Below are 144179 nucleotides of genomic sequence, written 5' to 3' on the forward strand. Positions count from 1 at the left end.
CATATTGTTGACCTATTCTTCTGTACTACCAGTCCTAACATTTTCTTTCCGCTGCTTATATCAGCTGTTCTGAGGAGCAGGAACAAGTTTATTTCAATGTTTGTGAAGCAGAAGCAGAGGGGGCATATTTAGAGGCAGAAGTATTTAAGAACAAAGAGAAAGAAGCTTAAAAATACTCAATTTAACCTGCCAGTAACTTTTGAGCAAACAACTTTTCAGCATTCTGTTACCAAGTTTACATTTAGCCCAGGATACAGCTATTGCCTTGAAACAGACTATTCATTTATGTTTGAAATGATGTTTATTATATCACTTACAGGATTTTGCAATAAGGAGACTGTCAGAGAAAGCAGAAGGACTCTACCTAGCAAAACCAGGACAGCATGTTCTCCTGCTCTTAAAGATCAAACATAGATTATTCTCCTGCATTTGCTTCACCCCTCTATGTAAATATGTAAAACCACAGAGTGGATTATTAAGTTTACCTTGTTCAGTCACTCTGGTGACACTGATGCATGTGTCAGCCTCCTAGAGCTCCGTAAAAGATAAGATTAGTAAGGAAATAAAGTTCAAGGGTCACAGCTTTGGTAAACAACCAAACTGAAGGAAGTTCATTTGAGGTGAAATTGCTTAAAACAGGCGTGTCAAGTAGCCATTTAAATTTCAGACCTTGGATTTATAGTGCAAATAGGCAGAGAGGAAAAAACAAACTGGGCAATGTGTCCCTAATTCTGATATCCCAGTGAATGAGAAGAACGTTTATGAGACTTCCCAGCTGCTTTGCTCTTGAGACATTGGTCTGTCCTTCAGCCAGCATTCTGCCTCTGGGCTTTTTATCACTCGGACAATACTTTCACCTTGCATAGGACTGGCTTGCACAGGGTGCTTGCTCCTATCCTTATTGATAGTCATCTCTAGAAGACTATACTAGTGCTGTTGCATTAAGGAGAAGTGAGATTGTGTTCTTCCTGAGCAAGAAACAGATGGCCTTGCAGCCTGTTGCTCAATCATAACCTTTTGCAGAAGTAGGAGGAGTTGCAGGGGTGGTGCCCATGCCTGCAACATCTGTGGGAACAATATGAGCTGTAGCTGCATCTCTGGAATTGAGGGGAGTGATGGGGCTTTAGAAAGACAAAAATAATCTGGCACCCTGACTGGAATTATATTTAGCAGCTGCCGTACTCCAGCTTTTACTTCGCTCCTGGTTACTTACCAGTGTGAGTTGCTTTTCTATTGAGTAGCAAAATGCTTTGTCCATTAAAGTAGGCTTGACTTTAAGAACATTGTGAATATACAGATTCCTGAGGACTGTGTAAATTTTGAACTTTGAGAGCAGCTTCTTTTTGAAGCTCAGGAGCACAGACAGAACCAGCTCTTGTTGCTGACAAGAGTCTTCTGGAATTCCTACCGGTTTAAAAGGAATTGGGGATCACAGGAGGCAAAGAGGAAAGAAATCTGATCTTCCTGTCAGAGCTATACATCTCTAATTCCCTTTGATCTTTTGCTTAGCATTTGATTAAATGTTTGGATGTAGACTGGACTACTTGATCAGAGATGGTTTGCAATACCTCTGTGCTGGTGCTATGTGCTCCAGCCTGCCTCTGTAATCTTGCAGACCAGGATACAAGGACTTGGTGGTGTTATCACTCATAAGCAAGAAGCTATTTAAGGTCAGTTTCATGCTCCTTTTAAGATTTTCAGAGGCAGTTCTTCAGGTACAATAAATTCTGTATCAGTTCATTGTACCGAAGCAACGCTGTAAAAATAGTCTCTCAGCATTAATATTTGCAGTTGTGGTTACAGGGGGAAAGTACCTTATACTCATTACTGAAGACTGATGTCAGCAGGGCGTTTCAGTTAGAGATGTACTCTAACCATAATCTCAGACCCAGATAACCTAAATCTGAACATCTCTCAAATGTCAGGATGTTTAATCCTACTGTGACTTTCACAGTGAGTCTCCCTTTCATGAGTCAGACACTTAGTTTAAGATACTTCCATACATAAAAGTCTCAGATCTAACTGCCTGCTTTTCTGTTACTTCTACAGATTTAAATCTAGCTCTAATAATTGAGGCTTAGGCTGCACCTATGCTGCTGAATTAAACATCACAATGTTCCCAGGCACTTTCTGGAATAATTCCTGGCATTCTTTTTACCCAGAATAACTAGCATTTTCTCAGTTTCCAGGCACTGTGTGGGGCTTAACACATGCCAGAGACCGTATTTGCTGTGGCAGTTTGGATGATCCTGTTTTGGAGGCTAAGAGAACTTAGTAGAAGACAGAGGGCTGCATTGTGCCAGCTGATCTCAGAGCCAGAAAATAGGCCCTGGCATGTTTCCTTTACTAGTATAGATATAGATATAGCCTCAGGGTTTTCATCTTTGGCTCTGTGATTTGTTAGGAAATGTTTTCTTTTGGATAAGACAGCAAGATGAGTCAATTTATCTGTTTGTTTATGACTTGCAACTGGGTAGAAGCTAAAGATTGCACTATATTTTTCAATAGAAAAGCAGGAAGAACCCAAACATCCCAGGTTATTTTCTGTCTCAATTGCTAGTATTTGAAAACTGAACTACTTTTCTTTAATCAAAGTGCTGTTCCTGTTTGGTTCTCTACAGTTCAGGGTGATATGCCATATTAGAAGTATGGCAGGCCAATGAAAAATTCTGTTTGATTCTCTTTTCTTCAATTCTGTGCCCACTGTTTGTGGATTTCAAAGGATATTTAATTCCAAAATGAATATAGTAATTTTTCAGAATGATCTAGTGAAAGATGTGTTCTTAATGCCCAATACCCACTGATGTTAAACAAGAGATGAAGATAGTTTCTCTCTCATAAAGACATACTGTTGAAACATTGGAAGAGATCTATCTATACTTCTGAGGGACCATAGGGAGGGCCAAGCAGAAAGTTTTACTGTTTACGGCAATGAAGTGGGGTAGGCAAATTAAAATTCACCTTGGGTATTCCACTGCAAATTTAGATTGTTTTATGTAATAATGTGAATATTTGGAAAGCCATGTCAATCCCAGCAACCTTGGGGGAGCTCCGGACCATCTACCTGGAAGCACTGGAAGGGTTTGTCCCTTCCAGTTGTTGCTGGAAGCTGATGAGGGATGTGCCAGCATGGTGACACTTTGCTCTAGTTCATTCCACAGTGGAGGGAGAGCTGTGGAAAAGTGATGTGAGCTCAGGGTATGATTCCTGTCTAGGAGAATCTCAGCTGATCATATTACAGGGCCCCTTCTCAGTTACAACAGTGTCAATTTGAAATTTCAGGACACTTATACTAGGCAGCATAGGAAAAAAACTAGCCCATAGCAAACAGAAAATATTTGGGTCGTGTGGCCCATTGCTCAGTCTCAAGCAGGTTGACTGGCTCAAATAAAAGGGCTTCTACCCCTCCACTTTTGGGGATTTTCCACTGTTAGAAGTAACTTTCATTTGATCTTTTTAAAAATATTAGCTTGATTTTCTTATTTGCCCTTGTATTATCCTCCTTAGCTCCTTTTGCACCATGCCCTCCCAAAGGGCAACAATGGATCCCAAACCAGTCACATCTCAAATCTTGACTGGGTGCAAGACTGGGGTTTCACAGGTTAATTTGAAGTGCTGGGTTACAGCTGTGTCCTAACTGTGTCATCTCTTGGCTCAGCAACACCTAGTTAACTCTTCCTCATCTTCCTAATATTTTACAGTTCCTTATGTACAATGAGAAGATAGAAAACACAGGATGTTAGACCTGTTCAAGCAAGTTTAGTGGTTTTTTAATTTGACTCTTTTTATAGTGGAGGAAAACACATCGGTTTAAATCATTAGATTAATGGGAATATTTGCAGAAGTTTTCGAATTCGGATTCCACACATGCTCCCTTTTGTTCTGACAGTAGTCTTTCCTCTTTTAAGTGCGTATTTCTGAATGGCAAGATAATAACAGACAAATATCAGTTGGCAAGGTAAGCAGGATGTTATCAGAGAAATGATCATCTTAAACTAATGTGCAAAGATAGTGGAAAGGCAGAAGTTTGCAGTGTGGATTAGCAAGTCATCCACCTTGAACATCAAGGAAGCCTTGCAATGAGCACCGCCAATCCCATTGCAGAGCTCAGAGCTTCAGTTTTCACCCACAGCCTGATGACAGAAGGTGGGGCTTGAACAATCAAAGCACACAACACTTCTTTTTTTGAGAAGTAGTCTGTCTCTCTAAGTGTTGTGCTTAATTTGCTTAGTCTATTTTACAGTGTTTGCAGACTCCCAGTGGCAAGCCAGGGGAGTTCCATGTTTAGCCATGTATTGATAAAAGCATGGTAAGGAGCTGTGGCTATCTGGTTGGCTCTTTTTTATAACCAACAGGTCTTGAAAAGTGATCTTGTATTAATAGTTAAATGTCCTGTAAAAAAAAAAAAAAATTGTCAGTGGGCATGAAGTCTCTGGGTGCTGACATACATGATGTTTTCACCTCCTGTCATCATATGCTTGGGCACCTGGAGATGACTGATTTACTACCATGCTCATCTCTGTGGAAGGAGCTGTTAGAGATGTTTATGGTTTCAGTGTTGTATCCCTGTTGCCTTTATGTAGGCTTGTCTGCACAGCTGAAAAGGTGCTTATTGTTTCTAACTTGCACTCAAGTTATGTTAAGGTAAAACGTCCAATCCAAACCAGGACCTTTGCTTTCATCTCCAGGACAAGCACATAAGGTTACAGCTGTACCTCAGTGAGTTCCTCACATTCTGTATTTCCAGCTAGGTCTCAGGCACCTGCAATTCCTCGCTTCTGAAGTACTGTGATATTTGACCACCGTCCTTCTTCATGCAGAGCCATTGTCATTTAGCAATAGAGGAAAGCAATAGAGAAATGTTTTTGAAACAGCCATGTGAATATTTTCTCTAACCTAATCTCACGCTTCACTGCAAGCAAAGCTAGATAAGCTTCCCTCAAAGCGGCAGAGCAGAACCCGTTGCCAGCCACAGAGAAAGTGTGTCTGTATGGGTGCAAGAGCCTGACTGACTCCCAGGCCTCTTCGAAAGACTCTGTCCCCTTCCATCCTTTGCCCTCCAGATATGTTTCTAAATATTGTCTTGCTCAATTTACCTATGTGCTGGCTCCCCTTGTTGAATTCACTTTGGTGCCGCTAGGGCCATAATTAACTGTATGAAAGAGGCTCCTGCTTTTTACACTAGGCTCTGCTGAGTAAGACCCATGCACAGCCCATATGTAGCTCTGAAAGCCATATGGCTGATGATTAATGGACATCTTCCTCCAACATTAGATCTTCATCTCTGATTGAGTTGTCTCCCACTGCTGAAGCTTTCAGGTTGTTACAGAGGGAGGTCAGACATTCAGGAAAGTGTCCAAGGTGAGGCACGAAACACTGGTTTCAGTGTTGCACAAGATACACATACAGTTTTCAGGAATGCCTTCCAAAGCATTTGATGAGCCATACATTGCTGGTACAAGTGGCTCTGGATTCCACTAACCTTATTCTGTGAAGTCAGATACTGAGGGTGTTTGTTAGATCATGCCACTGAGAGAAAAGAGAGCAATCTTTTCATCCATTTTATTTTGTTTGTTTGCTTTTCCTCCCCTTCAGTGACATAAATTGATGGTCTCTGGCAGAAAGTTAGTAGCAGTATCATCTGATGCTCCCAAATCCTTTGATTATCTGGCAGTACTTTAAAGTGCAGCTCTATGCTGAAAAATTATTCTAAAAGTGGCACTGCGGGGTTCTATGTCTATTATCTCTAAATGATTTTCATATCAAATGTCTTCTGTGAGTGATGAAAAAGACAATTTAGTTCCTGCCTGTCAGCCCCCTGGACTTGAAGTTCTCACTGGATTCTTTCCCTCTACCATGTCATTGCCAGTAACAGAGCATTCGATGGGCCAAATTAAGTCTTCAGTTGTATCACAGCAAGCCTACTGTCTTTAAACCGGACCTCACTGCCACCTGTAAAGCCCCATGTTTTCTGCAGTTTTGCTCAAGTAACTGGAATCTATTAAACAGCTCTGTTGATGCATGAAAACAGGAAACACAAATGGGGTCCCTGTGTCTTTGCTGCTTTTTGTATGTGAACAGCGGCAGAAAGAAGAAATTTTTATTTTTTCCTCTCTAAAGCAGAATGCACAAGGTGCAAGTCTGTGGGGGAAAATGTCATAATTTTTTGTGTAGTATCTTTCAGATCAAAATTGTAGTCTGCAGAAGAAGAATACTTCCCATATGATGCAGTCTTAACTAATTTGCTTTTCTATTTTTCAGATTTTTCATGTCATTCTTGCTTAGTATGAACCATTCAGTTTTGTTTTTCCTGTTATTCTTGTTCTTTTGTACTCTTTCTCTACTTTTTTTGTAGTCTCCTCTAATTTTGTAACCAAAACATACAGCCCATTTGATGAATACATGCTCCCATATCTCTATAGGTTGAAGAACATTTGCTGTTCAACTGTTCTGCACTTTATTTCCTTACTTGAAGTACTAAACAATGTTCTATACATGTATGCATGCAGCAATGCATATAATATAGATGTAACAAAAGTGTGCATGCTGCAGCATCTTTTTCTAAGAGTTGTTTTCACAAACCAAATCCCTAATATCCAGAAATGGTAAAACTGGTAGCAGATCCCAGTAGTAGTACTTCAGCAGTCAAAGAGAGCGACATGACAGGAAGTGCATATAACACAAAATAGTTGTTACTGGCAGATAGTTTGACCAGATTGTGGAGTAGAAAGAATACAAAGTCTTAAAAATCAGGTAAACCGCAGTTTTGAAAAAAGGCTCTGGTAAATCTTGCTTGGCTGCTGACTTTCCCCATTCAGGATGGACAGCTAGACTAATAAGCGCTGCCTAGTTCTTTGCTAAATTCCCTGTACCTAAGGATGCATGGGAGAAACATCAAAATGTATCCCGAATTCTAGTCCCCAGAGAAGGCTACCGCTATTTCATACAAGAGAAAAATACAACATAAAAGTGTAAAAGAATAAATTAATTTCAGAAAATCATGCTTGCTTTGAATTCTGGAGGCTTGGCTTTGTTGCTTCAAATAATCAGCCTCCATGGTGGCCTCCAGACTGGCTAACTTCCCAAGCACTTCTTTGAAGGTGGCTCCAGGCTCCCTTTTAACACGTGAGATGAATTCTTGGGTATATTTAGCAGCATTTCCTTTCAAGTATGTCTCTGAGGAAGTGGCTGTTGGATAACATTGCCCAGTGTAAGGTGGGGAAGGGGACAGAGATTGCCTTCTGTTAAGGTCACTGTAGCTATGGGGCCCAAGTTTGTACAGGGGCAATTTTATCATAGGGATTGTGCTGTGTATTGGCTGGATAACTTGATATACAGAAAACCCACAAAGCATAGAGCTTGTCAATAGCAATGCAGATGAATAGTTTAGGCTTCATTCTGTAATGTATTCACACAGGTGCAGAGGCTATGGGAGAACATATGTTAAGTCTGCCAGGACACCGGTCACTGCTGTCTTCCTTACTCCTCCCGAGCACATGCCCATCACATCTGTGGTGATGGCAATGGCATCAGTAAGTCACATTTCAACTGTTACAAACTGAATTGACAGAACTTCATTATATAAATGGCTGCTGAAGGGTATTTCCATTGGTGATGGAAATGAGTTCCACCATACCTCATGTAACATTTTTTCTAATTACTGCTCTCCAGAGACGAAAAAAAAAGAAAAAGAAAAAAAGGGGTCAAACTGAAAGGATCCACCCCCAAATTAGTACATAAGATGTTGTAGAGTACTATAAAAATGTTTATGTTTTATGACACTCCTCCAGCAAAGACTTGCATAACTCACTGGTGGCTCCATCACTCATGAGCAAAGCACTCATCCCAAATGTATGGCCATAAAATCTTTATAGTGCCTTGCAAAGTGTGATGTGCCATAAAGTTTTTATAACCATGCATTTGGGCTGACCACATTACATCATCACATATTTTCCCCATAAAGATTTTGGCTTACTGCTGCTTTAAGCCAACTAACCTTTACAGATGGTTCCCAGAATAGCTAAAAGATCCCTGCTTTGTTTTTTTGTTGTCAGCATGAATTTAATGTACTCCTTTTGTTTCATTAAGTCCCAGAGCTAAGCTGCAGGGGAAGTGGAATAGTGCAGTCAATACACGACTGGATTTGCTTCCTAGTTATATCAATCACATTGTCTCACTCCATTATTAAACATTTATGCTGTGGTAATGTTTGCATAGTACAGCTGACATACAAGACCAGGCAGAGCAGCAGCATACATGGGTATGTATCATGGGATCTGGTTTGTATGTTGTCACCCCTTGGGGAACCTTTATCTCTTAAGAGTATAAAGCACTAATATATACTAAAAAGATACTTCCTATCTCAATTTGATACTTCCTATCTCAATTTTTGCTTACTCTCAGTTCTTTTCTTGACTGCTTTTCAGCCAGACGAGTTAGCGATTTTGCCCTTCTGTGACCCTCTGAGCCCAGGAATACACAACCTGGAGTGAAAAAACAAAGGACCCCTTCACTCATGGGTGGCTCAAATTTACTTTGGCTTACCCAGTTATGAAACTGCACCCTTGGACCATGTTTCACTGTAAGATACAAAACCTTGAAATATTATCACTTCTAAAACTATCCCTGTGTTTAAAATCAAAATTACATTAAAAGAAAATTAGGATTACTATTTTTTTTTAACAATTAGCACAATTCCAGAGTAAGAATAACTACAATGATGAAACTAAGAGAGGAAGGCACTACAAATGTAGAACAAAACTCATGAAAAAACAGTTTTCAGATTCAAGGCAGGTTATATCAGGGGAAAAAACAATCTCTGTATGAAAAATACTTGAACCAGCCCCCAAGTCCAAATAATGAGCATTGCTCAACTTTTACCCACAGTTTAATGCATTATAATACTTTAAATATTAGTGTTGACTGAGGAGATGGGGCCCTAAATCAGTGCCAAAGTGCATTAACTAAACAGGGTAGAACACAGTTCCAATCCAGAGTTCTATTATTTTCCTAGATTTTTTGAAAATTATTATTTAAAACTTTTTTTCTTGTTTATTTATGCTTAATTTTGGTCTCCTGTTATTAGGTCACTGGGTCCACAAAATTTGTTACTCCTTGTCTCTTTAGCACTTACTTGAAACAGGTTTTGGCAGACTTTCAGAAGTCTCAGATTAACTAAAACTTGTGATTTTATGCTTAATGATCATCAGTATGCAAGAAAACGAAAATAATGCCATCCATTGTCACCCATTCATTCATTGTCATCTGTTTCTGACAGCAGGCAGAATCTGATTGAGTTACTGCTATACGTTTTCAGCTGCTGAACAAATGGGAAAACTTTGACATTCCACAGTGCTAACTTACATATGCAAATGTTGTTGGTGTAGTCCGCTGGGCGGAATGCAGAGCAATATGTTTGTGCATGATATATTAAATGATCATCAGTTTCTCATGAGGAATAGGTCCGGTCATTAAGTAGGTAACATTTGGTTGTAATTGAATGGGTTATAGAAGGGAGAATTTGAGACTTAACTGATTTTAGGCAATTGGCTTGCAAACTTTCACAGAATTAATAAAATGGAAGAGAAACTCATCCTCTGCTGTATGTTTAGTGCTGTCTGGTGCTGAGGACTGTCTGTAATTGACGCTTGAGTCTTAATGAGTAGCCCCTCTGTATATTTATTTATGCTTTCAAGCTACTGTTTATGTGTCTGGTAATAGTGAAAAATGTCTTCCAGGTGCAGCATAATGTAAATGTGGAAGACAAAGCTCTGAGGGACAGAACTGAGTTTTGCAGCTGACAGCTGCACATGTGGTGTCCTGCTGGAGTAGTTTAATACAGTCCATAATCAATTAATTATGTTTATAGTTTGCAGAGAGCACTGCGAAAACTGTCAGGTGCAGTCAAAAAAGTAGTTGTGGAAAGACATAGGTGGAAATGCATATATTCCACTCTTAAAATAGCTGTTAACTATATCATTAGTATCTTAAATTATAAGAATGAAAGAAAATTGTATGACCTCATGTACTCTTTTGCATCTTCCTTCTTTTGACATTTATGTTGGCCCAAAAAGTGAAAATAATTTGAGTGCAGTTCTCTGAACAATGTCTGTATGAAAAGAGCATTTTAGAGTTCACTGCTTGTGTCGCTGAATTCCAGATCAAATCTGATCCAATTTACACAGAAAATTTAAAGAGCACTTAATCTGATGTAGGTTTATATTATTTATTTCTAGATGGGCATGACATTACACATCACTGTAAAATGAAGGACCTGGATTCTGAGCCTGGAAAAAAAATTCATATATAGAGTTCTTTCTTTTCCCACCATATTGTTTTTTACTTACCCATCAACATCCTTTAATAAGGAACTTTGCAGACAAAATGCCCTGATCATTTTACTTTGACTTATCTAGCTGTGCTTGCTGCATTGTCATTCTCCCTCAGAGTGCTAGTTCTAATGTGACAAAAGAAATTTAAATCAGTGCAAACAGCACCCAATTTGCAGACTTTGCAAGCAATCAGCTGAGCAACTAAATCCCTGAACATGTGTAGATTTATGTCTTCTTTTTAAACAGTTTCCAGCTATGCAGCTTGATCTAACAAAAGATATTATCTCTCAAATCATTCGAATGTCCACCTATATATATACAGAATCATGGGTTTGAGGTTCACTTCAGGACTTCACAATACACGGAAAACAACACCCAGTGTGCTACATTTCCAGAACTGGCTCGTTTGTGTGCCTGGAGTGCCAGGATGCGGCACGGGGAACCACTGCACCACATAGGGACCTGGGATTTCTCTATTTGAGCCCCAGCGAGGCAGAGAGCAGGGTGTGCCAGAGGCTGGCTCAAGCAGTTGATTTGGGTATTGGCTGCTTTGTCAACAGTTGTTTTGGCCAAACTGTCTCCAGTAGAGATCTGTCCTTGAACAGCTATTATGGAACCACTTCTTTCAATTAGCTCTCCAAAGAGATGTTTCACCCTGCACTGGGAGCCCATTTGTGTGGTTTTAGAGCAGTCGAAACTGTCACACCCACAATGCTCAGTGTAGGAAAAGCCCAGAAATAGCCTAGAGAAGATGTGCCTATAATTCAAACTGAAACTTTTTTCACTCTAACCTCCAGTCTTTACAGTCTTCCAGCTTAATCAGATGGAAGATGAGACAAAGAAAATCCGCTGTTAAAGTGTTTATGCTGTTCTTATGGATTTAGAAGGCTCTATATGAAATACAGTTTGAATCAATATCAGAACAATGAATAAATAAATCTCCAAACTTGCAAACCCATTTGAATCTCTGTTTTGCACTAACTTGTCATCTGTATCCAGGTTTGCTGTGGGCTACAGTGTTTAAGCCCTCTTGGTTTAAGCAAATTGAGCATTTTCCTGATTTTTATTTTATGCTTTCTCTGTTCATGCTCCTTCCTGTGCCGTGTCTTTTGCTTTCATTTCTTTAAGGTATTAGCCTTAGCCTTGGTACTCAGTTATAGTCAGGGATATACCAACACTTTTCATCCACTCAGATCTGTGATGAACTGGACTGAAAAAATGCCCAATACCAGCTAGCTGCAGACTCCCATTTACCATGCGGTGCAATACCGCATTCCTGCCACTTCGTAGCATTCTGAGAGACTCCAAACTAATTAATGTGATTTAGGGTGATGTGTGTTTATCAAGCAGCAGTCACAGTTTGTTCTCTCAGCTGTCTCAAAGAGTCTTCCTTCCAGATAAGAGCATTTCTGTTGCACGGAAGGCTCTTCTCTGTGCTTTTTGTAGCTGGGTTTGGTGAGAGGAAGGCAGTTTATTGTTCTTAGAGTGTCTGATGTAAACCTGCCTTAAGAATCTGGTAGGCCCTGGGTGTAAAAGCAGTGTGTAAACAAAGACCCTCTCTTAGTGGTTGCTGGTTGCTAGGGCTCCACAAAAGCTAGTTTCTTGGGGTTAATAGCCTAATAAATTAGATAGGCCAGTTCAGTTGCTTGAGAGCTATTGAACTGAGATGCCTCCAGGCACACATTCTATTTGCACCTGTTTAGCTGTGGGGTTTTTTCAGGTATTTTTGGAAGAACCAGGAGCTAAAAGTTCCCTTTCAGTTTTCTCTCATCTCCCCAGATGAAAGCTGTGTTTCCATTAGCAATTATGTTTCCTTGAGCCAACCCTGTTGATATCAATTCCTCCTTCTAATTCTTCCCTGGAGCTCTTTGTTAACTTTCCTGGGGTGCCTTGGATATTCTTAACCTTTTAACACTCTCCGCATTTTGGTTATCTGTTCCTCCATGGGAGTTCACTCTATTTATTTCTGCAGTTTGGGATATACAACAAATGTGTCCTAGGAAGTCACAAGGCATTTCCAAGCACAAGGTTATTCTGCTTCATGTGGATTGTCTTATTTGTCTGCATTTTGTTTTGAAGGAATTAGCCCATCTGCAAAGTACTGTGCTCACCAATGCTCCCCCATAAACAGTAGTAACCAGATTAATCCATTTGGTTTCTTGAGGTTCTTGCATCAGATAGAAGTTTGCTATATTTGGGATTTTGAGCAGCTTGCAAATAAATATTTCCATTGGAAACCACTCTGATGTTACTACACAGGTGACAAACCAAGAAACTGCTTCCTGTAACCCTTTAAAAATGAAAATGGATGCAAGAACTGCCTTACTTTGAGCAGCAAGGTGCAGGGAAGTGTGTCAGAGAAGAGCAAGCACAAAGTGATAGCTTCCGAGATTATGCTCTAACATATTCCAGCTCACAGTCTTCCTGAACTTCTTTGGCATTTTCTTCTTTGTCCAATCTCTCTCTAAACTCATGTGAACTTAACAACTTTGTGCATTCTGCTGCAAGGAATTCCCCAGCTCTCCTCCTCTTTCACAGGGAGTGTTTCTGCCACACTTTTAACCTGCCACCGGTTCACCAGTTTGAGCTGGTGAACTCTGAACATTTGTTCCTTGTTCAGTTCTTCACCGTTTCACAGATGTCTGTTGCAATGCACCCTCAGCTGGACTCTGGATGTAAGACTAGTAATTTCTGCCATTCCTATAATGGGAACCATTCTGAAATTGGCTTCAGGCAACTTCTGTAACTGGTTTCACCGTTTGCTTCTCTCCTTTTCTCAGCTCCTTTTTAATATGGGGAAGGGGAGAAGAATAGCACACAGAATTCATGAAGAGATATATGTGGTGAAGTACCAGGGTTAGCCCTGGTGGGCAGCTCAGCCCCACACAGGCACTCACTCCCCCCCAGTGGGATGGAGAAGAGAATCAGAAGGGTAAAAGTGAGAAAACTCATGGGCTGAGATAAAGACAGTTTAATAGGTAAAGCAAAAGCCACGCACACAAGCAAAGCAAAACAAGGAACTCATTCACTCCTCATCGGCAGGCAGGTGTTCAGCCATCTCCAGGAAAGCAGGGCTCCAGTATGTGCAATGGTTACTTAGGAAGACAAACACCATCACACCGAATGTCCCTCCCTTCCTTCTCCTTCCCCCAGCTTTATATGCTGAGCACAATGTCATACAGTATGGAATATCCCTTTGGCAGTTGGGATCAGCTGTCCCGCTTGTGTCTCCTCACAGCCTCTTGTGCACCCCCAGCCTCCTCGCTGGTGGCGTGGGGTGAGGAGCACAAAAGGCCTTGGCTCAGTGCAAGCACCGCTCAGCAATAGCTAAAACATCCCGGTGTTACCAGCACTGTTTCTAGCACTAATCCAAAACACAACCCCATACCAGCTACTATAAAGAAAAAAAACTCTACTCCAGCCAAAACCAGTACAGTTCTCTATGACTTTCCTTATAATTCTGAACATGTGATTTGTTTATTTGGCTTCTGTTCAGTATCATGCTGGTGTTTTCTTTAAATGATTTATTATAAGCTGAAGATCTCAGTCTGGTTGGGAGTCAGCTCTGAGCCCTCTCCTGCAGATGTAAATCTCAGATTTCTCCCCCCTCCCCCCCCCCCCCCCTTGCATCCTTCTACATTTATCTACATTGAATTTTGTTGTCAGTGTTTACTAGAAGTTGTATTAAAACAATGTGAACAGCTGTTAACTATTAAACCTCCATGTGTGCGTGCCTCTCCATATCAGAACTTACCTTTTGTGGTGAAGCCTGCTTAATATCAGATTGAATAAAGAGACGTGAAAACTGGAGAGTGCTTAGATTAATTGTTCCGAGTTGCATAATAATAATAGTGGCCTCCCTGAGGGATTAAGGTGGGAGAAACTGTGGAAAAGAATATAGGTCCAAGAGCCATTATAGGCTCTTGTTATGATGCTGGGAATATGGGTTTGCTGTAGGAGTATGGTGTACATGGCCATGCAGTTTTCTGGAGATTTGGATGCTTGCTACCTTGTTAGAAGAAAATGCAGCACTGTTCTTGTGTTGTGGGTTTTTTTTTCCTCTTATTAAATCCTGTCTGTTCATACTCCTTTCTGTGACTCAATGCAGATGTGAGGGTGTCTCATCACCAGTAGACGAAGGGTATTACCATGAGGTGTTGAGGTTCTGTGACTAGCACACTTGCATGCATTAAGGCATGTTTTCAGACTGCTAGTTAAGCCAAGTAAATTCTCCAGAAACATTCACACTGGGGGGATTAGGGGCCTCCCACTTCACTGGGATATAGCTCCTATAAACATTAAGATGTTAAAAACTGCATCTATGTGGCTCAGCTTTCCCATATGCCTGAAAATACCTCTGATCATAGCAGAGTCACATTTGGCCTTGGAAACATGCACAATCAAACGGAGTCTATATTACTGACATGGTAACAGCTTGACACTGTACAGATTGATATGATTAGCTGGCAAGTTCTCAGAAGGAGATGCTGCAGATATTGTGCTCAGACCTACTTATTAACCTGTGTCTCTTATTGATGTGATACACAGTAAGCAGTTACAGCATCTCATCTTGGTGCCTCCAATGCCGTGCAGTCTTTCCACCTCAGTTGACAGTCCTGTGATTTCAGGGTGCATGCGAATGAAATGAAATCCTCAGTGTTGAAGTGGACCTTCACACACAAGAACATGCAGTAGACTAGTGAGTCTGAACACGAGGGAAATACGGTGTTGGAGCACAGGTCTGTCTTGTGCATAGTGCTGCTGATGTGCCTGCTTTCACATGACTATTGGGATAAAAATGATAAATAATTTTATTTTAAAATATTAGCTTGTCTTAAACTGACGAAAGGGAAACAATCACAGCTGACCAGACAGTGTCTAATACTCTCATGTCTAGTCACTACTGCACAAGAAAAATCATAAAAGTACGTAATGAAGAGAATAAAAACTGGCCACCTGTGGGTGCCATCTGGTGGTGAATACTCTGATCCTGATCCAGCAGTGCTTTTGAATCTGTGCTTGTTCCTAAAGCATGAACGACCCCTCTCCTAACCCTGTGGGTGTGTTACTAAGTCCCACACAATAGGGTAGGCACGTTGGAAGAGTGAGTCCTACTGTAGGTCCTCCAATGGAGATTCTCTGAATGTTTGCCCTTCAAATAAACTAGGGCTTGTAACAGCCCTGAGGAGGATGGAGCACTTCTTGCTTACAGGAAGACTAAAGAACAAGGCAAGGAGCCCTGTTGTAAAGTCCCAGCACATACCATGTGCCAGGAAGGCATGGGAGTGCTGGCAATGTCAGCACTCAGCTATTTTGATTCTGGTACCTTTTCCACAAATACCAATTTATGTTCTTGTGAAAATGTAGAACATAATTTGAAAGCATTTGGGTTGTAATTACACAGATGTGTGCACACAGGGCCATGCTCAGAGCTCCATTAGCACAGCATGGGACCTGGGCTCCTATATCCTTCTGTAGCCCATGAGCTTAGGCACGTATTACACAAGGAGAGTGTAGATTTGTTTTAGGGCAGGAAGGCTCTGCAGAGGGATCTGGGCAGGCTGGACTGATGGGCCGAGGCCAGTTGTATGAGGTTCAACAGGGCTGAGTGCTGGGCCCTGCACCTGGGTCACAACAACCCCACACAGCGCTACAGGCTTGGGGAAGGGTGGCTGGAAAGCTGCCCAGAAGGAAAGGACCTGGGGCTGCTGGTTGATTCAGCCGGCTGAATGTGAGCCCATAGTGTGCCCAGGTGGCCATGAAGACCAACAGCATCCTGGCTTGTATCGAAAACAGTGTGGCCAGCAGGACTAGGGAGGTGATTGTCCCCCTGTACTGGGCACTGGTGAGGTCTCACCTCAAATACTCTGCTCAGTTTTGTGCCACTCACTTCAACAAAGACACTGAGGTGCTGGAGCATGCCTAGAGAAGGGCAATGAAGTTGATGAAGGGTCTAGAGAACAAGTCTTATGAGGAGCGTCTGAGGGAACTGGGACTGTTTAGTCTGTAGAAGAGGAGACTCAGGGAAGACCTTGTCGCTCTCTACAAGTACCTGAAAGCAGACTGTAGAGAGGTGGGTGTCAGTCTCTTCTCCCAAGTAACAAGTGATGGGACAGGAGGAGATGGCCTCAGGTTGCACCAGGAGAGGTTTAGATTGGATATTTAGATTGGATATTAGGAAAAACTTCTTCACCAAAAAGGGCTGTCAAGCACTGGAACAGGCTGCCCAAGGATGTGGTGGAATCATCATCCCTGGAGGTATTTAAAAGATGTGTAGATGTGGTGCTTAGGGACACGGTTTAGTCATGGACTTGGCAGTTAATGGTTGGACTGGGTGGTCTTAAAGGTGTTTTCCAACCTAAATGTCGTTCTGTGATTGTACTAGCTGGAACTCCTGGTTTCAATCACAGGTAGCAGAGCTCGGGGCTGTCCCCACCTGTCTGTGGAGACCTGGAAGTCTAACAAAATAACTAAATGCCTACAGCTAGCCCTCTCCCATCTGTGCTCAGCCCGTAAGGAATGGAGCTGATGGGAGATGCTGCTGCCTCTTGTTTCTCATCAGCATCCAGTCAAGGCAGGTCTCTGCTTTCCTAAGGCTGCTCACAGAAGAGGTGAGACACTATCTGCAGCTGTGTAAGATAACTCACTGACTTTATCGGAAGCTACTGTACCATCTGTTCTGCTGGAAAACATTAGGGTCAATAACCTCCAGTGGAGGGACAGCAGCCCACAGGTCAGGGAGGAGGGAAGGGCAGGGTGAGGGGCTGTGCCCACAGCTGGCACAGCAATCAGGGAAGGGACCATCTATCCGGAGTGGTCTGCAGGCTGCTTCCTACTTCCCCCATCCACTGGCTGCAAGCTCAAAGGGTGCTGTGAAGTGCTACCATAGGGGCTCTGATGGGGGTTTTGCAGCAAGGCATGAGTTTTCTTGCCTCATATAAACCAAGCAGAAAATGGTGCAATAAGTTTAAAGATGAGGAAAAGACTCAGAATTTCCTTTCTTTTTCTACCAATAAACCAAAGTTTTATCTTAATTTCAGTCCTACATGCATGAGTTTACTATTCAGCCAAACATTCCTTCTGAACTATATTATCTTGGTGCTGTTCAAAATCCCATAAACCAGAAAGTACTAGACAACTTTCCCCCCACAGAAAGCACAGTGGGGAATAAGCAAATAAAGTTGAAACAGATAAAGATCCTAGTATTGATCTCTGCTTGTGTTGCCTAATAGAGTGTAACTCCAAAGGAATATTGTAGTCACTGGTGGACGAGAAATCGAAATAATCTGGCTATCACTTTACATGTCTCTGTATTACAAGGGTCACGTAGGCTAAAGAGCGCTAGGGATTTACCCAAAGTAACCACAGATTTTCATGAGGTGTATAGATTTACAGCAGCCTCCCGGAACGTGCTACAAGAAGCACTAGAGTTCCCTCAGCAGTGGCGCTCGCACAGCTGTGATTTTGTTGTGAACCCACAGCAGCTCCCCCATGCTTCTCTGCCTACCTGAAATGTGTGTTATCTCACAGCTGCCAGGTATGGGTGTCCCCCCAAATGATCACACTGAAGTTAATACCGGGATTTTTCTGCTTATTTTTAGTGTGAAACTAGTACCAGAGGTCACATGTGAAAGGCATTATTTTTCTAACATGACCATTTCCCTGTTTTTTCAATAGCTTATTTGAAATTGTTTGGGAAGACAGCCTTCATTATGCAATTAACTCATGTTACTTCCTGCAGTTGCAACTGTATCTGAGAAATAAGAACAGAAATTACATTTTCTGACTCAGCAGTGATGGTTATCACTCTCATGGATAAAGGAGTTTTATTACAGCTTTACTTCTGCTCAAATCACAGAACCTGTAGTTATAGGAAGGCAAAATGGATTCCATCTGGCTCATACATTATCAACAATTGTTAATAGAGCTTCAGTTACAAGGACAAATTGCCAAGGCAGAAATGAAGACCTTGAGGACAAATGCAGTTTCATACCTGTAATTTAAAGTGCAGTTTGGCTCACAAAATCTTTGCAATGTGCAATAAATGGGAGCCTTGCCTGACTTTCAGATCAACTTTCAGCTGAAGTTTTCAGAGCCAGCAGCTAGGAAAAAAATAATTCTGTGCTTGTAAACTGAAAAAATTCTTATCTGAAAGCCCTCTGGACACTTTGAATACATGGTAGCATGATGCAGCTACTTTTCACTGTGCACAAACATCACCCTCATGGTTTACATTATTCATGCAAACAAGATGCTGTAAATGCTGTCTCCTCCAGAGCCTCTTAGAGAGGAGGCTTCAGCTGTGTCTTGGAAACCCTGCAGGCTCTCCTCTTGTGTTTGATTTGCAAGGAGATACTAAGAGACTGCCTTGGTGTTTCATTGGGTGAAGACACATTCCTACAGCCTCTTGCAGGAGCCCTGTTGAAAGCATAGACAATCTGTGTGGGCACAGGATACTACCTACATGTATTGGAGTAGCCTTTCAGGGCCTAAAACTATGTTCAACCTTACAGGCACAGAGGCTGTCTGCAGAACAGTGATGAATGCCTTCTCAGCTCAAGAAGCTTATGAGAAAAACTCCTGTTTTATGAACTGAAACATGTAACAAGTGCAGCATGTTGAAGGCATATATGGTCAGTGTGCTACAAGCCCATCAGACTGAAGTCCTATACATTTATTAAACTGCAATTCACTTAGAACACTGGAGTGACATCTCTATTCTGAAATTTGCACTTTCTAAGTTGATTGTGTGGTGGGAGGGCGGGTAGGGAAGGAAATGGAGCAAACTAGCAAATATTAAGGATAGTTAAGTTGGAAGGCAGGAATAAATTCCAATATCAGATCTCAGACAAAGTCCTTTATCAGGAAAGTCCTTCTTCCTGTCCTCACTTCTTATTCATTCATTTTTTGGTGCCAATAGCAACTCTACAATTCCTATCATGTGCTGTAGACCTTAGCAGCCCTCAGTCACTGGAACAGCTTCACATCATGGACTGTGGTTGTGGTACCTCCCTCTAAGAATATTCCTGAGTGGGACAAAGCAATAGGCCTTAAAGATGAAGAGATTGCTGGAAAAACATTAGCACTACTGACTGACCAGGGACCTGAGGAAACACTTTACCAAAAACCTAACTGTAAATTTCTGCTTGAACCCCATGGCTTTAATATACTTTAAACAAGCAGTGTGCTGAGTGTTTACTTCTGGCCCTGTGAAACAGCTGTTGCTCCAGTTGACATGCACTGTGAGAAAGTGAAGTCTATTTTTTTCCTAAACTGATATTGAAACATAGGTTATGGAATAACCAACTTTTAAATTGTATTTCATACACCATTGACTAGAAATTCTCATGGCTTCATTGCAATCCAGATCTCTTTTATTAAAAGGCATTCTTTCAGTCCCAGTGTGAGATCCTTCCGTATTGTGAGTTATTATACACTAAATATGTGTGCTAATCCAAATGAAACTAACTTCCCTTGAGTATTTTTATAGCCTACAGTCAGCTGAATCTGGGCAGAAGATACAGAACCTGGGTTAATGTACCGATCTGTTTTGACTGACATAAATAGTTTACTTATTCTGCTTCAAATCCAGAATATTTATCCTTAAAGACCAGCTAGAAAGGATTGCTTTCAATGAAGCTGCTAGTTTTTTTCTAGTTGCCATTTAAAAAAATAATGATGGAATTTTTGTGAACATTCACTTGTATTCTGTGAAGTAATGGTACACTTTTTTTCCTTACACAGTGCAGTGAGATTTCTTACCTAATCGAAGCTGCTAAAATGTGATGGGCATTGAATTTGTGTTAATGAGGTGTTCATGAATGCATGTTAGAACAATAGCCTGTCATTTCTTCATGAACTGATCTGACATTTTTGCTGTGCTTGGGGTATGAAACAAAAAAGCTGTAGAGATGTTGTCATTAGTAAGATTTACAGCAGCAAAGGCTACGGTGACATAGGCCTGTTAGGATTACAATTAGATGTAAAAGATCATCTAGAAAAGTACAATTGCAGGCAATCTATCCAATCAAACATGTGCAAGTGACACCACCGGAAGAAATCCTGTTCTCCTGTGATGTTTTTACGTATGGTGCTGGTAGCCTTGGTGCTACTTCCATAGATCTGAAACAAACATACTTTGTTTCTCCGTAACATACTATTTCTGCCCTGTGGCTTTTTTTTCACTTTTAGCCTATAAATAAAATGACAGCATATATGTTAAGTGTGTGAGAACTAGTTTATGCTGTCACTTACATTTCAAGATGTTTTAGTGTCATGCTTGCCTAGAGCCCTTGACGAAATAAGAGAGCTCTTATTCAACAAAATATTTTGTAAGAGTAGTTCTGCAGAGTGTTTCTTATTTTGCTTTTGTTCATAAGGGAACATAATGACCAAAATTATGGATTCTAGCATGCTGAGTGACAGTCTACTTCCCTGAGAGCTTTGCAGAAAGGAAATACATTTTACACCCTAGATGTGGCCCAATCTATGCATCTAAATATCCCTGAATATTGAATATTGAAACAGTTATTGTAGTCCAAGATTAATTGCTTCTGTGAGTAAACAACTAAAATAACCAAGCTTGTGTTAGAAAATATCATGGAGACTATCTTCTTTGTGCTCTAGGGCACAGACTAATCAGTTGGGGGAAAAATATCATTCAGTGACATATTGATTCATAATTGGTCCCACTTTAGGTAATTTATTTTTTCCCTTGGAAAGGCTCGGTAGTGACCAATACTGGAAACAATAGCCTATTTAAACTACAGATTTATTCTGATGCATTTATATATTTTTTACAGGAGCTGTATTTAAGATGATGACTTTTCACCATGATGATGTTGCACAAAGACTGGTTTTGTGTCATCTTGTGGAAGAAATGCAGATTCTTCACTGCATGTATATCTGAAAGCTATGTATTTATAGATATTGTTTTTGAAATAGCTTTCCTAATAAATAGTTCTATGGATTTATGTTCTTTTTAGACGAAAATAGAAGAAAAAAAAAAAATGTAAGCATCTTCTACCAAAATCCAAAGACTGTGTAGTAAGTGACTGGAAGGCATACCAGTGGATCATGATGTAACTCAGCTTTAATTGTAGTGAGTAGAAGTTTTTCTCTGTCTCATTTCCATTACCTTCTGTGGTAAAGGAAGAGTAAGCAGGTACTGAAGATATGTCTTAAGTACTGCATCCTGTGTTAAATGGGACACCAGACTCCTTTTTACATTTTTAAGCTATAAAAGTGTGAAAAATTAATTCTCATTCCACTCAAAACAGGGAAAATGAAGATGTGCAGGTCTGTTTTCTCACCCAGCAATAAAATTCTGGGAACACCATCTATATCCTTTAGTCAAAGTGCTGTATAAGACTGTGCGTAAAATTGCATCCCTCGAGGGTATAGATTACCCATAATGAAGAAGCCTCTTGGGGCACCTATTAGGAATTTTAGTCTTTGAAAGCTTAAAGTTATCTTAGAAAATGAGTGCAAATGTGATAAACTGCCATTCACCTCCTTTGAGTTGCTCTATAATTCCTCCCACCCTTTCTTCAGACCTATTTTTTTCCAGAGTTATGCCAATATCTTTTGATTCCTTGTGTGGATGCTTATGGTTTTCTATAAGAGTGTAGTCTTTTTAGGTTTTATTTAAACCTTTTTCCAAGTTGCATAAGCTGTGAACAAAATCAGTTGGTTTTATTTTTTAAAAACTGCCTATAAAGTGTCATATTGTTATATATGTTTGGCCTACATTCACCTCTTGGTTTACGAGAAAACTTGCCAAAATAAGAAAAATATTGGAAACTTTGGCTGCTAGAAAATCTTATAATAACAGAGCATCATAGTTCAGAATTAAAGTCATACCTGTAACTCTGTTGACCCCAGAGACAATGAGGGTATTTTTTTTCTCATCTGCCATTAGTCATTTAAATGTTTGGAGGCAAATGATTCCTTTTTAAGATTAACCGTGCAGAGCTTGTCTTGAGGGGTATTTTTGCAGGCAGTGGAAGAAGACTGGGCACTTCTAAAAGGATGCTTATCCCACTTATTTTCTGATGAAATGAATCACCCTTGGGAACAAAGCTTTTCTAAATTTCTAATTCTTAAACATTTCCCTTTCTAAATTATAAAGGGACATTAGTGTCAAACATATGCCTACGTTTCAGATTACAAAAACAAGATGAGAGGAATCTCACACAGAGTTTATGTACTTCCTAAGGCACTCAGTGGGCATACTGACTAGATCTTACATATCTTGGAGTTAATGCTGCTTCAAGTCTAATTTTAAACCAGAGTTTTGGATTGCCTAAAAGTAAAGTCAATGCAGTTAGAATTGTTCTCTTAAGGTATGACCTACCCTCAGTGGAAATGTATGGGAATCATAGGCAGTATACTAATACAGATCCTAGTACTTAATCTCAAAATCTTACTTGGACATCTTGCTTTTATGCCCTGTGTAGTAACATCCTTTTGAAAAATTATTTTCTATTATGTGCAAGTACCTCTTCTGACAGTGATGATAAAGAGTGATCAGCAATATCTTTCTTCTGTCTACATTATTTTATGCTTCATGTTGTTACATGTACTGTTTAACAGTGCTACAGAGAAGTGATGAGAGAAGGGTTCTTCCCTATTTTCTGACACCCCTTCCTTTTCTTTTGTTCTTTAGTTCATGCTTCCATTACCTGTCTCATGCCTGTTATCATGGTCAGTTATACCCTAAATCTCTACTGAGCACCCTGCAGTCCTAGGGGTTTCTCTGTGTAAAGGTCTAATTGCAGAATAGGAAGTCTGGTGCTCAGACTGCTGGGTTCTGTTTGATTTAGAAGGCAATGTCTGAACCCACTGTTATTAAATGTGACAGGATCTGACAGAGCCTTAATCAGTTTCCCCTCTTGTCTTTTTCCACAGTGTTCAGTGAAAGAGAAAAAAATTAATTGAAAACTGTGGCCATAAAACTCATAGAAAGTGGCAAGATGAAACACAGACTATGAGCACTACATTAAATTTGTTTTAATTCCTGGTTTTATGTGTAGGAATGATCAAACTTCAGGTCAACAATGACACTTTAGCATTATTTCCACTGCATGAGTAAAAAATAGCATCAAAGTGATGGCTTTTAAATGTTCTGTATTATGAAATATAACCCTTTTGATATAAAGATAATTCACTAAGTAATATATCCACACTAAAATGTTGTGCTTTGTAATACAGCTCTTCATCTGTCCAAGTTATTTGCCTTATAAAGTGTTTGAATTTCATAATAAATACTTTCTGAAAGAAAGTTATCGATAACTTCCAGCCTGACTACACTGATTAAGCAGATGTAAGAATTATGACTAGTGGGTAGGTTTTAACAACACAAACATATATGTAAGGGACATAGACTGTATATTTGCAAAGTGCGCAGCAATGAGACCAAGTGATGAAACATCATCCCATGTATAAGTTGTATGAGAGTCAGCAGAGACTGATTTTTCTCATATTTGGCCACTGTGCAGGTCAGAATTCCTTCCTGATGGACTAACTCATGAACTTGTATGCTTTTCTTCTAGGTGGACACCTGGTAATCCCTGGCTGTGTGTTGGAGGAGGAAGCTTACACCTTTCAGAAAAGGTTTCTGGCTTTCTCCGATAGCCTTTTCTGCACAAATCTGTTCCAGACATGGGCACAGGTTGTTCTTTTTCTGTCTGAAGTACTCTAACTTATGATCTGGCATTTGTTGTTACAATTCCTGCTTGGAGTACCTGAGTTGTAAACACTGAATGGTCCGAGGAGATGATCTGACTGTCTCAATGGCATTCAGTTGTGTGTACAGTGTATGAATGAGGTAGTGATATTTATGTGCTCAATCTCAATTCTCATTCTGCATTTGACTTGTGACTCTCTGCCCACAAATGCTTCCCTGCTAGACTTATTGGCATGCTTCCTGAGAAGCTTCCAGCACCTGTGGTAAAAGAAGACCATTAAGAATGCTGTGGTTGGGATGCTTGGCCATGAGCTGGAAATCCTGAAACTCTGAATGAACTGAACTGCAAGAAAACTGCTTAAAATAGACAGTAACACTTATCACAGGAAGGGGGAATTTAAAGCATGATATAAACTCACTTTTGTCTAGCGCTTCAAACTTATCTGGGCCAGAAGATCATTAGGTAGGTAGAGATTCCCAGCCGGAGTTACTTTCAGAACTGAATGGTGCTTGGTGTGAGTTAGTTTCTGTTTTAGGAGTTAAAAGTTTCTTCTGAGTCTCTGTTAGACCTGTGGCATTAAGGAGATGCAGAAATACAGGTGGAGAGATGCAAAAGGTAGCATGACAGTCTAATTGACACCTAGGGTGACCTGTAAAATTCTCTTGATGTTTTGTCACTGATGAGTAACGTAAGCTACTTTGAAACCAAGCCTCCCAATTCTTTATATGCATCGTGGATCTTTATTTTTTATGCTTAGCTTTTGCCATTTCACTGAGCATTTAACCTCTTCTTCTCCTGAAGGGGTTTTGGTGCTGCTTGTTCAACAGTTGTGTGTAAGATAACTGAAAATAAGCATTTGTAATACAAACTTTTAAAGATCTTGGTCTTTGTTGTCTTTACTCATTCTAAGTTAACAAGTTTTTATCAAAAACACAATATCAAATTCATTTTTTTCTGAAGTGAAGCGTGTCAGCAAGTATAGTCCATTTCCATTGTTGGCATATTTTAGTATCTCCTCAAGGTGTAACTCAGGTATTTAGTAACCTTTGAGTGTTTCTGTCAGATTGTCTTAGCAGCAGCATCACATCTCATCTCAAATTGGAAAGGATCCTCCATGGAAATGTGAAAAGGCTGGAAGGCTGATGTTTAAAATGAAGAAGACAGAACAATCTTTTTGTAATGATTGCAGTACCCATCAGTTTTGAGTGGCATTGCTGACAGCAGCACTGAAGATTTGCTGTAAGGACAGAGTTCACGGCAGGCAGCTGAGCATCTCCGCAGATGGATAATACAAAGTTAGGTACACCTGTTGGCTGCCTGACCCCCACCTCTGTTTTTCATCATACAGATAATCTTTTCCATAGCTTTTCCGAGAATTATTCAGCTAAACTTGTGCTTTGCCTGAGGCAGAAAGAAACTCCAGTAAAACTTGTGTAATGCAATAGTGAAACCACGTAACTTCTCTTTTATCCCATAATAAAAGTCAGGCAACTGGGCAGGAAACAGGCAAAGAAAATTTACTAGCATTTATGGCTATATTTCTCAGCCTCGGTTTTGGGGAGGGGGTCAGCTGATGTTTATGGCTCAGTAGTGAAAACATTCCTGTCTGTACTGATAATAGCTGCTAACTGTAACAAAAGCATCAGGAAGATGCCCCTCTGGCTGCAGCACTTCAGCAAACTTGCTTATCCGTAGGTGGGCTATATTATAAATTATTAGTATTATTAGTATCATCTCTCAAAGAAGAGGTGTCTCTCATTTCCTTTGAGATGTCTTTTTTTTTTTTTTTTTTCTCATTATTTGGTGAATTTGATCACAAAGTTGTATATCGGTGACCTGGCTTTTGTGTAAAGCCTAGCTGTGCAAAACAAAGCTTAAGTCAGGTGCAGCCTCAGTGACGGAAGATGATAATGATTCCCTAATTAAGCTTTATAAATACTGATCTTAAAAGACTTACTACTACTACTACTACTACTAATGTCCCTAGCTAATGCTGAAGAAAAAAACCCATGTCTATGAACTTTCAAATGAAATAGCGTAAAACTACTAAGCCGTATCAGCAGTTACTTAAAGAAAAGTGAAGTTGAAATATTCAGCCAGTTTTTAAGTAGTAACATACTTTCTCATTATTTTTTTTTTTTGCATTATCTATCCTCTGTAAGGACACAGTAATCAGTGGCAGAAGGAGAGTGAGTGTCAGCTAGAAACTGGAAAGTGGTGAAGGACATGCACATGATTAAAACAGTCTCTGCTGTAACAAACTCATGTCTAAGCATTTCAGGATTCATGAGCAGAGTGAATGTGTGGTGTGTACTGTTCAGATGGCCTCAGCAGGGTTGCTTGAATATTGTTCTTATCTAACCAGGGTGCCCATGGACTAGTCACTGACAGGAGCGAGTTAAGGATGAAGTGCTGGAGCTGTGGATATTTCATTTAAAAATGCAGCAGCTAAGAAGAAAGAGTAGTGGTGCTCTTCTACATAAACCCTTTTATCCCTGTAAGTGCGAGATGTGGATCAATTTCTTCAGCAGACTGGAAGTGTTCAAAGACATCTGCCAGGAGCATGCCAAGAGCAGTGGGGGTGGGTTGGTCATGGGAGAATTCCTTAAAAGTTGAGTTGCTCTTAGAGGTTTCTATCTTTTCTGTTTGGGTGCAAAATGAAGCCCGACATGGTTGGCATTTGTGTCTGGATTTGTTCAACCATGTTTGCAAGATCCACGATACAAGAGAGAGCATGTCTCAGCTCAGTGCCAAGGGTGCTGAGGGAGGTGAGAGCATTAAGTACAGATCCTGCTTCCACCGTTGCTTCACACTTTACCAGTGACTACTGCATGGGCTGACCCTAGGATATACATATGACCCTAGGATATGACATACAGGTGCACAGAACAGCCTCCTTACCACTGTTACTGCTTTTTCTCCTTCCAACAATGTGAACAGTGAGGCAGCGATCACATGTGACAGGAGCAGCCCAGAGAAGGAATCTGGCCCTGAGCAGAGGTGCCCTGAGCTCCTGGGTGCCTGTCCCTCCAGCGCCAGGACGTGACCAGCATGGCAGGGATGCAAGCATGGCAAATGGCCACTGCAGCTCGTGGGGTGCTAGTGGTGAGACGCATCCTGAGCCTCAGCCCTCCAGATGATTTCTGGTACTGCAAGAGCTTTGAACCTCCCTGTAGCAGCAGCTATATTTTATAAGAAAACTGTCGGACTATGTGTCCTCTTTCCAGTTGTGTAGCTTATGCCTCTCTCTTTGGATTAACATAGCTTTTTTTGTGGTGGTTATAACAATTGCTTACAAGGAAAGCAAACACTAGGAATACAAGAGTGATAATATGAGTGATCTCTGCTCAGATTTGTACTACAGATATGGTCCAGTATTTGGGATTTTAGTTCTTTGATTTAATGAGCATAGCTGTTAAGAACACAGACAATACTATGATGTATGCAAGCAAGGGAGCACAATTTCAGCTGATCAGATTTGTCATGTTACACAATGAATTTTCCTGTTCTAAAGACCTTATTATCTGCATCAGCAGATTGTGTAACACTGTTACATCATGTGTAACGTTATTACTTAATGCTTGTAATGTTTGTTGCCCAGGGGCCCCAGTCAAGACTGCGACCCCCACGGCGTTAAGTACTGTGTAAACATGCACAATTCAAGGAAATATGTGACCTGAAAAGAGAGACAAAGCAGACAATAAATTAAATTTGTTTTGAGATGATACACATTTGTACTGTTTAACTGTTGTCATAAGTTGGTAGGTGGCCTTATTTGTGCCTCAGGCCATCACTAATTTTCTGACTCTTTGTTTTGTAGGCAAAACAGCAAAGAGAGATTTTGAGCAGTGATTTGGATTAAAAAAATATATATGTGTTTATCTTGATTAGGGAATTGAAATAGTTTCTGGGCAGGAAGCTCAGAGACTTCTGGAGCATCTGGGAGCATGATCTGCTAGTGGAACAAGAGAGCAAAGGAAAAGCATGGTAAAAAAACAAAGTCAGGCATCCAGTAGAAATACTGATTTGATTTAACTGGGACAGTGGGACTCAGTGGAAGATGTAAGCGATAGATTCCAGTGTGTTGTAATGAAAATCCTGGAATCATATGATGCTTTGGTTTGGAAGGGACATTAAAAAGTCATCTAGTCCAGCACCCCTGCAATAGGGAGGGACATTATCAACTAGGTCAGGTTGCTCAGAGCCCCATCCAACCTGTCCTTGAATGTTTCCACAGATGGGGCATCTTTAACCTGAATTTGGAAGATGGGTTAGAAAAATTACTTTGAAAGATTATGTTTTCCCTTGGTTGGAGAGATATTGCACCACACATACAGATCTCTCCCAGAGGAGTAGATGAGATAGAAGGGCTCACAATGCTGTCACTGTGTTATTCAGTGCATGTCTGGTAGGAGCGAAGACCCAGCGATGCAGCCTGCAGCAGCAGCAGCAAGATTGACAGGAAGTGTTGTGTTGAATTTTTAGCAGTGTCAGATAATGCAGGGAGCACTGAGATTTCTGCTTTCCTGCTTGTAGTTAATGCCATCAAATATCCAAAGGAAGGTGGGCAGCAGGTAGGTAGGTGCAAAACAGCAAGGAATGGTGATGGTCAGAAACACAGCCATTGCAATGCTTCAGAGTTGGTACTGTATTGAAAGATAAAATTAAAATTACTGGCAGCTCAACTTCAGAAAAAAATCACCAAATTATCGATAACGTTTAAGATTAATTTTTTCTTCTAATACTCCAAGTGAAAGCAAGCTAATTAAGTTTGGGAGGTTATTTTGTTACTTGGTTTCAAAATCTTTAAATGCTTTATTTAGTTAGATTCTGGGTATGAAAGTACTTGCAGACCCATATTGATTGAAAGCAAGGATTAAAAACTTGAGTGCAGAATTCAGAAAGTTTTTGCAAGAGTGCTTGTCATTACAATAACTGTATTATCACAAAAAGATGGTGGTTGTTTTGTCACTGTGACTTGATTTTCAGTGTTAACACACCCTGCAATTTAATTTCACTGTTTTCTGCCAGCAACAGAGACTAGTTAATTTTTTATTTTGTTCCATCTTTCCTTCTGGCTACAAATGCATCTCAGAGGGGCTGCCAAAGTTTAAATGATCATGGTGCTGATCAGTGATTTCTTATTTACGGATATATTTTTTTAAATTACTTTCCATTGGTATATTCATTTCATTTCATGAATTTGTTTTTGTGACTCATTTGTTCATTTGTCTCAGAGACAGGACCATAAACAAGGGGGAAAAAAAGCTCAGCTCTTTGAAACAGAAATCTGTGGTGTCTTGGAAATGTCAGAGAGAAGCTGAGATACAAGGACACCAAATCTCATCAGGTTTTGTTAGTTATTCCAACTAAAGAAATAAGGCTGACATACAGAACTTTTTACAGAAGGCACTCTTACTCATTTTAGCTTTAATGACGGTGCATCATCTGAGATAGGAAAAAGATTTTTGCTGAAAAATCTACAATATTGCTGAAAACCAAGACAAGAAGTAGACATGCAGAAAGCCACTGGTAATGCAAGAGTTCTGTTATGAGTAAACTACTAATCCTTCCTCTGTCTGATCTGTGCTACCTGGCACAGAGTAGATTATTGGTGTTCTGTATAGAAATAATAACTTTTTCTGGAAAAAAATTAGGAATGTTGTCCTCTGTTATTTTAGATGAAAGAGCAAAGAACATTTCTCTGACAATGATGATGTGTGAGGAGTCAACAGTATGTCAGAAATATTAATAATGAAAAATAGAGTACTGTATCAGTATCAGTTCATACTGATACCACCCAGTTACCTTTAGGACTATAATGGATGGCAATGAAGTTGAAAAGACAATGATTTTTTGGTATATTAAAATTTTTATTTGAAGTGTTATCTGAAATTTTCTTATGAAAATTAATTTCATATTTAACTGCATTAATTTTTTAAATGCCGATGAGATTTAACTCCTCTTGAGCCCTGGAGGTTAATATAAATTATTTATTTGGATTTTCAAAGGCCTTTGACATAGTGTCTCATAAAGTTGTTAAAAAGCTACTCACCTGAAATGCCATCATGGATTACAAATTAAAGACAAATGAAGATTAAAAGGTTGCTTTTCAACATGACAAAATATTATCACTTGTTTGTCCTGGATGTCTCTGGGGACAAATCAGAAGGGGCCAAAATAAAATATAAAACATAGTTTTGTGAAAAGAGTAGTACAGAAAATGCAAGTGATAACAATTCATTATCTTTCATTGCTGGTTGTACTGTGTTTGGCTTTGGCAGCCTCATTTTTATAAAGAAATAGGAATGTGAGAAGGTAAGGAGGTGATAAAAGGTAGGTGATAAGATTTGTGAGAGAAGACTATTCTTGTAGTTTAGACACTAAACACGTAAGAGATGTTCTTTTAGTTTAGAAAGGAAACAAACAGCGCGGTAGAAATAGTATGGTAGAAGCATACCCAGTATTTGATACTACAGAGAAGATAAATTTGTAGCTCAAAATGAAAATCCAGGAGGGATTCACTGCTGTAAGTCATCATTGACCGAAATTAACAAAACTCTCATCTTCCCTCATATGCCTGTGAATAGCAGTGTTGTGAAGCTTTCTCTTGTATTCCCTCCACAAAGAGGAAGCTCTTAAAGCTGATATTGCTGAAATATATTTCAAGGCAAGGTGAACTTTTGGACCTTGTTTTCAGAAGAGTCATTTAGTCTGCTTTTACCTGTATGTTTTGTCCATCTGATCACAGCAAATTCTGGTGTATTTATCCGTACAAGCTGTTTTGTTTCTCTGAAGCATCTGGTATTTGCCACAGCTGGAGGTGAGATCAATGTTTCTCAGACTCAGCTGTGATGCTTTTGAGCTCAAACGGTTGGTGGATTGGGGAGCTTGTGGTGCCTTATGAGTCAATAGTCAGCAAGACATCAGTTGCCCCTGGCTTGGAAGTGTCTTGGTTCCTCCAGGATAAAGGACCAACTGTGGTGACTGGCTGCCTGCGTGCAGAGTAACCAGCAATTGCAAATTGTACACCAGGCACTGGCGGACATGGACAGTGGGGCTGACCTCGTTTTACAGTAGGATCAAAATATGGGGTGTTGGATGAGGAACTGAAGAAGAGAATTCATGGTGAGGAGGGAAGGTCAGAGAAAAAGGAGTAGACAGAGTAAAATCCAGAGGGATAAGTTTTAGAGAAAAGGAGAGAGCCACAGAACGGAGGGAATAAGCAGTCCTAAGGAAAGCAGCACAGGAAGGCCAGAGGACAGATAAGCAAAGCATCAGGCATTTCATAGTAAGCAATTCACTTTCAGTGAATCCCTTGTTTCCTCAAACACTCTTCAATTTCCTAGGTCTTGCTGGCTGAGTGCTTTGAACACATGCTTGTGTAAAGTGAGGAGATGAAACATGACCTAAGCTTCTGTTCAGATATACTTTAAAATGTTTAAAGCACTCAGTCAGTTGGGTCTTAATTGATTTGTCAATAACTTGTGGCTCATGTTTAGTTCAGTAACAATCAGTAGTTCAAGGTCTAAATGTCAGGCGGACTGTTGCTGAGATTAGTTCATGAACTGTTGTGCTGTATTTTGTCTGTTACTCAAGATGCCTCAAGCTCCTCCAAGGATAGAGTCCTCAATGTCCTAAACCTGTTTTTGAAATGACGTAGAAATGTCTTAGCTGCCTACCTGTATGATGGGGCTTCAGAAACTTGTTCAGCTTGTAGGTGTGGGTGAACCAAGTGAATCACTGAACTGGTTGTTATATGCCGTCTCTGAGGAGTTTGTCTCACACTATTATTCATTTTGCAGTGATGGCAACTTCTGATGCTCTAAAGCTGCAGATTGCTGCATTGTACACACTTTTTCAGTTAGCAATGAAAATAACAGCTGCAGTATTTGATACATATGGATGTCATGGAGGACAATTAGACTGTAATACTCATTCGGTTTCTCATATTGGTAACTCAGTCGTAACTTTGAAGGAGTGCTCCCTACCTAACTTGGTGCCTACAAGCCCTTAAGATGTAGTTGTTGCCGTATTTTTGGTGTTGTTTCGCAGATATATCTGCATAGGAAGATCTCTAGCAAAGAGGGAGGAAGAGGGACAGGCTTTCTGAATTGATATAAGGACAGGTGAATAGCTGCTCAATACTTTCTTTCCATTTCTTCAGCATGATGCTGAATCTTTCTGTAAAAGACTGTAGAAAAGAACCTGCTAGGCCATGACTGCAAATTAAAAGTTTACCCTTGCAAGAATACAGAACACCATTAAAATTGATAGAGACTGCGGCAATCTTTTCCCATTTGCATTAAACTCTGTATAATCCCCAATTTCATGATCTTCTTCTCTTTATTTTGGCTTTGTTACAGGAAAAAAAGATAGAGGGAAAGAAATTCCACTGGTATAAAACCTGTAAAAATGCAGGCAGATGCATGGACTCCTGCAGTTAGAATGGAGTGATAGCACAAACTGGTATCCCCATGAGTGGAGGAACAAGGAGGGAAATAACCTGGCTGCCTCATTAGGTACAGCATGTCCCTTGCAGTGCCCACAGCTCATGAGCAGTTCACCGCCATATCAGTGCTAACTCATTTTTAAAGCCAGCATGGATTATACATGCTGCATAATCATAGCGCTGATTGTAGGGTAAATCCTCTAGTTTATAACAACTTCTAAGTCATGTAATTGCTCTTGGAAATTATTCTTTTTTGCATTGATGATGTCCTTCCAAATGATCAACCTCGTTTCAGAGTATTTTTTGTGATTTAATAGACTGCATCCATTTCATTCAAATTTTTTCCTCATAAACTCTATGCTGTATGTTGCTACTTATCTTTTGATGTATTAAAATGTGCTCTTTTCATTGTTCTCCTTGCAGCTATAAAGAATAGCTTTGTATTGTTTTCTATTTTTATAATGGGTGTCGGAAGCTTAGAGTCTTCTGTGTTTTTGCAGCATTAGTAAAAAGAAGGTCTTGAGAACATTTCATCAGCAGACTCTGATAAAGTGCAGTCTGCTGCTAGCTGTGTGTCCCCATTAGCACTGGGTGTTTGGGTCACCAGTGGTTTATTCGTGAGAAGTTTCATGTGTTTTCATTTGAGTGAGTTTTCATTTACAAGTTTGTACCTGAGGAATGTTTTCTGTTCTTTGCTAGCATTCCCTGTGTTGTTGTTTCTCCTGGAGCATAAAAGGTGCATAATAAGACCACAAATTAAAACTTTTAATGAATAATAGGCAATAGCGAACAGTTTTCTGACTGACCGGTGGGTTGAAATCTGTATCTGAATTCGTCAAAGAACACACCGATATATCTACAGTACTCATGACCAAATTGCAAATGGTTTGTGAACAAAAACTGGGCTTCCTTCATCAGGTATCTTATTCATGATGAATAAGTCGATCAGCTCTAGTATTGTGAGGCAAATTATACTGATTATTATAGTGTGTAAGAAGTTCTTGCTGGTTTGAATGACTTTTTGCCTGCTCAAATCTGTGTGAAAGAATACTGTCTACATAGCTGTAGTTATATTCATGCTTTACAAGAACAACTTAAAAGAGTAAAGGGAGAAACTTAAATAGGAATAATAGGCTAAAACTGCAGAAGAAAACAAAGGATAAATATCTGCAAGTCATTTCCAAGAGTAATTTCTGAAGGTTACAGATAAGAGAGGTAATTTGCATAGCTTGAAGTAGATTGGACAAGTAATTAATAAGCAAAACATTATTAGCAGAAGAATAGGCAAGATTGTCCCAAGTAAAGATAAGAACGATCTATCTTAAGCATATATTGCTGGTCTAAACATTATATGCATTTTCTGGTTTGGAATTACCTTTACTGTCTAGGCTTTGGTTTCTTCTCTAGGTCACTTAACTAAAGGTAAAGGTTAGAAATATTATGTATTGCAAGAAAGCAAAGCCAAGCACCTAGATGCTAGAACTGTTCAAAGGAGCTATCTGTTATCATGTTATCATATAGGAATAGTTTGTGAAGTTTTGATTTGTTAAAAGTAGATGGTAACTTGCACATTTTATTACTAATTGTTTGCTGTCATAGCATTTAGGTGAAATGGTATTCTTTGAAATAATGAGTTACTATAGAAGGGGTAAGATCATTTTAGAGGACATAATATGCTGCAATAAGAACAACCTCTGGAATATTTTTATGGGTCACTACAAGAATTATCCTTGCAAAAGGCAATGTGACTTCTTTTCAAAAGACAGTGTTTCTTCAAAGGTTAAAATTGTATTGCCAGCTTCTATGATTCAGTAAGATACTTTTTTTCAAGATAAGGCCTACATAATTTCAGATACTGCAAGATTTCCTCTGGATAAATGAATGCCAGAAAATGGAAAAAGCTCATTTTCTAAGCCTGAGTGGCAATTTTCTTATTATGCTGTCATATGGATAAAGTACTTGCCATTCTGAATTGTGCTGGCTCTTAGGAAGCAAAATTTAGGCCAAGATTAATGAAATCAAATAAAATAATGTTTGTTTCCTTGGACGCTCTATTGACGTTCCTAAATGGCCTGTCAGATCTCTTTTCTAAGATCATTAGCTTGCTGATAGAGTTTGATCTGTCATTTGAAAAGTCCAGTCTTCAAAGCTTCCCTCCTGTTTGCTGTATCTTGCAGCATCTTCTGAAGGACTAGAGCCTCATCATCAGGGCCCACTCTCTCAGTAGCTCTCCTTTCAGACAATGAACAGCCCTGGACACATTAAAATTTTTTTCAGAAGTCAGCAAACTGTATTCATAACTTCAGAAGTTGTAGTAGATGTGGTTGCTCCGGCTGGGGCTCCAACCAGGGATAAGCTGAAGATGTGTGAGAGGCTAGTCTGTCTTGGCAGCTGGATACTGAGTGTAGACATGACCCCACTGTGCTGTCCAGATGTACAGAAAAATAGGAACTGTACTCAGAAATGATCAGTGCCTACCAGGTGACTTACAGTAAAGCCAAGAGGAATTAATGGTTTAATTTTAAAAGTGAATTGCCCTAATGTCTGTTGGCTCTACAGGGACCCAAGACAGGCCAGGGCCTGCCTTGCGCCAGCAGAGAGGAGTAGCCGAGATTAAATCAGCCTAGAGTGTTTGCCTGGATTTCATTGTATTTCTTCACTCTGAAATAACATGGATGCAAACCACATGCATCTCTGCCCTGAGTCTAGCTTGAGTGCATGAGGACTATGTCTGGGAACATAATATCCATCAGGGATGGAGGACAAGGGTCTTTGGGATGTAGGGCAGGAGGAGGGAGTATGACAGCAGTGTCAAAGTGGTTGTTGCTGGTGCTGGTAAAAACATCAGGGTGGTCATAAGGATAAAAATATCAGGGCATCAACTTGTTACTGGTAGAAGCGTATTAGAATATTGATGTCAAAGAAGACGACATACAGTTGTGTGTGTGCACCTATGCACATACAAATGCTGTGGTCGAGGCTACACATACATGCGTATTATTTTTTTCAGGAATATCTAGTGTTCATGTGCATATATGAGGCAAAAATATTTATCTACAGAGGCTTGCATGATGCAAACAGGACAAGCCCGTGAGGCACAGGGACAGAAAAGCCAGTTTGCCTGTGGATTTTTGCTCATATTGTCAAGAAAGCTTTTGGGGTCAAGACAGGGCTGGACATGGAAGAAAACTGTACACTGAAACCAGAAAGCATGCATGACAGTATAATTTGAAATAAGAGTTCTGAAGTTGAAATTTGCCCTTCGACTATTTTTATTTAACACACTTATAGCAGATATTTTCAAAGTTATCTCATACTTGTCTTAGTGCATGCAAGTATGTAAGTAGCTCCCCTGTAGAGCTCTGGCATTACATGATAAGAGCCTGTACTGAGGCAGACCATGATCCATTATAGTTGGATATCTTCAGGTGGAAAACCTGATGTTCTGGTGTAACAGTATGGTTGACAGACACTGAGGCATGGCATAAAATAATGAATCCAGTAATTTGTAGGTTTTGATTCAACCCTAACATAATGCTGAAGCTGGTGCTCAGCTGCACAGAAAGAACCCTGTGTTTTGACAGTTTTTTTCCTCATATTCCTTATGAGAGACATAGGAAATCATGCATCTCTCTGAGTCTACGCTGGCCTAAAGGCTTCAGTGACAGTCTAATAAAGGCTAAGGACACATTTCTTATTAGAAAAGCTCTCCCTTTACTTTTTTTAAAAATTATTTTTGCACTGAGGAAGTATTTTTTTCTAATCTTCCGTGGAAGTTTACAAGCATCTTTCCCCTGTACTTTAATAATTTTTTGCATTTTTTTGGATCCTCTGAACTTTTTGATATCTACTGCAATTTCTCCAAAACATGGCTAGCCTTCCAGCAGCAGATGTGAGTCCAGAAGCTGCTTTATTAACAAAACTGAACATGTAATTCTGCAAAAAAGTGCGTAATAGAGGTGATCTGTTTTCTTTTACAGTAACTCAGAGGGACACAAAAGACGAAACACCTTTCAGGTGCTACTGAAAAGGAGTCTACTGGAAGGAGAGGGAAGGGAGGGGACTCCTGCTTGCTTTATTTGTTTTCTCCTCCTAAGTTGTATTTGTAGGTGAAGCCTGGGTACTTGCATTCAAAGGCTGTTATTTTTAGAAGGAGGAAAAAGCTCATTCTTTTCCATCTTTCTGTCACATTACTAAGTTTCTGCCAGCCAGAAGTATGTAGTCATACATACATGTAGGACACATGCTTGACACAGTTTTATATGGGGAGTAAGAGTGTTCATGGCAGATATAAATGCCTGGTTTATGACAGACAAGTGAGCTGAAAGTTCAGGATGGCCAGGTCACATAGCATTTATTTACAGAAGGCAGCGGAATGGCAGGCAAACCCAACTTTCAGCTTGTTTGAAATGGCAAGGCGGTGCGTACACAAGGCGGTGCGTACACAAGGCTCCCTGCTAGAGCGGTAACCATCTGTAATGTCATGCGGGGCCTGGCTTCTTCTATTTGAACTTAGTAAACAGAGGGCTGCAGCCTCAGTACTATGCCAGGCTCCCTGGAGCGTGCAAAGGCACCACATGACTGGTCTTACTGCTGCTGTGATTGGCACCCTCTTGCACTTTACAATGCTTTTTATAAAGGTTTTTTGTTCTACCAGTAGCTGGAACATACATCAACAACCTGGCTGTAGTGCAAATAATACAGCAATCAAAACCAGACTTGGTCATTAAGACCCAAGGCTTAGTTAATCGCTAACTACAGCCCATGTGAATCTGGGTGCTGCCAGTCCTTATCAGGTGTTTGCTGTGGTTTAGGAAGATAAAAGCAGTTGTACTAGGTCAGAGCAGAGATCCACCTAGTGTGGTGTCCCAACTCCAGCACTGGCCAGAAGATCTGTGGGGAAGTGCGTAGGAACGGAGAAAAATTATTTTCCCTCATACTTTCCCCAGTTTCTTGTGCTCTGTAGTTTATGATTTTCCTGACCCAGGCATTACAGCTTTGAGTATATCGGCCTTCAGTACATCTTCTATGACTTTTTCATTATGGTTTATTAATAAAATGTATAATTATCCAATTTTTTCCTGAATTTTTGAAGCTCATTTCATTTCCTTCAGAGCAAATTTTAAACTTTAGAGCACTGAAGAAAAGAAAAAGAAAACTCCAGAATCTGTAAGTTTTGGCTGAAACCTAACTCTGTTTAACCTAAATAAGATAGGCAAATAATTTGGCTAGACTGCTCTGATTTTTTTTATTGAGACCAGAAATATCTTCTAGAAAGCTATTTCCTATGTGCTCTGAGAATAAGACAAAGCACCAGATTTATCCGGGTTCCCGAGCTGCCCCTGCAGCATTCTGCAGCATTACCCAGCACTGTTGCTTCACTGTGACTAGAGGCAGTAGCTGTCTTTGGAAAGGGAACACAATGCAGAAAGAATCGTGTGGTTTGAAAAAGGTGAAAGAAAGAAACCAGGCAATGATCTGAATGGAAAACCTCTTCTTCTCGTGAAGTGCATAGGATTGGTCTTTTTCCTGATCTAATTTCCCTGAAGAGCAAGAGTCTGCCAATACAGTCTAAAAAAAAGTGGTTTGGTGGAGCAAATGTGTTCAAAAACAAGCTGTTGGCCAAGAAAAACAGTGAGGAAATGTGAAAAAATGGAAATGATGGAAAATCTGCTGAGTAGCTCCTTTCTTTGTTGCCATATAATATTTTCCTTGTAAGAAATGTCCATCTTCTCCCTTTCCCCATTCTTTTGTGGGAGGAATGGGGAGGATTGAGGACAGACTCGGGCATGGCTGCTGCTGTTCCTAGGGGAAGTTCTTGCACTGCCACCTGCACGGCCTTCACCCTTTCCTCCTGCTTTCCCTTTCTCCCTAGATGGGTGACCCTTTCCCCTTCGGGCAGCAATCCCCTGCCCTCCCCACAGGCTTGAGCATCTCACCTGAATTTGTGCCCCAGACCTGAGCCAGGGTTGTAAAGATGGCTTGGAGGGTGGCAAGAGGTGCTGCTTCCCAAAGCACCAGGCAAGGTGACAGGAGGGGAGCTTCTGGCTCCATCCTAATCTCTTTGCAAGTTCCATGCTCTCCTCCTTCCTGCCCCATCCCTCCCTAGGCATCACTTCTATCACTGTGTACTGTCATCAGTAACTGAAACTGCTGTTTTATTTGATGCAATCTTTGACTAATGAAGAGTTATGGAAGAAAACTGAAATGCATTACATTTTTTTGAAGTGTTCAGGTGTTAATATGGTGAATGTCAAAGAAAAGCTTCAGCTGAGGATTTGCTGTTCAATTAAAAAAAAAAACCCGGACAGTCTGTATTACTCAACATTGGCACATTTCTGAGGTTCCTTGTCTGGCTGCAAGCCCCAGGCATGTCTTAACTTCATATTAAGATGTGTTTGTCTGCAAGTTTCCTCTCTATATTCCTCTTTCCTTATCTTCTTTCCTTTCTTGCCTCCTCTCACTTGTTTGTTGTTGATTTTTTTTTTCCCGCCAGAAAGAAAATTCAGTGCATGCCCTGGATGGGAGCTCTTGCTCTGTCTAGGTAGTTGTCAGTTGGAATGACCAGGGAAATGGAGCTTCTAGATGCACTGGACATCAAAGAAGTGTCTGGATGCATTAAAAAGCAACTTCCTAAAAAGCCTGCCAAGGTTAATGTGTTCTCCTCTGGCAACTGCAAATTCATTTTGCTCTCCTCATCCCCTTCCTCCCAACTTGTGTCATTTTAATCAAATTTCTTTAAAATACTGTTCTGAATTGTTATATGCTGTGAGACTGATTATTGGTTACATGTAGAACGCGAGAAAGGAGAAGGGAAGCTGATTTTTTCAATTGCCACAGGAGAATATATCCACTTTGTCTTAATCCTTGATAAATAAGTTCACTAAACAGAGTGTTATCATTTGATAAGCAAAGTATGTACGATATTACATTTGAAATGGCTAAATTTTTGGAAGCTAAAGCACAGCCATCTCATAACCAGACTGGCCTCAGAGATGCTGCGTTGAAGGGGAGGGGGCAAGCCCTGTTTTGTACTGGTCTGGGCATAAATTTTTTATTACTTGAAATGCATAATTTTTGAATGGCAAATTGCATTACTGGATACATTTATTAAAGCTGTGTTGCTACCTCAGTCAGCCTCTAAATATCCTCAAACATCCTAGCAATCATTCTTATAAAATGCCTCTGTTTGCTGATGTGCTTATAGAAGACTTCAGCTGTCATTTTGGTATTTTAATGGTAGTCACTATACAGCTCACAAATATTTAGAGAAAATCCTTAATGTCAAACCTTCCTCTCACATAACATAAATATTTTTTCTCATTATATATTTGTTGTTCACTGCTTTAGCTCTCTATAAATCCTTATCCTGATTTTAAAATCATCTTATCATGCATTTATAACAAATTTCTATTGATCTCACTTTGGAGTAATTTCTTTCACAACGACAAGGGTAATAATCCTATTTATTTTGGCACATACATTCAGTATTTACCCTCCCTGCTGTGTAAACACACAGAGAGCTGGTATTAGGAAGATCGTGTTTTTCCTGTGTATGTGCCTGAAGAATATCAGGTCATAACCAGTTGATACACCATTAAGAGTGTATACTGAAGGAATTGACAGGGACAGAAATTCTCCCTTCTGGGTGTAAGTGTATGGGTCTGATACAAAATACACACACCCTCAAATGGCAGAACGCCTCAGCCATTTGCCTCCTAAGTTTTCTTGCCTCAGTCCAGAGGAAGGTCATGAAAAGCCATGACCCATGGTCTGGCAGTACACACAGACCCTCCAGACTCCCTAATGAGCAGGTTGCCTGACCAAAGGTTCCTCTGCCCAGGGACCCCGAGCAGCAGCCGCTTTGGTCCTCTTGAATCTTAATTACGAGGGTTCAGGCCACAAGTGAAAGGTTGAGGAGATTAACTTGCTGATGCAGTAAAACCTGGGAGTTTTCAGTTTGTGCAGTTTTGCAGGGAAAAGTATGTGTTGATGGCCAGACAGCCCAGGTTTTTAAGGACCGGGCAAGGAGCCAAAGAAGTCCTGCCTTTAAATTCAGTCTCTGGCATTTTCACTGTAGATATGGGCAGCCTGTTCAGCCTTTTCTATGTTACTTACCCTACATGCAGCACAGGGATTGTATCTGGTTGGTATCATTACAGGGTGTGTTGGTTAGCATGAGTGGAGATGAGAAAAGCCAAGCAATAGTAGCTTAATTTTACTAAGCTGTCCTGCTTCCTTCTCTATCCACCTGAGATTTGGTTCATGGGCACCTACCTAGATGCTTTTTTAATGCATAAAAATAATTTAGACAACACAATTTTACAGTGTATTAAAGAACAAAGAGAAACACCTTGGTGTAAATTTTCCATGCTGTTGTAGCAGCATATTTGTTTCACAGATATAAATCAGACAAAAAAGCTTTGGTTTTTGTATAGTGTTTTACAGTGTTCTAAGAAACAACTGAAGCCAAACACCTATAATTTAATTAAAATATTATGTTGCCAATTCATAATATAATTTTTATTTTTCTATCAGAGTGGAATAATTTATTCATAATTTTTTATCTTGTATTATTACTATTTATCAGTGTGCATGCCTGACTCACCTTGGTTCCTAGTCACTACCATCTGACGTCTCTGTAGCATCACTGCTGCCCTGGTGAATGGCATACCGGTGCTTCCCCCACATCCCCAGTACTGTCACCTCCCTTATGGCTTTTAATAAACAGCTTTTCCTGCTAAGCCTTCCAACACCCTTCCAAACTGCTGCTTTGCTGGTTTTGTTTCTACAACACGTCTAGTTCTGAACCACCTTATTTTCTGCCCCGCTGCAATCAGGACAAATCCTGCCGAAAAGGCCCGTGCAGCAATAAGAATGGAGATGCTCATTATAAGCACTAAGGCAATAAAGCTGCCTTAAAACAGTAGCTAATAATGAATTTCAGCCCTCTGTGAAATGCCAACTAGATTAAATTTTCTTTTGTTAAGACTTTAGTTTACTTTGATTAATTCTTTCTAAAAGTTTGAGCCATAGCTCATTGGAATAAATCTTTCCAGCATACTTTGGAAACTGGCCCTAAGTAAGGTACAGAGTTTGACTTAGCCAGGGAAAGTGATTGTATTTTTGAGTTTTAGTGGAAAGAGGGGAAACTCCATAGTGGATTTTCTGATGTAGTATTAGCAACAGGTGGCTAAAGAAAAAAGTTTTCAGATTTGCTGGGCGTCAACTCATCCTTTTGCGAGGCTAATACACAGGTCAGCAAGACTTAAGTCCTAGTTTCACCGGGTAGTTGTGGGTTGAAAATAGGTTTCAAAGCAGAGGCTGCAAAACCAAGTACCTGGCATTTTCTGGAAGAAGAATTATTTTTGGGCTTCCACAATTCCAATTCCTTGCATGTAATTCCTTGACTTTCAATGGCTGATTTCTGTACAGATGAGGGCACGTTATTACTGGTAAATCCATTCAAGCTATTTTAAATCTATTTTTTTTTGTAATAATCTCAGATAAGTTTCACTATGTGTTTTCTTGTTTGTATATGTTAGATTGCAAATTATAGATGAAAGCTGACATAGCTTATTGGAAAATGTTTTTATCCCAGCCAGAAATTCTCTGTGACTGCCCATAGTCATCGGAAGACTTCGCCTTATAAGAAAAATCCAAGATTGGTGAATGACTGAGGACAGATAAAAGCACACCTATTTGTTTTTGTTTTTAACGTAAGACCATATGAGTGACATGTTATGTTAGGCACAAATAGTTCTAAAAAATATTGTTTAGAGTTCTTTATCATTTAGTAGTGTAATAACATAATATGTAGAGGTGATATTGCTGCAATAAAAAGGTGAAGGAACAAATTCTGCAAGCTAGTCTGATGAAAAAGGAGCTACATATTTCATCCTAGTATTCATCCTGGTATCCAGTCAAATGGGGGTAAAATATATAATTTGAGTCTTTGATTAGAAGTGAAGATAAAATAAACCAAAATATTTAGGAGTGAGTGAAATACATAAAGGAGAAGTCTGAATATATGGATTTGAAAGACCGGACCTCAAGAAAAACCTCACTCTTTTCCTTAGGATTTATATGTTGGATGAAGCTAGAAAAGCCAATGTTTTCTGATATTTCAAGAGCAAAAGTATAACGTTCCAGTATAAGATCTGCATACATATCAACCTCTTAACTGAATTTTTACAGGTTTTCCTTGTAAACAGTTGGATTTCTTCAGAGGATATATGAAGAAGGGCAAAAAGGTACCAGCATGCTTAACAGCCCGAATGGCAGAGAGCAAAATGCAGGGATTTTTGGTATTCAACATGAGATACTCTGAAACAGTGGTGAATCCATGTTATGTGTCCAGTCAGTTGTGTAGTGCTTGTCCTTCTTGTTAACTTCTGCAGGCAACCACTTTGTATCTTGAAACCCAAGATTCAGTTAACTGTCTTGTTTGTTACTGCTAAAGTTAAAATGTTAGGATGTGCTCATAAGGTTATTGAGCCACAGTACCAGACTCTTTGTCCTCTGATTAATACTATATTGAAAAACTAAATACTGTTGTGTATACAGCACACATGACCATGTTTTTTGAAGGTGTATAATGCAAGAGGCACAAAGGATTAGAGATGAAAGCTGCTTTGACAATTACTGATAACCATGTTCTAGTGTTTCTACGCTTCTTAGTAGCTGACCTCCGTGAGATGAGAACTGATGCTTCATTTCTTGTTTTCCTTGTTATGGGGTGTGTATGTATGTACAGTGGTGATGTGGGTATGCCACTTCTAACTGAACTTGGAGCCTGCTTTTCCAATGGGCCGAATTCCTTGGAAGAGGCACTCAGCATCCCCACTACCGCCTGTAGCTCAAGATCTTCAGCTCTTCAAAGGAAATGGTGTTGAATTTTCTCTTTTGTTGAAGCAGTCTCTCGGATAATGTAGAAGTGTGGTCCTCAGAGGAGAATCAGAAGGTTAATAGCCCATTTGCCCAAAATGAGGCAGAATCAGCTACCTGTATGCCAAGAATTTTTGCAAATTTTTTTCTGATGTTTAATTTGAAATCTTCTTGCTGCAATTTGCATATCCTTATTCCTTGCTCTATCTACCATAAACACAGAGAACCGATTTTTCTCTTCCTCTTGACAGAAACTTTTTTACATATTTGATGCTCCTCAGTAATTTTTTCTTTAGCTTAGGTAACCCTAGTTCTTTCACACTTTTCAGCCTTCTGGTTGTGGCTATTCTTTAGATCCAGTTACCCAACATCTTTCCCCTGGGTGTGACCCTTGAAACTGGATATGGTGTTCCAATGGGAGCTGTTGCAGCATTAAACAGAGGAACCCAAATACTTCACATATCTTCCTGGCTACATTTTTATGACCTCATCCCATGATGGTATTGGTTTCTTTCACAGCAGCATGATGCTGTTGGCACATTTCAATGTGCAATCCAAAGGCACCAAGGCTAGAAGAACTTAGAGAAGACAGCGGTGGTGCCATTAATAGAGAGGGCAGAAACTATCTGGAGAACTACACTTGAAGCATAACTTTCTGAACAAAGCTAGCTGTGTGGGCAAGCTGAGTCCAGGTAGACAAGGAAAAGCATATGCATTCCTGAATGGAGATTCACGAGTGCCATTCCTGAAAGGAAATGGCTCCTTTCTGCAGCTGAAATAGACACCCATGTGACAATGATACTTGATGATGTATCAGAAGACCAAATCCAAATGTTAATAAAATTTTACCGAGACTGAGCTGCTGAGTAAAAAATCTTTCTACTGTTTTCCCACAGCTGCAAACTTAGCCATGAAATGGGATGCTGCGGTGACACCTGTATGTTGTTCAAAGGAAGAGTGTGGCCTATGCTTAGGGTGCAATGAACCCAGGTCAAATAATCAATCAGGGCACTGCTCTTCAGGTCTAGGTCTCCCAAATCCTAACCCTATTCATTAGCATAGCTCAGAGCTCCAAGAAATGAAGAATTACACATTTGATTATACCAGTAACATTCCTTACTGTGTGTGACTGTTTTGGAGCTGTTTTGCTTTGCATTACTTCATGCTCAGTGGGTTTAAGGAGCTTCTGTTTCATAAGCCTCTCTTAGCTCCCTCTTTAACTCACCAGTTTCAGCACTTCTGAGATAGACCAGTCCAGCTGCAAGACAGGCACTGATTCGGTGTTTCCCTCTGAAAAAGCACAAGGAAGCTCAGAGCACTGCCTAACCACATTGATACTGATGAAGTTGTGAAGCCAAAGTTAAGATTTTGACAGCTGCTATTTCAGATTATTCCTTCAGGTGAAATTGGGACAGTTGTCCTTCAGACAAGACTTGAGTTAACATTAACAATATCATTATGGCGATATAAAACAGTGGGGGCTGCTAAATCTGTTCAAGTGTATGCTAAGTTTCCCAGACAGGTTTTATAACCTGCATTGAGAAACAAAGTGCTGTATCTCTGCTGCTGACAGTTATGTGAGCAACTGATATAGGATATTCTGATTATACTGGATGGTAGCCGCAGTATAGATATATCCTCAGGTCCCATAGGAAAATGATGTTTCCTACTTTAGATCCCTCAATAGGGGGAGAATTATTTCTTTTCTCTTTGCATGTCTTGGGTAGGAATCTCTGTTTGAAAATACTCAATAGGTTTTCCTGTTTCTCTGTGGAGGAGTGACTGGAAAGGAACTGGGTTTTAAGCTCTGTTCAATTCATTGCTGCTGGTGCCTGGAGAAGATAAAGTCTCAGTTCATTTCTCAGCAGAGTGAGCTCACCCAGGCAGGCCTAATATCTGCCAGCTTGCTTGAGCTTGTCGGTGCTGTTCCATAGCCTCCCTTACCTTTTATGAGAACACTGACCAATGGTGTAAGAGAGACTTTGGTTGTCCTCAAGGAACTTCTTCATAATCGATATCATCGTTGCTGATTGCATTAGAGCAGAGAGCTGCAGACCATGGCACGCTCAATGGTGAGATCCCACCTCTCAGGGACAGTGATTTGCAGTTAGTGTCTGAGCATGCCAGGTTTAGGTGGCTGGCCCTTGAGGGCTGTTTCTCCTCGACAGCAAAAAGTTATTCAGCAAATCAGTGCAATACATTGAATTTTTTTTTTCCCCAGTGAGGTGTTACACATAAAATAAATGTTTTTCATTTCACCTATGTAGGATAGTCATTACAGCTCTAGATAAAAACAATACTAACAAGATGAGACAGTTATTACCAGCCCAGCTGCCAAAAGCAAGAAAGGGTCAATATGGTCCTTTTTATATCACCACAGGCTGCTTTCTCAAGGGTGTCAGTACAAATAAAAATGTAAATCTAAATAAAATTTCAAATTGCTTTTCCTTTTGTCCTCATATATGATGTCATGCGTTATCAATGAAAGGCTGCTGCATATCTGTGGACATCTAACTGTATAGTCTTTTAACCATGATTCTCTAGGGTATTGTCTCCTACATTGTGTAGGTAAAACCTGGCGGTGTGTTAGTTTTCTCTCTTGTCTTTATTGGTGGGTCTGTATCAGCTGCTCAAGTAATATACATATTTTATTTCTTGCATTTGTGCTGTTAAGGGTGTTAAATAACACTGTGTGGGGATTCTTATAGCAGCATGAGGAGTTGGACAAACAAGTATCAATGTGATCTGAAGACAAAAGTAATATTATTAAAATTGTCACTGTCAACTTTCATGACAAAACAACCAAAGAAAAGTGAAGTACAGCTTCTAAACTGCTGAGGTGGCCACTCCTCATGTGTAAAAAACCCAAGGGGCACAGCTATAATATGTGCCGATAGTGGCTTCTTCCTGTTTATATCCAGCTTTTCCAGTTTTGTCAAGCATTTAGCATTATAAGTAATTCTGTTAAGAGGAATGAATGTGCTAGAAAGTGAGTAATGAAAAACAGAGAATTTAACTTTAGGTTATTGGACTGTTTCATCTGGATAGTCATGATACGTTATCATCTGATGAGTATTTGTCTGCCTCTTTGAAAACAGATGGGAGATATAGCTCTGTTCCTCGGAGAGAAGTGTTCCCACTTCAGAAACTTCATTTGGCACTTTGTATGGAAATACAGGAATTACTCTAGATGTCATCAGAAAAATATGCTACAGCACTGGCCTGGTGAGACTGGAGGGTCTAAGCCAGAGGAAAATTATGAGGAAAACCTTGCAGGATAAAAGTCAGAGAGATTTGTTTCCATTTGTTACCATTAGCCAAAATCTATGCCCAATGCATCGTGCTTGTGAAAGGAGTGGAAATATCCCCAGGTGTTGGCACCTCATCCCATCCACCCTTCACCAGGATTGTTTTTATGAGAAAATTTGTCTTCTATTCTGGGTTCACAGCTGCAGTGCACATTTTCATGTGGATTGCCCTTTGCCAATAGGACAGCTGAGAGCCTTGGGTGTTTAACCAGTAAAACTTAAAGTTTTCACAGTAACTTTGAGACCACATTTTATTCCAATTATTCTTATTTTGCTGCAGATCTCCCAGAATCCTTGAGGAGACTAGAGACTTTTAGCCATTACCTGACAGTTCTTGCTCTCTCAGAAAGCCCTATCATGTCAGAGCTCAAGCCATTTACCATATAATCAATAAGCCATGCTTCTAAATGCTTTTATACAATAGCACTACTACTTTGATATCCTTTCCTTCCGGACATTACACTGCAAGGATTATTTGTTTACTGAGAGTGACTGTGCTCAGTCCAACATAGCAAATAACTTTGTCTTCAGTTGTTGTCTGCGTGTGCTTAGAGAGATGTAGTTATAAGCTGTATATACAACACTTTATGAGTTTTTACTCCATAGCTTCTGAAATTATTCTTGTGAATGGTGACTCTCATGGGAAACTTAGAAAGAGTGGTGATTCCTGTGTTATACAGACCAGTCTATTGCACTGTGAAATGCCAGCTCTTCTAATCTCTTTCATATGCGTGGCAAAATCCGTGTTAAAGTTGGTAGGTTTTCTCCCTCTGTGTTCCTATGGGAAAACTGTTCTTGAACATCAGCTCTTTAAGGAATGAGAAACCTCCACCTAACTTCCAGTCTAACCCAACTCCTGGCTAACTCACTTTTCTTAGCAGTTGACCTTCATCTTAGGTGGTTCTTTTGCACTTATCCCCTTATGATAGATATATTTTTGTAGAAGAAAGAAATGACCTGTGGTACCCAGGAGTAAAGACAGACATTGCTACCAAAAATCATAACCAGGAAAACTCTCCAAACCAAATGATAGTTTAGAAAGCCAACACTGGTTTATTGCAGTGGTGGGTGCATGGGGGATCTTTCCTCCTAACATGCGCAGCAAGCTACTCAAGGGTACACATTATATACAGTAGAGTACTTGCATATTCATAGTACATTACATATTCATTTTCATTCACACACAGGACTAGTTACAAGTTTCTCACTTCAATGCAAATTAGTGTGCACTACTGAAGTTTCTTACTGCCTACACATGCTCCCGAAGCAGGGGGTTGCCCTCTTTTGGTATGTGTGTGTGTGTGTGTGTGTGTGCGCTCTATCTGAGTTGGAGGTCCAGATCTCCCATTACCACAATTACCTTTGTCCTACTTTCAGCTGATTTTCTGAGGAATGCAACACCTTGTCAGCTTGTCTCCTCTTGCAGTCAGAACTTTCCCACTTGGAGGCTTCTTTCTGCATAATTTAGATAATGGTGCTCTTATCATTATCTGTTCTTTGTTTCCCAAGATTGACTCCCTTGATTAGAAATCCTTTCATTCATCAGTTTTCATGACCTGAGACAGTAAGTCATTTAAAGATCTGAGAGGGTTAGGTCAACTGGACCTAACTTTGTGCACATTCTTGTTTAACCAAATCAGAATTTAGCAATTCAGGAGTTTAAGCAACAATTCAGCCCTTTGTGACTTATTTGTATATATTCATATATCAAATAAGTCTCATTCCCTCTGAACTCTTAATTGAAGCAATACAACCCTTCACGATACAGTGTAATATAACATACAAGCATACAAATATAACAATCATGAGTACAATAATTACAATTAACTTTTTAATCCATAGGTGTGAAACAGGAAACCAGGACATTAGCCAGTTCCAAACTGCTTGAAATCCCTAAGAATATAATTTTTCTGGATCTCATGCAAGATTTTAGTATGTTTCCAAATCTCTTGTAAGTGGGTAGAAATTCTTCCAATTTGATGCACATACACACAACAACCAGTACATTAACAGTAGTACAAACTCTGCCTTGAGATGCCAGCATCATGTCTAATACCATTCAGTTATGCACAGCTATATGAGCTATTTCTGAAACTTCTTCCTGCAAAGCCTTTATGGCATCTTCACTGTTGCTGGCTGTCCCTTCCATTACTGCATATATATGTATCATTGCCTTTTCCAGTTCAGCAACCGCCAAGTAAGGAATAAACCACCTAGCAAAAGAATGAAATCCAGTGGGTCTTTAAATAATGGGATTTTGACCCTCCCTATATCTCTCCTGATAAGTTCTTAACCACAGATTATCATCCAGTTTCTCAGCTATAATCATATTGGGAAAAATCACTCCCAACGTACAAGTGCCTGACCATCTTGGTGGTAAAGATTTTCGTGCTACACTGCCACGTACCTAATGGAACATTCCAGTACTTACTCGTAGTTAATTCTGAGGAATTAATCGGCTGCTTTGACCAATCACAATGTGGATAGTGCCCCAGAGATACCTCATCTCTATTTGTGTGTGTCTTGGTTTTATTTGTAGTAGCACACTTCACAATGGACAAGTGTGGATTCAATATTGTCCAGGTTTGGAGGTCAGTCACATTCCAATTAGTGTATTTTGGTCTCACCCACAAGTTATTCCAATTAGTCCTGAACAGAATAGTGATATCAACTAGAGGAATTCCTTTATGAGTTTATTCAGGGAAATGGGTACATACCCAACACTCAGTCTTATTAACAACCTTTGTTGATATTTCCACAATTTTCAAATGAGTATTCTGTGTCTAAGAGTCCTCTTGATCCCACCAAATTTGAGAATTTATCATACCACATAACAGGCAAAATTCTATATATCAGTAAAGCATGATTAAACAAGTATCTAGGAAGAAATCATGTTAACAAACTCAAACCCCCCTGTGTACAATCCAATTCTATATAGGGTCTTATTTTAGTCATTAACTTTCATGCTGCTTGGCAGTATTGCAAGAGACCGAACCTAGAACTTTATGAATCTTGAGTTAGTTTCAAGCATAAAGGTCCTTCCTGCTTAACCGTCCATTCTGGTGAATTGGCTGGCTTAACTCTGCTGTGATGTATCCATGGAATGATTCCTTCAAGCTTGACAGCAGTGTAGGTGGTGAGTAAAATCTGGAAAGGTCCTTTTCACTTCTCTTTCAACTGTTTGTCTGACCACATTCTCTGATACACTTGATCTCTGGGTTGGAAAGAATGTACCAGCACATCCAATGGTACAGGTGCTCTCTGTTGAATATACCTGTACAATGAGGAAAGAGTCTTTCCCAAAGACAATATATATTCAGTGAACACCCAATCGCCAGAAATACAAGTTTGGTCTTCCGTTCCTATTAAATTTACAGCATAAGGTCTTCCATATAATACCTCAAACAGGCTTACCTTTTCCTAACTTTTGGGGTGATTCTAATTCTCATTAAAGTGGTAGGTAAAACATCTATCCATTTTAAATTAGTTTCTTGACACAATTTAGCTAACTTTTTTTAAAGATCTATTAATCCTTTCTACTTTCCCACTAGACTGGGATTTCCAAGGTGTATGTAAATCCCATTTTATTCCTTAAAGGGCAGAAATTGTCTGTATTACTTCTGCTATAAAGTGTGGGCTTCTGTTCGGTTAGATCCCACTTGGAATTACAAATCTTTGCATAATCTCATTAAATAATTTATTTGTAACCTAGAGCTCAATTGGTTTAACATGGGAAAGCTTCAGGCCATTACGAAAAGATATCTACCAGTACCAAAATAAATTTATAATTATTGCATTTTGGTAATTCAGAAAAATCAATCTGTCAGTATTCTCCTGGAATATTCCCTTTTTGTACCTCTCCAAGTGGGGAGATCTTAATTCCACTTTAGAATAATTTACAACATATTACATGTCGGTTTACTATTTGATCAGCATAGCTTTGCATCTTTGGCCCTATATCTCCTAACGCTTGTGATTATAGCATCTGCTCCCATGTAAACTACTTCGTGTGTCTGCTGTAGCAACTTCTACATTATGAGAGCTGTTAATAAACATTGTCCAGTAGATATTACCCATCATCTGTCTGAAGTCCTTATACATTTTAACATCTTGGTGAATTCATTCTCCTTTTTATTATATTTGGGCTCTTCAGTTCTCATTACATTTTGAGGAATCACGGCTCCCATTGTTTTATTGGCTGTTCTCTTCGCTATTTCATCTGCCTTACAATCCCCTTGAATGATTTCAGTATGCCCAGGCCGGTGAGCCTTACAATGAATTACAGCCAACTCCTTAGGTTTCTGAACCACTTCTAATAATTTCAATATTTCTGATCCGTGCTTAACAGGTGACCCTTGTGAGTTCTCTTTCTTTCCACATTGCCCCATGTGCATGTGTCACTCTAAAAGCATATTTAGAGCCAGTATACATATTGACTTGTTTATCCTGTGACAATGTCAAAGCTCTAGTAAGGGCAATTAATTCAGTTTTTTGTGCTGAATTATTTGATGGCTAGGTTCTGATTCAATACTCCAAAGTCACCAATGCATATCCAGACTGTCGTTCTCCAGCATGAAGAGCCCACTCTAGATTTTCCAAAGGAATATCCTTCAGATGTGGCCTACTGGAAAAGACCTATTCAATAGTTAGTACACACTCATGCTCTGCATTTATATCATCAGATACCAGTAATAAAGTACCAGGATTCAAAGAGGTTGTTACTTTTAAACTTACATTGTCCAGTTTCAATAATGCTGCTTGACACTGGATCATTCTACTAGGTGATAACCAGTGATGTCCTTGTTGTTCCAGCACTGAGATCACAGCATGTGGTACAAATCCAGGTCTCTAAACCAATTTTTGCTCCCATTTTCACAGGTTACAGTTTTGCTTCTTTCTTTCTTTCTTTCCTTCTTTCTTTCCTTCTTTCTTTCTTTCTTTCTTTCTTTCTTTCTTTCTTCCTTTCTTCCTTTCTTCCTTTCTTTCTTTCTTTCCTTCTTTCCTTCTTTCCTTCTTTCCTTCTTTCCTTCTTTCTTTCTTTCTGTTTTCTTTTTTTGTTTTGTTTTTTTGTTTACTAATTTGGAGTTTTGTTTTAATTCTACCTTTATCAGTGTGGTGTTAGCTTCTCCCAATACTTCAGTAGCCCATATCAACAGAAATACAGCATCCGGGATTTCTTAGATTTCTGGTTCACTTCATTGTTCCCCTTGCAGCACATATATTTGTGCCTTCCGAGTGTTTTCTGGTGGGATATGCAACTGAATGGAATTTTACCCCCCCCCCACATTATTCACATTATTTGGGCCTGTAGTTTACAAAGTAAATCCCAGCCTAAGAGAGGTATAGGGCATTCTGGCATATACAAGGACTCATCTCCAATCTGATATTCCATTAGTTTCAAAAATAGCTTGAATTGTCTCTTTCCATTAATCCCAACAACTGGCATATTAAATTTACTGAGAAGCCCCTTACAACTAGTTACTATAGAATAGTTGCTCCTGTATCTATCAAGAAACCTATAGTTTAATTCTCCAGCTTTACTGGCACCAGGGGATCTGCTGGAGATGCCTCTAAGCTCACCCCCACTCCCCGTCAGCCTGAATCTTCTGTACCAATCTTAAGCAGGTCTGCCTCTGGAATGAATGCAGACACGGGTATCCTTATTAATTGACTGTTTCTTTGGACATTCATTTTTCCAGTGTCATTTTTCCTTGCAAATCATGCACTGATACTTCCCCAGAGGAATTTTATTCTTTCTATTTCCTCCTGTTCTTTGTCCTCTTCCCCACTCTCATCCTCTTGGGAAACCTCTTCCCCAAGATGAGGTTTGGCCTTGGATAAATGCAGCTGCCAAAATTGCAGCATTTTGTTTCTTTTTCTTTCTGTTTATCTTCCTCCCCCCCCCCCCCCCCAATTCCTCTCTGTTATGATAAACCTTATAAGCAATTTCTATCAACTCAGATATCGACGTTTCAGACATACCATCTACTTTTTACAACTTTCTTCTTATATCTGGTGTTGACTGCCCCCCAAACAAAGCAGTAAAAGTCATTTATCCTCTCATTCTCTTCCCTAGCTTTCTCCAACACCATTCTTTTTCCTTAGGCAAAAATCTCTCCCTATCATCAACAACACTATCCTGAAACCATCAATTGCACATCCTCTTCTTCGTTCTTCATTTTCAAACACCTTTTCCCAATACTACAAGCAGAACAAAACTGAGGCAATTTCTTATCATACTCCATCATCATCGATACATCAGAGTCAAATATAATCAATTTATATTTCTTTCTCATTTCATGATAATTTCTCAAGGCAAAAAAAAAACCCAGATCCAAATATGGGTATTCATTTTCCTTTGCATATACAAAACAACATTATTTACAATATTGTATTATAATTCTTACTTCTGTTCTTAGGCCATCTCTCCTGATCATCTAAGGTATACAAGAGCTATGAGTGATTACAATATTCTACCAATTTTTTTCTGAGTGAAAGGGTCACCCCCAAACCTGCTCCAATATCTTAATATACAGCCCAATGGAGAACTCTTAAGAACTGCCTACACCCCATACCACTCACATCCCCTGCCCCGCTCCCCAGTAGAATATCCAGTTCCCATGTTAGAAAGTTTTTAAAATCACAAATACCCAATACTTTAAAAAGTCCAACAGAAAAAAATCCAGCAAACAAAATCCAATAGAGACAAAATCTGGTAAACAATAACCAACAAAGTTTCAATTTACCAATACCCAAAATCCGGACCCTAGGAGACCCTGTAATAGCAAACAGACTTACACAGCTGTGTACTTCAAATGTCCCAGTGGGACTGCAGCCCACTGGTAGGACTCCTACCCACAACACTGATAGCTTAACAATGCATATATAACTCAGACATACCAGGGGAACTATAACCCACTCTCCAATACAACCTGTTTGTAAGCAACCTAAGTATTTATGACCAATGTTGTTAATATCCCAGAGAACTGTCCCAGAAACTTACTTGGCCAGGAAATCAGAGGGCCTCCCCACAAATACTCCGGTGCATGCTTGGAGTCCTCACAATTCTTCTGGTCCATTGAGATTCCAGAGAGCATGTCCCATCTGGGTCACCAAATTCTGTTACCGAAAATCATAACCAGGAAAACTTTCCAAACCAAATGATGGTTTAGAAAGCTGACATTGGTTTATTGCAGTGCCGGGCAGGCTTTCTGAACTATCGTTTCGTTTGGGGAGTTTTCCTTGTTATGATTTTTGGTAACAACACACAGTTTTTCAGAGACAGAATCAAAACCATGGAAAGTATTCTGTGTCATGTCTTGTTTGATACCCCTCCCTCCCTGAAAAGTTTAATTTGGAGCAGAATTAAATGCTGGTTTTGTTGTTGTTTTAATCAAAACTATTTTAGCAAAATTTTCAGGTTTTTAAAGGAAGAAGTAAAAACTTTGGTGTTTTTGAAAATATCAAATGAAAGTATTCCAATATTTCAGAAACATTTGATTATAAAAGTGGCATAATATTTCATTTTTTACAGAGAGTTCAAATCTATTTTTAGTTAACTTAGTACAAGTTACAACATGCCCACCTGTGTTTAGAAATCTACCATAGCCAGAAGCTCCCTCTTCAGTGTGTGGTGCCAGTGAGCCTGAAAGTTAACTGACTGGTGTTTCACAAGATGTTTGTAGATACTCCACCATTACTTGCAAGTGCTGCATCAGCAGCTGAGACATTCCATCTGCACCAGCCAGCTCCATAGGTTATTTGAGCTACATTTTGGTAGATTTTACTGGGCAGAGAACTACAGGAAGTGTAGTCTTGAAAATTTTTTTGAGTAAGCAGCTCTTGGTATTTTTCTGATACATATGTGGATTTTCAGACTGAAGGGGTGATAGGAGGTAAAGAAGTTAAATGTACCTGTAGCCTGCTCCAGGTTCTGAGGAAGAGCAGGAGTGCCGTGTGCTAGGGGAGATAGCACTGTGCAAGCCTCTGCCAAAGTACTGTACACTTCAGGGAATTTCATATATGCATATGAATGAAAGGATGACTTTTGAGCTTTGCTTCAGAAAATGGCTTTGTAGTGCCTGCTGATATTTGTTAGTGTTCCATTTTTTCCTAACATCTCTGAACTCCGATTTATTCTGGCAGGGTACTAATGTGAAGAGTTTTGCATGTTTGTAAGCGGGGTATGGAATAGATTTGCTCTGGGCGAGTCTTAGTTGGAGTTTAATGGTGTCCCCTGTCACGGCAGCATTCGTGCCATCTCCTTTTGGGCTACGCGTTATCAGAGGTGACACAAATGATATGAGAATTTCTGTTGTGTGGAGAAGAATGGTGATTAGAAAAAAAAAAAGAAATTTGATATCTTGAAAACAGCACAGCTTATGTGGAGAATAAGGACTTCTGGAACGTCATGTTCTCTTTTGGAAATGCTTGTCACTGCAAAGCCTATGTGTATAGAGACTAATATGTCAATTAACCTTGCTTGGCCAAGTGCAATCTGCAGGAGTGATGTGATCACTCCTGAGTACTTGCTGGTAATATGTTTCATTGGAATGTTCTGTATTGTGGGGGCACTGGGGGAACGTCGCTGTGATTGTAAGACTGTCCAGCCTCGTGTAGGCAAGACCTTGGCCCTTGGTGCAGTGCCACGTAACTTGCTTCTGCTCCCTGAACTGAAGAAAACAGGACTGAGTACAAGAAATTAGTATGCATCTGGCACGGATCCACTTCTCCCCCGCTAGAAGCTTGGCTTTTACAATGTATAATTCTTGTGACAGCAGGAAGATCAAACTTACAGAAGAGATATTTGTTAGGACTGGTGAGAAGCAGGCACTTAGCACTGACTGAAAGGCAGTACAGATAAAGATACTGAATTTGAAAACCTCTGATAAAAACTGCACTGAACAGTAGGAAGCATTTAACAATCACTGTGCTTAACTGCCCTGTCATCATTTACATAGAGAGTCGTTCAAAAGAGAGGAGAGAATTACAATGGGGGAACCTGGCAAAATCTTGAAAGCTGCTCTTCTTTTAGCTTCCAAGCAGAAATGCATCTGGAATGTATATTCCCACATTGTTCTCTATAAGGCTTTAATTCTGCATTCACATATGGTACTTAATTTGCATTTTTCATACAGTCATTAATGCTTGGTGAACTTGAAAGGTCTAGAAAAGTATTCAAAGGCTTGGATGCTTCCCAGAAATGTGTTCATGCTGTACTGGCTTGGAAATCTGGCATGAAATCTGCAGGTCAGATGCTGACCTGGGATTTCAGTTCTTTCTTTGTGAGGTATTTTAATAACAGAAGGCTTCTTCTCAGGCTTGTTTTATGTTTTAGGCTACTGTGAATCATTTTGCTATTGGTATCATTTTGATCACATTTCTAGCAGGGGCCAGATACAAGGGAGTGTCAAGAACAGGGAGCTGCCTGGAACCAGAGGTCAATGTACCTTCAAGGGAAGGCAGCAGATTTAGGGCTTGAAACTACCCTGGAAACAATCTGCTCTCTTGATTCTTAATCTAAGCCAGAAGAAGCAGGTCCTGGTCATGATAAGGTTGGCAGCAGGCTCCCACCCACATGCAGGAACTGCAGTGGTGGCCACAAGACTTGCAAGAGAGAAGGTACAAGAGCTAAAATGCTCAAATGAAAGATGCTGGATTATTTTTAGAGGAATGCATGAGGTCACTGGGATTTATTCTCTTATTGTGGGATTTATTCTCAACTGGACAGTCTTCTGGTACTACATACATTGCAGCAACCTTGACCAGCAGCAGGAAACTACTAGATAAGGTGGAACGCTGCCGCTGCTGGGGGAAGACAATCAGCAGCTAGGAAGATGTGACTGGCTGAAAGCAAGTCTTATGGTGTGTATTCTTAGAGATAGGGTGTAATCTTATTTTCAGAAACAAAAACGAATCACAAAATTTTTCTCCTCCTCTTTTATGAAGCAATAAATAATTTCAGATGAGAGGAGCAGTGTGATAGCTGATGGGAGATGGAGTAAGGCTTCCTCCCCTCCCCCCATCAGACCCCCCCCACCCAGTGGCATTGAAGTGCAGAGAGTCTATTGTTCTGCTGCTTCTCTTTCCTTTTTATCTGTGGAGCTGTGTTCTCCATCAGATACCATTGGGCTGCCAGAGCTACTCTTCAGAGTCTGGGTAGGTGATTTGTTAACTGCTTGTCTTGGAGTAAACTACTTAGTCATGCAAGTTAGTTAGTCTGACAAAAGAACAAAAGAAAGAAAGTAATTGGTAATTATCCCCTCTACACCTTCCCTCCTCTCAATTTTAAAAAAGGGATATTTTTGCAGCAGTATCGTGTACCTATTTAATCAGTTACACCAGCTGATGAAATAAAAGCTTTTGTCCCTTGGCCCCTTGGAAATTATTCTTGTTAATTATTTTTTAATTATCCTTCCATCATTGCTCCTGGTGCCACTTTCATAATTTCTACATCAGTGGGTGCAGACATGACAAATCTAAAACCTCATCACAGAGAATTACTGCTGCTGCTGTTGTGGCTCCAGAGGAACACAAGTTGAAGTGTGACCCAGGGGGACTCCCTCCTGGTTCACCTGACGGTCGGTGCCTCCTCTGCTGTGCCGTATGTGACAATCCCTTGTTGGCACACGCATGAGAATCCCTTGTTGGCACACACACTTGCACGCACATATCGACTCACGCCTATGGACACACTTGCACGAGTGTGTAAATGCACTCATTAGTTAGTTCAAGCTGCACATTAGCGAGTTAATATCTGAGTGTTTTCAAGGTGGCTGACAGCATATTAATCAGAACCACATTTAAACAGATGGGTACATTGTATCTCTCCCTAATCCAGATAGCGAAGAAAAGATCCCCAGTGTGGAAGATGAGACTGCAGATTGCAACACTCTGTGGATGGTTTCTAAGGGATAAAAAGGATTAATTCATTTTTTCTGTTGGAAGGGTGCAGTGAAGATGTCAACAATCTGCTGTGCTATATACCTGCAAGTTTACAGAACCTGTGTTAACAGAATATAGGTCCTGGCACAATTTCCCTGTCCCCCAGGCTTTCCCATTTTAAAAAATAGTAACAACTTGCTGGAAGATACAGATGAAGCAGAAGCAGAACCCTAAATGTGGATGTACAGTTGAGCAAAAGGGAAGGAAATGAAACATAATATGTCTTTCCCCAGGGGCTAGAAATATTAAAAACAAAGTATTTTGAGCATGTGTGACAAAAGCAAGTCATGAGGCAAAGGAATAACTAGGCATAGCATTTGCATCTGAGTACTTACTTATTCCCTGAACTGCATTCCCCGCCCCCCGCCCCCCCCCCCCCCCCCCCCCCCCCGGGCAAATTACTTACAAACAGATGTTGCATTTTACTGGTGTTCCTCAGAGTTAGTTGGAAGGTGGCTTGTGTTAGGAAGGTGGCTTGTGTTAGGAAGTTTAACCTCTGGTCTGCCTGCAGTGATTCACCACCACTGTTTACCTGAGAACTGGGCTTGCTGTATGTGAGCCATACTTTATGCAGAGTTTGATGGGTTTACGTTTTTGATAAGCACTTCCACAATTTAGTTCATGATGACCATAAAGGGTTATTCCCATTCTATTTGCATGGACATTGCCTAAACTAGAAAATTTTACATCATTATGTTTCCTGAGTTGCCCTTTAGGAAATAATTTTGCAGCAGATGCTTTGCCTTTCTGCATTTTTCCCAGCTGCAGACTTTAGAGGACACTTTGCATGACACTTTTTATAACCACAACACTTAGTTTCCTTGGCACCTTATAAACACAAACTGGCATAAACCAAAACAGTCTTACTGCTGACATTTTTGTGTTGGGTTTTCACATCCATACAGTGCCTTTGGAGGCCGTGAAAGCTTTGTATCATCTGGTTTTAGCTAGATTAGTAAAGTCACAGGAGCAACAGTTTAAAGTGAGCAGAGGTGCCTGCTGACTGCTCACCATTACCTGGTGATGTCAGTGAAGGACTGACCAGCTTACGGTGACAAAAAGAACATTTTCATAGCGTGATATGATGTGGATTGGGTGCTGCAGCACTGCAATCCAGCGTAACACTGATTTTTGCTGTGCCCGTGGTCATCTCAGGTTATTTTCCTGGTTAAGTTCTTCCATTGCTAGAGTTTTTCCCTATTTACATAGCTGATGCCCACAGAAAATGTGATGTATGCCCTAAAATTTATCCATACTATCTCCAAGTGCCTGTACCTAGGAGATGGGTACCTAGATCTGCCTATTAAATGGATACAATATTCCTTAAATATTTGCAACCAGTCAGACTTTATAACTGCCTGAATTTTCTTGCTGCTATGAAGGATAAAGAGTTCCCTTTGTCCTTTCAAATTTGTCCTCTCACAGCTCACATTTGTAAAAAAAATATAGACATGGAGTCATTTCGCTCAGAAAAATCCCAGGGGCGAGCCCTAGCATTAAATAATACAATGAAGAAGAATTGGCAGTGTTTATTTAGACTTTCAGGTGGAAACCGGTTTGAAGATTCAAAGCTGGGCAGAGTCATGGCTCATTTCCAGAAAGGAAAAGAGAACAGTGATTATGAAGAACAGACAGGACACAATAAAAGGTTGAGGAGCTGAACACAACACATGAGTTAGAGGAAAACATATTATTTAATTCTGAAATGGTGTAATAAACCAACTTCTCATGGACTGGAGATAACAAAGGGAGGTGGCAAGACCCCCCCACAGTACAGAAGAAACAGAAGAGTGAAATGTGTGATAAGGTAAGTATAGAAAGACTGTAATTATAAGTGACTTCACATTCCTATGATTTTTGTTGCCTTTGTAACAACATTTAATGAAGGAAATGCAGATAAGGGATTTAGCTAACAAACGTTTCTTGCATAGCTACTATGCCAGCAATTCAACCTACCTGTGATTCAAAACCATGTCTGATCTAGATTAATGATCAGAATATTTTAAATAAAATTAACTCATAGATCCTGATGTAATTATTGTTGATATCTCCTGATACTAAAAGATGTGTACAAGACCAGGATGCATGGCTTGATATAGACCTTAACTCTCTAAAGGAGAAACAAGAGGTATGGAAACAACTGAGTAATTTTAGAATTCATTATTTACTGTGAATGTACACAGCCAATTTTTCTCTTGGGATAAAGCCACTGCTGTCAGTTTAATTACATTGGGAGTAAATGTGACAAACCCCCCCTCACCCCCCAACCTTCTGTAAGTGAACAGTTTCTAATAAAGTTGTAACAGATCAATCATGAAAAGGTCTCGGCAGAAAAATCGATAGGTAGGTAATAAAAAAGATAAAGGACACCAAAATGAATAGAGTGACATGCTGCAGGATATTAGCTTTATGAAGACAGCTTTGTCCAATAAGAAAAGTTAGGTAGTGGCCTGAGACAGGAGCAAGTGGAGGACTCCCAGCACTGCTAAAAAAGCTTGGTGCCATTTCTGAGGACAAAATGTTGTGATGGGAGTGGCAAATGCTTTCAGTGGGAGGTGCTTTTTTAGCATTACAGTTGCTTAAACTAAAGTAAATGGACACGTCGATTATGCAAAAATAAAGGCTTATCCATTCATCAAAAAGGTGATAGCTGGACTTGCATTTAAAGTGAATTTAAGTGCATTTAAAGTAAACATAAAGAGCTGGGGCTCACATAATGTGCTTCTTGTTCAGAGCTGCAGCATAAGCCAGTCAGTGCTCTGTGCTCTTCACAGCAGACCCTACTTGCCTTGCGCCTGCCATTGCAAAGTGAGCAGTGTTGCACTGTGATTTGAATATGCTGAGCACTATGGAAATGCTAAATAAAGTCAAGATCAGCTTAAATGTATGAACTGCTAAGTCTGCTTTGAAAGCACTTATTCTGCAGAAATTTCTGTGCAGTCTTTGATGGCTGTGGAAGAGCGTGTTGTCCTTGTGATGCTACACACGCCATTTTGTCCTAGCGGGGATGTATGTGTGGGTGGAAGGCAATACTTGCCATTTTCCTGGAGGGGAGCTGAGCAAATTTTTCTTACAGCTGTACTCACTTGGTTTATTTGCAGCTGTGCTTGTCTACAACTCACCATATTCTGTCCCCTGCATTTCCCTGCTCCTTTCCCCTCTAGCTCCTTTTTCTTCCTGCGGCTTCCCTTTCCCTCTCATCACTGCCACCATTGCAGTGCTCTTGCATTTCCTCCCTTTGCCTTGTGCTCAGCTGGTTTCCTTCTCTTGCATTCTCCAGAAGTTCCTTCACCCTTATTCAAAACAAAGAGGTCAGCCCCCTCCATCATCTCCTGTCTGCTACTTTGTGGGTCTGAGATCTGAACTCTGTTGGTTGGAAGGTTACCTAATTGCTTTTACACCTTTTTTCTTAGTTTCCCCACAGTATTAGACCATGGCAGGGGATGTGGGCTTACTCCATCCCACTCCTCACTCTGAAGTACTGCTTCCTCCATTTCCTACTCCTTTGCTTCCTCTGAGCAGCACTGCTTATGATTTTTCCTCATTACTCCCTTCTACCTGCTACTACCAACATTTCACCCAGCTCCTCCTAATCAGTTTTCCATCCTAAATTCGATTTTGGCCTCTCCCTCTCTACACTGCACTGACTATTGTCATATATGATGAATATATGAATTCATATATGACTTCTGATGAAACTCATGTCTCACTGCAGTTGCCTTCCAAGTTTGGTTCAAAGCTGTCTTTAAGTTGTCAGAAAGGATGACTTAAAGGATACACTTGAAGACCTATTTCATTCTTTTTCTACAGAATAACTCCAGGATGAAGCTTTAAAAAAATCACTAGAGAACAGTATTCTAAAAACACTGCATATGGAAAGTGGAAAATCTGCTCAGTGATATTTATATTGTTTTGGACATAATCCTAAGTGTTGTGGTTATTTTCTTTTTTTTTTTTTAGATTTTATACTTTTGGATCTGCCTCACCAAGATATCCATACTGTTATTATTATCATAATATGAAATTCAGCCAGGTTACAGTGATGGTGGTACTTTTTCCTTCAAACAATCATTCTGGCACAGTACACTGCCCGCTGTGGTGCTGCTGTTTGATAATTTGAAAATGGTCTTTCTGCAGTTATGATGAGGGAATGTGGGAAATGATGGGAAGACCATAGCTTTGCTCTCAAGGGAATTAACTTGCTTTTAGGAAAGACAGGTGTGCTGCCTAATAGTAGAAGTCATCTCCAGGAACCACACAAATAAAAGTTTCTTCTTTTTGAACACCCAAGACTCAAATTTTAAAAAATTATTTTCCTCACCAAAACCTTTGCTTCTCTCTAAATTCCTCATTCAGTAAAATGGATGAAATATCAAATATGTGCAAAAGGGGCCATTAGTAATACCTAGCAAAAACAAATGGATACATAAAAGCGAAATTCTGATCTTCCTTACATTCATGTAAATTGATAATAACCCTATTGATTCAAACTAAGTGATTCTGTATTGCGTTAGAATAAATGAGTTATATTTGAATCCTGATTTACTGAAGTGAAAAGGGAGATACCCAGGATATCCAGTTGTCCAAATGTTTTTGTTGTGGTTTTTTTTTTTTTTTTTAATAGGAATTTTCTTTGTAGCTCTTTTTTACTTTCGCTGTTGCTCTTTAAGTGTAGTCTTAATGATGACTTTGTAACATTTATGTTCATTTGCATGGCAGGGACCTCAACTGACACAAGAAAGCATTATATTTTTGGTGGAGGATTAACAGGAAAAGAAGCTGGGTCATAAGCAATGAAATCACTTGTTCAAACTGTCTGAAATATCAGAAAATGAGATTAAAGAAACTGTGGTGAACACATCACTCTTTGTACAAATGTTCTCTTCCTGCAGTTCAGTTTTTTTCCTGCTTTCAGTCTCTTTCATTTCAGAATAATACAATTAAGTCTTTGCAGATTTATATATGGACTTAACCCTTCAGAAGTGAATTGCTAACACACAAATAGAACTTGATTGTAAAGAAAAAAGCCTATTTAGGTCCTGATTCAGCAAGGAATATAAATATTGGCCTACTGCATTGTTTGAGACATTAAAAAACCAAATAGCTGACAGATAAATAGTGAGGTTAAGATATATTTCCAAGCCCATTTTCACCCATTATATGATGACTGAGTAAAAAAATATAAGTATAGGTCTAATTTTAAATGCATGTTTGCATTCAGTTAAACTCAACATGACCTTATTAACCTGAATGAATTGAAGCTAAATACAGAGCTCCTGTTTTCCTTAAAATCATGTGTTTGACTTCTGAGACAAATGGAGAGCTTTGCTCCAATATCAGCTTTGCAGCCAGTTTTTTTCATGTTTGTTTTCTATATATATATGATAGGTTCTTTTAACGTAACTCCTTTGGCTGTATTTGGACTCTTGAAGGTTTTGGTTTTTGTAAGGGGGAGGGAAGGTCAGGTGATTTCTTGATAGAATAGTAATTTACAAAACTCTGGTCCTCCTAGTACAGTAGAACTGGGTAAGAGAAAGTAGTTTCCTTGCTTAATAATCTGAGCTTTCCTTCTCCCCGCCCCTTTCTGCCTCTTTTACAGCCTGCTTTCTGTTAGAAAAGCTCTTAATTTTGTTTCTGGACTCCATAAATGCGTCCCTGCCAGTGAGACCTCCTGCCACCCTCTGTGTTTATGGATCTGGCATTCTGACATTTTAGGCTTTGGTTGTGTAATGACAGCTTCTGCAAACAGCGATCAGATCGCTCAGTCTGCAGTATGTCCACAGTGAATATGCCTGTTTGTTCCTCCACATAGCTCAATTTCTGACCAGTGTTATGTGTGTAGCTGGCTTTGTGGGCAGTAGCAACCACTGCTTTCACTCACTTTAAGAGCAGATTTATTTGACTCATGTTTCTCGCAAATAACAGCTAATCCTTCCAAGAACAGGGAGTATATGATCCATCCCTATGTATAACAGTTGCTTATCTCCAATGTCTCTATTACATTAAAAATGTGAAAGCTGTGTCCCCAAACTGTAAAATGATATAATCATGATAAATATGACTAGAAGGGTCCTTCAGAGGTCCTGTAGTCTGTCCTTTTATTGAGACAGATTCAGTTATACTGAGAGCCTTTCTCATAGATGTTTGCATACTCTGTTCTTAAAAGAATCCCAGTCAAGTGGGTCAGTCACCTTCCTAAGTGCTCCTCTATTCTATTGCCTAGTTATCCTTCTAATTACAGATATTTCCCCCTCCTTGTGTTTACCTTACATCTTCTTTTCTTAATTTAAACCCATTATTTACTTTCCTTTAACCTGTGTATAGAAAGAACGTTTATCTTCTAAATATCTGAAAATTGTTACCGTGTCTTTTTTAATCCCTGACTCAGTAAACTGAACTTCAGCTTTTCCTTTTTTTCTTCAGGGATCTATTTTCTCCACCTTTTATTTTTACTTTTTTTGTTCTTGTTGGGTTTTTTTGTTTGTTTGCTTTATTTTGTTTTGTTGTTGTCTTTGGACACTTTCTGATTAATTTCTTTCTTGAGTTTGGTAGGCAAAAGGACACAATGATGTGTTGGCTGAGCCATAGCCTTTCTGAGGTGTGTGGGAGGCTTGAATAAAAGAAGCTCCTTTTTACAAATAAGCGGTCTGACAGGGTAGTGAAATGATAATGGTGACTCTGGGCAGTTCCTAAACCTTCTAATGCTGTAGGCCCATTTTGACAGTGTTTCTGTTTAGATGGCAATTCTCTATTTCATAATTATGCACATGATTGTTCCTATGTTAGGGTAATGGTTTGCATTTGCCTTTATTGATTTGCATGTTTTATATGTTTTTACTCAAATAACTTTTAATAACATTCAAAGGTATTTACAGTTTCCCATTCCTCCATTATTTTTCTACTCAAGTATGTGAACCCAAAAGCACGGGATGAACTGAACAAGAGGCTTGAAAGATTCTAAGTTTTATATGAGATGAATCTATTAAATTGCCAATGTAGAGTTGTAATTTCCTTGGGATGACTTATACTTGTTATTGGAAAAAAACTTGTCTTGGGCAAGTATTCAAGTAGATGCAGACCAGAGTCTTATTCAGCACACTAAGGCACCTGGTTATTAGTCAGGAATAGAATAAATCATGATTTACTTTATAAAATGAGTTTCTTAATCTCACAGAAAGCAATTTCAGGTCTGTCTCTTGCCTAAATTCATCAGTCTTCACCTCTAAGGAAGCAGAGCTCCCTTTCTATGTCCCTGGCTCCTTTCCTTTTAAATGACAGTGAAGTTACACCTTCTAGCAAGGTGGAACTGTAAGTACAGCTTTCCTGGTAGGTGGTTCACTTGGGACCTTGGGTGTTGTTGGCCATTTTGGTAAAACCTACTCTTCAGTACCTGGCGGAAGTTGCTGTGCTCTTCAGAAACCTGCTACTGTGCATGCCTGCATCATCTGCCTGGGATCAGCATCTGGTCTTTTATTTCTGTTCACTGGAAAGCTGCAGTGTCATTTTGTTTTCTAGGACCAGTTTGTATCAGTTCTTTGTTCAACCCTACTGTTACGAAGTGGAAAATTCCATCTTGGGCCTGTCAGTGGTATAGAAAAATTAATAGAAGGCTTAGTTTCCATGTGACTGGTGGGAAAGTATTTTATTATTTTGGCTATGGATTTTATGTGTGACTAGGAAACAGCTTTTATCCCATTTCCTTTGTACTGGTGGATTTTCCGTGAGTGTTTCAACTCCTGTTCTGGACACAAAGCTTCTAGTAGTTCCTATATGGGTGCCTATAATTTTGGGAGATAATTTTCAGTGATGAATGAAATGACAGGTATATTTAAAAATCTGTGGAGTCTTGGAATCTCAGCTGCTGTGTATTTTGTTTCTATGTTTGATTTTTTTATTAGCAAAACCAACAGACCTGTTAGAGATCAAAGTTCTCCAGACAATTTCCTGGAATACGTTTAGAAACAAATGCAGTAAATCTTGAGCTTTCTATTTTGCTATGTAAGTTGATCATGTGTTTCTGCATAAAAATTGTCTTTGTTCTGGAAGGTTGAAGGAGCTAGTTATAAAACAAAACCCCAAAGAGCTTACTGTAACAACAAAAAAGCTTACAGTAACAACAAAAGAGCTTAGTGCAACAACATAAAGCAAACCAAACCAGGAAAATCTTGCTCCCTTTCAGGGGTTCAGTGTAGATGCTGACACCTCAGTTCCCAAAGAGGAATCGTAATGAATTGAACTTATCTATTGCAAATCAGATACTGCTCATCAGATTGTCTTTTCAATGCCTGTATGGCACTACTCTGTACGTGTATCATGAATGCGTGATTTATATCTTAGAATAGTACCTGTCTGATTGACACGACTTTGTGTATTTATACTACATTATATTTTAAGATCAACAGAGTGATCTTATTTTCCAGAGTGAAAAATATTTCCCCTGGAGTAACATCACTACTTCCTCTGCTCAGAACAAGTAACATGAAGCACCTGGAGACAACTGTACATCTCTTCTAATAAATAAGAAGTTTGAATCTAAAGTCAGGTAACATTTTGCCTTAAAGTCTTTTCATAGGTGGATTTTTTTCTTCCTGCTTAAAAGACAAGTCAGTAAAGATTTATTATAACTTCTCTTGAGAGATCTCCTACTTCTAACTCACCTTCTTAAAGAGATAGCCACAGAAATAATAGCTATATTCTGCACAAGAGGTTTGGAAAATGACTGCCAATTTCTGAATTATTATCATGCGTTGGATTTGAATGTATCTTTATATACTAACCCTTTTAGTGCCACATTACATTTTATGTCAGAGGTCACCTCTAACGCTTTTAGTAAGCTAATGATTTTGCCTTAAGTAAAATCTTTGGGGGGTTTTATAGTGACTTTCTAAATTCAGTTGCTCATAGTAGTGCATTTATTTAAAGCAGAGCTTTAGTAGGAGATAATACAAGGCATACGGAAGGAGAAGTCTGTGAGAATTTTGTAGATATGAGATTGAATGGGGACTTTCTGGAGTCAGCAGAACCACATGCCTGGTACGTGCAGTCCAGGATGTCCTGTCAGGCTGAGCCTGGTAAAAAAGACAGCAAGAACTGGTTGCTGCCTGCAGTGGGGCAGTGAGCAGATGCTACCTCATTCAACCTTTATATTTGAGCAAGATGCTTGAATATACGGACAGGTTTTATCTTTTCCTTCCTCAGTTTTCTGCAAAGGACATGCAAGTGGTTATCTGCAAGGAGAAGAACTGCATCCTCATTCCTCTGTGCTATAGAAAAAACATGAAGACACTCCTCATGAATTGTATAAAGGCTTGCACTCCACTCCCATGTCTTGGGACCACTGGCTTTTTTCAGCACGGTGTGCGGTATATAAGAGATTACACAACACAGTCTCAGTGCAGGGGGCAGAGCAGGGGCTGTCTTGGGGTTAGAGTCCAAGTGAAAGAGATCATCCTATATTCCTCCTCCTTTTTGGACGCCTTCTGCATTCAAACCTATTTCTCATGGATATTTCATCTTGGATCTTTGCTGTTCTTACTTCACCCTGTGTCCTCCTAGTCTTTACTGGCCTCTATCTGCATGACTGCATCTTTAGACTGAAGAATTCAATCTTGCTTTTATTTTGTAGGTGGGGATAATAGTGGTTTTATTGCCATCAATTACAATGACATAACTGAACAGTGACTCGTTGGTGCACCAGAAACCTGCTTTAAATTTAATTAATATTCTCCTCCCTTCTGTTTTCTATTGCTTAGTCTTTATTCTTAGACTTCTGACTTCCTCCAGAATTATTCATGCTGCTTTGTTGTGTGTTCCCCTCTCTTGCCCTTTGTCATATCCAGGGTTCACATAAAACCTCTGAGGAGTTGCAGGCCATCCACAGGGACTGTAACTGGGATCTGCACAGACAAAAGGCTGCTGGTGTTTTGGTTTTCCTCCTGTCTTCTCCCCAGCTAAGTATGGGAAGGCAAATGTCATGCTCTGCTGGGCAGCCGGGAGTCAGGTGCAGGAGCCAGGGAGGCACTGGTGGGGGACTTGGAGCTGGGGCTGACAGGAATCCCAGCACTTTATTTTAAAACAGCATTCAACAGGGAAATATGTCAGGATGGCTAGGACACCAGTGTCTCCCTTGTAAACTGGAAAATGAGAGAGGCTAGTGGCCATAGTAATCAAGGTGATAGAGTTGGAGCTTAAGTGGTTGCCAGATTTTCTTAGCTATTAATGAAATGCATTAAGGTACTGTTGTTCAAATGATAGTTCATGTTTCTGTAAATGATTTTTGTCCTAAAGCTTGTTAGCTGTTGTGCTCTCCTTTCTTTCGGTAGTTTGTCTCTGCGTGTAATGTATATTTACAGACTGTGTTTATAGTTAACAGGCTTTTCTAGAGGAAATAAGCATGACATATTCACAAGAATTTGCAACTATTCAAAGCCAGCTCTAAATGTGCAAAACACCAGCTCTGGTGAATAATTATGGTCACCTCCAACCCCGTTGCTTCAAAGATACGAAGTGAGGAAAGAGCATTTTGAGCAAGCCATACACTGTGTCACGGCAACATGACTCAGAGCTGAGATGCTGGGAAGGAGAAAAGGTTTTCTTAAGCAGAAGATGTGTTTCAGCCTTATGAGTATTCACTTATGTCTCCTTCTGACTTACCTCTTACCCTGTGTTGCCAGCCATGGAGTTTGGCTTGCAGGGAGGGCAGTGTTTGCAGCATCTCTTGCCTGGAGATTGTACTGGTGTCTGGTCTGAACAGATTGACTCTAAGATACTTGCTTCCATAGAGAGGTCATCTGGGAACAAGGGGTCTGTCTTGCTCTAAATTGCTCCTAAGGAGAGTGTAAGGCTCCCCAAGGCGAAAGACACTGGTCAGTGTATGGGTTGCAAGGAAGAACCTCATCTAGATGGACAGCCATCCTCTAGACACACACCTATGAAAGGCATCCATGTGTGTTTGATTTCCTAATACCTAAGTGATGGCATTATCTTTACTGCCTTTGTCCTTCAGAAAGCCTGTTGGGACATTAGTGTCTTGCAGTCCCAAGGCTTGATCAACTACAGCTCAGATATGATTTATCAAATGCTGCACAAGGTATGTCTGTGCAGCAGAGTGCAGTGCTCTATAGAAAGAAACACATCCAGCTCTGGTACATCTTTGGCTTTCATCCCCACAGTAGAGCTATTGAACTGGAAAATGACTTTTAATGGTGTCCTCTCTGTGTATGTGTGTCTCTTTCCAACAGTGCCAGTAGATGTTCCCAGTGTTCATGGATCTGCAGATCTTCCTAGCATGGATGTCCACAACCTCCTGCATCCTTCAAACTGTAAGTATTTAAATTACCATTGATGTGCACTGCCTGTTTTTGCATTTTCCAAATGAGTTACTGCTAACTAGTGTGATTACTGTTTTGTGCTGTCTTTCGTGTACCGATCTGCACTGTTTTCCCACCTCCCACTTGTGCAGTGGAAAAGATTAGACTTCAAGACCTTTTGCTACATTTATCTATTCATTTAGTTAAAATAAATATTTTACTATTGTAGCCGTTGATGTTTGACTGTAGCACATCCAACACTGGCAGAAATACTATCCAGTTGAGCAAATCATGTTTTACCCTTTACAGCTGGCTGGAGTTTCCAAGGCTTTTTGGGCCTCATGAAGAAATTGTTTTTTAGTTAGCTGTACTTGAGGTTTGCTTCTGACATTTCCTAACCAAATAGGAATGAAATGGTGCAGCAATTGCCCAGCAATGGATATGCTTACAAAGTGAATAATGAAATATTACTAGGAGAGAAGGATATTGTCCATTAGGGAAGTTCACTGAGAAATGTGTTGAGTGATAAGGCTGAGTGACAAACGTGTTGGAATTATCACATGTGGGCAAATGTTATGGCAGTGGCTTAAATCAGGGGAGATATGGCATGGTGCAGCATAACCTAAGTCTTGGAATCCAGCATTATGGATTGGCTCCAAAAAAGCTGACTCGTTCTTTGCACCTCTGGCAGATTCATGCTGCTTGACTGTGTGTACCTGTTGCTCATGAGGCAGGATTTGGTCTGTGGGCTGGTGAGTAAAATTTACAGCATTCCCAGAAAGCTGAAATTGAGGAGTGAATCATTAAACAGGCATATGTTGCACATCTTACCAACAGCAACCATTTGCTAAGGCTACAAAACCAGTGCATTGCAGATGTTTCTCAGTCTCACCTGATAAACCTGGCAAACTGCAGAAATATTTGTGCTTGTGTGCCAAAAGAACAGAGTTGGTATCGCAAGCTTAGAGGCTATTCTGGAGTGTAAAATAAAGCCGGATCACTGCACAGTAATACCACTTTAATTACAAAAGTCATGTTACTTCAGAGTCTATAAGATCATTGCTACATTTTATAATCTCTACTTTCATTTGACCCTAGGCAGTTGAAATTAAGTGAGGGTTAGAATAAAGGTTAAGGCTACTGGATTTCCCTCATCACTTTAGCTTTAAAACAACACTCAGCTAAGTTGGTATAGTGTTCTCCTGGGACATAAGTAAGGTAGTATTCAACTACTAGCAAGATAGCTTATAAAAGAAAAGAAAACAAAACAATTATTGAAGGGTTCATCCTTAGGTCAAAAGAGGCATGTATAAAAACCTATTTGAGCTAATAGATTTCCAGGCAGACATTCCTGATTTCTTACACTGAATAGTGTGTAAGCATGGTCAGATTTCTTCATATTGAATATCCCCAACTTTTCTCAAAGTCAGTAGATGTGCTTTACATGCATGGTACATATTAAAAATATGCATACATTAATTCAAGAAGAATTGGGCTCCCTCTCCCTCTTCCAGAGGTGCTAAATACCCATATCTTTTGTCTGGAATGGAAAATGAGGTTGCTCGTATTTAGTTAAATGGAGTTAATAAGCAATGAAAGGAGCTATTTTTAGCTCCGTGAGCTTTGCTCATTAAATGCAGAAATGGGTGCCATGAATTGAGGTATAAAATGTTAACCTTGCAGGAAGTGAATTGTCTTGGACTTTATACACAGAATTTAATACAAGGTATTTTAAAGTGAGAATATGCATCCCTCTGTCTCTATATACATATATAGATTCAGAGAAAAAAAATATATTTCTGTACTTACAATGAGAAATAATTCTCATTTAAATTGTTTTGTTTCATGAGCAACTTATATAGCTATCATATTTTTTCCTTTTTATTGCCTATCATTTTTACTGTAGACTCCATTAATAGGTAGCTTTCTTGCACTGGCAGGTCCTCAGATGTATAGTAAGGGACCATTTCTGTCTTCCAGAAGCTTATTGTGTGTGTATCTTGCTGAATTCATCAGGATTTACTGTAGGAAGGTGAGTTGTATTTGTTTTTAGAGGAGCTAGTTCGATAAAAATCTAAGTCTCTGTTGAGGCAGTAACTGTTTTATGATATAATCAAGCACGAAATTCAGAGCAACAGAAACTAATGTTTCTTGTAAGACTTGTTAATTCTGTGCTGACTAATTATGATTAATATTCCTATTCTTGTCAAAAGTAACCCAGATATACTGTACTGAAGTATACAGCATGTACTAGATGAGCAAATTGTCATTATATGGACTGGAATATGTAGCATTATCTTCCTGGCCTGCAACTAATGATGCATATAAGTAAATTTACATTCCTGAGTAGCTCTATTAACTTTACACATGAATGTGTATTTCCAGCAAATTCTATGGCATACTCTTGCATATAGAATTATTCATACATACAAATTTCTACAAGACTCCTAACGTTTGTAGCACTGGGGATACGGATCACAGCCCTTCTAAAGAACAAGTATATAAATTCTTAGTACAATTTTTAGATCACATCTAGTCTAAATCATAAATAATAATTCTTAATTTCATCTTTTGCTGACTCATACTTAGATCAATGAACTTCTTGCTACATGGAGGGCTTTTTTTCATTTTTTCAGGGGAAATAAATTGATTTTAGGGCTAAAAGGACCTAAGAAAAAAATAGTGGAGCTTAGAAAAGCAGTAATGACATATGTAATACAAGCCAATATAAATTTAAGTGGCACAGAACACCAGTCAGAACTGTTTTCTCCAGCCCATACTGATGATGTAAATTGAGTATCAACAGATACAAAAAAGGATGTTAGGAAGCAATTTTTCTAGCTGAGAATAATAAAAATATGAAATACCCTACCAGGCACTAGGCTCAAGCCAAAAACCTTGGGATCATCCAAAGGAGCAATAGATACCTTTTTGTGTGACAAAGCAGCACTAAAAGAATGGTCCCCAGCAGATTGTGGACACCTTATGTATTACCTTGAAATTATCTATTTTCCAGACATTCCGATATATATCAGCATATGATGATTGCTTTAAGCAATTATATCTTTTTCTTTTCAGAGGACAAATAATGAAGGTTTGTAATGGTCCAGCCCCTATAAAAATGACAGTTTTCACAGGCAGTTAAAACACCATCCAAAGCCAGCCTGAGCGTAAACAATGAAGTATCTAATATGGGATCACTGAGCATATGTTTTTATGAGCAATTAAGTATTAGCCTGAGATGAAAAGTTTTCAGAAAACACCTTCATTTCTTCAAAGCAGACTCTTCACAATTATCTTGTCTCAGCTTTAGAAAACAACTGTTTCAAAGCATGCTATTTCTCACAACTACTGCAGCTGAATATTTTGCAGTTGCTTTAATTTGCCCTGTATGAGTGATCAGCTGAGACAAAGTCATGACAATGAGCATCTTAACCCTGTTAGTAAGAGGCCCTTGCAGTTTAAGAGTTAAGCAGGCCATTTAGATGGGGTGGACTTTAAGACAGTGCTATTAGATGCTTTTAGTAGCCAGGGTTTTTTTATTAATTGAAGGCAACTTGGGGTCAGCAGTGGGAACGGCTCTAAAGTGCATCTTGCTCCTGGAAGAACTCTGGACACAGGTGATTTGAATGTTCAGTGGGAGGAGCTTTAGCCCATGTGCAGGCACACTTAATCACAAAGGGTTTCTCTCCTAGTGTGGGTTTTGTATGCTGGTTTTTTGTACTTCTCTGATTTTTCTTCTTACCTGCTCTTTCTGTGTCTAGATACGGTGGGTGAGAGGCAGCCAGTCAGAAGAAGCTTGAAAGCTGCCTAATAGCCTATGTACATTTTGCTAAAGATTATTTCCTAATTGTTTATTATTCTTGATGCCTAGTGTAATAACATTAAAACAGTATTTGGGCATTTCTGAATGTGGGCCATTTGAACCTGGACCTGGAAAGCAGACATCATTTCCTTACAGGACCATTTCTAAGGAGTTGTGTTCTCAGAAATGTTTTTTCCTGGGAACGCACATAATTTGTGAGTTATTCAGCTATCAAGGTAGTTTTTCTAAGACTGTAACTATTTGCGTCAAGCAATGGTAATTTGTTCTTCTCTAGCTGATTGGATCTGTTGTCTTCCAGTGCTTGTGCTCACCCCCATTCATTCATACTGTGTTATAGGCCTGTTTCTGGAGGACGCTGAGTACCTGCGGTTTGATTGAAAGTTATTGCATCTCTCAGGAGTAAATTTAATTTGAACGATACCCTCTATAACCCAGTATGATATGATGCATTAGAAAATAAAGCAATAACAGAGTATCTACAAGCCATTTTTCCAATCTGATTTGAGGAAAAGAAATTGTAGCAGAGAAAACCTCAGAAATAAACTGTTTTTTGTTCTTTAGCTAATATAGAAGTTCCTTGAATCCTGAAAACTAAAAAGAAAGAGAGAAAAAAAAAGAAAATTAGGCATTGGTCATAAACAGCCCTCTGTCAGCTGTTAGCAACTGGGATTGGTGTTTTGTTACCAACGTTATTTCAGGTAAATGAGAAGGCAGAATTGTAAACAAAGGAAAATGTTCAATCCCTGAAGTGAAACGTGGGCTGACATCTAGCATTTATAGCTTGGTACATTCTCATTAATCTATTCTGTTAAATATTTCTTTTCTTTAACACTGACTAAAAAAGAATACTAATTTAACATTTCTCTGCTGTTTCTAAGTGTTATGTTATATTTGAGAGTTTACTTGCTAATATATTTTTCTTTCCAAAGAGCTCATGCAGTCTTCACTTGGATCATGCCGTGGAAAAGAATCACTGCATTTCTTAAACTATTAACAAATACTTTAAGTGATGAAAACCCACCGAAGCCAGTAGGAAACACAATCCAGCAATTACACAGCAGCAGCAACCTGGCTTTTTTTCTGATTTCGAGTCAGTGGAAGAGTAGTAGTCATTGTAATTATGTCTTTAAAAAATACTTAATAATGTTTGCTTGTTTCTGACATACCTGAAGACTTGTCCGCAGAGTCTGATGCTAAAAAAACCCTGTATACTCCAATAAAATGTATTGTCAACCTCAGATTCATATAAAACATTTTTAATGATGTACTGGTATTGTTTTGGCCACAGTGTTTATATCAAAAAGGACATGGGGATGAAGAGAGTACTACTTAGAACTTAGTGTAAAGATGCAGTAGAAAGACTTACAGTTGTATCCATAATTTTTGAGATTTGTTACTCAGCTCAGTCCTGTTGAAGCACTGACAGAAATTCCTTTGTTCTCAACATGATCCAGCCTGTGTGTCCCTTTTCAGTTTATGTCTGGACTGGTAGAAAATCATGATTATGAAATTTTTATAGTAAAGCTGTTGTATACATGGTATTTACTGCAAAATCCAAGTCTTGTAAGACAATAGGATTCAAAAGGTTCAAAGCTAGGTTTTCAACTGTTATTTCAGGGTCAGATTTTCAAAAGATTTTAAAAGTCAATGTTGCAGAAGTGGTGGGGAAATATGGCCTTAGCCTGGCACACTAAGATCTTTTATACCCTGGTCTAGCTGGACTGAGGACCAACAGTACTAAGATCTGTTAAGTGGGCTGTGTCACTAACAATGATGTATTCTGCTATCTACTGAAAGAACTGATTTTCATACTTCATTTACAGTTAGCACTTATGTAATGGCTGTAAATTTTTGGATGAGATATTGCTGAAAATAACTTTTATTTTCTAACCATTTATCTTTTGAGAAATTTTAATAAACTAGTTTGCCCACCTAACTTAACTGATGCATTTAGGCGCTTGAACTGGCTCAGAGCTTTTTGTTCAGGTGATCTCAGAGTTGGCCTGTGTTTGGTTCAGGAGCTGCAAGATTTTGCTTCCTTCTCAGAGCCCTTTTCCACTGTAAGACTGCGTTTATTATTACTGCTCTCCCTTACTGGCCATCACCACTCATGAGGGGAGGCACACAGCTGCTGAGGGTAGCCAACAGCAGCATTAGGGGGTGGATCTGTCTGCAGGGTGGACATGTCCAGCACTGCAGTTCACCAGGGTATGTTTGACATTGAACTAGGCCTTAATGAAACACTGCAGGAAGCTACTTGTTCATTTCAGAGTGAGGTTTTCTTCACAGTTTTGGGAAGAGGGACAACTTTAAAAAGTTTTGTCTTTATATGAAAACTTCATTTTTAGTCAAAATATAGTTTTGCTTGAAAACTTTCACCTACCCTTAGCAGAGACCTCACTGGCCCCTTCTGGAATGCTGTTGGCTGTACCTGTGGGATAAGTTAAAATCCCTTGAATAAACAAAACCAAAACCTGAGGACATCTTATGTCCCTAGGGAAATGCCTGGCTTCCTTAAGTGTTCTGCAAATACCACAAATCCACATCAATTAAACCCATATTCTGTAACACTATTTTTAACCTTTTTTCATAAGACACAATATTTTACTATAATATTTGTATTCTATTCTTTGAAGACCATCAAGAGGACTTGTCAGTGATTTACTTCACCAGCAGTGGATAGTTAAAGCAAGAATTTTTCTTGATACTTAAATGGGCTTAATATCTCCTGAGCAAGGAGGTACACATGCAAATCTGTGATTATCAGGACTATGCGATGTTGCATCTGGTGTTGCATTACTTAAAGTCATCATGTAATTGCTGATGGTTAGTAAAAACACTTATCTCTGCTTCACATTATTATTATTATTAATATTATCATCATTACTATTAATTTTGGGAAGGTTGAGACAGTAGTTGAAAAAGAACAATCCTTCCAAATCTGAGAAAGTTTCAGAAAAATTAGAAGATTGCTTTTGTGCTTTGGCATGGCTATGTCAAAAATACATGATAAAGTCCAGGAGTCTGAAAGATGACCTCTGTTTTAGATTTCTCAGTCACGATGCATAGTTAGATAGCTCTAACCATTCATGTAAGGGTTTTTTATGCTTTTTTTTTTTCTTTTTCCAATTGTTAACAACTCGTAAAGTTTGAAATAAGACTGTGTAAAGCACTTTCTAATTTGGATTTACTCATATTAGCCTGGAAAAACCTCCTATTTCTGTTATCTATACAAAGAAAACAAATGAACCCTGAAGTCTAATCCAGATAGACAAAGGTGAGAAGGCCAAAGCTGATTTCAGGGAAGGGTCTGCTTCTGCTCTTCCCCAGTTCAGGAGCTGGTCTGGAGTAATGGATAAAATAAAATTGTGTGGCAGCACCTATTACTTCTGCATCTGGTGAGGAGTTTTACTGATATCTGTAGGTTCATGGAGCCATATATATTACACTGAAATACTGAAAATATTCCTTCTTAGGTTAGGACACATCAAAGTGGAAGGCAAGGATGCTAAAATTCTGGCTGTAGTCCTTGTAGACGAATAGAGGAGCAAAGTCTTTCTAAAATGTAGTCAGATATTTTCTCAGCAAATATTCATGGTCTACTTGTTATCATCGCTCATAATCCACTTTCTGAGAATGTCATACAAGGTGCCTTCTGTTCACAAGTGGGAAAATGCAAACAGAAAGCTGAGGACAGCTCCTGAGAAGGTCAACACAATCTGAGGAGCTGGCATGAACAGGTCAGTTTCTGTCTGCCTACAGAAAAGTGTGCTGGAATGTTGATTGCTTGAGTTACCTGAGTTATTTAAAATGACTAGTAGCAAAAATCTAGAAATGGGTGTCAGTTGTGTCTGTGAGCTATAAAGTGTTGTGCATCTCATTAGTTACCTTCTGGTATGGTGAAAGGACTTGAATAAAAGTACTAAGGAACAGCAGAACAAAGAATGATTACATAGAAATGCTCAGCATGATCAGGCTATCTGTGCCATCAGGAAAACTTAAAATATATAGAGCCTTAAGATATATATTTTGAAAGAAGATAATTTGGAAGATCAACAAGCAAGAAAAGTGGCAAACATTAAAAGCCGTGCCTTCTGTAGAAGCTGCATTCTTGGTGTCATCTGGATTATTGCTACCAGGCATGGCAAAATTTTGAATTAATCTTTTTCTCCTGGAAACTTTAGCGTCTTCAAGTTCTGCTCAAATTCTCCTTGAGATTAATAGATGAGTTAGAGAGAAACCCAAAGAGACCTAATACATGGAAATGTGACTTTATTATAGGGATAAGAAAAGAGGGTGGAAAGCAATTAGAATTTATGCTAAGAAATTTACCATTACTTTACTTTTTGTTACTTTTTTTTTTTCCTTTTTCCACATTTTTCCTTATTTTAGTAAGCAGCTTTAGCTATCTGGCTATTTAACAGTTCAGTATGTGGTATTTTCTTTTGCTTTGAATACAGACATCACTGAGAATTACCTTTCATGCTCTAATTGTCTATTTAGCACCTGCATATGGCCTTTTAATAGGGAGGTTCTGATCGCAGCTCTGAGAGTTCGGTTTCTTTCTAGATCTTCCTTTACCAGTATGTTTGTAATTGTGTGATTGTTTGAGTTAAATATTCTGTAGCAAATTCTGTTTGTCTATATTCTATTCTTCATATTTCTGTAAGCTGTGTTTCTCTGTAACAGCTGTAAAATTTCCTCCCCCCCTACAGTTGCAATCACACTGTCTTTCACACGCTCAAGATATTCTATGTAATTGGCAGCAGACAGCATGTCCGAGTAAAAAAAGAGACAGTGACCAGCCTGTCATGTGCCTCTTGGAGCAGACAGAGCGATCACCTCATCATTGCATTGGATGAGTTTTGTGCTGTGAACTAGAAGGAGTCTAAGGCGGGTAGGAGGGCTGACACTGCTGGAGGGAGCCCCGGTGGAGGCAGAGGGCTGGAGCATCCCCACTGGCACTGCTTTCTCATTCTGTTAATTTAGCCCTAGCTGCTCAGCTCTTTTGCTGGGCTGCTGGCTCAGGCTGGCCCATCCCCTTTCAATACTGTAAGACCTCAACAAAAGAAGGAGCACAAGCCAGGAGCCAGAATTGCCGACTGGAGCTGTCAATGTTCTGCAGGTGCCCCTTGAGCACGTGGCAGGTTATTGGGATTTAGCAAGGGACAGGCAGCTCAGGTTTTCAGTACTTTCCTTTTCTAGGGTCTTATGCCCCTTCCAAGTGGGAGGTCAGTGTGTGAAGAAGCATGGAGGTATCTGTAGCTCTGTAGCTGGCAAATTTCTCAGGGATTTTGTGATCTATGAGCAGAAGAGGAGTCTGTATTTCGGTGCTGATTGAGGCATGATGCATGGGTGGTGGTGGTGGTGAACAGGGCTATGAGTTTAAGGTAACTGGGTGGTGTTCCTCAGTGTGCCAGAAAAGGGGGGGGGAATAAAGAAGAGAGGGGTGAGAAGATTGCACAGGTCATACTGTGAAGTACTTTAGGTAAGATTGGACAGAAAATTGTTGCTGCAGTCAAGGCAGAAAAGGTTATATTTTTGGCAGCGTAAAATTAGAAGCATTTTTTGAAATAGAAGAAACAGATATGTTACACAGAAAACTGGTGTTGACACATATTTGGGATCTGGAGAGACACATTCCTTGTTGAAGGTGAAGACCCAGCAGGATACCTGGACAGAAAGTGGTCTTGAAGTGCAAGCTTTTACGATGGGCAGGATGCATTGTACTCCGCACAGGAAAAGGGTATAGCAGGGGTAGCTTTGGGAAAGATTATTTTGTCCATATTGAGTTTCATTTAGGCTGAATGTCTGTGTTCCGTTCAAATGGTTTAAAGCTGAGCACCATTACTGCTAATTTCTCCCAGAACCTACACTTTCCTGCCAAAGCACAAATCCACACGTGCTGACACAGCAAGTTTCCATGCTTTGGGCTGGAGCCACCCAATATGATGCATTCGGTGCCTGCAAGGAGAGGCAATTTTTTACTGGCAGGTAACAGTTTTCAAATTTCCACAGGGTTTCACAGAAGGCCATCTAGCAGGGGCAGCTTGGAAATGGCTCTGTCTTGGTTTCCCTTGCTTCAGGGCTTTTGTGCACCAGCCTGACAGCCCTGTGAAGGAAACAAATTGAAGATGGCTTGTTCCAGCCGACTTTCTATTGCTACAGCTGAGTACCTGGTGTGAGCAGAGGGTGATTGTTGCTTATCAGAGACTAGCTTTGAGGGCAGAGCACTCTTGATCACCAGTAGATTTCACACATTGACTTTGCACAGGCTTAAACTGCTCACTGGGGAGAAATGTGTGTGGTTCCCTTTGGTGCTCTGCTGTGTTGTGTGCCGTTCTAGCTCATTTTCCTGCCTGCTGAGCAGCGGGGCGAGGTGGAAAGCTGAGTGCTGAACTACGGGCAGTAACATGGGAGGTAGATCAGGCTGGCTCAGGAAGCGCTACAAACACTGCCTGGCACCTCAGAAACGTATTAAAATCAGAATTATACTAGAGCCACATAAATTGTTGTCAGATTTCAAAGTATATCGGTCCCTCTGCCTACCTGAGGGAGCCCTACCACTGGGAGGGAAGGCTGATGGTCATAGCGGCTCTGTGCTTTTGGCAGGGTTGCGATCCATTTTTTTTCAGCATGGTGCCGTTTGGCATGAAATGCAGTAACAGCCTGATGGTGGTTTAGAAAGGGGAAGCCACTCAGCTGTGGTAGAGTCTGGTTCTGCCAGAATTGCCCCTAAACTCCACGAGGGTTAGGTTGAAGCTGGCACTGCATGCAATGTTGATGCAGGAGGGTGGGATGTCGCTGTGCCTGCCAGTAACCCTGCCTGTGGTTAACACGGGCAGCTGGAGAGATCTGCTGAGGAATGTATTCCACAGAGTCCAACTACCTTCCTCACGCTCGACTGTTTCCCCTCAAACACATGCTTTGAATGGCGTTTTAGCCTGACAGGTGCTGCCATGGCTGACAAGCCTGTGCACCCCACAAGGGGAGGGAAACGGACAGAGGCTGGCAGTCACCAAAATGAGCAAATACTCGCTTCTGTGCAGCCACTGAAAGTGAGAGCACATGGCTTCCAGTAAAAGCAGGGCAGAACAGGACAGAGGGGACCCTGGGCACTAATAATGTGCACTTCATAATGTGCTGCATGGAAAACAAAAACAAGTCAGCAGTGACAGCAAAGCTGTCCAACAGCTGTCTTCCGCAGAAGAGCTGCTTCTCACTTGGCTTCTGAAGATTATTTCATTTTGGTAGAGTTAGTAACTGAGAGCCTCTGACAACTATATGAAAGAACAGCCTTGTTTCTGGGACATAAGCAGCATAAAAGACAATCTTATACCAAGTTTTTCTTTCTTCTTCTTTTCTCCTGTTTCATTTGCCATGAATATGAAATGATAATGTTTAAGTATTTCTTTAGGCAAAAAGCTAGGTCCTACTGTTTCCATTGTCCATGCTGTTTACACGTCACAACCCACAAACGTCTCCTGCTCTTTTTAGGAGAACTGAATTGCCTGGTAGGATAATTCTGGATATCAGATTGTGATGGGAAGTAGGAGCTGCTGGAGCACAATGGGGCTCCAACACCTCTCAGAATCTTTGTATCTGAGATACCAATGGCATCTTTAGCCCAGCACTGCCTTACAGCACCTGTCCAGCATCAGCTCTCAGGCATTACTTAAGACACACCACACACAACAGTTAAAAACGGGAGCAGGGGAATGCTTGTAAACATTATCTGCTCAATAGCTGCAGTGTGCTACATCCCCCTGACATCAGTGGTATACCTGTTAATGGTTTCTGTAGAGGAATGACTAGGATATATGTGGTTGGTTGTTCGCTGTCAGCTGAGAACGAAATTCAGTAATTTAAAGGCTATAGCTCCATCAGCTCCAGTGCAGCCCTGGCACAGCTCTGCTTGCTCAGCCCCCTGACCCTCCCAGAGATCCATAGTGAAATTCTGAGCTGGCTGTAGTTTGGGGGTGCTGCAGTGCCAGGTGCTGGGTTTTTATCCTCATGCTTCTCACTAGATTACTCTTCCTTTGCTTCCTGTGCTTGAATTCTAGTTAATTTCACACTGTCTTCCATTTAACTGAAAAATAAACCTCTTTTTTTTCATATGCTTCTTTTTGTATGCTATTTATACCCAAAATCTAATTCCCAAATCAATACGCTTCACCAGACAGGGAAGCATTCTTTACCTAAAATGGCGCAATCATGGGGAAATAACACACAGGTAAACTTCCTAAAAAATATCAGTGTAGATATACTGTGGCTGCATGAATGTTGGCAGGCTAGTAAACAGGAAAGGCTGTGAACTGAGCTCTATGAATAAACGTGAAGGTGGTGTTCATCCTGCTCTGCTCTTAGGATGTGCATATGTATTCCTGTTCTGCCTTTTACAGTACTGATAGTTCATCTTTAATAAATCAAAGGCAGCTTATTCTTGCTTGCATGCTCTCTGAAGGAGGGGATATCCAGTCATACCCTAAAGAGTTTTGACACACAGATAATGTCTGGTGAAATGTGCTAATGGTAGTCTTTTATTTACAGATGTGTTGAGAAATATGCAAGGTAATGAGTTTATCTTCCCTCTTCCTCAGAGGAGGTGAATAAGATGAGAAGCACATTCTCCTTTCGTCCTCTAAATCCAAAGGAGGCTGGTTTTCCCTGTCATCCCTCGAAGAAACTCCTTTACACTTGTCTAGCCAGGACAGTTTCTAACATGCCTCTTTTCTTATGCACTGGCACCCTGGTGACTCGGCTGACATTGATATGAGTGTTTCTCTTTCCAGTCCGCCCCTGCATGCCTGCTGTATGGGGCTGACGCCTGTCAGCTGCCTGGAGCGCTGCTGCTGGAGCACCTCTTGGATCAGTGGGCTCCTTGTCATGCGGCAAGGGCTCGGCAGGAGCTGCAGGCTGCTGGCATATTCCTGGTCCTGATCTGAAATTAATTGACATAACTCGAAACTTTGGAGATGATGCCAGAAGGAAGAACAGAAGACCTGTGAGATAGCAAAGAGCAAATATGATGTAAAATTGTCTGCTGGCATTCTTAAAATGGAGTGGTTTGATTTTTCTTTTACAGCTTGGTTTGCTTCACCTTGCAGCCATACAAGCTGCCATTTAGAGCTTTTGAGACTTGCCATTGTCTCAGCAGCTCTGTGCGTTTCTTTAGCCAGGAGAGGTTCAGTACTGTATGTGATAATAAAAGGCTCTTCATGCTACTGTGCAGCCTCATCTGTAAGACTGGCAAAACAGCCTTGTCACAACAGTGAAAACTACCGATATAGGTGCATGGTTTTGGAAAAGGAACAAAAGAGAAGGAGTTTTTTACTGAATTAGGTTCCTGGGTATAATTTCTTTGAAGGAGATTCCACAACTGGAGTATTACATAAATACTGTACCTTTTGTGAGGGCATATTTGCGTAAGATGCCCTCATCTACAAAACTGTAACTTGTTTGAGAGGTCAAAATAATTAATATCCATGTTTTTCCTCCTCCTTTTATATATGTAAAGCTCCCTTTTTTCTTGCTCTTAGTGCCACCTTCTGCAGGTCACACTAACTGAATTACTCTAAATTGTTCCAAAAATCTCTGAGTTTTTCTATTCTCTGCCCCACGGAAAGCTTTACAAATGAAGACAGCTAAAGACATAAATAGTGTCTGAAGAGTACATATTTGAGATTTGCATATGTTCAGAAATTTATCAGTCTTGTTTCCAAGAAAAATGGGGATGAATCACCCTCCAGAGGGGCTTTTTTCTCTCTGCTGACTGTACAGGAACTTTAGCTTGGTGTCAGGCAGCTGAAGTTACAGCTAGCATTCATCTGACCCAAGAAACAAAAATACTCTTCTAAAGGAGAGATCAAGCTGGTACTTAAACACGGAGTAATGGGAAAGTGAAACGTGCAGATACCAAGTGAAGGGCAGAGGTAGGGACTAAGAGCCTGCCATACCAAGTGGGATAGGGAGGTGTGGTTACACATTGCAAGGGTACAAAACCAGACAACTGGCAAGAGGATGATGTCTTTTTCATGACAGGTAACATTTGAAAGCAGAAGTGGTGGTTTGTATCTCTTAATCAAGATCATAATTGACACTTTGTTCCATGTGGACCCTGTCTATGCAACCAGGTGCAGACAGCTACCTCCTAGCTTTGCCCATTTTCTGGGCACCCAGGACTCTGTGGCCAAACTGAGATGTGTGCCAGCTCCACTCCAGAAGCCATTTAAACACATTTACACAACTGTGACAATGTGACTGAATCCTCCTTGGTGCATGTAAGAATGTGGCATGCAGCTGTCTGCACTTAGACTCACAGAGCAGTTTAAGTTGGACAGGACCTTTGGGGGTTGCCTAGTCACACCCCCATGCAAAGCAGGGCCAGACAAATCAGGCTGCACAAGACTGTGTCCAGTCAAGTTCTGAATATCTCCAGGAATGAAGATTCCTTAACTTGTCTGAGCAGCAAGTTCCAGTGTTTGATCTCCTGCATTGGTGGTGAAGAACAGAAATATTCTGCTATCTAGTTGGAATTTCCTTGTTCCAGCTTCTCTCTCATCCTATTGCTGTGCACCTTTCAGAAGACCCTGAGTTTGTCTTGTCTACATATTCCCATTAGGTAACTGTCAACAGCCATAAGACCCCTCCCTGAAGCCTTCTCCTCTCAGTGCTGAACAAGCCCAACTCCCTCAACCTCTCCTTGGCTGTCCTGTGTTCCTTCTCCTCGACCAGCTTGGTGGCCTTTGCTGAACTTGCTTTGATGTGCTGATGTCTGTCTTGTATTGGTGAAAAGTGAACACAACAGTCCAGAAGTGGTCTCACATGTACTGAATAGAGGGAAGGGATCAGATCCGTGGACCTGCTGGCTAATGCAACCCAGTATGCGGCAAGCTTTTGCTGCAAGGATACTCTGCTGACATATTTAAATTGCAAATGTTCAGTCTGCAGCTATGCACTCTATTCACCTAGTTAAAATAGAAGAAACGTAAGGACAAGACATACTATATACATACTGAGCTGGAATTAAATATTCAACCCTAATGGACAAACCTCTGGATCCCAGTTACACTATATGAAAAAGTCTGAGCAGGTTTGCCATCACACAGCTTGTAGTTCTTGGTGCTTATTTAGAAGTCCTTTTTCCACGGTCAGTTCTGAACAGGAATTTCTCATGTTCATTCCAAATTCACCACAAATAAAGATAAATGCTAGGTGAATGAACAGCATCTCTTACCTATGGGTGCTAGAAACATAGCAGGAAGCATTAGTGTCTTTAGCTTATGTTATTTCTGTTTGCAAACAGCAATTTAAATAACATTCATCACCCAAAAGAAGGTCCATTGGTTGTAGAGGAATGCAGGCAGTGGGTTGATGGGCATTGATGGTATGCAGCTGTGGCCTTGCCTCAGCGACAGTGGGTTGATTGACATGGATGATGTGCAGCTGTAGCTCGTTCCTGCCAAGTGGTTAAATAGCCCTGAGGATGGTGGGAGAGAGGTTGGATGGTGGAGGAGCAGTGTGGTCTGACCTCTGGAGGAAGGAGAAGCAGCATGGACAGTAGAATCTGACTGAGGGTAAAGCCTTATTGCAGCCTACTAGTTTGTTTGTGTCCTGTGTGAGGCTGACTGAGTTGGACTCTGACTGCAATTGGTAAGGAGAGAGATGATATTAAAAGGTGTAGGACAGCTTTTATACAGTTTGCTGTTAATAATTTTTATGTGTGTCTTCTATCTGCGGAAGACCTTGGCCCCCAAACAGGCATTTTGGAAACATCAGCATGTAGTGCAAAGGGAAAATGTATTAGTTTCATAGATATCTGCTTAGTAATGAAAGAACTCTAAACTTTGTTAAAAATTGCATATATATATGAAGTGATGAAAAGTAAAGATTCTTGGGACACTTTTAAATGATGCCCACAGAAAATGTTAAGAAACATTAATTTATGGTTTAAGTATTTAACAATTTCTTGAGTACCTTGAAGAAAATAAGGCTGTTCTTATCCCCAAGACTGAAGTCTTCTGATTGCAAACATAGAAATACCTGCCCCTTTAGAGGAGGGTTGTATGTTAAGATTTTGGCTACCCTGTTTGCAAGCGAAGTTCAAAACATCACACAGCAGTTCCAGGTTGCAAGAGAGGCAATATCTTTCCACTATTAATAATAAAGTGCTAATGATAAATTTGCTGTAATAGTTGTAAGCCTCGCCAAAGCTTTTGATTTAGTGAGGTATGATCACACTATATATGTTGATAAAAATATTGGATTAAAGACTATTTTAACAGAAAAATGTCAAGATCTGTATCAGAATTATTCTCATTTAGAACCCAAACAGGAATTGATAGTGACAATTATTCTTGTTTATAATAGCATTATATAGGGCTATCCATAAGTCCAGATTTAATATCACCTTCTATCTTATTTTTTGTTAATTGAGGAATGGAATAATCAACTTTATAATATTTGGTGGACAAATAATAGTTTTGTTTTTACAAATAAATCTGCTATTGGCAGGATTTAGTATCCTGATACGATTAAAAATTTAGAGCTGCAGAAATGGTTTTGTTCTTGTTGTAGGTTTAAAATAAACACAAAGAATATAATAAGCGTTACCTTAACTGAGTACTGAAAAACTAAGTGAAGTGAAATTGGTAATATAGGAGAAGGCTCACTTGAAATATATTTGGGAATCCAAATTGATTCTTGGAAGAGTATAATATATTTATCACCTTCAATTAAGCTTATTTGATGGTTCAATAAACAAAATGAAACAGCAATTAAAGCACCATGAACAGAAAGTTCTTAATGCTTATCCTCTTTCTGGATTATTTCAGTTTAACACACTTTGTGTCTGTTGGTATCTATGCTGTTATACAGATTTACTTGCGAGAAAAAAACCCAAAGCATCATTCACTTATCAGAACAGGCCTCTAACAAGATAATGTATTCCGGATTTAGAATAGGGATCCTTTGTCCTTTTTATGTATGCTGTGTAGCCACTCATAAATTGGTTAGAAAGAGAGAAGTGATGCTGTTTCCAAGGGTATATGTTTTAAACCTCTGCCATTTATATTGGTGAGAAATCACTGCAGCAAATCCTCTGAAATACTTTTGTTATCCTTCAAATTTAATCCAAAACCAAGTATGGAAGATAGTCCTGTCAGTGTCAAGGGGTAGGAATAGGTGAAAGTAAAATAGTGATAAAAAGTCATGGCTAACCTTCTCCCTGGTTCCATTCCACCCTCCACGCACACACCCCCCACCCTGCCCAGTCTTTCCTTAGGCTACCAACATTTATTTCAGGTTTGCAACTTACTTTTTACTTAGACTTGCAGATGTAAATACTCTCCATGTCTGTGGTCAAAGCTACAAAACAGAAAATATCAAAATACAGGGGCACTCTAGGGTATGAGAAAAATTAAAAGTAAATGGTTGAAGATTATTCTGAAACTGTACAAGAACACCAGTAGATTCTGCAAAACAACTGAGGGACTCTAGAGGAGATGAGAAGGCAGTTATGTCATGGGAAGATGGGGTAATGGTGTTCAGAATACGGAAAAGAGCCATTGTTTGAAGGTGGAGTGCTTCAGTTAAAACTGGAACAGAAAAGAAGCATATCCTTCTGTAACTCTTCCTTTTCAGATCTTTGTTATTGAGTTGTGTAAAAAAATGGACAGATGGCAGTTGTGCAGTTATGTTTTTTCTGATCTCACGATGGATCTTTTGTTTTAGAGGATATGAAGGAAGATTGGACTTTAAGTTGCAAGCAGCAGGTCTTATGCTTTCACAGAAAGCATAAGTAATTACAGAAGTAATCCAAAAGAATTAAAAAGAATGTGTAAGAAGGTATAGTTTATAGGGCTTTGTGAAGGGCTTTGCAGGTTAATCAGTATGTTTGATTTTGTCCGAGTTTGGATCCATCTTTTCTATAAGACTCACTGTAGACAGAGGAAGAACTCCAGTAGATTTGCTAGGCATGATTTCCTTTTACAAGAAACATGCCTCTTCTGGATTTTTATGGCAGCCTGTTAAAGCAGAAGATTGCAGTTGTTGATCTGGAGCATTGTCTGAATAGGGCAGTGCTCAGAGCTGTGGCCAAGGCGCTGACCAAACCCAGAAAAGGCTGGGCTAATCCAACCATTTAGGCAGGGATTTTGGGTTATCTGTTAAGCACAGATTCCCCAAAGCTAGCCAGACCTAACTTGTGATCCTCCTATGGAAAAGGAAGCTGAACTAGTCTGTAGCATTTTGTACCCTGATCGTTGCAGATCATGGGTATGTATTATGGATGCTGTACCTCTAAGAGAAAGGAGTACCAGAATGACTTTGGAGGGATTTGCAGTCCCCATAGCTGCCACATCCTGATTTTCATTGATCAGGGCATGCCTTATGAGTCTGAAGGGCAAAGTAACTCAGACCTGGGACAGGTAAACACCAGTATTTGATGATGAGAATAAACTGATTTAAGGGATGGATATGTGAGAGCAGTCTTGGAGTAGAGGAAGGGCTTTAAGTAAATATTTCTTGTGCCAGAATGTAGGGCAGATTAGAAGCCTCACGAAATACAGAGCATTGAGGAAAGTAATTTTCTTTTAGGTCATATGATGTTATTTTGACTTCTACTGTGGAGATGTTAATTCTTTATTTTTTGAACGTATGTTATATTCGCTCATGAAAAATTGGACTTTTTAGGTATTCCTGGGGAGTATGTGGTCTACCGAAGACCTACCTAACGTAACATTTAAGTTCTTATGAGTAATTATTGCTTCTGTTTCCATTTTTTAAGTATTACATTTTTCTGTAAAAATGTCTTATATCTTTATGTGTGGATAACCTTTGGCTTTTGCATTTGCTTGCTTTATGGTATCTCATGGACACAACATTGTTTTACGTTGTTTCCTTCAATATGTGTTTGCACGTAATCTCTTGTCTGTGGGAATATATGTTGTGTTTTCTTAGCACAGGAGTCCTCAAACTTTTTAACCAGGGGGCCGGCGCGCGGATGCAGTGGCAGGCAGCCATCTGCGGCTGCTTGGTTTCCCCCACAGCCCGCGCCGGGGGGTTCTGTAAATACCGGGGGCCGGATTGAGGACCCTGGGGGGCCGTATCCAGCCCGTGGGCAGTAGTTTGAGGACCCCTGCTTTAGCACCTCTTTCTGGGAAGGAACCCAGTGTTACACGAGCAATAGGTTTTAGGATCTTTTTAGCGTATAAAGGATGCATCCTAGCCTGCTTCTTGAGACATTCTTACCTCTCTCATACAGGGCTTTTAGCTCTGCATACAGACTGTAGATGGTTGAAAATGCATTAAACTCTCAGTAAACATTTCAGATGCCTCAGTGTTACTGTTTTCTGCTGGAATTGGGCACACAAAAAATCAATTAATCGGATTCTCTAAGATTCATGAGCATCTTGGCCAAAATAATCTACTACAACCAATTGCCAGAAAAGGTGGAGTCCCCACTGCTCAGTCTCTAGGCTTCTGACTCCTACTTATCCTCAGGTCCTCCAAAATACTCTCAGGTGTTCAGTTTAAGAAAACATGGACAGCTTTCCTTCCTAGTCCCTTGAGAACCTTGCACGTACTTGATATGACGAGCTGCATAAGGATGGGTCCAGGGTCTGATGAGCTGTGTCACTCCACAGTCTTCTTTTAACCACTGTCATTCTAGGGTTCCTTGGGCATATCGGCTACCTTGATGAGGAGGTGAGACTGCCTAAGCAAACCTACACTAAGTAAATCCCCCTATAACATTTAATAATAACTGGGTCTTCCTTTATGCCAATGAGAGCGATTATTTATCGTGGTTTAGTTCTCATTATTACTCATGCATTTCTCTGACTAAGGGCAACATTTTTGTACAAGTAGGCTGAATTCCTGATAAAACAAGCTAGACATAGTTCTTTATCATTCTTGCATGTCTTCGGTTGGTCCTATATCTTTTGGCTCAGAAAGGATGCTTAATTATTCTATTTGATCTTCACTTATCATGGAAGCACTATGTAAATTATTTCAAAAATGACCTGTTTTAATTTCATTATTTGTCTTCAATATAACCTGGTTATTATGAAATATGAGAAGTGCATGCCTTTCTGGCACACTTAGATTTGAAAATTTTGCATGTGTTTTTGTTACAGGTCTTGTGACCTGTTGTTCGCTGTGTCTGTTAGCAATATACTTCTGTGCCTTCTAAATTAATTATCCTGGCTTCTAACTGGCAGCTTACTATCATTACTGTCTGAAAATGTACTCTTTAGCAAACCAAAACATGCATATTCCTTAGCAATTTAAAACATGCATTTAGAATTCAACCGGCAGAAATCATAAAGATCCTTTCTATCCTGTATGTAGTATGTATATACTTTTTTGTTTTTCCAAGTGTAGAGCAAAAATCTCTTCTTTGATGAAATCTGTGGGCCACATGTATTTGGTTTAGTCTTATTTGTGAGAAACTTCAGTGATGTGAACAGAATTTTGGCTCTCAGAAATGAACATACGGTGTAACACAGCATTCCAGGATACCTTGAAGGGGCATGCCTTTGCTGTTGAAAGCTCATGTCGAGCAGTCTCTGATGTTTTCCTAACTTTACATCTATGCATGAGCATTAGCTCTGCTCCCTAAAGGGCTGTTTCAAGTTGGTCACATTGTACCCCTTTATAATAATGCCTTCTGTCATTGTTGTATTAATAATGTATATTGCTTTTTGCAAACAGTTAATTTTCTTTTTTCTGCAATAAAGAATAACTTATCCATCAAATTTTTATTAATTTATCAAGTTGAAGGCACAGGAATGAAATCAGAGAATTAAAAATATATTTGCATTCCTTTGTTCTTCAGCTTTCAACTTGAAATATTACAAAATTATGTGTTCCAGTGAAGCTTTGCAGTACCTGAACAGTATGCCTAAGAATTTCTCCAAAATTTTTAGATTTCAAATTTTTCTTACTGTCATTTAAAAATAATTTTTTATTAAATTTGTTTACAGAATGTTTCTGGAAAAATAATGCTTGTCCTGATAGTATTCACCTTTTGTCTTTTGCACTCACTTTATTAACAAATCTTTCTTAGCAAAATAAATAGACTGCCTGTTGTTCGTTCCTTCTTAGAAGGAGAAAGTCTTCTGAATTCACAACGGATGGAAATTTAGAATGTTATTTTACTACTTCCTGCATTATCTAATGCTGTAGAAGTTATGAGAGTAATTCTCTATTTAGCACCTTTTCATCTGTTTTCTTAAGAAAGTTTATGCATTTTAGATCACATATGCACTGGATAAAATCAAGAAATATCCTGGAAGAGAGCCAGGGGACCTGGTCTGTCCTCTTCAACTTGTAAATCCTAGAGCAGATTTATACCCTGTTTAATTTGTTCGTTATCTGGTCCTGTGCAACTTGTATTCCTGGCCACTCAACGATTGTGTTTCAAAACCACCTTCTTTAGTATCTTCTCATGTGGGAAGTGCTGCTGTGGGATTAGATCTCCCTTTTGTTTGGTAGGTGCTTTAACCATTAGGTTGCCACACAAAAGGTAACAAAAACCTTTTTTTTTTTTTTTTGCCAGTATGTCTGAATGAACTCCAAGCAGCATGTCTTACGGATGCTCTTTCTATATCAGGTCAATTCTGATCATAGGCTGAGGTCTACCTTTAGCTAATATAAGGACTTCAGGCTTACCAGGGATGCTCCGCAAGGTGGGAGGTACAAGAGACTGTTATTTGGACTTACTTCAGGGACACAGGCAATTTAAGGAAAATCAGAAATTTGTCCTGGATGACTAAATAGGTCCACGATCAAAGATCAAAAATATTCTCCTAGTTTCTTTAGAGAGTTGAGGCTAAGTAACTCTGAAGTGATGATCCTTCTGCTGCCCTCCAAACCCTTTTTGTAGAAGATAGAATCTCAGGTTTTCTCCTTAGCAGGGTTTTGCTTTACTGTAACTTTATACCTGTTTGGATCGTACGTAAGTTAGGTTTCCTGCCATGAGATAATTACACTGACACAGTACCCAGTAGTCAGAAATTTAGTTTGTCATCTCTGATGTGGCAATTGTCTGACCATTTGTGGAGGCAGACAGGAGTCTGAACATAGCATGATGTGCTTACGTTACAGGTTGTATCTCTTTGTGCTGTAGTGAACAGTGTTTGCTACACTGAACTGGAGAGGCTCAGCTTGTGCTCAGAAAAACAGGTCTGTCTGCTTCTTCTGTAGGTTGGAGTATGTCTGCACTATGGTCTGGGGAAACTCCTGTCTTATCTTTTAGAGTGATTTTATTTCTCTTTATCTTGCACATTTGAAAATAAAATAAAATATAAATATATGTAAGTTAGCTACATTTTCCTGCTCTGCTCTAGGAAAAAAACCTGAACCATTTTGGATGGACTCATTACCCTGTAGGCTGTGTGGCCCAGCAGCCATTTGGCTACCTCTGAAACACTGTTCCAAGTCACTTTCTTTTTCTGCAGTCATATTTTGCAAACCGCCTACATGGAAAATAACCACGTATCAGGAAAATCCCTCTACATGCAAAATGGACATGGATCAGGAAGCATCTTTAAAATAACTGATTGCAACTCCACAAAAGATTAGATATGAGGCAAAATTTCTTGACTTGCTTTGGGGGAAAAAAGTTGAACCAATAAACAGAAGAATAAAGGAACAGAATGACAAACTGATAAAGGCACTGCAACCCATTTCTGACTAAAGTGATTTGGCCCAGTCATTTCTTAGCTCTGAAAAGGATAGTAAGAGAAAACGATGGCAAGCAACCACTATGATAATAGAAAAATAAATCTGGTAAATGCTTCTGTGACTTTGAAAAGTAAGAACTGCTGACTTTCTTCTTTCTCTCTTGTTAAACAGCTTGGCTAAGAAAATGTGAATTTCGTTATTCTCTCTTTACACTGTCTTCTAGTCTACATGCTAATTTTTAGGAAATTCTAGGTATTCTTCCATGTTTGTAACTGGAGCAGATAATAGGCACAGATGGCTGCAAATTCAGCTTTTCAGGAGGACTTTCCTGCTTGGATGAATGAATGAGCCTGTAGGTAATGTTTATGGTGGTCTTCTACCTTCCGTCCCCCAGAGGAGGACAAATATTGCTTAGACATCAGTGGAAGTGAGATCTTTGGGACTGGGAGGGGGGAGCATGCACGCACTTCAGTTGCCATGAAAATGATTCCCTGATGGCATCTGAGGGACAGGGTAGGATATTCATGACTGAGTGTTGTGTTTAAACATGTGATGTTTCCTACACATTTTCCACATCATGAGGCTGTGCAGTCGTGGTATTACACTGAGTAGTAGCAGAGTAATTGGACAGTGGGATATGAACAAAGTCTGTTTCAGATGTTGGAATTCAAATGTATCTTTGGGGTAATGTGAGTGCATGTTGCAAAAAATGTGACCTTCAGTTGCTGTGATATAAACAGGGAGCAGGTGGAAGGAGAGGTATATTCCTTTTAACAGACAGTTGAGGTTTGTGACTTGTTACAGCATTGGATGTATCCAGTAAATCTTCAAGGACCAAAGACATGTGTCTGACCTGTGTATAAGACTTAAAAACCATCCCCTATTTTTTATTTAAAGGTGGCAGTCATCAGAGAAAAGATGAAACATCAATATAATTAAGAAAAAAACATGATTAGTAAGCAAACTTTTACTGTTTAATTTAAAGAAATGGAAGAATGAACAACCTAACAAAAGCAGGAAAAAGACAGTGGTCCACCTCAGCACCCCAGCAGGCTGCCAGCTAATTTAGGAGGGAAATTAAGGAACTGAATCAAGAGACAGCCTCATCATTTGCTAACCTTGTGAATTCAATCTCAGAAATAAGCAAAGCTTAATAAAAACAGATGAGGGGGCAGACTAACTGGAGCAGCAAATAGGAGAAAGAGAATGGAAAGGCATATTGATTCTTTTTTATTGAAGTGAGAGAGACAATTGTGCATAAAATGTTCTAACTCCTGAAGCTGATTAAGAATGAATAATATAAAGATTTATGAGTAATCAGAAGAAGAAAATTATTAAATGCTAGAATTCATATCTTTATTTTTAAATTAAGTGCTAGAAGTAAATGAGAATTTTGATTACATGATAGCACAAACCCAGAGGGCACTGATCTCAAGGAGACGGAGTCTTTCAGGTGTTGTGTGGGTGGCAATACTTGTGAATTTAGTTTAGTCTCAATTAAAATGTTGAATTTCCTAGATGTTTCCTTTGATTGTTATACTTCATTTTATACATTAAAAAAAACTAGTCATCTGTAAATGAAAAATTGAACATTTTTTTACCATATTGCAAGGCTGTCTATGGATATCAGCCAATGTGAAGGAAAGGGGAAGGAGACCTGGACAGATTGCTATTTGTGCTATAAATGAATAAATGTTGTTTGCCTGGGAATGTACATTGTTCATATGCCTACAAGAAGTGTTTTGGCACATTCTAAGATAGATGTAATAAAACTGAAATTTATGCTTATGATGTAGTTGGACACATGCAGCATACTTTCAAAACCTTTCTAGAAAAAAACCCAAGAACAAACCAACAACCATTGATTCTTATACATATCCAGGGTCCTGCTGTCAGTCATTTAGCTGGCAATTAGGCAGTTGAATGGAGGTGAGGTTCTATTCTGAATATTCTTTTTTTCTAATGCATATAAGGTTGGTACCTGTAAGTGGTTTTTACAGCTCTAACCAGAAATATTGAACTTATTACCAACAGATGTAAAAAAAACATATTGCAATTCCCTAATTCACTTTACAAAAAATATTATGACTTTGTGATTCAACTAGCTATTCTTGGCTAGCTGTTTTAGATAAATGTTATTTCTTCTAACTGATTTTTTTCTGGAGTTATGCATTTTCAAGATGCATCAAAACATTTGAAAGGTACTGCAAAGGTGATATGTCTTATACCTTGGGTTCTTTTGTGGTATTGTACTCATTTGCTGGTTTGTTTTTTTTTAGATGGGAAGAGAGGCCATGCAAACACAATAGCAAAGGAATCTCAGAAGCAAAAGGAGAATTCCTGATATTCTCTCACCTATGGTGTACACGTAGAAAAACACTACAATACTGATCAGCATGTGATATTACTGAAATTGCATTGAAAAGAAACCAAAAGAGCATATGTTCCTTCTCACACAAGGTCTCAGGCAGTTCCTGAAGGAATGTTCAGGAATTAATGTATCCTTCTTAGGCAATGCATCTGAGAAATTGTTTCATGTGCATTTAATACACCTTTTAAATGGTTGTCCTGGGATTTTGTCCAGTCTTATCATTTTTTCTCTCCCTTTTTAAAACGCTCTTAAGGGACTCAGACACATTTAAAACATGCGGAATAGTTGTAATAACGTTGTACCTAGTGAAGGTGAAGTGTTTAGCTTCCTTTTCCTTGGAGACCCAGAGGCAGCAAAACACTATAAAACACCCACGGAAGTGACTTTGTTAGAATTACAAAAGAAAACCACAAATTTTAATTGGCAGGAACAAGCAGGCTTTTCACTCGATTCTTGCTTCAGGCAGCAGGGATTTGGCTGTGGTATTCTTTTCCAGTGTTGCAAGCCTTTTAAAATAAGGATGTTTGTTTCTGTTTCCAGCTCTGTCTCTCAAACATTTTCTTTCCAGAATGAAGCAAGCTGTGAAATGAAGGTAGATTCCCCGATCTGTTTGGAAAAGGGATATTTTTTTAACTCTTTCTGTCCAAACCAATATTGCTTGTTTTCTGCATGTTTTCAATTTCTACCAGATGATAGGTACTCCCTATTCAACTCCAAGAGCTGAAAGGGCTGTTTGTGCTGCTCCATGTAGGCTAAAGTTCTCAAATGCATCTCCTCTTTTTGTTGGAGTTGAGATGAAAATGTTTAATGCTAGTAATAGAAAGAAGCCTTCATTGTTGCTCTAATTAAGGAAGAAAAAGATTCCTGTTAAAAAAAAAGATTCATGTGAACACAACTTGGCGAACTCCAATGGGATGTGATTGGATCATCATGGCTAATTTGCCAGTTGAAGTCAGTAGAACAACAGAGCCAAACTTTTGGAAATGTTGTCCATTGTTTTGTAAGTATAATCAGCTCTTCCATTACTACTTCTCTCAATGTTTTTTGTAGCTCCTTTGTTACACACAAGAACCAAAACTAGAAAGGTAAGGCAAAGGAAAAGGCATTTATGCTGTTAGATCCATAAGAAATAAAGTAGTAAATTAAGTGGAAATTCTTGGAAAGGGGGAAGTCAGTTATTGATGCAGCAATGCTGATTGCTGGAAGTAACTTTGCACTGCTGTTCCTTTACTGAATCTGGAATTGTGATTATTTCTATATGCAGATTGGGCAATTTTCAGGCAATTGTGCAGGCAAGCATCATGTTCTGGAGGTAACTTATTTGCCTGAGAAATTCTGGCAACCAGACACACAGATTTTGAAAACTAGGCTCGGCCCATTATGTATGGGCCTTTGTGCAGGGCAGTCTTAAGTTTCACTGTTTCTAGGGCTTGATCAAATTAACAAAACCAATTTTTACAGCCAGAGTGGGCTCTGTACATAAACAATCAGTGCTCTCAGAAGCGACTGTCACTGGCCACTTTCTTAGAACTTCTAATATCTCTTTGCTTCTCCCAAGAGTTGAATTCTTGCTGTTCCCTGGAAACATGAGAAGTGCAAACTTTTTCATACCTAGATCATGCATTATACCATTGCTTTACAAGCAATTTAAGCCAGAATATTCTGGCCTTGTCATCAAAAGAAGCCATAACTCCTTTTCATGCATCTTATTGTTTCTAGTTACCTACTGCCAGTCTGGCACTTTTCTCCTCCTCCACTCTATCTGGGCAGTGGGTAAAAGACTGTGCAAACATGCAGGGAGAAGATGGCAAAAATACAACCTTAGAAACTATCTTTAGCTTACTTCAATAGACAGGATGGATTTGACTACTTCAGTGGTGGAGCTGACGTATGAACTAGCAAGGAGGAGAGAAACAAGCACCTGGCAGTATAAGGGAGGACAAGACTGCTCATTTTTTGCAGCAGAGCTGATTTACATCAGTTGAAACATCTTATGAAAGTACTGTGAGAAAACTTTGGGAACATTGGGAAACTGCTGAACAGCAGGTTCTGAACAGAAGCTATGGCTGCCTGAGTGCTGTGTGGGTCGGTGGTAACTGCTGTACCCAATGTGGTTCAATGAGTTTAGCATATGAATGGTGTTTGCTTATAGTTTAAGGAGATGTTTATAGTTTAAGGAGATCAATGGCTTTCAAATTATTAATTAAAATTCATAAGAACTTGTGGCATGGTCAGAACGTTGTGAAAAAACTGACATAATAGTCATACAGTGTGTACTGCTCATCACAATTTCTTTGGGTGCCATGCAGAGCAAAAATAGTGGAGCAAAGCAGAGAAGTAATGCAGAATAAGATACAAATGTAATAGCAAAATTAAGTCATAGACATGTTGCATTTGCTATCCTTTGATGCTACATTAGCAAATGGAGAGGTGGAATCTAGAAATACTTCTCAAGCAAACTTTGATAGAGACGAACTGCAATGACTCTTCTAGATGACTAGAAACTGTTTTCATGTGTAAAATAGAGTTCTGTCTTCAGTTAGACTTAGTAACATCGTCTCAGCAACATCGTCTCAGCAGATTCCTAGATTTTAAAAATGTTTTTATTGTAAATACTATATTCGTTAAAGCACATAATTGATAAAATGCACAGCTGCAGCCAGGCAGATAGTGAGGAAAAAACTTATGACTCTTGCCAGTTTGACTCTTCTAGAAAGTACCTCTTGTTTAGAGGTGTTACAAAATGGTGGAAGTGCTGTCTCAATGCCACAGGAACAGGGGTTACCGTTTCCAACTATGTGTATCTGTTTCCATGAAAACTGCTGCCTTAACCTCCCATTGTTACCCTTGCACAGAAGGACCTTGCTACCTTGGTTTCCTGTTGTCGTCTTAATATAGGTGCTTGTGATCTTTGCTGCTTTTTCCATATGAAAACATAACTGATGTTTTTTGGTATTATAGGAAGGCTAAAGTTGAGGCAGCTGCTTTTAGTTTTACTTCTAACTCAAGACACAATGCAAATGCAGCTCTGGTGGTATGCAAACCTAGTGAATCAGTGCACTGTGTTGCTTCATTGAGCTTTGTTTCCTGCTTATTTAACCTGTGGCTGACTGTTAAAATGTGCTCTATGCCACTTCTTTTAAAGTTATTTACTGCTAAAAGGAAATCTAAATTTTCCATTTGCTTTCTTTCTATGAGTTAAGCATCATGTTTTTCCCACTCACAATAATAATTCAGGTTGTAGAGGGACATGTTTTGACAGGAACATCATGCATAATTTTAAAATTAAGAGTTGCAGAACTCATGACTTATATAGCATGACAGTTTTAGGCCTTGTTGTTTCTAAAAGGCTGGGTAATGTGAACAAGAGATTTCCTTTAATTAGCTTTATTTACTGTTTCCTATATTGAAACATCCAAAGGACCTTTCGTCTGCAATTTTACATGGGCTGAGGGAAGCTACTACAGGCTGTTACTTCTGAGATAGTGCTGGTATTACAGGATGCTGTAGTATTACACCACTGCCATCCCTGGGAAATGTGATGGCAGGTAAACTTGCCTGTTTGGTCAAAGTACTGTCATTACTTCTAATAGTTTTGAATTGTCCCTTTTTAATTAGGCTAGCCCAGCAATTGTCAAGATGATGAATTGGTGAACAATGCTTGAAAACTTCATCTGATTGCTTCCTAATAACAGTTAAGTGAGGATTTTAATTGTATGCATTGCATATTTTTCAGCATTAAACCTTTGTAGATACTAATAATAAACTGCAGAAAGCTCTAGAAATAAAACCAAAGTGAAGAACATTGATAAATAGAATAAACAGGAAAGTTATAAAAATAAGCAGAGAAATGTTTAAAGAACAAAGCGTTCAAATACAGTCTAGTATTTGACATCACAGAGTCAAAGTGTACATACATGGGAGGGGAAAAAAACACTTCCTCAAGGCAAAACTAATAGGTGGCTTCCCTAGAAATCCTGTAAGACATTTCAAAGTTAAATGTTAAGAAATTGGAAAATAAGCTAATGCTAAAACAGCATTAAAAACCCCCAAACTTCCTTTTGAGAATTGACGCATGTGATCTTGGAATGAGTCTTGTGTGTGAACTTAGAAGAATTTATTCAAGTACTTCAGTATTTCAGGTGCTCAGTCTTAATATTCAAATTCCTCATTAAGATCCACCAGTGCCACCTGCTATATATTTTCCTCTGGGAAATAAATAGGGCCTTTTGGTTTGTAAAGGGCTTGTAAACTGACCAGGCTACAATCTGGGAATGAAATTCTTGAAGGGGTTGAAGGAATGTAGAAATTTAACAACCTGAATGTATTTGGCAAGACCTTCCTTACAGATTAAGGTATAATCAGGTGTAGAAAGAAAATAATAATCAGTAATATAGAAGCCCAAGGGAAAAAGAGGAAGGTAATAGTTTAAGCAAAATAAGGACCTTATTTTGCCAAAGATGAATGTAAATACAACAGAAAAACCCTTTAGACATTGTTAAAATCAAAATTACTCTTGAGATCAAAAGTCCCACTATGTGTGAAGAAAGGAGTTGTTATGCTGGCACTGTTGATGCTGTTATGTGCAGATATTGTTGCCTTTGTTTCTCTGATGTAAAGATTTCTGCACCTTTGTACATTTTATTACAAAAAATTAAACTCATAAATAACTAAAGGTTCATAATGCAATCAGTTCTAATCTCCTAACAGAGAGAGAAAGACTCTCCCAAGACCAGTATTTTTGTTTCCTCTACTTTCCTCTTCTTGGTCCCTTATGTTGTCTTTTTGCTGATTGTCATGATATGCGGTCTTCAGTTTAAGTTTCCCAGACACCATAAAGTTGTCATATTGTTCTGCTTATTTGGTTACCTTCTTTTCCCTTTTGTATTATTAAATATATATTTAATACTTCCCTCTTGTCTCACTCTGACAGTGACCTTAGAGTCAAGCTTTTTGATTTCCTCCACATCCATCTATGGTTATCTTATAAAAATCTAGGAAGTATTCAGGCTCATTCCAAAGCACAGTGATTACCTATAATGAAAAGCAGTAGCTCTCCATTTTATTTTTTTTAGAGAAAAAGTTTACTAGTGTTAATGCTTACCTTCAAGATAGAATTATGCTGGTGTGCTCTGAGCAGAGATATGTGAAACCCTCCTATTTGCAGTTAGGCTAACATATCCAGTGGATTGGGGGCTTCATATAATTTGTGTTACAACTTCCAATCTTTGTTGGATAAACAAAAATTCCTTTTTATAATACCATGGGCCTAGCTTTACTGAGTCTACTTTAGTTTCCTGTCTCTGATGATCACAAATGATCCTGTCACTGAAATGTAGGGAGGAGACACACAAGCATATAGTGATATTCTATCCAAATATTCTCCAAGCAACCACTGATTTTTGTAAGTCCAAGGTCAGAAATGCTGCCATATATTCAGTGTTTCTAAATAGATTTTTTGTATCCAAGAATTTTGTTCTGTCCCACTTTGAAACCAGGTAATATGTACTGTATTCACCACACAGATGAACTACACATGTGAAGAACCCTCTCTGCCTGTTTTGAATCTATCATTTACTATTGCCATTCATTGTCATTTAATTCTTACATTAGGAAAGAAGATGCAAGACTGAACCTTTCTCCATCGCACTTTGTTTATACACTTCCATCATATTTGTCCTGACTTATCGTATCTCTGGGGTGATGCTAGTTGTTCCTCTCTAGTCCTTTCCTTGTTCTGTTACTTTTTGTGATGGGCAGTGTTTGGGTTTTTCTGCTGTCCCTTCGAGGAGAGTGTGGTGGAAGGAGCATCTGGAGCAGAAGGGTGGTTGGCCCTGCCTGGGCACCTCACTCAGGTGAGGGCAGGAGGGACCTGACATTGGCAGCAGCCATAGCTGGGGCTGGGGTCTGCTTTCATGAGAGTGAGGGCTGGAGGGCATGCCTAGACTTTCTGGAGAGAGCACAAAGGATTTCCTGGGGATCAGAAAGAGTGGGCAGAGCTGTCTGCAACTCAGACAATCCTAAATTTATATGAAAGCTAGGACTTGCCTGCAGGGGAATGGTAGGCAGTGAGAGCATTGCATTTAAACTGTTCTTATTTCTGTTCTGACTCCCTCTGCTACTTTTTTTCTTTTTACAAGAATATAATTATGTGTCTCTCTAAGCTGTGACTGTGTTGGGATTCTACCATCCTTTTCAAATCGAAAGGATCATGTCCCATTTTCAAGAAGCTGGATCCCTTCTGCAAGCACCTGAACACCCTAGTTGTGATGGGAGGAGACTCCACTGGCAGCAGAGCTACCTGGGGCTGTAAATGTTTACTGCTGAGAGTCACTGTGTCTGTAGATTTGGCCTCTTGTCTTCTCTTTCATGTAACTGGCATGATCTGCATCCTTTATGGTGAAGAATAATCTCAATCACAGCAATTTTAGTCTGGCATAGGACTGTCCTATCATTGCAATGTGTGACTATGAGCACTCCGTCAAAATTATGCTGTGCCAACCAGCTACCCTGCATTAAATGAGGTGATTTTGCTGCAACATCTCATAGCAGTGAGTTTATCCTTGTGACATTGATGGAAGCAATTCGGACCTTAGTGTGGAACTCAAAAGTGAAAATCAGCACTGTTCAGACGATCACACTGCAAGCATAGACTAGGTGGTCACTTCTCCAATTCCCCTCCTCCCAAGCTGGTTTGGGCTTTGCCTTTGACAAAGAGTTTGCTACTTCTGTAACTCTCTGTGTTTTCCCATGCAGTTGATGAGTATCCACCTTCTGCCTCACTCTTTAGTTGGTGACCTGCTGGCTCAGTTCCCTCTTTCTCCCACCAGAGACTCTGACAGAAAGGAAGACATATATATCTTGTATGAGAAGTACTGCTGGGTATCATTTGTCTTAGTTATGATGTCTTTCTTGACACACCCACTGCAATTTATAAGTATGTTCAACATACCACAAAAATCATTATTCTGCCCTCACAGTGCAGGCAGATTGTGGGTAGATATGCCTGCAGAGTACAAGAATTGCATTGTGCCAGTAGATTTGTGGTGATGCAATTTAGAAAGGTTTTAATTTGGATTAGTTTTAAATTGACAAATGTTATATTCTTCCTGAAACAAATAATAAATAGTAATTTAGTCTCAAATTACAAAAGCGACCCCTAGTTGCACAAGAAAACCTTTCAGATATCACAAGGTGTAAAAAGCAGAATTATCACTTTGTTACAGGTGTAGAGGTGTAGGCTGAAGTGTTTTTTCTGTAAAGCTGAACTTAAAAGTTATGTTTCTCATTTTTTTTTACAGAGGAACAATTGATATTACTTATATGTAGTTTGGTTTGTGCCAGTTTATAGCAGAACTATGGTTTGAGGTGCAATTAGCTGAAGACTGCATAGTAATTTTTGTACAGACTTGCAGCAGAAGTTTTATGTTGTGCAGTAAAGCTCTGAAATGAGATACATTTTAATTAGGTGATAATAGTGATAATATGAAGCTTTGTTTATTAAGTAGTCAGAGGGTTCAAATAAGCTGTGAATTTTGAAGAAGTCTTTGGCAGGAGATGAAAAACACAACAGCATAATTCAGAATTCCTTTTAGTTTGGATGTAATCTCATGAGTCTTATCCAAAGTTCAAAATAAAATAAGGCCTGGAGATTATGTAGATGTTTACATTTGACATTTCTATTCTGGGAACGTCTTAAAAAAACCACAAGAGCTAGTTTTTCTTTTTTTAAAACAGATGTTGAACTCTGAAAAAATCCAACTGGGGAGGAATGTAAGGTGGTAGAAACCAGGAAGGAATAAATGTATTTGTTTGCTAATCACTATGGAGCCACTGTGCCTGACTTCTCTATATTATTTCATCAGTTTATTTGGTCCTGAAATCTTGAATGCATAAGTGATCTAGAAAAGCTTTTATGTCCCTTTTGATGTATCACTATTGCTGCATGTCTCCTTCCCTAATATGATGTTAAGTTTATATCTCTGGAGTATCTACAGAAAAAGAGCTGTACCTAAAGAGGGATAAATGCCCATGAATTATCCTATATTACCAGGACAACCCCTCGTCTGTCTAAAATATCCTCAATGACAAAATGAATGACTAGAATCCCCCAGGTCTTGTGCTGAGTGTCAGTGAGAGTAATAGACGAGAGCAAATAACCCAAGAGGAAGACCTGTCTGTCTTGTGGCAGCTCAGCTTTCCTATGCATTAATGGCCATTGTCGTCTTCCTCCTCCCTTCCTAGCTCAGGATATTTTGCAGCTTGGATTCCCCCACCTGCTCCTTAGGTTTCCTGCAGGCTATATGAAGATCTGCATTAGTCCATTATTGCTTTTCAAATTCCCAATCTTCTGTGTGGATGTGAGCTAAGTGAAATACAGGTTACATGCATGAAAATAGAGTAGGTGTGTATTTCTAGCCAGTCAGTAACAAGTTTTATGGCTTTTCCTATGAAATGACAAACTTGCAGTGATAACTGGCTTTGCAATATTTCCTTGCCTGGCATACTGTTCATAGGCAATGACTGTCACTTATTAGTATGCTTGAGAGAGAAACAACTTTACTTAGAAAAATTAGTATTGTTTCAATATTAGCTATTGCTCCCCAGAGAATAGATCCTGGAATCATCATGGACAGGTCCATTGATTGTCAGCTTGGTGCTCAGCAGTGGAGTGGCAGAGAACATAGGGCAAAGGAATGGAGATCACATGAAAGCCATCAATATGGAACTGAATAGGTCCAGGATGCACCTATGGCTCTTGAGAATTGGTATTCACTCTTCTGTTTCACTAAAGAATCAGGAGGTATCAAACTGCAGGTAGTTTACAGCAAATAAAGAAAACCCTTACTGAAACAGGTTAAAAATCACTGAATAAATTCATGGAATAATAATAACTTGTGATGGATTTTTTTTATTAAACTCAGATGTAAACAGTGGCTTACTGAGACCTTAAGCCACAGATTTCTGGAAGCTGAGAGTATAATGTTTATTGCCCTCTTGTTTCTGACACATCTGTTACCGTCCACTGTCAGACAGGATGCTGGATAAAGTTGACTTTGTTCTGAGAAATATAGTCATTCTTACATTTTTTTTAATGCAGAAGACAAATATAAAAAAATGTCTGCCTGCCTGCCCTCTCATTTCCCTGTGTCCAGGCATTTGTAGCCTGACAGCTGTCTCTTACACTGCTCTATATCACAAATAACAATGCTGAAATAATTTAAAACGAGTCTATGAGAAGGCAATATGAATAAAAGGGTCCTTTCAGTTTATCTTCACTGGGGACAAGCTTTTCCCTCTGGCACAGCAGATAAGTTTTGCAGCCTCTTTTGCATATATAAAACTCAGTCATCATAGTCCCCCCCCTCCCTGGACCCTGCACGCCACCCCCCCCCCCTCCTTTTTCCCCCCTTGATTGCATTAATACAAACAAGTGATCCATAGGTAGCTCTCCAATGCAACTGTGCATTTGCTTAATACAGGTAAACACTTTTGTACCTACATTTTACACCTACAAAACAGTAGGTTTTTTTTTTTAAATGTTCTAGAAGGAAAATAATGGGATTGGTCACAACAACTATAGGCAGCAAATAATTCAGAAGCCACCTAAAAAAAGTGTCTGTTCTGAGCCAGGGTCTAGTAAACAACTAATAAATAATCTGGAGCTCCCTGAGAAGTGTAAGCATGATTGACTCACAGAAAAGATGGATAAGAACCAACCTTATGGCTTCCAGGGGCATCACAGAAACAATTAACCAAGCAGAGATAGGTCCAGACTGTCCATCTTTGATCTTTTCTTATGGGTGAGGACATTTATAATGGCCCTGTGGCATCTCTATTTTTGGTTTATATTGGCAATACACATTTTTTAATAGTTTGCTTCTATTTTGTGCAAAAGTTGTCAGCCACATTCCCCACTTCCCAGATGACTTTAACACATTGCAAAATGTGCTTTCTGCATCCCTTAGATTAAAGTATTCACTAAATACCAGTAAACTGCCAAAAGATGGGGATTGAATAAACATAAATGCTCCTTTGAAGCTACTCCCATCTGGCAAATAAAAGAATAGACGTGTCAGCAACACAAGTTTAACTTAGTTCAAAAAGAAAAAATGTGTTGCTACCAAAACCAAACAAGACCAGAAACTTCAAGCTTGATTTAAATGAGGAATAGTGAAATGGAGAATAAAATTGCTCACAGAATGTGGAAGCTGGGTTTTCCTTGCTCCATTAACTTTTCTGTTACAGCTCGGCAGTGCTCTCTAACACAGCCTGGGATTGCTTTCTTCCCTTCTACTACAAAGCCACAGGTGAAAAGGTGTCAGCCCTTAACCTGAAAGACAAAAGTGACGTGAAGTATGTGTGCTTGGAAGAACCTCTGTAGGTAAGAGAGGAGGAATGTAACTCTCTCCTTGTACTTATACCTGGGCATACTAATCCTGCCAATTTAATGGGGTCTTCCTTCTGCATACTTTTTTTCTTTCTCCGGACTGTCCTGGCCTTTTTGACAGTGGCTTTAAAAGTCCTGATGTTATTCCTAAAGAATAAGAAACAACTTTTGCTGTTTTCAATCCAGATCTGTTTCCTGTGTCTCTGTGTTTCTAACTTCTTTAAGCAAGTTTTAGGAAGCTGATAACTTCAGAGCTTGATTTGTTTTGATCCCCAAGGTCAATTCTGTGTAATTTCCAGGCTTTGTAGTCAAAGACAGAGAAGGATTCATAAACCCACATGAAAGTATTGTGTTTATTTAATAATGTGCCTTATACAGCCAGCTTCTTGGTTGCAGTGTGATAAACCATGTTTTCCTAATAATGTTAAGTAACACTGTTTCAGGTACAATCCTTCTCTTATTGTCAAGATTAGGACAGGTATAAAACCGATGTGGAGCTCCAAATGGAATATTTACTGGTTTTTTATTTACATTTTTTTATTACATTCAAAATTCTAATTCAAGTTTAGTTGTAAACCTGAATAATTTATGCTAAACAGTACAACAAAAAAAGCCTTTTTAGAGAAACCATTGAGCCCAAAAAAGAAAGGTCATATCTGTTTCTGTGCAATACACTGAAAATATATACTTATGCCACTCTCATAACAATAAATTCTGTTATGTTTTATATGGGTGAGAGACTTCTCAGGTATTGCTTAGAACCAATCATCCATAAATCTCTATCTCACCTGCCACTTCCCTTTCAGCAAAAGGACGTTTAGGTTGCTCTTCTTCACCTTACAGCTTAAACAGTAATAATTGTGAAGAGAGATGTTGGTCACTGGGTATATTATATATGTACCCATCCTTTTTTCTGTCCTTAAATACAACTTTTCTTATTGCTGTCTGTGTATCAACCTTGTTGAAATTCAGCTATAGCAGTACATGTGCTGCCAAATCTAGACTGTTAACTCACAGGGGACTTCATTAGTAGATATCTTTCTTTCAGTTCAAAGATTGCACTTGAGAGTTTTAAACTCTAGTTTACTAATTAGCTTACCTCCAAGGACTGTGTTTAACAGTGTACAAACCTTTTTTTATTGATATGGGCATTTGCACACACCTCCGTTCAACTTACAGCATCACCATCCCCTGCTGCATTCAAGGACAAATGCTTTTAAACTTTGAGTGTGATAGAAAAGCTTTCCTTGGTGTCTCAGCTCTGCTTTTGCAGAACACCTCTTTTCTACTTATGTACATGAGGATAAATAATCCAGTTTTAAACAAATTAATTTGTGTATTAAATGTGTTAAGAATGTTACAGTGGCAGTGCAAGGCATTTACCATGTGATTCCATTTTTTCAATGTCCATGTGTAAGTTAAGTCTTATAATTGAAATAATCAAATCAATCCCTAGCAGAATACTAATCACAAGTCTTGACACAAGACCTTATTCACAAGATGTTTTTCTGTGGGTTGCACAGTTTCCAGGCTGAGTAACTTTGCTGATCAGGTCTGCATAATCAATTCCAGTCTGCAGCAACTCTAATTGTACGGAAATGGAAAGATTTCTTTCATTCCATCAGGACTCATTATGTGGCGGTCCCAGGCTGCCCTTCCATTACAGGGTTTCAGCTTTTCAGTGTCTGCTGTGCAGGCTCTGGCGGGGTTTATGTTCCCAGCCCTGTCGCCTCACTCCCTTTTCCTATTTAGTAATGGGACAGACTCTATTAGCCAAACAGTGCCGGAGGACAATATTTGTATTTTTGGTGGGATGCTCTGACAAGCTGAGTTCCTCAGGAGTCATGATCTTCCTATAGGTTGGCATTATGCAGTCAGAAATGTTGTTTGAAATCTTGACTCCTTTGCTTTATGTTTCAAAGAAAAGAGAGAATCCTGGGGGTCTGTGGCCTTACAGTAAAAGTGCCAGTTGTTGGTATATACAATTACACACAGAGTAAAACAATATGTACATTCTAGTTAGAAGCCAGCTTATTATATTGTTGTTTTACAAGGTCATTTGTTCTAGTTTCTGTTCCCGTGAATGTATAACTGATCGTAGTGCACTTCTATAGGTCTCTGCTGTCCACTTCTAATTGACCTGACCGATAAGAGCTTTCATCATTTTTTTCTCAAAGACTATGTCACAGCTTACTCAGACTTCTGCCCAGGAAGCACACCTGCATGCCTGAATTCTCAGTTGCTGTACTGCATCCCAATATTCATCTTTGCACTGCCTGGGTAACATGTATTTAGATGGAACTGTTAGATCCATCCCAGTGCGAGTGCTAGCTAAAGATAGCATTTCTTCATGCATTGCTTTTCCCCTGTAGAGGTGGGGGAGGGAGGAAGTCCTTTCTGCTTTTTGGATTGGGCAAGCGCTACTGATCTGACTTCAGTAAAATAGACTATTATATCTTGGTTGCCCATTTGTTTTTCTCAGAGATTGCATCTGGGAGAGCTGGCATTTTAAATGCTCCGAGTTTTGGATCTGGAGCGGTGACTAAAATATTTTGATTAGTTTCCAGCATTAAAAGTGATTTTACTAGAGATCTCCCTTTCTCTGCTCATCATCCCTGCATTTAATTCTTTATGTGGACCTTTAAGCTGACCTTGCTTCACAGGTGCTGTGCCAGCCTGCTCTACGTCCTGAGCTGCTGGACCACTGATGCACTGGGAAGTCAAAAGTATGCTCTGTTGAATGGTCAGGAGTCACCATACATAGTGCAGGAGTCCTTCTTAGCTGAAGCAAACTTTTCTCCTTTAGACTTCATCTGTGACTGTGAAATAGCAGTTATAAACAGTGAACATACTTTGTGAAGCTTGGCAAGGTTCATTGTTTGATGTTTGAAACCTGTGTGGATTTTCTGTACTATGAATACCATATGCTTAGGGGAAACACAATATTTTGCATACACATAATATATATGCAAAACCATGATGAACCTACATATTATGCTCAGGTTAAATGTAGGTGGTCTTCCTAGAAAAAAAAACAAAAAAACCCAAACCAAAACCAGAACAAACTAATAAGCTCTGAAACTTGAAATTCAGAAGTGGTATTCACATTTCTTCTCAGTACTTGTTTCTCCCACCTGTTAGACTAATATTATCTCCCAGTAATTTAAGGGAATTCATTGTTGGTGTGTGTGAAAAGCTAACCCAGCCCAGTGGAGAACTGAGCATGTTATAATAAGCATAACGTTCTGAGCATTTTAATTTGAATTTGCTTTGCTCCTTTTTGCATCACATGTGATGTTCTTCACTTAGAAAGCCTTTTGCATTGGAAAAGAAACTTGAGCCCATGAGAGAAATATAAATCAAAGAGGTTATTTTTTGAAAATGCAGAGGTGCTTTCTTCTGCTACCCATGTTTTGGGATGTTCTGAGATGGGACTGAAGATTTGACAAGCCTTGTTTCCATAAATTAAACCAGAAATCTTTATTTCTCCCAACACTTTTCCCCCTTTCCACATTTCTTTATGAGTAGATCTTTTCCGCTGTTGTCTTCATGCTTTCGGTGAGCTGCCTTTGGATAAAAAAGGTGGAACATTTTCCTCATCTTGAACAGCAACTGAAACTTCGTTTTGCTAAAATCGCTCATAAACAGACATCTTCATCAAAACCAGACTAGTTTATCTGGTAGAATTTATCACTGAAATACTGCAACCAGCCATCTTCCTCTCCCATTTTTTGCAGCTTATTTCTTCATTATAACTGTCAGCTATTCTGAAAGTCTATGACTGGGCAGACATGCTCAGGTATTAAAAAAAGGATGTAGTACAAAGACCTAAATAGAACAGGATGTTGCATTTGCCACAATTTACAGAGTAACTGCAATGTTGACAGGTAAATGGACATTTAATAGTCCAGAATTTTTTAGGATGTTATTCAAAACCTCAGTTTTCAGTGGTAGGACATACTCTAGGTAATCCTTTTTGTTACTGGATTTGCTTGTTTGCAAGAAGAAAGACCAAAATTTGCATATAATGATTTGAGCAAGCAGGAGGAAAAAAGTATTCCAGAATCTGTCCCTATTACACCTTTGGCTTTCATTCTTGAATTTCCAGAAAAAAGTAATTTGTCTAATGGAACCTCTTTAGTGTGAAAGTATTTTATTTTGTCTTCTTTTTCATAACATAGTAATGTTGAAAAGTGCACTAGAATTTATTAATATTGGGCATTCAGTAGACAATGTGCAATTGTAATTTTGTCTGTTGTTTGGAGAAGTTTGGCTTTACTGAGGTCAGTTTTACTTATGAATGCTCCTGTATTCTTGTTTTAAATCACAGGTTTTGTCATGGAGTGTGTATTGAATCATAGTCAATTGTATGACACTGTATTCAGGTTTGATAATGATAGGCTCTGGAAGGTAAGGCCCAGTGGCTTGAGAATCACTACATTTGATGTTGGGTCTATGCATGAAAAGTAAGGGTTTCTTTTGTGGATTTTTTCCTTCTTCTTCTTCCAGGATATAAATGATATGCATTTGTCATTGTTCTAGAGATGCCTAAGATTCAAGGCCAAATTTAGTGAGCTGTGTCTTTCATGCATTTTATAGTGCTATAATTTCTTCTGCTCTTGAAGAGGAATACTTTAAAAGCTAGGAAAGAGGTGCAAGGTAAAATGTACACTTTTTCACTGGAGCATTCTTATCACACCTTAATCTGATGTGACTTTCTAAACCTGAGAAACAAACCAACATAAATCAGTAAGATTTATGTCAGGTTCACTGTTGAGAAAAGATCATGTTGACTGCTAGTTCAGATTACAAGTACTATGGAACAGTTTCTTGTTGCCTTATTTGCTAAGAAAACCAGTGAACACACAGGAAAATCAGTTCAGGAAAACAGAGACAAAGAAGTTAATACCTTGTTATGCAGTTACTGTTTTCTGGAATAATTTAAAAAATTTCTTGAAGATATTCTTCATTTGTATGACTTTATGAGCAGATTTTAAAACTGGTTTTCATTTATGATTATAGAACAGACTTTGAAATTAATTTTCCACTGAACTTGTGGATAAAACTTTGCTACTCAAGACTGTATAGAAAGGAAACACAGATGGTAGCATGAATTACCTAAAGAATTTAAACAAATATTTGAATTAAATGCTTTGTTATTTGATTAGTATTAATTGTATTTGACTTGGATAAATCACCACTGCTTACTGAAGAATTACTTTCTTAGGATATGTTCTTATTTGTGGATTTACTTTCATTGAGTGGTTCAGCTGTCTCCTAATTTAATCTCTACTGAAATGGAACGGAAAGGCAGCATTTTAGAAGATTTCTGATTGTACATTTCAAACAATATTAACTACCAGTTTAATCTATTTCTGGTGACTGAATTGTGCAGACTCATCATTTTTTGTGTGAATATATTAATTACTAAAGGCATTCCCTAAAGTCGTTTGGGTAAACAATCTTCAGAAAGAGAATAATTTGTGAAGAGTTTTTCATCTGCAGCTCAAACTTCCTCCTCCATGTCTACCCTTGCTAGAACTTGCCAGCCTGTGGGAATAACAAACATTTGCCATCAATTTGTATGTATTTGGAGAAAAAAAATAACACGATTCAGAAAAAATGGAAAATACCTTCTAATTTGTGAAAATGTTAGTGGAAAATATTAGCCATAGAAATTATTTTCTTTTGTAGAAAAGTGTCACTGGTCAGCCATCCTATTTGAACTAAATGAAAGAGCAACAACTGTAGCAAAGATTGACAAGTTTCTCCTACTCCTGCTAGGACCAATCTCTTGTTCAGATACAAATGTGCCATTTCTGTCCCAGACATGCAGCCCTGCTGTATGTATATGGTAGCCTGTTCTATAAATCCTTTCTGCTGCAATCTGCTGGGATGTTGCATTGCTACGTATAGGAAAACAGATTACATCTTCACTTGTTTTACCTATCCCCTTGTCAAATCTTACTGGAGGCAATAGGGCTTTTCTTCAATGGAATGCTACCACACTGATGTTGAAAACTAATTTTGTATTCAGCATCCTGGAGGATGGAAAACTTCTCAGATGCCCTGGGCAACACAAGTTAAACTCAATATGTGACCCTGTCAATTACCAATTTGCCCGAGGGATGTTTCTAGGGAGCAACTGCTGCAAAATCTAAAACCAAGTCAAAACTTGTTATATGAAATGTAAAAGTTCCTACATTCTCAATGATACTTTGCTGTGAGATTCACATACCATTGTCTAGGAGTTGACTGTGCCTGTTAGATGATCTTTTCTGCTGTCATTTACACCTGTTCCCCATGTTTTCCCAGCAACGGTGAAAAGATGAAAGCAAACATGAAATGATGTTTCTAGGTGGTTTTTAGGTATTACAATCTATGCCTTAATCTTAATACTCAGTTGTAGTTCTGTATATTCGGTACATTCTTCTGGGCCACTTTGTACTTCAAGATTGCATAATTAGCCAAGACCGTGCTTCTTGAGAAAGTGTTTCTTTTTGTGTTTGTTACTCACACAGTCCTGTTTCCTGCAATTAATGAGAGTAGTCAGCTGATGGCTTCCTTTTCTTTTCTGGCAAATATATTCAAGCAGCTTTCATCAAGTGTAAGGAGGCATGCGGTGCCAATGCTTGACTGCTGGTACAGATGGGAGGCATCCTGCAGCAGAAAAGGCATTTTCAGTATTGGGTAGGCTGCTCTTCTAAACACGTTATTGCATGCCACGTGTACCCTAGAGCAACCATCTGACTGACTTGTGGGCAGGCTCCATGCCAGCTGAACAGATGGGCATGAGTGTAAGCTGACAAGGGAGCCCATATGTTCCTAAATTGTGGATGTTGAGGAGGGGATTCTTAGCCAAGAATGTGCAGATGATGGTCCAAGTCTTACATGATTGTCATTAAAAAGAGGCAGCACTGCCAAGTGGAGCTTACTCCTTGGAGTCAACTTTTGCAACAGTGCATGTGCAGCATTGTGGAATGAGTTACTGGATAGCCTTTTATCCTGGCTGAACATTGGGTGTCCTCAGACTTTAATCTTACTTAGAGACCATTGTGGATTTTCCACAACACTTTCAAGTCTAACCTTTGCTTCTGAACAGTCAGGAAAGTACAAACATCTGTTCTTCACCCATCATTTTTTTTTTTTTTTCTCTCCAGAGGGGATATGACTGTTAAGATGTGAAGTTAGGCCAAGAAATTTCTTAAGGTTTATTTTCTGTCACATGATCCTCCAGTGGTCATGACAAAACACAGATTAAAATAACCAGTCTAAGTACCTGGCAAATTTCATTAACTCAAAGTAGATGTTCAAGTACTTGAAGACAGTTGATATTCATAACAACTCTAATCTGATTATAGATGACAGATTTTACCATGCTTGACTGAATAATCAGTTAACAATGGAATAAGAAGTAGAAAAAATCTTTATAAATTATATCATATCTGATTTTTTAAGTAGTTCCACTGGGAGATAGGTAACTATAATCTGTAAAACATTGTACAGATGATAACAAAAGAGTGACTAACAAGGAGTAATATTTCTGAGGAAAAAGATATCGTTTTTGGGGCAGAATAATATGGCTTAGTTATGAACAAAAATCATTTATACTCAACTAAAAGGAATATTTATTTAACTGCACATAATTTTGCCTGCTGCCATAGTAACTTGTGACAATAAGGTAAATCCACATGAAAGTGGATTTCTATTTTGATAATTCTGTATTTTCAGTCAAATTAACAATGGTGGTGCTCTTACCATTCAATGTTCTATGGCTCAACTGTGAAAAGGAAAAAGATGTAAAATGAGACAAAAACCCCAAGATTTATTACAGAATGTAAATTAGTCTGTGAGAAAAATCTAAAGATATTGTATATGACAGCAAATCTCCTGCAACTTTCCTGTCAACAGAAGATAGGCTAGTATGTCTTTTTGTCAATACACTCGGAAAAAAAACCCGCCTCACTTGTGAGGAATAAAACCTACACCTTGGGTGAAAAAAGTGACAATCTGAGCTACTCTTGAGTGACTTGGCAATTAGTCATTAGTGGCAGAAATCTCTGATACATTTGCATACAAACATCACGTATGAGCACTGGTACAACGCATCACGTTTCTTTGGAAAATTACATTTTGATTTTGTGATTCGCCAAGTACCATCTGGTGTCTCGGCAATGCCAGTGGGGTCCCATGTAAATCAGCGCATTCCCAAGTTCCCTGATTGGAGCTATAGTAAAGTGAATAGTAATCTCCAAGGCTGAATGCCTGCATTTGAAAAAGCATTTATTTCCCTGATTTGTAGTTTGTTATTAATGGCATGTACCGGGAGCTGAAACCGAAGTTCTGAAGACTTTGCAAAGACGTCTGTGCTTGCTCAGATCTAACACTGACATGTGAGTAATTGCTAGTTAGCAGCATGAACATTTCCAGGCTGCTGACACTGTGAGGTTGAAAACTGACAAGTTTCACTCCTGTGCCATAATAACCTACAACGAAATGCAAAGCAGACAGCAAAGATTGCAACTTTAAAAAAGACAAAAGAAATGTTAGCAAATCTTTACTCTGTGCTGCTGGAACATAATTATTTTAGTTTAAGGAAGATGATTATGGGCGAGAAGGAGATAGCTGCTACAATAAGCTCAGGCATACCTGCAAAGTATGGTTTTGTTGATGCTTTGATGAATACTTTTGTATTGCGAGGGGATTGGAGGATTTCACTTTGTCTCCCTTTGCAACCTTAGGAGAAATATAGCTCCTTTATGGAGAGTTTGTTTTAATAACTTGATAAAAGTTAATGTAGTAGATAATAGACTTTAGACAGTTTTAAATCTGGCATTCTTCATTTGCTTTCTAGTAAGGCTGTGTGGATGAAAGGAGGGAAGAAGCAAGTGTTTTCTGAAGAGAATTAGCATCCTTTTTACGAAGTATTTGACTTGTTCTCATTTTACTCATCCGGGTGGTTCCAGGTGCTTCGTCCCAAAAAGTCACCTTGCCAGTGGTGCACTGCCACAGCATAGGAAATGGATTTCAGCTTGCTTTGTTTTAATATTAAAACTGTAATCTCTGTCTCTTTGGAGAGTTCATCTCATCCATCTTTAGAGCTCCTCAGTGAGAGCCTATGTTCTCTTCTGACTCCCCAGTCTGCATTGTACCAATATCTGATGTAGAGGTTGAACTGAATTTCTTTGGGAGACCATTAACCCATTTCCTAGATCACTCAGAGTTACTGCAGTATTGTGCTTCTTCCCCTAGGAAGATTATGACTCCCATGGCTCTTGGCCAAGAAAGAAAGAAACAGCTACTTGATTTTCTATCCTGTTCCTTTTATATTTGAATTTTAGACAAAACTCTAATTTTTAGCTTAGGATTGCCGCTCTCTTTAAAAAAAAAAAGGCAAAAAAAATAGTTATAACTTAATTAATTTGAAATACAAAGCCACTGTTTCTATCTTTCAAGCAACAGTTTCATTCAAATGAGTTGAAATAATTTCAAATAGGTCATTCAAAAAAAGAAATTGCAAAATTTAAATTCCTCACTTTTTTGAATACCTTGAAGAATGGATGTTGAGGAATACTTTTAGACTGCCTTCTTGCTGGAAAGGCATATGAAAATAAATGTCTTTTATCTAACCCTGGGAGGTGACCATGAGAGGCCAATGGGGTGCTGATGCCTCAAAAATACTATGGGTATTCACACTATACTGGTGTGTCTGAGTTGTTGCAGGGCTCAGTAACTCGTTTATGATAAAGACATTTGATTAAGTAATGTTCCTTTTAAAACTTGCTATTCTTTCAGTTTTGTATGTTATTGATTTTGTTAGTTTGGGTTTTTTTTCCTCACAGGAAAGAACATGTTACCTGGATATCTTACCTGTTTCATTTCTGCATTATGCTACATGAACATCAGTGCCCTTGCTTAGGCATTGCAGTGGTGACTATCTGTTAACTGTAACTTTTGGAAGAAAGGGCTCCCTCCAACTCCTCAGACTCAGGCCAGGATTCTTAAAATGCTCTACTGTTCTAGGCATGGTTTTGCAGTCTTTTTCTTGACTGGTGAGGATGGTTACTGGAGTTAGTGCTGCCCTTTGCTTCTCATTCCTACCTGTGCGCTGCTCCTTGCTTGTGGTAGTGCTGTTGTTCTGAGGGCCATCAGTTAAACCACGTTACTGAACAGAACTGCTTCACTTCATTGAAGCCAAGAGTTATTTGGAGTGACATAGGTGGGTAATGCAAAGGATCCTGGCAAGCACCCAATTAATCTTCTTGTGCAAGAAGAAAGTAAGAAGATGTGCCAGTTCTCTTCTCTCCTTGTGCTCAGAGCAGCTAGATGTAAGTCTTGGGCTGATTTCCAGAGGTTGTTTCAGAGGTAAGAAAGGGTTAGGCGTTGCACTAACGCTTCTGCAGCATGGTTTGGCCATGAGGTGCCCAGGACACTGACATGCAGATGTTTATCATCTACTAGAGTGAACGTCTCCCCAAAGACCAGCAGATTTAAAGCCCAGCTTCCCCCACTCCCATATGATCTGATTGAAAAGCTAAAAACATAACTATTTTTTAATACATAAAATATAAATAGATTAGAGAAAGTGGAACAGGTAGAAACAGAACTTAAATACCGCTCTCCCCCTGCCCACTTTCTCTTTGCAGGTGACTATGCCTCTGTGCTTGGCTTCAACTGTCTCAGCAGCTTTGCTTTGCAGCACCACTCAGGCTTTGCACATAGGACAGCCTGCCTGGCTGCTCCCAGCTCCTCCTTGCTGTCCAGCTTTGTACAAGTTGTGTTTTTTCCCGGTGCCACTTCCCATCTCTGGAACCTCTCTCAGTAGCTGCCCCAGGGCAGGAACATCAGGTCCCTTCTCCTAATGGGCCTGTGTGATCTCTTAGAAAAGAAATAACTGGTGTAACCAAGGACTAGGAAAGCTCAGCACATGCAACGCTGACACTGTCTGCTGCAGGTACAAAGCGGTGTGCTTCTGGGTACAGCTACTGTAATACAACTTGTAGATTTACATAGCTTTTCTTCTGCCTTGCAGACTTTAGTATAGATTATTTCTCTTCTCATAACTTCATTTTCTCTTTCTTAACTCACTATTTTTTGTTATCCTTCAATTTTTTATATAGAACATGGTAAACATACAGATGTATGTTCACATATTATGTAATACATAAAAACATTATTTGTTTGGATACTTTTCCTGATTTCTTTATGCTCACCTATGTAATACGTAAAAACAATTGAAGCAAAGCTCATTTGCAGCTTTAGAATGATTGCAATGCATTGAAGATCGCTTAGGGTGGACTGTTTGTAATGTCACTAATTCAAAGATGTAGTTTAACTGTTGTATTTCATAGCTAGTGCTTTTGGAATATCTCTAAGCCGTTATGGTAAGGTTTCCCTTGATTCATATCACAACAGTCAGTTTTTCATAACATCTTGCTGCCTAATTATGCTAGGATCTTGAAAATTCAACCATTTAGAGATAAATGTATCTACAAGAGTTATGTCTTTCTATATAATCTTATACATTTCAGAACTGAGACATTTTCATTAATTCCCTTCTGAGACAAGCTGATGTATCACAAAAAGGTGTTATTACCAAACAAAGTTAGGGATTCCAAAATTTATGGATGTTTTGAAGGGTGAAATCAACACAGCTACCTGAGTTTTTTAGGTCTTGGTTATGAAGGAATGTGCTGAGTTATTACATCTTTAAAAGCAAGTTTTCAGCTTGTGTGAAAATTGTCATTTATCTGTAAAGCTCAGTTTTATTTCATACAAGCTCCAACATGGGAAATTTAAATAGGTGCAGGTGAGATGTGGGGCTATTTGCATCACGATAATTACAATGGGAATAGTGATACAGCTTGCAGAGTGATCTTTATTTTTTCCAGGAGATGTTAGGTCCAAATATAGATTACAAAAAGAGAAATTGGAATCCAGAAGAGGGTTCCTAAAAAGTATATAGAGGTCATAGGCTATGAAGGAAATAAAAACAGATTTCTCTGTTATAACGCAGCAGAGAGGGACAGGTATGCAAGTATGTATAGCAAGAGTAGTGAGGTGGCTTGAGCTACTATATGCAGTCCTGGTGAAGTACATATTAAAATGCTGAAAACAACTGATACCAGAGTTTGAATATCAACTTGAACTGATTTAACTGAAATTCAGCCTTCTGAAAATTGGGTGTGCAGTCCAGTCAGGTGGCTTAGATTCCTGCTGTAGTCTGTGGACCATCATTATCTGATCCTGAGAAAGGTGTCTAAGAGATAAGGATTAATTGCTCTCTGGAGTTGCCTTCTGTCCTTTGCAGACTATAGAGGGACCTTGCAGACTTGCCTAGGCTAGATGCCCAGCTTGTAGATAGCTAAAATGAGATGAGATGAATTAAATTTAAAGAAGCAAGCTGAAAGATTGATGACACAGAAGAAATCAAGAGAAACAGTATGAGGGCTGAGGATAATGTCAGAATGAAAGACAGACAGAGAGCAATATGGTTTAGTTTATCCAAAAGATGATTTACGTATAATGTGATCAATATGGATAAGTGTTTTCATGGGAAGAAGGTACTGGGTATTACAGAGCTCTTTAATCTTGCAGGAAGTGCATAACAAGAACCAACAGCTGGAAGCCAAACCTAGACATGTTCCAGCTGAAAATAAAGTGTGAATCATTAAGAGAAAGGATGATTAAACTGTGAAATATGATTTTGGGAAGTATTGGACTGCCTACTTGGCAGGCTTAAAGTCAGTATTGGGCACTAAAATGTTTAAACTGTAAGTGACATTTTACTTGCAGTATAAACTGCTAGGTGTAAGATACCTGTTTTATAATATTAGCAGGTCAGATTAGGCCTTGCACACTTCCAATTTAATGACTAATCACAAGTCCTTCTTTGTAGTATTTCTCTTTGGTATAACACGTGCCACAACGTTTTACTGTGTTGTTTTTTGGCTACTGTGATTTATGCTTGGTTTAGCTGTTCAAATAAGCTCTGATGCAGGATTTCATTAGTGTTCATGCTCTTTAGTTTTATTCCTACAGAAGGTATAGCTGGAAACTCATAAGAATGTATTTCCTGTATGCTGTCAGCTAATACTGATAGGCTTGCTTCATAAAAAACTTCAGTTCTCAATTTTAGGAGTAATACAAATAAACTTCTCAAAGCCAGAATGTCTTTGTCCAAGGCTTGTGAGCTAGAAACCTCCACCAGTTTGAGTCAGTTAAGCAATCTCAAGTGCAAGTGCATCACATAGCTTTGTTTTTTCTATTTCCACATGGATGCTGACTCAGATCCTGTGAAGGTCAAAAGGGCTCTGCTGTATTTTGAACTTAGGTTTGTGTGCTGGTCAAATAAATCAACGTTACTCTTCTTTGTAGGGGATTCCTGAGCGTCTGAACTATTAAGTATTAAAAAGATCTAAAAATAAATCGTGTCATCAACCCTAGGATGACAGTTGAGCTAGCAATTTCTTGACCGCATAGAGGCCTTTTATTACTGTCTCCTGCCTTCACAGCCTCACAAATCTCTTTCAGTATGTTGCTCACTACTGTTACCCTGATCATCCAGTCAGTGTAGGCTCGTTACTGAACTCCTCCTAGTTAGGTCAGTCTACAGGGGTTCTACTGTGTTGTAGGTACAGATCTTATGTTAACTTGTACTTCATATTAAGGCTTTATAATTTAATTATAAAGGCTTATAATGTATTGTTACACTTACCCAGTGGTTTTCCCCCATACTTCATATCCCAATGGAATAATGCTCCACTGATTATTTTTCCTCTAAGTTTCCATTGCGACTACTGTATCAAGCTAGGTATTCTGTCTCTACCATCTTGCTTCTTAATCTCTGCAGAGGCATGTGTAAATTTGTCATAGTTTTTTGAATGATCTATTTACTAGCATTTACCATTTAAGTATTCCCAGTTTTAATTTTATTCCTTTCTTAAGGATATAGAGCTCTTGTGACTGAGAAGATGCATCACCACAAACTACGTGGTTTTTGGTAATTTTCTGGTTGAAAAATCCTCCTAAACTTTCTAATTTCAGCTTAGCTAAAGCCCTTTCCTCATAGAAATCTTTTGTTGCAGATGTTTCCCCAGGTCCTAGAGAATCTAACCTCTCTTCTTTATGTTTCTGTGTATAGCTATTGTACCTCTGGCCCTGCATGTGATAACAGCCTTGCAGTTGGTCCTGTTATCAGGGGGTCCTAGTCCTCAGTTTCCTCTCTGGTGGTCTGAATTCTACCCCCAGAGCATCTCTCCTTGCTTTTCCCTGTGTTACCCATATGGACTGATTTGTAATTCTGGTGGACTACTGCTACCAGTTTTTGTATGTCTGTTGAGACTCCCAGGAGCATCAAACCACTATTGTGTCTGGTAGGTAAACAAATGCTTGGTCCACTCTGATACTGCTAAACCATATTCTTACTGCAGCAAAAATCCTCTTTCATATCTGAAACTTTCCTCACACAGATAAGAGATTTTTGCTGTGCTTTCCCTTAGCTTTTTATAGGAATGGCTGGATCTGTCTTTCAGCCAGAGCTTTTGCCTGATTTACTAATTGTACAGTTAAGCCTTTTTTAATTCCCCCACTTTGAATCATGGATTATGTTTTATCATGATCAACCCTTCCTGTTTCTTCATTACCTGTTGAGTCTTATGGTATTTACTTGCATGTACTTTATCAAATTCTAGTGTCTCCATTTGATTTTATGTGTAGACTCAAGGCACTTGTGTCTCTCCTTTCCTGACTTTACGTTTTCTTTTTTTGATTGTCATATTGACTATTTTGTCTGGCTGACTACCACTTCATTCAGCATGTGTCTTTTTCTCATCTTGTCTTTTTCCCTTCTTCTGTCCAAAGGCATTAATTAATCCATAGTGTTTCCATATCTGTTACGCTTTCCTCTTTTTATGTGTTGACAGACAGCATGGATTTCAGAACTCTCTCTTAAAAGTTCTTCTCCCCAGTTTATTTACTTTAAAACGCATGAAACTTGATTCTGGTATGTAAGTTAGCCAGGTATTGTGGTTGATTAGGAAATCCCTGTGTCAAGAGACTGTTTCCCATTAATTCTTCCCAAGGATTACACATCTGAAAACTTCCCCAGATGTAAATTACATATTCCATTAATTAATCTGTTAATCCTCACTTTTTTTGTTGATCCCATGCCTTTTCCCCATTGGGGACAGAAACAGATGTCATATCATCTTGTTTTTATCCTCATTACTAGTGGGCAGAGCTATTCTGGATTGTTTCACCAGGAAACTGGCAGGATCATTTGTTCCAATGTGAAGGGCAACTATGAGAGTGTTTTCTGTGCTTTCCTCACCCCTACTTCCTATCAGTATTTGTTCTTGCCTTAGACACATAACTCATAACCTTTTGCTCATGGCAGATATCGTGCATCTTCCTTGGCTGCAACAGTTCAAGTGACAGACTAGTCAATTCTTACAACAAAGCCCATAGTCACTACATTTTCCTAATTCTCGTGTAAATCTTAGGCTATCTTTCTGCTGTCAGCAGATCATTTTTTTCTCCTTCAGAGCAACAAGTCATCTTTATCCCTCCTCGGTTATGCCATTTCAGTCTTCCCCTTGCTCTTTTCCTTGTCACTTCTTTGTACTTTTATTGCTCTTCTATGCATCATGTCTCAGTTTCTTTGGTATGCAATGTGGATTTGACACCTAAGTGGACATAAAAAGTCTCACATTTAACTCTCCTTAGTCTCAAATTTTGAAGGTAGATGGGCAAAAATTGCCCAGACTCATGCATAAACATACTTTATTCTTTGTTTTTATCACTGACTGCTGGTGGTTTCTTGCCAAGGTCAGTCCCTTCTCCTTGTTAAAACATAGTGGTTCTCAGCCTGTGGAAGTGATCAAAACAAGGTGGTGAGCTACAGCACGCACTTTGAGATCTATCACCTAGCTCCTGTCTGGTAACCACAAACACTACTGAGTAATAGAGAGCAAGATACATTCATCTAAATCAAGTGATCAGCTAGCTGCTCCTTCCTCATCAAGTAGTTAAGTTTGTATACTGTTGCTGCCTGAATAATTTATGAAGAGAACCACAGTCCCTCAGTCCCTTTGAGGATGTAGCTGAATGAGTAGCAGTTAACCTGCAAGATTGATACCATCTCTGAGAGGGAGAATGGTACAGGATCACATCGAGAGAATGTATATACTTTTTGAAATTTCTTCTCAAGGTGTATCCTTTTGTAATCTACAATCCCGCACCAGTGTGTATAGTCTGTAATTGCAGTTGCTCTCAATTTTGATACTTCCTAGGAGTTATTTTTCTAACATTATTGCTCCCACACAAAATAGAAATACAAAAGAAAGAATTAAGGTTGAATGGCCAACCACTGAAAAATCCAGGTGTGCCAGAAGTAAAATTACAAGCTTGGGTCATCTCATTTAGGCAGTAATTTTACCTAGGTGCCTTTTTCACCCCCACACCCTGAACATTGTATTTCCAGTGCACAGATGCAGAGATGCAGTGTAGTCCTTTAAATGATCTGCTCTGCTGTCACTGATCAATGAGTGACTGTAAAGGAATGAAGCTGGGTTAATTAATATTGATAATATATAGCTGTGGGCTGGCTTCAGGGGTGGCGGGGTGGCTAATATGGATAAGGTGCAGCTGTGGCTGGTTCCTGTTAAGTGGTTAAATAGCTCTAAGGGGTATGGAAGAGGAGCAGCCAATGAAGAGAGATTGGGAAGAAGCAAAGCGAGGAGAGAGAGACCTAGATGAGGAGAGACGAGGAGAAGGCAGCAGAGGGACTGGCCAGAAGAGTATGAAGAAACAGCATAAACAGTAGATGGACCTTTGAGACCTTGTGGGAGATTAGTGGCCATGCCAGGGCAAGGTGTGCTAACTACTTATTGAAGTTAACTTGGTATGTTAGGGTAAAAGACCTTGTTGCAGCTGGCTAGTTTTGAGAGTACTGTGACAAGTGACCATAAGCGTTATTTACTGATTGTCAGAAGTTTCCAGAGAAGTGTCATGACGCCAGATGAAGTTGTGCCAGGGTAAGTGGAATTACTAGCCTGACTCTTCCCACTGTTATAGTACATGGGCTTCACAGCTTGACAGAAGAGGAGCAACTAGAAATGGGGTCACAGCTAAAAGCAAAAAGTGAGATGCTTGTACTTTGCAATAGTTAAATACGGTTTTGAGGACAGAGACTGGAACAGATTTCACCTCTCTGCACTGCACTTTGTCAGCTTGAAGGCAAGCCTGGGAAAGCTTGGTTTGCTGGGTGGGACCGTGGCATTGGGGTGGGACATGCTGATCAGCCTCTGGATGCTTGCTGCTCTTCCATTGCCTACCCAGCTGACAGACATTGAAACAGGCAGAGCTGAACAGGCAGCAGCTGTTTTCTGTGCCAGCAGTAGTAGCTATAGTTGCAGGAATGCTAAGTCTGACACTTGTGCTTAAGCATCTCTGGCTGGAGCCAAGAACCATCATCTTAACTGCAGGGATGGCCTGCCTCCCAGCTTTCTACCCCAGCAATTAGTGGGAATGCAGAGCACTGGATCTCATAAAGGTTCCCCAATTTCCATAACAAGACTTTCAACCTACTCAGTTGAGCTGACAATGCTGACAACGCTTTTAAGGGTGGAGTGTACTCCACTACCTTATACATCCTCTTAAAGTGTATTATTGGTGTATTGCATTTGGTCTCTTCAAGAAGCCAATGGAGTATAATAACAGTTGGCAGTCTATACCTTTTATGTCATTTTTTCCTGTTGCAAAGAAGCAGTTTTATTATAAGGAACATTACCTTGTCTTGTTAGCCAGCCATCTAGTCAACTTACTTCTTCGTCAGAGCTGGGAGTGGAAATTGGCAGCCTAATGAACTATGATCATGCAAAAAAGTGATGCTGTCTCCAATTAAGCCTAGACTGAAAGCTGTTTCAGAGCCCATAGCAGGAGCTCAAGGAGCTGTAGTCTAGATTTTTTTTCCTATGGAAAGCTAGATGAGGAAAAGCAGCCAGTCTTTGCAAGAAAAGCATTGAAATTTTAAACAGGAAGTCTTGAATAGGCATTTTGGGGGTATGAATTGGGTTCAGCTATGTGTAGCAGTACTTGAAAGTAAAAAAAAAAAAAAAAAGTAGTACTTGAAAGAAAAAAAAATGCAAATAGGTGGTGGAGAGGCATCTTAGATTGTCTCATGGGGAGTTACCTGGCTAGCTAAGGAGGAATTGCGCTGGTCAAGTTTAACCCAAGAATTGCACTGCACTAGTTCTTATCTTCTCCCATCCCATTTCAAACTTTTTAATCCAGATCTTGATCTTTTGGTTTGATAGAATGTTAGCAGTATTTCTCTCTCAGGTGTCCCTATGAGAGTCAACTCCAAATGAAGCTGATCAATTCTTTGTACAAGCTTTTTCCAAGAAGACAAATCTAATCTAACTGGTGAATGCAGTTGGTCACAGAGAATCGTGTATAGCCATTTACTGAGACATATTGAGAGGATTTAAAAGTTAGATGGTGTCCCTTGCCACTTTATAGAGGCAATACAGAGGATATTGTAGCCAGCTCCTTGATTGTCTCAGATCTTTTCTTGCAGAAGGAAAGGGTTTCAAGACAGAGACATAACTTACAGCTCTCTTGAGTCATCATACACACCCTGGGTCATTTGGACACTATTCAGTAAAGAGAGAGAAGGAAGAATGGGGTTTTTTCCCCTTAAAGACTGTGAGAAGGGCCATCTAAGTAAAGGTAGAGCTTAGAGGGAAATCCTTGGGGGTAAGGAGAAGCACTACCCACTATAGTATATACGTGAAAATATCCCAGAATATAGTCTAATTTGTTCTTTTAAATTATATCACCAGAATGAACGACTAAATAAAAGCCTGTTGTTCACAGGCATGGGGTGCAATTTGCTGAATAATCTCTAGCATTTCTTTTGCCAATAAGCAGCATGGCAGATCAGCATAGAAAAGGCTAAGCCACAGATGCGTGGCAAGTCCTCTAGGGACAGAAACAAGGACTTACACACCCACTGATGAGCAATCAATTTCTTGTTCCTTAGAAAAAAAAACAGTTAAGTTTAAAGGTTAGAAATTCAAATACATTCACATATAAATATGCCAAACCTACAAGACAATTTACAATGTAGTAACTCCTGTATAAATACATTTAGGTTCTCTGATTTCCTCAGATAGGCTGTATGTAGTAGCTGTAAATTTCTCTTTATGCTTCCTGGAGATGGACAGGTTCTTCACCATACTTCTAAAAAACTGAGAGGATATCTAGTCCCCATCACCTCTGTTGCTGTTGTTAACTATGCCATATCTTACTGAAATGATGTTTTCTGGACTGTTTTTCCAAGTTTCCTCTACACACCTCATAACTTTCAAGTTTCTTTCCAAACAGTTGGCTCAGGAGATAAGAGGGAAAATACAGGGGCTTTTTTTCTCCCCTTTGTTTCTTCTTTCTTCCCTTTCCTCCTCAACTTACCTCCATCTTAGAGGTATGCACTAAGCTATACTCAGTGGGATGACACTGAAGAAGCTCTCTTTAGTGACTGCTTTCTAGGAGGACAAAATATATGCAAAAAGTGAACAGACTCTTCAGAGGCAGTTGTATGTAGGCAGTTAAATCTTCAGTCACAAGTAGTTTTGGAGAAGTCAAAACAAGCAGATATCTCTACTCCACCCCCACCAAGGCCTTCCTGTTCTTTATCTGTTATACACTTCTTCCTGCTGTCATGGCTAAGACTAGCAGAAGTGAGCAAGGTTGTTGGAAATTGCATTGTTGGATATCTTTTTTATACCATGTGATGTCAACACCAGGGATAATATTGGCTTCAGGTAGGTGAGCTAAACCTTAGGTGTGGAAATTTGGCAAATGGACCCCAGTTCTGGTAAGAAAAATAATAAATATTTTCCAGTGATGATGAAAAAATCAAGTTGAAGTCTTTGCAAATGCTGTCAGAATGGATGATAAGTTGCATCTGTGCCTGAAGTCACCTACAAGTGACACTTTACCTGAGATAGCTGGAAGTATAAGGACCTGCCTTTACCTTTTCAGAATCTGTTTGTATTTTCCTTTCTTCTTGGACTGGACTATGAAGAGCCTGCACTAGACAATGAAAGCTGGAACAAACATGGTACAACTCAGTTACTCATCTGCCATTAGAAGTCACAGAATCACAGAATGGTCAGGATTGAAAGGGTCCTCTGGAGATCGTCTAGTCCAACCCCCTGCTAAAGCAGGTTTACCTATAGCAGGTTGCACAGGATCATGTCCAGGCAGGTTTTGAATATCTCCAGAGAAGAAGACGCCACCACCTCCCTGGACAGCCTGTTCCAGTGCTCTGTCACCCTCAAGGTAAAGGAGATTTCATCTTATTCAGAAGGAAATTCCTGTGTTGCAGTTTGTGCCCATTGCCCCTTGCCCTGTTGCTGGGCACCACTGATGAAAGCTCGGCCCCATCCTCTTGATGCTCACCCTTAAGATATTTGTAGACATTGGTAAGATCCACTCCCAGTCTTCTCTTCTCCAGCTAAACAGGCCTAGGTCTCTCAGACTGTCCTTACAAAAGAGAGATGCTCCAGTCCCCTCGTTGTGTTTGTAGCCCTCTCCAGCAGTTCTCCATCCGTCTTGAACTGAGGAGCCCAGTATTGAACACAGCACTACTGCCAGCTTGCTCAGCACTTGAAAGTGCTTCTCATCAGGGCCTATGAATTTGTGGGTGTCAGGTTTGCTTAAGTGATCTCTAACATGATCCTTCTTGACCAGGGGAAAGTCTTCCTTTTCTCCAGACTTCCTCTCTTTCCTCCAGGGCCTGGGAAACTGGTGGGTCAGCTGTGCCAGTGAAAACCGAATCAAAGAAGGCATTCAGTAACTCTCCCTTCTCTGTGTCCTTTGTCACCAGGGCACCCACCTCATTCAGTGGGCCCACATCATCCTTAGTCATCTTTTTCCTGCTGATGTACTTGAAGAAGCCCTTCTTGTTGTCCTTGACATCCCGACATACCTTGCCAGATTTAATTCCTTCCTCATCACATTCCTGCATGTTCTGACCACATTCCTATATTCCTCCCAAGTGGCTTGTCCCTTTTGCCACATTCCATAAACTTCCTTCTTCTGAGTTTTGCTAAAAGTTCCTTACTCATCCATGCAGGCCGCCTCCTTGCTTTGCTTGATTTCCTGCTCACAGGGATGCACCTATCTTGAACTTGGAGGAAGTGATACTTGAATATTAGCAAGGTCTCTTGGACCTTCCTACCTTCTAGAGCCCTAACCCATGAGATTCCTCCAAGTAGGTCCTTGAAGAGGCCAAAGTTACCTTTCCTGAATTCCAGTGCTGAAGTCTGACGTGTTGCCCTGTTTCCTCCACATAGGATCTTGAACTCCACCATCTCATGGTCACTGCAGCCAAGGCTGCTCCCAACCTTAACATCTCCAACCAGTCCTTCTTTCTTTGTTAGTACAAGGTCTAATAGCACACCTCACCTCATTGGCTCCTCCATTACCTGTATCAAAAAGTTATCATCAATGCTCTGCAGGAGCCTTCTGGACAGTGTGTGCTTAGCTGTGTTATCTTTCTAGCAGATATCAGGAAGGTTGAAGTCCCCCATGAGAACCAGGGCCTATGATCATGAGGCTACTTCTAGCTGCTTGTAGAAGGACTCGTTGACTTCCTTTTCCTGATCAGGTGGCCTGTAGTAACACGCACCACAGTGCTCCCCATGCTTGCCTGGCCCTTAATCTATACCCATAAGCTTTTTACTTGTTCTTCATCTACCCCTAGGCAGAGCTCGATACGTTCCAGTTGCTCCCTCACATAAAAAGCAGCTCCACCACCTCTCCTTTCTGGCCTGTCTTCCCCAAAAAGTACACAGCCATCCACGACAGTACTGCAGCCATGCAAGCTATCCCACCATGTCTTCGTAACTGCGATGAGATCATGGCCCTGTGACTGCACGCAGATCTCTAATTATTTCTGTGTATTCCCCATGCTGTGCACAGGTGTACAGGCATTTCAGGGAGGAATTGAGCACACAGGTTTCCCAGGAGGTGTGCAAGTGGATTCACCATAACCACACATGCCCTTGAGGTGGCTGGTTTTCTAGTTCTCATCTTGGGAGGCAGCTAAGGAACATATATCGCTGCTCTGGTTGGTCTGGCTTATTCCCCAGTTGGATGCGATGGTGTTGGCATTGCCACTTTGGACCCTCCCCCTGAGTCCTTCAGTTTAAAGCCCACCTCACCAAGCTGGCCAGCCTGCTGCCAAAGATTCCCTTGCCTCTTCTAGACAGATGGATTCCATCCCTCCCTGACAGGATATAGTCATCAAAGAATGTCCGTTTGTCATTAAAGCCAAAACCCTCATGACAGTACCAGTCACAAAGCCAGAAGTTTATGTGCATCATACACCTATTTCTGGCTGCACCCTTTCCTTTTAGTGGTAAAATGGAAGAGAAAATTACTTGGGCACCAAAAGTTTTCACCTGCACCCCCAGGGCTTTAAAGTCTTCCTTGATTCTGCCCAGGTTCTGGCTTGCGCTGTCATTTGTGCCCACATGAAAGAGCAGCAGAGGACAGTGGTCCATGCTCTTGAGAAGCTGTGGCCCCTCGGCAACATGCCGGGCCGCAGCTCCCAGAAGGCAGCACGCCTCACGCGACTCCTGCCAGGCCGGCAGGCAGGTGCCTCTGTGCCCCTTAACAGTGACCCACCACAAGCACCCGTCATTTTGCGGTAACCAGGGTCTGCTGCTGGTCCAGTTTCTCTGTGCAGACCTTGCTCGTGGGTGTCCACAGCTGTTAAAGCTTTGTATCTGCTTCTGGTTGTGATCCAGGAGGGTGGATACTGAAGCAGAGACTTTTGTGGGCCACTAGGTCCCAAGGTGCCTCATGCTCTGTGGTGTCCCCTTCAGGTGCACTGTCCTGAAAGCCCCTGTCTGTCTCGTCTCAGCTCCTCTAATACGGCGCAGCCTTTAGCTCTTTCCTGCAGCACGGCCACTTGGAACAGATCAACCTGCGCACACCTGAGGCAGGTACTTACCTGTTCTCCAGGAGAAGGGTCTGGGCTCTCATGGCCACCTGCCCCCTGTACTGAAGTCTCCTTCCTTACGGGTTCCACCTGGGTGGAAGCATCAGCCATCACAGGGACTTTCTCTGTGAAAACACTGGCTTTACCTCCGAGGCGAGCGCCCACCATCCTGGCAGAGGCCAAGGGCACTTCCCTGGTCTGTGGGCCTGCAAGTGGGTGTGGGGGTCCCCCTGCGCCCTCCCTGGAGGTACCATGCCCTGGCTGCTTGCCCTGTTTGCGGCACCTCCAGTAGGTAGCACTCCCTAGAGCCATTTAAATCTCTTGTCACTAATTTGTTAGCAGGAGTATTTCCCCTGCATTGGTCCTCAAGGAAGGAGACTTAATAGGCTTCGAGATGTCCACATTTAAAGGATGATCCTGCTGTGGAGGTATGTGTCTGGGAAGCTTCACCTTGATGTGCTTGTGGTCTGCTGCATAGCTCATCACACCATCAGAAGAGAAAAACTAGTTGACATCCATGTTGCAGTTGAAGGTTTTGCATGTTCTTTTGTGGGAGAAATCATCTCTTTCCTCTCCTTGAGGAATATTTTAATGCCATCTTTAAAGTAGGAAAGCAGAAGTGAGTTATTTGGGCTATGGAGATTTGTTTTACCTGGAGAATTGCCCAGGGTGGTCATTTTGCTGCTGCCTGTGACTGACAAATGTGGCTTTTGCTTTCCAGCTGCAAACAGGCACAAGTACCTATCACACTGGATTTGCAGACCTTATGTGAGGCAATGATGTTTCAAATAAGTATAAATACCTGTTACTGTTTGCACAAGTGTGAGCCATGACATGAGAGCTTAGGAGACTGTAAAGGAATCTCTGCTATGGTGACAACATTGCACTTTTCGTTGGCTTCTAATTTATTTGAATTGCCTTCTTTCCTCCTCCTCCTCTGAGATACGCATTGTGGATATCCCATGATAACTGTCCTTGGCCTTCTGAGTTCAAGAAGATTTTTATTATTTTGATGCCAGTTAAATATTTGCATTGGCTGTGATTAGGGTAAGGTTGAGCTGGTAGTTGAATGCTATGAAGTTAGGTATAAAAAAATCTGTACACATGAGAAAGCTAAAACATACTGATTTCCCAAAATGAAATACTGAAGACTTTAGGGCAGATTTGTAGATTAATGTTACTTGGAATTCATGTTTTTGCATTTTCTAATGCAAAAGTTTGCTGCCTTAATGTTTTGCTGTAGAAATTTCCTGGCTTTTTCCAAATTACATTTCTGCAAGATGGTTTAATTTTTGGGTGTGGTATAGATTGTTTTGGGTCTTTTGTGTTTGGTTTTGTTTGTTTAATCTTGTTGTCATCATCTAATGATTTACTAGCTGTTTGGAAAGATACCATTATTTTCCCAGTTTTGTCATCAGTTAGTCTTTTTTAATTAATAACAGTCTAAAAAGATTTCCTGTATTTCTGAAGAATGTTAATGGAAAATGATAGAGATTGTGCTGATGGATCTAACTTACAGATGGTATACATTTATAAACTTTGGTGCATGTACTGTGAACTCTATTAGTTTGTCATTGCTTTTTAAGTAATCTCTTGCATCGCCAAAATCCATCTTTTTTTAAGTCTGTTATTACTTTAACTTTGCACCTCAAGATTACCACACACCCGGCAAAGCAGTTTCCCATTTTTGTCCTTCACACACAGAAGGTAAACACCGTGATCCACTCAGTTCTTAGTTAGATTGATTAATCTTGCTAAATTCTCCGATTTCTGATGATGCCTCTATGGTCTGGTTGATACTTTGTAATTTATTGCCCACTACTCTATTTTTGTTGGCAGCTCTTATCCACAATTTTTGCTAGCTATCTTGAACCCTCGGGGAGGCCCTGTCTGCTGAAACAATGGCATTTTTCTTTGAATATGTTTTCAGATGAATGGGAAACAATTTTTGTAGCTGTTGTTTTGTATTTTTCTTACTTTATAGTCAACTCCATTGCTCTGTTGCTGAAGGCCAGTTCTGATGTAGACTCAAAGGGAACGATAAGGAATATATACAGCTCACAGGAAAGGAAGGCACTAAAAAATTGACATCTTGCCTTAGTCACATCCACATGCTGGAGCTGAATAATACTGCCTCTTCTGGCCACTGTTACAGGCCTTTGCTGTAAAAGAAACACACAGAAAATAAACCCACATTTATTGGACAGTTCTAGAATCTGTTGCATGCTCTAATACTTTCTTCTCAAAGACATCTTTTTAATAGCATGAACATCCACAGTGTTAAGGAAAGCTAAACCAATTGTGACACCATTTTTATCCTAAGAGTCTCCCAGAGAATGCTAGTAATTGAACATCGGTAGCCTGGTGTCTTATGGTGCTTTACAAAGCTGGCAAAAGAAGTCAACCAAGTGTGCGTGTGTGTTTATAGATATTCTTCTGTCAAATTTGGAACACAATTTTGCAACTGAATGTAGAAGACAATTTCTGCCTTCTGTTAGCCTCCTCTGTGTTTTGCCACTAGAGTTATAAAAAACTGTACAAATCTGAGTGTGGATTTATTATTTATTTGTGGTGAACATAAACCTAGCTTATCCTCATCACTTTATTATCTTTGCAGAATACCACGGATGTCAAGTAAAACTAAAATTAATCGCCACACACGAGTGTTATTCAGCATGATAGATCGTGGTTTTAGTGCATCAACAACCTAGTGACACATCAAAGGAAAGAATTTAGGAGCAATCTGGAGGAGAATAAAGAAGGATTTTCTTGGATGATTCAGTAAATTCTTCCTAAGAGGGAAAAGCATAATAGGAAAAAAATGTGTTTGAAAATGGAAGTTATCCAATAGGCTGATTGGAATTAACTTCTTGCAGCTGAATATGAGATAATTATGAGGATTTAACTAAGTTGTGAAAAGCCTGTAGAGAGTAAATACTTGATGTACGTTCAGTAGATGGCAGAGCTGAGAAAGCAAGAGAGATTTGAGAACCAGGAGAATTTATCACCAAGCATGATTACTAATTAGGTATAGAATAAAAGCTACAGGAAAAGTCTGCAGTATTTGAACTTTGATAAGACCTTAGAGATGGAAGGTTTGCCTCTTCCTAATGAAGACATTATGGAGAGGGAAGCTGCAACATGTAGCAATGACATTAATGTCAGGACTAAAGGGTTTCACTTTGATGATGCTCTATTTATACCCAAGATAGAGTAGGATGGCAGAACCCATGGCTGTTGGGATATAATATAGTGATGAAGGTTTGCAGAAAAAGTGTCTCTGATAGCCATGTTAAGCTTGATATGAAACCAAACATTAGATCAGGTAGGCAAGATGACATTTAAAATTGCATAAGAGATTTACAGAATTAAGGTAGATCTTAGAACAGTCTACAGGAGTATGATAGTTACATATATGGTTGTAGATGAGATCCCTACAGTCATATCTAAAGTAAAAGGGAAAATGGAAAAGAACCCTCAAAATTTGGAAAAGACATAGATGAGATCTTCTAAAGGAAATACTGAATATGGGGGACATTATATGAAGAAATTACTTTTGGGGTCTCTGAAAAAATAAAAAAAAGTAATATGACTTTGAGTTCAAAACCAGAAGTTTTCAGTTTTGCTGGTGAAATAGAGTTACTTTTTACACTTTATTTTGTGTTTGCTCCTTGTGATCCAAATGAATGTTTTCTTTGGATAAATTTTTGACAGTTAAAAAAAGAAAGATGTTTACAAATGGAATCAGTTAAATGTGAAAGACTGACTGTTCCATGCTGAAATTATGACCCTTTCTGCAAATTATCAGCAAAAAATACTTGACACAAACCTACAAATATTTTTCCCAGCTCTAATTGAGGGCAAATCAAGGAAAACAGGGCCATATTAGGAGACCATACACTGTGAGAGTCTGGGGCATCAAGGAAGATGAAACAGTAGTACTGGTGCTGCAAACTGGATAATTTCTCTTTTTTTTACTAGTAGATGCATATATTAAAACATTCTCACAAACACCCAGTTGTCAGTGAATACATTGCTCTTCTGATGCTGTGAGGATTAACCATATTGACTGGTTAGAGACAGGCAAGGGGTTTTCAAAGGCAAGTTAGAATTTTGTTGTCATGAAAGACTGATTAATTAAGAATGTATTTATTTGCAAGTGCCTACTATGTTTGACAAAACCATTATATTCTGGGTGGAATTTCTGCTTGAACCAATGACTGATTGATCTCCAAATTATCAGCTGCTTCATGGCCCAAGCACTGACCTGGAACATGAGTGGCCCAAACTCGAATTCTTTCCCAAACTTTAAAAAAAAAAAAAAAAAAAAAAAAAAGGGGGTGTGTTGATAGGATTTAAACCTCCTTTCCCAAACCAGAATGTCTTCACTGCCAAGCCGTCTAGATTCTTTTGGGGGTTTAATGTCTAATTTCTAGCTTCAAAAAATCTCATAAAAGTCTTTATTTCTATGACAAATTATTTTAATCTGTTTTAATCTAAAAGTTAGTTTGCCCAACTTGATAAATAGTGTTAAACCTGTAAGCTGCAGAGCAATGGAAGCTTAAGTATCCTAGGTATTAATAAGATAAGATGTTTTATTTACATGGTTCTGTACACTAAATATTATCTACTTTACACTTTTACTGTAAAGAACACGTGGTAAGAAAGACTGAAAGGAGGAAATTTTGAAATTTAAACTAATGACTGCATCTGAAAATTATCAGCTTATATCAGCATAATGTATGTGTTGGAAGAACACCAGCTGTATGCAAATTCCTGGGTTGTTTTCATTTTCTTGTTCAAAATGGCTTGTGATTTTTGGTTTCATTTGTAGTGTTCATGGAAGAATGTAAATGTTGCAGTACTACAAGGATCCAGAGGCATCGCATTCAGTCGGTAACTGCTATGATGATTGAGCCAACATGCTTTTTACCCATGCGTTTCCACATGCTTTACAAAGAATGTGCTATTTATATTTTATAGATGAAGGAACTGAAGGATAGGTTAAACAACTCCTCCAAAATCTCATAATGAGTCAGAGGCAGAGACTGAAAGAGAGTCTAGGCTTAATTATTTCTTATTTACCCCTTTATTCACTGGACCATAGTCTTGCCTTCAAATTCCTAATCCCTTTGTAAGTAACTGATGAGGTGGCTGTTTTGCTAGTTTGGACAGCTGGCTGGCGTGTGTTATTTGAGTGAAACTGCATTTTCCATACTCAAGTGATTAATAATGTAGTGTCTTACTGGGTGGGTGTTTAAAGTTTCTATAACCAACAAAAGTGAGAAGAGAGCCAAGAAAACAATTAAATCCTTAAACTGAGACAGTGAAAATTTTAATTCTTAATAGCTCTCCCTCAAATCCTTTTTTAATTTAACTTTTATTGAAATATTTCAATAGAAGAGATTAAAAACTCCCAGGGGAAATACTCAATGGAAACAAAAAAGTACACATCCCCATAGAAAGCAATAGGATTAGAGGAATTTTTTGCCTAGTTCCTCTGTTCACCTCTTCTCTTGTAAAAGTGCATTTTATATACATTTATTTAACCTCTTGAAAACTGCTGCTAATTTGTTTCGGTGTCATTCTCTGGACAGCCAATGGTTTAAGAATCTTTAAAAGTAGTTACTCCAATATGTTTGGCTAAGACATGAATGGTAAATCTTTGTCTAGTTGTGCTAAAATTCTCTTGTTTTACTGACATCGTCCCTGCTTTTAAATTGAAAAGGGTACAGATTTGGGCATAAGACTTACCTGTAAAACTGATAGACAGTCCCTTACAGCTTTTGGCCCTGGCTGAGTATCACTGGTCAGACCAGCTCTAGGGCAGAGCTCTCACTCAGCACTTTCAACATTGCTACATGTTTGGAAACTGCATGTTTAATAATATTGACCTTGGCAATCTGGGTTTGTGTTCCTTTGGGCTAGGCACTGAATCCTGGCACTGGTTGGTTTGCTAGTATTGATGTAGCCATATATTGCGTTACCCTGAGAACAACCAGAGCGTAACAAGGATGCAAACAGTGGAGCTAGCCTGGAAAAAGCATGTAGGAAATAATACAGAAAGCCACCACCTTAGAAGAATTTGAATTTTGGTTACTTAATGCATTATTGATACTGTCGAAACAAAAATAAGCAGTGAGTTTTGAACAATAAACTCTCAGCTAAAAGCACCCATTGCTCTAAAGATGGTCAATAGGTAAACCCAAGCTTTAAAGGAAATGAAAGGCAAAAGCCTATTCCCAAGCAAGAGTCTATGTGGTAACTCACAACTGATGGGAAATATGTTATCAGTGTAATCTATTTTTATATTGTCTTCACAAGAAGTGCAGCAGGCCACACACCTGGAGCTGATTTTATTGATAATACATGTAGTGACGTCAACAGAAGATTCAGAAAGGCACTGCGTTCAGACTCAGCATCACAAAATATTGCAAAGCTGCTGCCTTTGCAGTGTTCTCAGTAAAACAGGAAATAAATTCAAAATTACATGAGAAGCAGAAAATAAATTTGAAAATGAAAAGATTATATATGATACAGAAAGATACAGAATGCTGTTTTAAATGCAGGAGCTGGAGGGGGACCTGCTTTTCAGCCTAGTCATGAGCTGTTTTACAGGATGAAGAATGTTCTGAGGAAGTGGTCTCTAGAGATGCTGGTCAGATAATAACGAGCATTCATGGACATTTTTGAAAATCAGGCTTCTTTTCAATTTGTGTTCAGAGTTTCTCAATAACAAACACAAGCACACATATAAATTATACTAAAACTATGTGGTATGTAGTTAGGTACCAAATACATATTAGCATTCTTGGAATATAAAGACTTGGGACATAAAGGTCCATTTACATTTTTATTGTCTTTTTTTTTGTTAATTTCCTTCAAGCCTGGAAGAATCAGGAACCCAAAATTTACACTTAAAACACCTCCAAACAACATACTATCAAAGCCTTTTGCAGGTTTTGAGCCAAACGGTGTGAATCAACTTAACTCTGCTGGAGTCAGCTTTCTGTACAAGCTGCTGATAACAAGTGGTTAATAAGGAACAGAGATTTCAGAATGGAATTCTAGGAACATTGAATCCTAGCCTCCTCAACTATAGGCACTCTCAGAGCAGAATTTTGGACAAAAGAGCTCCCTAGAATGTTTGTTCTGCGCATTTCACTCCACTAAATTACTCTCTTTTTTCAAATTTGAAACTTGGCATCAATAGCAAAATGCTCAGTGTTTCAGGGGGATGTCAAAGGGAGAAATCAAGGCTGTACTCAACATTGTAGGATGCTTTGATATCAAGAGATTTAGAAGGTGAAATCTTCAGCTGTTTGCATAAAGCAGGTCATACCCTTTGATACCAAGTTGGCTCTCCATTTTTCCAGAAAGATTGTCTTTTGCTCACCCTTCCAAAGAAAGATTAACTTCGTAGGCGACCAGGGTCTGGACCATTTTTAACTTCTTCCCTTCCCCTTCACCCTCTAAAGACCTACCTCTCCCAAAAGAGAAAACATGAGTTACTCTTGAATGTTAGTAGTGAGACCTGCACTTTTTTGCAGAAGTAGCATCCACTGTTATTCCTGTTACCTCAGGAATGCTGCATCTCTGTAATATTGTTTTCACTATTCTCACTCATCCTTTTAATCAAGATGTAAACTACAGAACTGATAGCTGAGGTTCTTTAAAAGCAAAGCAAACACCCAAACCAAGGCAGTGAAATGTTTCAAGCACTGCTGCTGAAACCTTTGAAGGAGAATTTTCTTCATGCCTTGGAATAAATATGCCTGTACTCCGATCCTGACAGGTCATTTGGTAATTTTTTCCCCCCATCTGTATATATTTGCAGAATCAGTGGGTCTTGTTTTTCTTTTCCAAATGATGATAGAACAAATCTAAAAGCTATCCTTTTCAGAGTAGACTCACACTTCTCTGTCTTTCAGAAAAGATATATTTACTGTATTTTCTTGCTTTTACTAATTTCCAAACTGAAGTTAAAGATATACCTTTCCCACTGAATCTTTGTTGTCTCCCTATGTCTTACTTAAATTTGGCTTTCTACTTGGATATATAAATAGCCCCTGGTTACCTAAGGGTTATCAGTGCTTCATTGATATTAAAACATGTTTTAACCAACCTCAGCAGTGCAGCATTTAAAAATAAATACATGAAATCAAATGAAAGAATGGATTATTGACCAGCTGCACATTCATCCTGCAAGGCCGAATCAAACAGGAATCATTTATCACTTCAGTTGGATGAGTTTACCCATGTCTTTAGATGACAGTACAAAAATTAACTCCATGAGCTAAAACTGTACAGTCCCCCAGAAATGTCATCCATTGCATTCATCTGACAATTAATCTGGGAATATTTGAATAATAGTAATTGTCTAGATTTTATAGTTAGCATTATGATTTGTTTTGAAGGTAATGTGAATTGCTGCTCTTATAGGAGTGAAAAAGAGTTGTATACGTTGAAGGTTTAACTTAATTCTTGTATGTTATGTGCAAATATCTACGAATATTCCCAGCTTCTATCTTGGAAAAAGGGGATGTAGAACAGAAAAGACAATGTTATTTAATCTAACTTGCTGCTATTACTGGACAAATCTGTTGAGCTCCATCTTATACTTAAGGTGTTTTCCCTCTCTGCTGTCACTGGAAGAGCCTTCTAGAGATCCGTTCCTCTGATGAATAGAAACATTCTTCTCATATCTGGTTGAAATGTATCCATGGTCACTTTATAACCATTTGCTTTCACATCAACATTTTCTCTAGGTTTGAATAGTCCCTTTTCTCTGCCTTCTGTTTACCCTTTGATGTATTAATAGAGAGCTTTAATATCCACTCTCAGCCTTCACTTCTCTGGGTGTATGAGCTAGTCTTCTTCTAAAATCAGCTCTCTGCTTCCTTGATCATCTTGGAAATCTTTCCCTGTAACTGTTCCAATTTGCATTAATTTCTATTGGCCCTGAGAGATGAGGGTTGTGCACAGTATTCAGAATAAGGTTTTACTGGGGCCGTATGAAGGAGGCTGACACTTAGAAACATTTCTGTTGCTGCATTATCTACCCCCATCTAGTTCCTGTCCTCTTTTAAAATAGGAACGTATTGGCTGATACTACTTTTCAAAAACATGAGCCCAAATACTGATGATATGTCTGTGGTGGTTAGAGGGGCAGAAGAGGTTTAAATTATCTTTTGTTGAAAACAGCACTGTGCTCCTCTTCAGTAAATTGCTTTCATGGGTGCGAGAATATATTTACCAACAGGAATTTATTGTGGATACATGGAAAATTCTGTAAATGAATTTCATATTCTCGCTTTTTGTCATTACAGAAGCTGTTGTAGTGAGAGAAGCATCCACAATCCAGACTGCTGAGTTCTGGACTAATAGTTTTAGTTTAATATATGACAGGGAAAGAACTAAAGCAAAAACTTCTGAGTTTCTCCAAATTACAGTGACATCTGTGTCAGTACAAAGAAGAAGTAATGCATAAATAAATGAATACTATCAGCATATGGTGACACCTCCTAGATCTGTTTTGGCATGAGAGTTAAAGCAAAGGAGGCTGAAGAAATGTTCAAGTTAACTGTGTTTCAAACAAGCTCAGCAGGTAACCACTTTCTGGGTTTGTTTCATGACTTTCTGAGGTTTGTGGAAGCCATTTTCCTTGTATCTAGTGAAGACCATCAGGTGAGGCTCCTGGTTATTATTATCATGCTATTTCCTTTTCACTCTTATGAAAAATGTTTTCTCTGTATAGGACAGAGTGGTCTGTGACCTACCTCTCTGGCAGGCTGCCCCCTCGCCGACCTACAGGAAGAGATGAATGTATATATAAAATATATGTTGGAATGGTTTAATTCAACTGCCTTTAAATCTGAGCACTCCCAGGTTAAACCTAAGGCTTTCTCTGCAAAGAAGATTCCCTAGGCAGTTCAACAGAACCTAGTTCCAGCAGCCTTCAGGACATGGAAGTAAAGATTAAAAAACAGTTTTTCCCAGCTGAATGAAATCCCTGCAAAGCTCTGGGTCAGGAGAGTATGCATAAGCGGCCCATCCTTTACAACAGGGCCATTACCTATGTGCCAGATACCGCCTTTGCCATGGAGATCTCCTGGTTCTGTGTTGTTAGCATCCCTTGGAGACATATTTTTAGCCTGTAGCCCATCAGGCACTGATTTATAGTCTGATGCTGGAAAAAGTCCTGGCATCATTGCTGCTGTCTGGAGCCTTGCTTAACCACATTTGAAGAAATGCCTTGATCTTTTTTCATGTTTCATCTCTTCAGACTTCCTCTTGGGTCCATCTTTCCAGAGCAGTCCCTCCTTCATCTGGGTATCACAAGCAATACGCAATCCTTGTCTGTAGCTGCTTTTGTGCTGTCATCCCCTTATGAGGTCTCTCCCATCAGCAGGCAGAAACACAGGCACGTCTGACCTTCTTGCCTCTTACCTCACCAAACTCCTGACTCCAAAGTGGAGCTGCTACTTTGCCAAAGATTAACTGACTCAACTGGTTTTTGTTTTCACAGTAGATCTGGTGAATTCTGAACAAAAGAAAACCTTTTATTAGCTTTCCTTCCTTTCTACCCTTGAAATGACTGGACCTAAATCTATAAAGATCCTGTAATTGGATAAGTGTCAAAGGTCTACTGAATCTTTTTTGAGATTCCACTGGCAATTCTGAGATTAAGCAAAAGTTAACCAACTCTTATGGCAGTTCACATTTAAACAACTACTGCCTACATTCCCCTTAGTAATCCATCATTTCAGACAAGAGTTGGGGTATTTTTAGGCTCCCAGTGCCTCAGGGGAGGCATTTATCTAGTGGGAGCTTTATCAAGGTGGTCAGGTATCGATAATTTTTATAGGAAACCCTAGGTCTTAGGCTGGCCAAGCTGCCTTGCAGTGCTTCTTTGCTGAGGTGTTTTATTCTGTGATAAAGGAACATATATCTGAGAAATGAAAAATCAAACAAAAATCAAACTGTGCCCTGAGATAACATGATGGGAGGAGAAAAGGAAGAGAATTCATACTGCCAAACTTCAGAAATTGAAATGAGGTGCAGGAGTTAAATTCATCACACCAGGCTCCTTGTACAGTCCACGTGGTGTAGATGTGCTAGCCTGCCTCCTCTGAATGTAGTGGCACTGAAGATTAGAATCTGCAGTTCAACACCTAAAATTATGATGGCTCCTTTGCACCTCTGTCCCTTTTACTAGGCAGATATGCTTTCCAAAGGCAGGGAGTCTGCCTTTGATGCAAAGCTGTGTTAACTTTGCCTGAAAGAAGGTGACCACAAGGAACCAAGGTATTAACTGTAGATGGATCATGGTAGGAGCAGACATGTTATTTTAATGAAAACTAAAATATATGGTGTTTAGTAGGCCAGCCAACTTGGGTAAAGATTAAAAGTTTCACAATAGGTAGGAGATACCTGTTTCTATACAGACAAAAGATGCATCAGTAACAATCTATACAGTTGTATAAACATTATAGAAGCAAAACTTAGATAGCTTTCCTTGTTCTATTAATTTTCAACTTAGTTTATGTGTTCATTTGTAGGCACACAAGATATGCTCTCTTAGAAGTTTCTCCAGGTCATTCATGATGCTTAGGGGTTGAATCACATTTGTGTTTCATAAATAGACCTTGGAATTAAGTGCCCAGAACCCTTTGAGATGTGCATAGTCCATCCTTCCCCAAGGCTTCAATGCTTTGCATAGCCACTTACACTCTACAAAATAGGTGTAGCAGATCAGACCATAATGATTGTTTGCACTCATTTTGCTCTGATCAGGTGACTAATGTGAGGTGTGAGGCAGCAGGGAAAAATCAAAACAGCAGCATGCTAACAGTAGGGTCAGAGGTTTGTTACATGGATGGTGAGCCATGAGCATCATGAGCATCTTCTGTAAATGGATTTCTGGCTTCTGAAAGGTTTCCAAGGTTTCCTGTTCCCTTGTACACTGACTGACAGGTTGCATTTCAGGTGAGGAGGCAGTCATGCACTTCGGGAACCATTCTGAAATATCTACTTTGCTGTTTTTAAGATTACTGTATGTCAATGTCACAGAGCTGTACAATAGATGGAGAGAAATAATTTATCCTAAAACTCTAGAGAAACTTCTGTACTACCATTGTCACACACAAAATATGCATTTTTCATTATATATTAATGTGATAAAGATGTCATGAACTGCCATCTAAACCCATGAAGATTAAGGAAAAAAAGAAAAGTGGTACGTTGCAATTTAGTAGTTACTGACTCCGCCATCTGACATATAACCAAGCCAGGGAGCTTCTTTAAAGAATTCACCTTTGTAGTATGCTTTTTTAAACTTTTTTTTTTTTTTTTTTTTTTTTACTACTGTCTCCTTGTATTGTACCTTTTGAAAGACTAGCTTCTAGTGCTGTTTTTCTGGATTTGTTCCACAGTTCACATGGTATATGAGGCACCTGCCTGGCTTAATTTAGTTAAAAAAAAAAAAAAAAAAGCATGTAAAATACTTAGATTTGTATGCTGGCAGCTGTCACAAGAGAAAGAAAACAAATGTTATTTTTATTAGTAGGCAGCTTGCTCTTCCAGTGCAGTGGTTCACACTTTCTGGTGTGGCTGCTGGCTGCTGTCAGCCCTCCCAGCAGTGATTCAGAATCTCTTCGTCACAGAGCAGTGGTGGGCTGGGGATTTCTGCTGGCTGGTTCATCAGAGCCAAAGGGTTATATTTGGCTAAAAGCAATCCACTTTGAAATATCAGAAATGTAGAATGATGAAGGGAAGCTGAGCAGTGCTTTTTGAATTAATCAGAATTCAGAAGCAAAGATGGGTGATACAGTCATGCTGTGTGTAATGTCTCAGTCAAAAGCTTGATCCACTGGCTGTAAATTGGGACAAAATTTGACCTGCTATGTTTTCAAAGCAGTATTTTCTTCAATTTCATAAACAAACAAACAAAATCTTTGTTTCTAAAAATCTTGCAACTTTGTTAGTTTATAATGAATCTGGATGGTGAAGGCAATCTTAAAGAAAAAAAATTGCATTGCTACTTAGCTGTGGCTAGACTGGTTTGGAGCTGAAGAACTGATTTTTCATTTGGATTCAGTAGATGTGCAGTCAGAATTCATCTAGTCGGTCTTGCCTTTTCTTAGGGGAGGCAGGAAGACTCAGATTTTAGCAGCTTTGGAGAAAATGGAAATAAATGCTTCCCATTTAAATATTGGTTATGTGAATGAAAGAGATATAAAGGCTCTTACTAAGATTTTTCATTTTAACTAAGATTTTTAACATAAAATCTTATTTTAACTAAGATGTTATGCAGCATAGTAACAAAAGAAAATAAATTCTGGAAGAAAAATCTGGAGAAAATGAAGGTCCATGGAGCCTAATTTCTGTTCACACTCAAGCAGTGCTTAAGACAACCAAAAGTTCTGGTAGTAGGCAAAATCTGAAGGATACATATAAGCTTGGTTTCTCCTATATACTTACAAATAACTGGAAAGACTCTCAGCTGAGTGATTTATGGGCATAGAACAATGGTAAGCACAGGTGTTTCTGTGGTTTCAATGGGCTAAGCATAACGCTGTGTGTATCAGCTCTGAGATTCTGTTTGGCTTCATGGTCTGTTGGTCTGGATGTTGGCAACAAGGTCCAGAATCCAGAAATGCAGTATTTGATGAACTTTTGCACTTAAGACCAGCTTTTAAACATTGGTATTTTATGTAGGATAGAGTATACCTGCTTCAGATTTACAGTAAGTAGTTTATGAATCAGGATTGACTTGTGTGTTTTCTAGTAAACTGCATTGATTTTAAACATAAATAAAAATGATTGCTTTAAGCATAGTTCAGTGACTTCCTTAAAGTTTTATTTTCTTAATCTAGGAAACAGCTGGATGTTTAGTTACTGTATGGATGTAGTTTGCCTTCCCAATCCTATTGACTGTTTCCTATTATGCATAATAGATCTAAAGATACAGTGAGATGAACATAAAATTATTGAAAAATCACTCTGTTTATCTCAACTGTGTCCAGAAAGAAGGTTTCACATTCTGAAGTTTATGAATGATGCTAAAAAAAATCTGCAAATGCCAAAGGAATCTCTAGAAACAGCATCAGCCTTGATAATGACTTCCTACTTTGCTTTGCTTGTACAGCTGTATCAAAAAAATAGTTCCTTCTAGTGTTGCTTCAATAGTAATTCAGGTATTGTAATAAATGGCAATAAAGCTGTAGGCAGATGGTTTGCAACCTTTAGCAGATATTCGACAAGAGAGATCTTTGGAGAGAAATGGATTGAAATATGTGTTAGTACCATGATCTTAAGCCCAAGATGAATCCTATGATTTCCATAATCTTGCTTTTAAGAATTTTAAATGGGATTGTGTCAAATATATAACCAGCCTTAGCTCCTTTAAACATAAAACTAAATTTACTAGAATTTGAGTAGGGTATCTTATCTCTAGTGAAATATTTTTATCATAGTTTTATCTTTGTTATCTGTTTTTCTTTCCTTCTTTCTGTATTTATAAAGCAAAGCATGAAGGGGAGCAAAACATGTTTTCAAAAGTCTGAGTTCATATTTTAGGGGTTTCTAGATAGCAAGCAGGCATAGGTGGATTAGGTGAAAACAGCACCAAAGCGCAGAAAGAAAGCCTGTGAGGTGTTTGTGTACAGTTTTTATCTACATGCTCAGAGAAAGCTAATTAACATGCTTACAACAAAAAAAAAACAAACAAGAAAGAAAAAAGGAAAAAGATAAATAGGCTGGAGATTATTTTAAAGGCTATCAGAGGTCTTCTAAATGAAGTAATACTTTAAATTTCCTCCTTATATGTTTTAGCTAGTTAAGCTCCTACCCATAAATCCCAACCTAAGAATGTTTTAAGGTGGCTTGCCTGATTAGACCAAAATATCCACGGTGCTTGAATTTGGAGCCAACAGCTTCAGGGGCGTAATAAGACAGAGAAATAAGCTTTTAATTATACAGGCTTAATTGTATTTTCCTCTCATCATTAACAGTTATTTAAATATCGCTTTGGAAATGGTCTATGTAAAATAAAGAATAAACTCCGATGCATCTCCCTTAAATCTGTATATGACATGCATACAGTATCATGGAAGGTATTAATGACTTCTAATGCCATCAGTATGACATTTTGACTATTGCACTGTTAGTTCCTCTGCATTGTGTACAAATAATGGTCATACTGTAGTCTTGCAATCATTGCTTCCGTATTTTTGTGTGTGTGTGTGTGATTTAACCTGCATCACTAAGGAACGAAGTCTGTTTAACTATATTTTTATTATCCTTGTTTAAGATGACTTTATGAGTTTCCCTGGTGCCTGCTGGAAGTTCTTTGTTGCTCTCATTCAAAAGCATTATTTTAAGTCATAATGTCCTACAATATCCAGGTGAATATATTGCCATGTAAACAGCACACACATTTATTTCTTTTCCTTAGTAGACTTTAATTTGACATTTCTCCTGAAATTTGACATTTCTGATTCAGTGAAACAGAGCTAGATAGAGTAGATAGGGGAAAAAATGTGTTACAACTCCAGAGTGGCTTGTATTATATTGATACAGAGTTCATCTGTAACAGAAAAGAATCCATTTCCTTCGCTTATTTCCTATGAGTTGGTATGAAGATGTACTTGACTGATATCTTAACATTTAATACACACTGTTGCTGAACTTGCAGTTTATAATTCAAAGTTCTGTAATTTCCTCAGCTTTATTATGAATGATTTATGGTGCATTCTGTTAAAGTGAACATTGATAGCATCTGGTAGTCCTTTCAGAACAAAAGAACGTAATATTTCTGTTAAAAGTAGATGGAAATAATAAGAAGACAATATTTGCACCAAATGAAACCAAATTTTGTTATTTATGTATAAAGGTTTTTTATGTCTCAAATATATTGAAATACAAGTACTGTATAGAGTAGAAATGATAATATGTTAGAAGTTATAGACTTGACTATATTTCTAAAAGACAGTGTATCTTACAGATGCAGTTAGTATGCATCAACTAACATTTTTATGGGGAATCCTGAAGGGTGTTACCACAAAATAAATACAATCTCAGAAAAAACATATTATCTCAGAATTACAGAGATATTTATTACACACGTCAGTTACAAGTGGGTTTTCTGGAGCCTTCAAAGCAAATAAATGAATCAGTGTCAGTGAACAGAATGTTAAAAGAGAAGAATGCTGAATTTCATTTTTAAGTCTGCTTTAGAAGATGAAAATGGCCTCAGGTATGATTGTAGGCTGTGCTTGGAGCTTACATAATTTGCACAGGATGCTGTTATGAGAATAAGGATGGCAGACAGAAAATGTTCTTTGTATACTATTGAAGTGATGGAACTAAACACTGAAATAGTTAGGTGACTATTTCTTGGGAATAGCGGGAAATATATGGTGGAAAATACACTCCTGAACACCTAGTACCCCTGTCCCTCAAACCACTTCCTATGTGCAAGATCAGTAAAGTACACTAAGAAGGTTTCTCTTTCTGGAATTGGTGAATACGGAACATTGCCTAGTTTTTGAAGGAAACAAAGCTTATTTATTTTCGTGTATATTTATATATATGGATATACTTATATACTATATCTGTGTGTGACTGTACACGTGCATGTCTGTAATTTTCTTTACAATTTTTAAAGCCACTTATTAATGTAATTCACAGTTGCCATGTGAGAGCCAAATACATCATTATCTCTGCAGGTTCTGTGACACTAGGTGACCAGGGAGAAGCCAGACATTATAAATGTTCTGATAAAAAGCAAGGCTCCTTAAAAGCGCCTTAGATTTTTAAGAGGTTTTTTTTTTTTTTTTTTAATGTAGGTAGTAGGAGGGCTACTTCAGCATAGTGTTTTCATCTTTCTTTATCCTTTTATCTTTTAATGTAAGGAATACAATCTCAAAACTTTAGAAAAGGAGATCTGTGTTCAACAGTCATCTGTCAA

At 39.3% G+C, this 144179-nt stretch overlaps 1 long non-coding RNA gene across 4 annotated transcripts; it reads left to right on the top strand.

The window, feature by feature from the left end:
* Window positions 1–994: 994 nt before the first annotated feature.
* Window positions 995–74667, top strand: LOC114013493 (uncharacterized). 4 transcript variants are annotated; one of them, XR_008748240.1, is made up of 7 exons: window positions 995–1217; window positions 7418–7532; window positions 23885–24003; window positions 66031–66152; window positions 66809–68931; window positions 70860–70951; window positions 73675–74666. It is a non-coding gene; the product is annotated as an uncharacterized LOC114013493 (long non-coding RNA). The 4 variants fall into 4 exon arrangements; XR_003556500.2 differs by lacking the exons at window positions 995–1217; window positions 7418–7532; window positions 23885–24003 and adding an exon at window positions 59190–59417 and having other exon boundaries at window positions 66809–68198; window positions 68851–68931; window positions 73675–74665; XR_003556498.2 differs by lacking the exons at window positions 995–1217; window positions 7418–7532; window positions 23885–24003 and adding an exon at window positions 59190–59417 and having other exon boundaries at window positions 72794–74667.
* The last annotated feature ends 69512 nt before the right edge of the window (window positions 74668–144179 follow it).

This window comes from Falco peregrinus, chromosome 7 (genome assembly GCF_023634155.1).
Source record: "Falco peregrinus isolate bFalPer1 chromosome 7, bFalPer1.pri, whole genome shotgun sequence".
Lineage (NCBI taxonomy): Eukaryota > Metazoa > Chordata > Aves > Falconiformes > Falconidae > Falco > Falco peregrinus.